This window comes from Benincasa hispida, chromosome 1, assembly GCF_009727055.1.
Source record: "Benincasa hispida cultivar B227 chromosome 1, ASM972705v1, whole genome shotgun sequence".
NCBI classification, from domain to species: domain Eukaryota; kingdom Viridiplantae; phylum Streptophyta; class Magnoliopsida; order Cucurbitales; family Cucurbitaceae; genus Benincasa; species Benincasa hispida.
Window position 1 is genome coordinate 71,228,985 of NC_052349.1, and position 121,990 is coordinate 71,350,974.

Genomic DNA, 121,990 nt, shown 5'->3' on the forward strand with positions numbered 1-121,990 from the left:
CACGTGACATCCTTTCTTTCTTCTCCTCTAATTCTCTTCTTATTTTGTCCTCCTCCTCTGCTATGTGTTGAAAGAATAATGGGTCACTTGTGGACCCTTGCGGCACATTCTCCTTGCGACGCCGCATAAGAGGGGTGATGTCAGGGTCTTCTCTGTCTTCAGATGCAACCAATCTGGTATGCGGCGATTAAACTTGTGGTTGCGTTGATGCCCTAGCTTGCGCTAACATCCTCTCTTCCACCTTTGCGGTGGTTGATTCTCTGCAAAATCTAAACTTTTCGCCCATTTCCTCCTTTCCTCCTCTTTCTTCAGGCACTTCTCTTCTCGCCTGCGTCGTTTTCTTTCACTCCTCTTCTTTTCTTTCTTCTCCTTCTTCAACTGGGTGACTTCATCTCTTTCCACCCATTTTTCTTTACTTTTTCTCTTCTCCTCTTTGGCCGTCCCCGACTGCTTCTTCGCCTCTACAACCTTTAAAACAACACTGATGGGTCCCTCATTGGAGTTTGTTAGGACAGTCTCCTTAGAATCCAAAACAACCAGGGCCATTCTCCGCGAAGCCACTGCCAATTCTTCCTCTGAAGGTAGAGGCTGATTCACTACTCCTGCTTCTGGCAACCCCCCCTCTCTTTCTAAGTTGCTCAAAATACTCCCAAATACCTCATTGTCGTCTCTTCGCTTCAGTTAGCTTTCAGTCAAAGGTACTGGGAGTGCCACCTCAGGTCTGGTGGCAGGGGCACTCTCCGTGCTCGGCCCCTTTCGGTTGGTGGGTGGTTTTGCTGCTATGAAGGTCTTTCGTCAGGGTTTTTCGGTGATTCTTGGGGAAGGTTTAGGCTGGGCGGCAAGGCAATGGCTGGCAATAAGGAAAACCGCCTCCCATGTAGTGACAGGGCCTTGTGAAGGGGACGATGGTTGGGAAGAAGAGTGTGATGACTGTCCGGCAATTTTTTCAGTGAAGTGAAAGAAGTTGGTAAATTTTTGGTCTTAGGAAGAAAATCGGAAGGGGATGGGTATGTAGAGAGAATTGCTTAGGGTTTTTCTTTCTTTCGCAAAGACATGCAAATGAGTTCCTCGGTTGAGGAAGGTGCGATTTATAGGTTGGGCTTTGATGGGCCCAACACAATCGTTGCGGGGCAGGCCTCAGTATTCCAAAAAAGCTTGCTGCCGTGCCTCTCCCATTATGATTTAGCAGAAAGTACGTCCTTTCGTCTGCTAAGTCATAATTCCCTTTGATGCTAAAGCGATTCGACTTCTCTCTGCGAATATTTTATCATTTTTTTAATTTTACTTAATCGGACGGGCGCAATGTTAAGTGTTTATCACAATGCATCCATTACCGCAAATGCATATTTGTGGAGGATGGGCACAACGCATGTATTAGCACAACACACCCCTCAGCGTAACGCATTTTTGGAGGATGGATGTACGGTATTTCTACTAGCGCAACACAACCATCGACATAGTGCATATTTGCTGAGGACGGGTGTAGTGTACATACACACACAACTCATCCGTCAACGCAATGCATTTTCGGAAGACGGGCACAAAGTGTATTTATCAGCGCGAGATACACCCGCTGTCGCAATGCATAACGGATGTTATTTATGGTATCACCTAACATTGCAACACTTATCCCAAAACCAAATTGATAAGACATTGTAATGTTCATTTATAACATTCATTCACAGAAATTTTGATATCAACGTAAACTAAGGTTGGAATGGAAATAAGTTCAACTAAGCATGAAATTAAATTAACGCAAGCTGGAATTGAAATAGAAGTAAATTCAAGTAAGCAGTAAAACTAATTTAAGAAAGCAATAACAACACAATAAAGAAAGCAGCAAAGAAAGCGATAAAGATACTGTTAGGGATGCTGATTGAAAAAAGTTCTTCAGGATTACCGACACCGGCCCACCCCGCAGGCGGTTAGACTTGCCTGCACAATGTCACTACTGACATTGTTCCTTTCCATTAGATTTGGGGGCTTCTGAATTGTTGGTAGTGTTCCGATGTTCTATTTCGAAGCTTCGGCTGCCAGTTGCCCGACCTGAACCTCTAAATTCCTTATGGAAGATGCTTGCGATTGCATGACCACATCATTTTTCTTGATATACTGCTTCAGTAGAAGCTTCCAAGGACGATGTATTCGTTGAGGTGTTGGATGAGAAGGTTAGTTGTGCGATTGCCTCGTTGGTGGTGACTCTGATTCATACCCTGGTGAAAAGTCGAAGGGTTTCCTCGATTCCCGAATTTTTCTACAGATTCCTTTGGCTTCCCTGGTCATTGTTACCTCCCCAACTGAAGTTGGGGTGATTCCGCCAACCCGGGTTATACGTGTTGCTATACGGGTTGTTCTGAATAGAGTACACTGTCTGTGGGTTCGATGGGCACATTTCTACTGAATGAACCCCTCCGCATTGTGTACAGTTTATTGCTGCCACTTGTGCCAATGCATTGGCTTGCACTGCATCATGAGAGAGGGTTCCCTGATTAATCACCATCGTTTGGAGGAGAGAGGTAACTACGGCCATTTGTGTGGCCAATGTGGTCATTGTATCAGTTGGTACAATGGCACTTTCTGCTTTTCTTCTCTCTGGGCCTCTTCCTTCACACCCATCATCTACCCAGTCATTTTTGTTTTGCGAAATGTGATCCAAGATGACCTTGGCTTCAATATACGTTTTGTCCATGAATCCTCATGCCGTGGAGGCATCAGCAACAGCTTGCATCGATCTGTCAAGGCCATTGTAAAAGGTTTCTATCAGAACGTAATTGGGAATCCCGACGTGCAGACAGTTTTCCACTAATCTTCTGAATCGCACCCATGCGGTGCTGAGAGTCTCATTTTCCATCTATTCAAAATTTAACACGTCCCTCCATCTTCTTGCGTTGACTACAGGCAGTAAGAACTTCTTCATGAATCACTCAACCAATTGGTCCCAAGAATTAATTTCATATGGCTCCAATGAATGAGCCCACCTCTTTGCCTCATCCCGAAGTGTATACGGGAAGAGGTACAGTCTAATTTCTTCCAGAGTCACATCAAGAATGGAGAATGTATTGCACATTTCAACGAAGTTGGTCAAGTGAACGTGCGGGTCTTCTCCTTGTAGACCTCCAAATTGTCCCGCATTTTGGATCATTTGAAGCATGACCAGCTTTATCTCAAATCTTGTATTCTCCTCTACCATGGGTCTTGCAATTCCGGACGAGAAGTCATATAAATTCGGTGCCGCATAGTTCTTCATTGGCGGTCGGCGGCAAGAAAAGCTGGATCTTTCGTCGACTGATTGTTATTAGCCATGTTCCTTCTTCGCCTTATATGGTTCTGGCGTGCCCGTGTGCAAAAAGTACGCTCGATCTCTATGTCGGCTTCGAATTCTGGTTCAGTCCCAGTACTCACAAACCATCAGCCCCCTCTCCGCGTTAAACAGACAGTACAACAGAGAGCTGTTCTGCAAAATACCAAAAAAATATTCAACACTAAACGTTGCCAATCCTTAGCAACAACACCAAAACATGTAATAATAAAATTTATGGTTATGTGCTGATGATTTATGATGTGATGAATCAAGTTTTTGTCCTCGGCAATGGCGCCAAAAACTTGTAAAGATAAAAATTGAAATGATGATGATGATGCACTATGACTTATGATATTGCAATACTACGTTCTTAATGTATGCGACGATGCTTAAATGCTTCGTAGTATGCATTCGTATAGTGCGTGTCATAAGTTTTCTTACACTGGAACCAAGTATAATTCCAATGCAAGTTTCTCAAAGTGATCTAAGGGCAAACACGGGGATTGTGAGAACTAATGCGATACTATTGTGGTATATACAATCGATAAAACATAAAGAATAATGAATTGGGTGTACAGAAAAGTAAATTGTGGTAAAGAATAAAATACGATGGTAAATAAATTGCGGTAAAGTAAATTACAGTGATAAAATAACGTGCTGTAAAATAAATTACGGTGGTAAAATAAATGAATAAACTATTAATAATACAGGTTGAGGACTGGCTGTGACGATGTGCAAAAGTGTCTAGTGAATGCGGTGGCAAGTCTTATGGAATGAATCAGAAAGAGAATGGGTTGAGGGAAAGGACATTGCAAGTTCGTCAATCTTGTTGAGAACGCAACTAAGGTTCTGCTTTCCCTTGGCTTACACCTTTCAATGATCGCCCACGTTCCCATATATCTATGGTGAAACAGGGATGAACGTGATGAACGCAAGGTTGTTTCCATCTCTAGAAATACTTTAGCTAAACTCAGTCGATTTCCTTTTGTTTCCATCTCTAGAAATAACGCATTCTTCCAACCTTCTTTCAATAGGTGGAATAACATCTTCACTTTTGCTCTCACAGATGAAGATGCTGTCGAGCATGCTTTAACTAAACTCAGTCGATTTCCTTAACAAGGATTAACTCACTCGCTTAATCCTTCTCTTTTACCCAGGGGATTAGTTACACATGATTCAAACTATCTGCATCTTACTCATTCTTATAATTTCCTTTTTGCTAAAAAAAAAAACTTGTTGTTTTGTTTAAAAATCATTTGACCCTCTCTTTGTCTATTTACAATGAAGGCACAGGATTGCAGAGATATCACCAGAAGAAGCAAATAATCTCACTCCATTATCGCAATCCACAGAAGCAAAGATCGCTGCAAGGATGGATGCATCAATACACATTATGGGTGACAGCGCAAAATTTGAGGGTGTACTCTTCCTTATCCTTATTTCAAATTTTGCGCTATCACATTGCATTTCACTTTTCAAAGTTTTATCACTGCATCCTTCTTGATTACCGCAATCATTTAACAAGTAGATAAATTTAGTAGTTTACTGTATTCTGTTTCTTTGCCAAGTATGATTTCAATAATGAAAAATATGTTTCTATCTCTTTCGTATATACTAAAGTCAACTTAATCTTAAGATAGTCACCTCATGAAATATTTCTAGAAGTTAGGGGTTTTCTAGCTTTCTTTCAAACACTCTTTACAACGCATTCTATGACCATCACATGACTTTTTTTAATTTCTTTTGGCAATGAGGACTTTGCCGCATTTTAAATTTGGGGGTGAGGTATTTATTTTCGGCCTTGCTATAAAAAAATATATTTTTTAGAATAACAACTCCACTGTCAATGCAATGGGAAACCCATGTTGATAAGAGTTAAGTTGTGAAAGGCACTTACCCGTAGTTGGATGTCCGCATGACACACGTGGGGGCAAGCCAAAACAAATGTAAGTCACCAAGATCAATGCATAAATCAATGACAGCAACTCCAGTGCCAAATCAGTATGAGTTTAGTCTGAGAAAGAATGCATTGCTCGTAATTGGATGTCTGCATAACACCCGTGGAGGCAAGCCAAAACGAAAGCAAGGCACTCAGATCAGCGCATGGTCAGAAAAAAATAGCAATAAAGAAAATTTTTGTGCAAGGATAAATCATTTAACACCCCGGTGGAAAATATTCTTTTTCAAATAAATCATGCGATGTCTCGGAATTTGTAAAGTCCTTTTGAAAGTTAAGCTTGCAATCCTTAAGTCTTAGAAATATTTTAGGAAGAGACTTGAATAAGACTAAGGAAATTCTGGCATATAGGATTTGAACGAAGTATTCTTGAGAAATCTAGGAAAAGAACTTTGCGGTTGACTTGCTAAAGGAATCTTTAGCTTATGCTTGAGGACAAGCATTGCTAAATTTGGGGGTGTGATAATGGGCAGAAATGAACGTTATCATAGATGCCCGTTATCATAGTGCTAAGTTCTTAAACAATGTTGGATTGCGTTGATGAAATATGTTAAATTGTGTCCATTAAGCATAAAATCTATAATATTGTGGTCGCCTGCGTCCAACGCATTAGAACAGTTGATCTTTATATTTTTGTACAGAATATGCATTAACGCAATGCAAAGATGGCGATCATAGGAATTCACTGGTCGAGTGCAACTTCACCGCAAGACTTTGCGTTGATCGTGCTCACAAACATTCGCCCAAGAAGAATCACCGCATCCAGCTTTATCGGTGATAATTAAGAGTGATGGGACAGAAATTTGATGACAGTCGGATCCAGATTAAGTTAACAGCCAATAACGATCACGAAGTACATTCAGCTTTATCGGTGATAATTATTCGGCGCATCAATCAGGAATTAAAGTTATCCTATCTGTACAACCGAGAGAGAGAAACCGCCTTTCACCATGGAAGCTCTATAAATACCGAGTGTATTCTTCAGAGAAGGGGTTAAGCAGTCGATTAATTCATCACTTTATAAGTTCACGCCATTGTCCATAGTTTTCTTTCATTTTAAAGGCAGATATGAGGAAGAAACTGTGCCGGTCGATCGTTCCGGCAAGCTTAGGAAAGCACAAGAAGCTTTAAGATAGAGAGAGGGCCGACGCTTGCGAAAGCGGGAACATCTTTAGTTCAGAATAGAGATTCAGTGTAAAAAGCCTCGGTCAGCAAGGAATTGTTACCAGACTCTCTACCTTTAATTTCCACTGTCATTTTGTATTCAACTTATTTATAAGAATGGAATTTCCTTCTCTATATTTGTTCACTCTCTATTGTTTACGCATGAGTAGCTAAATTAGTTGAATGGGTTGAGAAGCAATTCGCTAGAATAACGAGGGAATCTTCATTCTTGCGATTGTCTTGTTTATGAATACTTCATTCTTCTATTAGAGATACTCGGGAGGGTAGTCTAAGGACATGATCTAGACTTGGGAAGATCAGGTCAGAATCTTGGTTTGGAAAAACCATATTAGAACGCATAAACGAGAGATGGGCGCTTAGGAATGAGTACTATTTGTTATTAACGCATCACATGCATCTTAGCGATAAGATATGATTGTATACGGTCACCTTGATTTCATGCATTTTGCATCAACGCATAGGACAAGAGTAGAGACTTAGGGATAAGCTCTATGGACATTTTTCATTCAACATATGCGTCCTAGACTTAGGAGCATTGCATTTACATTGGGAAATGACTTGTTATGCATGGTTGTAACATGATCGCATAGTTTGACGCATTCCTGAGTAACGCTAGCTAAAGATCTTCTCAACGCATTCATCGCATACGCATTGCATCTATCAACGCAACTATCTTTCTTAAATTCGCCGCCTTTATTTACTTCTTTTTCATCAACGCAACAACACACCCAACACTTTATTTATTTACTTGGTTACCACAAAGTTTTCATAAACATTACAAACGCAACTATTTTCACAAGCCCCTGTGTTCGACCCTGGACTTACCAGGAAACTCAGAGGAATTTACACTTGAATTTTACTGGGAAAACTTGAATGCACAACGCAATCCATCAACGCATATCATCCGTATTTCCATTCAATAAAATAACGTATCAAAGTGACCTTTTGCATAGAGCTTCTTCTTCGGGAATGGAAATAATTGCTTGCTCAAAGACTTACCTCTCAGTCTTGTCTCATCGTTCTCCCGAATTTTCTCTAAATTGTTTCTTCAGAATAACCTCATTTTCATTGAATTTGAGGAAGCTATTTATAGACCATGGCTCCTTCTGTATTAGTGGTCCGACTTTGAAAATCTGATAATTTCTGCCATGGCTTGGTGGAAACGTCTGCTCTGCTCCACGATTGATTTGTCAGAATCGTACAACAGAAAAGTTGTACACTGTCAGAAGTCCTTGCGAATGCGTTGCTCTTTACATCTTTGATCGATTGCCGCATGTGATGTAATTGTTTTGATCTTCTATCGATTGCCGCATGCAATGTGGATGCATTGATCATTTTTGTCCTCGAGCGATTGTTGCATCTGATGACCTATTTCCTACAAAACAAAGACTTGGACATTCCATTTTTCCATCGTAATTTGGTTAACGAGTGTGCTCACGACACTTTACAATTTTCGTATTTTTAAGCCAATTTCTATACTGTCGACGCAACCTTTCCTTCTTTTTGTCACATAATCTAAATAAAAACGATATAAATAACTTGTATTTCTATAAGTTATCAATTCCTAACATAATTTCCGTATATTCTGCTTAACAGAATAAAAGGCCTAAGATGACATGCATTTCTGCATGTCATCCATAGACGTCTGGACAGCTCAAGCATGAAGCTCTGAAAAGCATCTTGAACTCCAAAATGGAGGAGGGTACAACTGTTCGAGAACATGTTCTGAACATGATGCTCCACTTCAATGTGGTAGAAATAAATGGGTCACGCATCGATAAGGGCAACCAGGTTAGCATAATTCTGCACTCGTTACCAGATAGCTTCCTGCATTTTGTCAGCAATGTTGTGCTGAACAAAGTTGACTATACCCTTATAACTCTCCTCAACAAGTTGCAGACATTCCAATCCTTGCTGAAAAGTAAGGAGAAGAAGGTTAGTGAGGTAAATGTTGCTTCATCTTCAAAGAAGTTCCATTGGGGTTCAACCTCAGGAACTAAGTCTGCACCTTCTACTTATAACACTTCCAAGTGGAAGAAGAAGAAGGTTGGTAAGGGGAAGGATAAGGCACCTGCTAACCCATAACCTGTCGCGTAACAGGGTAGGCGACCAGTGCTGGTTGAAAAAGGAAAACGTTTTCATTGCAACTATCCTTACTGGTTGAAGGAGAAAAAGAATGTTAGGGCCAAGGAAAAACAAGGTAAGTATGATTTACTAATTTTGGAAACTTGTTTAGTGAAGAATGATGATTCTGCCTAAATTATTAACTCTAGGGCCACTAATCATGTTTGTTCTTCTTTTTAGGGGGGATTAAATCCTGGTGGCAGCTTGAGGCTGGTGAGATGACGAGGCGAGTAGGCACCGGATACGTCGTTTTAGCTGTGGCAGTGGGAGAACTTCAGTTGACTTTATAGAATAAATTTATCATTTTGAATGATGTGTATGTTGTTCCCAAGTTAAAGCGAAACTTAATTTTTGTAAAGTGTCTGGTTGAATATAAATACACTCTCAACTTTTTGATGAATAAGTGTATTCTGAAAGATGGTGTTGAAATTTGTTCAGCAAAACTGGAAAATAATTTGTATGTGTTAAGGCCGTTAGCAACAAATTCCCTCCATAACATAAAGATGTTTAAAATTGTTGTAACTCAAAATAAACGACTTAAAATTTCTCCTAAGAAAAATGCCCAACTTCGGCACCTTCGATCAGGGCACATCAATCTCAATAGGATTGAGAGATTGGTGAAGAATGGGCTTCTAAGTAAGTTGGAGGAAAATTCTTTACCTGTGTGTGAGTCATGCCTTGAAGGCAAGATGACTAAAAGATCTTTTACTGGAAAAGGTTATTGAGCCAAAGAGCCTCTAGAGTTAGTGCATTAGACCTTTGTGGTCCGATGAATGTGCGAGCCAGGGGAAGCTATGAGTATTTCATCATATTTACTGATGATTACTCTTATAAGGTCCTATAGTTTGTAAATGTTTTGTACAAACTCACATCGTTTATTTAATAAAATATAAGATGTTTTATTCCATATTTCAGTTGCATTAACCACAAACCAATAAACTTACATCCAAGGTTAACTTATAGTTTAAACATGTATGTAGAGACATACGATTGGATCATCTTTAAGTGATAACCTAAATGGTCTGTAGTAGATAGATAAGGGTAGTACTTTATCCTAGTGACACTACATGTATGGCCTGCTTTGTAGATGTTCCAATTGTCGTAAGGTGCTATAAATGATCTGATCCTGATCATTCATGTATAGACATGTGAGTGGGGATATTCTATATAAAGGAGTTTGTATAAGACCGGACCACGAAATGTTTAGTCTTATTATATAACGTCGTTCATTATGGAGACTTACATTTCACTAGGATGACCATAGGTAACATGACCTGAGTCCTGAGTGAGTTGTGAACTCTTGTCTATGAAGGCGGTCCTTTGATTTGCATGGGTGAGAGTGGCCAGATCGTCGACTCAATAAGCCAACCATTTTAAAGTTTCGTCTAATTGGGGAGCTGGGAACACAACTACACAAGAAGGAATTCACTCCTTCGCCGAAGTCGGGGTAAGTAGATAAATTGCACCCTTAAGGGCTGATTTTGGGGCTTGGATAATGTGGCGCCACACCATCTCCTGGCTCGAGAGGGGTTTAGTCATAGTTGGACTATGATTTTTGTTCATTAGAGGGATCAGTGGTACTTAAGGAGTTAGATGTAACTACAGGGGCAAAAAAGTATTTTGGCCCAGCTATATTTACGAGTAATTTGTGAAGGGTTATCGTATTGTTGATTGGTTATATCCAATGGACACATAAATATATCTGTAGTGTGAAGAGTGTCGTTGTTGGTCTTTAGTGGAGTGCCCGACAGTTAACGGATGGTGAATAATTTAATTAAAGAGTTTGATTAATTATTTATGTACCATTGAATCTTCAAAATATAAGTCCATGAGGTCCCCTTGGTAGCTCAATGGATTAAATGAGAATCAATTTTTGGATTAATTTAAATTGTTGAAATTAATTGAGGGATTTAATTATATATGATACAACTATTATAATGTATTTGATACATTATAGCATTTGTGAGAGGAAATAAATATTTGAATAAGATTCAAATATTAATTATATGAATTGGATTCATATTGTTAAATTTAATATAAATGTGATTTATATTAAATGACATATGAGAGAGAAAAGAAACTATATGTTATATTATATATGATACAATATTAAAACTATAAGTTACACGTTATATTTGATATAACATATAGTTTAATACATATATTACATGATAAGTTAGTTATCATATTTATATATATATATATTAATTTTTAAAATAAATTAATTTTCTTATTTTATTTATTAAAATTAATTTAATTGAGTTAGGGATGGGAGTTACAACTCCCTCCCCTCTTTTTTTCTCTCAACCCATGTAAGTGGGTGATGACATGCAGAAATGCATGCATCTTAGGCCTTTTACTTAGAATTATGAAGGTTTTTAAGCAGAATTGCGACAATCATGATAGGAATTCACGAGAAAATGAGCTTACGTCGATCAGCATGTTGCATCTTAGCTAACCCGTTATTTTGCATTATTATACGTTCAATGTTCTATTTTTGTAGCCAAAATAGGAAATGAACGCAAACGCGAAAACCGGACCACCGCATAGACAACCACATGTGGAGAAACTCTCCATCGCAAAAGCAAACGCATCGATCAACGCATGAATGTTGTGGTAATCAGCCATATGCATCCATCGCATGGGAGTTGCGCTCGTCAAGCAATTGCGATCATCGTATAGAGTTGCGGTGTTAAGCGAATGCGGTCATTAAATGATTGCAGGTACGTGACAATGCATACTAATGGGATCAACACAAGGTTGGTGGAATGAATGCATCAATGCATCTACCTCGATAAAAACCAAAAGATGATGCTGACATTTCACCTACCACACCGTTAGTGGCAGAGGTTCAGAAAAGGACTAACAAGCCAAATGTGAGACTTAGAGCGGTCCAATTAATGTTGTCAATGACTATAGATCTATAAATAGAAGCCGATGAGCAGAAATTCGAGGATCCAAGGTTTTCGCCTGAGGTTCCCTTAGAGTGGATCCTTGAGATCCAGAAAAATGTGTGAGAAGAAGTTTGAGAGTTCTTCTCCTCCTTCATCCATTCCGAGTGACGACCGTAGCCTTCAACCGGAGCTAGATCTCGAGAGAGTCAGCTCCACTGCCCATCCTTGCTTCCAGGCGGTCATTTCATATTCCTTTCTTTTGTTATATTGTATTGTATGACATTTTGTGATTAAGAAATTAATACAATTTGTTTTCAATGCATTTCTCTATCTCTTTCAACCCCATCTCCATCTTCTTTACTTAGCATCTTTAGTTTCATTGCAACACTTAGTGGGATTGCTTGGGTATCACATACTTAGTCATGTGGATTAGGGATATGAAGCATGTAGCAACCCACCGAGAGGTGTGCATTGCGCGGGTGTGTGAGTAATCTTATTTGCTTAGTGTGAAGCTGCTGCAACGCCCGTCTATAGGCTAACGCATTTCTTGTCTATGAGTGAAGTCAACAACAATCAACTACCCGGAAGTGTAAGTGGTTGGTTGATTAAGCAATGTATACATTGTTCACTAGAGATAGGAATAATCTTGTGTCAACCAAATTCATGCGGTTAACTTGTCCAATGAGCGCATCATTCATCATTTAAGCATGCTCGGGAGAGTAATCTAAAACCCAAATCTAAGACTCGAGAGAGCGGATTGGAACGCATACGCAAGAATGGGTATCTTAGAGATAAACTCTATTTGCTTCACACAGCGTATGCGCCCTATGGTTTGGATTTTCATGCATCCAGGAAGTAAGATAAGAGGTTATCAGCAGCCACGTTCATGCATCGAGAGCTAGTGAGCTGGTTATGGAGGTCTAGGAAGGCATAGGCTTCTCAGCAATATCGCAGATACACCGCATACGTCTTAGAGTTAGGTTCACGTGTGTGTGGCATGATTGCATGGTTTACATTGACTAAGGTTGCCCTTGCGGTCACTCTTAAGGGTTGCAATGAAACCATCTCCGCATTTTATCTATTTTTCCATACATTTATTTTATATCAAGTGTAGTCATATCTCTACCTCTCATGCATATTTTCATTGCGTTGTCTGTTAGATAGGAGTAAGAGTAGGGTTAACTTAGCATCCTTCCTTCCATTCTTTTATATAAACCATCACATGCACATTACCGCATACATATAGCTACAAGTCACTGTGTTTGACCTCGGATTACCTGAAAAACTTGCGTTCGCGTTATACTTGGCGTGAGCACAAGAAAACTTGTGACAGGACATATGGTCATCACATACATTTATTATCGCATATTCATTTCAATGCATGACCATCGACGCATGACTATCAATGCATATCTTAGGAACATGCATCGCATACCACGTCCAAGGGATTTTAGTTGTCGAGTAAAATTGACTTCTAATTTCCCATCACCAAGTTTTTGGCGCCATTGCCGAGGACTTTGGCAAAATAGTGTGCTAACGGTAATTTTTTTATTTCTTTGCAGACTCTCAATCTCTGGTGAATTATGACCCAGAGATTGAGAGAATGTTTAGACAGAGACTGAGAGACCCTAACCACAACCACAATCAGATAAAGAAGAGATGGCAGAGCAGCCTGGAAATGAAGCACCAAATGATAACAATGTCATGGCGGATCCAATCGTACTGGCAAACGATTGCAATAAACCCATTAGGGACTATGCATCGCCAAACCTCTATGATTTCTCTCTAGAAATCACGAGGCTTGCCCTCGATAGAAGCAGATTCAAATTGAAACCGGTGATGCTATAGATGATCCAGACTGCAGGACAATCTGGAGGAAGGCGTGGCGAGGACCTGCATGCCTACCTCCAAAGCTTTATTGAAATATGCAATACTTTTGTGTTCTCGAACATCTCTGCCGAAGAAGTTCAACTAACTCTGTTCGCATTTTCTCTCTGTGATCAGGCTAGGAAATGGGCATATTCTTTCGAGCCGGGAGAGATCACTTCATGGGAACAAGTCATGGAGAAGTTTATGAAGAAATATTTTCCACCTACTGAGAATGCCAGACGAAGGAAACTTATTACAAATTTTGAACAAGACATGGACGAATCGCTCAACGATGCTTGGGCGAGCTTTAAGAGGTTGGTCAGGGATTGTCCACACAATGGGCTGCCAAACTGCCTTTAAATGGATTTTTTTATTTATCATGGATTGAATCCTGCTTCGCAGACTACTGCCAATGCCGCAGTCGCTGGTGGTCTGCTTGATAAAACATATGACGAGGCGAAAAATATCTTGGATCGCATCTCCAAAAACCATGAAGATTGGAGGGAGAGTGACCAGAGATTGAGAATCAAAGACAATGACGCAAGTAATGGTGTTATTGCTTCACTACAAAATCAGATGGCCGCAATGATGAACTTAATCCAGGGAATTGCAATCAGCAGCCGACACCGCAAAATGGGCAAAAAAACGTAATCAGTCAAATCACCACAAGGTGTGCGACTTGCGATAATGGGCACGCGATGGAAGATTGCCCACAAAATCCACAATTTGTTTACTTTGTGAAAAATAATCCCTTTTCGAATACCTACAACCTCGGGTGGAGAAACCACCTCACTTTTGCTTGGAAGAGTCAACAACAAAATTTCCAACCTGTGGCGCAAAAAGAAGGGCCACCAAGATTCTTCCTCGGAACAACGGTCAGCCGAACAATCAAACAAGTAGCTCTAAACAACCACCGTAATCCTCTTCTTTGGAGAGCTATTGAAGAAATACATAGAGAAAAACAAAATCGTGCTTCAAAGTCAGGCCACGTCCATCCGCAATCTCGAATTACAGATGAGTCCGATTGCAAGTTAGCTGAAAAGTAGACCGCAGGGGGCTCTGCCAAGTTCAACTAAACTTCCACGCAACCCGAAGGGATTAGGTAAGGAGCAATGTCAGGTTGTGACATTGCGCAATGGGAAGACTATAGAGGGAGAAAATAAGGAGTTTAGTAGAACATTTCCATTGCGGCTGAACCTGAGATTGTGGCGACGTAAGAAGAAGAAAGAGAAAAAGAAGCAGTAGAACTGGAGGTTGCGTCGACCTCGAAGCCAACTGAAACTGGAACCGTGAAAGTGCAATTACCCCCTTTCCCACAGAGACCAAGGAAGAAGAAAAACGAAGAGGTACAGTACCTACGAACGCTTCTTATCTATGTTAAAGCAATTACATGTTAATATTCCTTTCAGTGAAGCGATTAAGGAAATGTCTGCCTACGCCAAGTTTCTGAAGGATATGGTAACTAAGAAGAGGGGAGTTGGAAAATTTGCCACAATGGCATTAACGCAAAGTTCCAAATCAATAATTCCATCGAAGATGAGCGGTCCTGGGAGCTTTACCATTCCATGCTCCATAGGAGAACTCTACATTGGGCAAACCCTGTGTGACTTGGGGGCCAGCATAAATTTGATGCCTCTGTCAATCTTTAGACAGCTAAATGTGGGGCAACTTGTGCCCACATCAGTGACTCTACAACTGGCTGACAGATCTCTGGTTCATCCAGAAGGTAAGGTTAAGGATGTGCTAATAACAATTGACAAATTTATCCTGCCAGTTGACTTCATCATTCTAGACTATGAGGTCGACAAAGATGTGCCCATCATTCTGGGTGACCATTTCTATCAATGGGTCGTGCTCAAATCGATGTGCACAAAGGGGAAATCACTCTGAGCATCAACGGACAGAAGCTCGAATTTAATATAATTCGTGCCATGAAGTTTTCAGATGAAGAAGACCTGCATGATTCTAATGATGACCTGAATTCGATTGAAGAAGAAAAGTTCGATGAAGAGTATGAAGAAAAGGATGCCAGCACATCCGTTGCTGCCTGCAATGCGATCGTAACAAAAACAAACAAGGAAGAAGAAATGATCGCAAGTCAAGAAGTAGAGCCAATAGAAAAAGAAGATCAAAAAATAACGTAACCTTCCCTAGTGGAGCCACCAACACTTGAATTGAAGACCCTACCAACCCATTCGAAATACGCATTTTTGGGGTAGAATGAAAAGCTGCCAGTTATCATCTTCTCTAGCTCAACGAAGACCAGGAGAATGCAGAGATGTGCATTCTCAGAAAGCATGTGCAAGCAATTGGCTAGACGCTTGCTGACATAAGAGGAATTAGCCTTGCATACTGCATGCACCGCATTCGTCTTGAAGATGACCACAAAGCAATAATTGAACATCAACGCAGACTCAAACCTGCGATAAAGAAGGAGATTATCAAATTGCTAGATGCGGGCATTATCTATCCCATAGCAGATAGCATGTGGGTTAGCCCCATGCAATGTGTGTAGAAGAAGGGTGGAATGACGGTGTCCCAAATTAGAATAATGAATTAATACCACAAAGGACCATCACTAGATGGCGCATATNTTTGCTTGGAAGAATCAACAATAGAATTTCCAACCTGTGGCGCAAAAAGGATGGCCACCAGGATTCTTCCCATGCAACAACGGTCAAACGAGCAATTAAGCAAGTAGCTCACAACCACCGCAATCGTCTTCTTTGGAAAGCCTACTGAAGCAATACATAGAGAAAAACGAAACTTTGCTTCAAAGTTAGGCTACGTCAATGTCACCATCGTATATCATCCATAATTCACTTCATAAAAATCAAGCATTAGTGGGTGGTTGATGATATTTGGCTTTTGATAGGAGAGAATCTTCTTCTTCATCCAGGAAGACATAAAGGTTATGTGTGTAACTCAGAGAACAATCACAATTCTTCATCCTCCTCTCTTCTCTAAAACTCTTCCCTCATTCCAAAATAGCCAGAGCCTACCACTTTTTGGTTCTCTACCTAAGAATACCAAGGTCGCCATCATGGTAGTGCCAATTTCTAGTTCGACGGATTCTTAAAAATATGTGTTTAAAGATAAGGGTTTCTAAAACCCTATTGTTTTAATTAAACATGTTGTAATTTATGTAAATACAAAATATGTTTTTCTTTTCTGTAAAATTTCATTATGTGAAAGATGGGAATTGGGATGATCCCGCTTCCACTCAAGGTTTCCTTGGGGTAGCCTACAAATAGGCACACTTTTGAACGAGGTTCCAAATTTTTGGGGTTTACCATTAGCACATGGGCTGAACATCCCCAAATTTTGAAGTGGTGTAAACTACCTTTATAACCTCTCCATAACTCAAAGGGTGTTTCAAAAACACTCTTTGAAGGGACGTTGTTCAAAATATAAACTTGCAGTCTCTACTACATATCCCCAAAACGAGTCAGAAAGATGAGCATAGCTTATCATATACCAAATCATGTTCAACAAGATTCTGTTTCTTCTTTCCGATACACCATTTTGTTGAGGTGTACTTGAGGTTGAGAGTTAGGACGTGATTCCATATTCTATCATATAGTTTTGAATCTTAAGTCCATATATTCTCCACCATGATCAGATCGCAGTGTTTTTATCTTTTTACCTAACAAGTTTTCAACTTCAGTCTTGTAATCCTTGAACTTTTCAAGAGCTTCAGACATATGTTGCATTAGGTATAGATACCCAAATCTAGAATAATCATCTATGAAAAAGATGAAATATTCATACTCACCTCGTGCTCTTACATTCATCGAACCACAGATATTTGAATGTATAAGCTCCAAAGTTTCTTTGGCTCTATAACCTTTTCCAATCAAAGGTAATTTTTTCATTTTGCCTTCAAGGCATGACTCGCATACAGGTAAAGAGTTTTATTCTAAAGTCCACTTTTCACCAATCTTTCAATCCTATTGAAATTGATGTGACCTAACGTCAGATGCCAAAGATCGGCATTTTCTTTAGGAGAAACTCTCTATCTTTTTATAGTTCTTGTTGTTTTCAACATTTCAGCATTAAGCATGGATTTATAACTAGTGGCCTTAGTACATATAAGTTATTTTCCATTGAACCAAAACCTAACTCCATTCCATTCTTAAAAATAAACATATTAGTCTCAGAGAAGGAAATGGAATACTTCTGTTTCAATTAGACATGAAATAGAAATTAGGTTCCTCTTGATATGAGGAACTACGTATACGTCATTCAATAACAAATATCGTTTCTTGTTTAAAAATAACTTAAGCCTACCTACAGCAACAATTGAAACGACCTTGTTAGCTCTTAAAAAGAGCTATTATTCCTAGCTTAATTCGGGCTCGTTATTGGATTTTACGTGTTTATTTTCCTATTTTGTAGGCATCAAGCAACCAAGAGGTAGAATTAATCATTTGGTGAAGAATGAGTATAATTTGAAGCAATTTGGAGTTCATTTGAACATCCGGACTTCAAAGGAGTTGAAAAGACCAAAATGCCATCAAGTTCCACCAAGTATGACCAGCCATCGAGCATCATCGAGTACAATCGAGTAAAAGGCTGTCAAATAATCAAAAAAATGCTACCGAGTGAACAAAGATTGAGTATCGAGCTACCGAGCATCAAGTAGCGAGTATCTGACAATGGACGCAGCATTGCAACGCTCCGAGTTACATTATCGCCAATGTCCCAACACATCTCAACGCTGAACTCCAACTCTTCTTTAGAGCGTTGCAATGTTGCGATCATTGACAGTAATGGAGCTGAGCGTGTGTGCAACCTAGCGTTGGACTTCAATGCTGACGCTTCCCTCTTGTTGCATCATCAATGCAACTGTTGGGTTTTATGTCCTAAAACTCGTAGTATGTAAACAATGGAGCTTATTCTGAAAATTCAATAAAGGTGTTGAATAGATCTATTGCTTGAATAGAAATCTAATAAACCTAAAAGTCCCTTGACTATTGGATGAGTACTTGAACTTTATTTGGAGACATAAAGGTGGATCAGGTTCGAGTAAATAGTCAAAATGATCTATAGTATATGGATAAGGTTAGGTACCTTATTCTAGTAACACTATTGGATACGACATGCTCTGTAGTTATTACAAGGAGTTGTAAAGTGCTACAAACGAAGTGATCCTAATTCGTTTATATTGAAAATGAGGAGTGGAGGTGTCCTTGTGCAAAAGAGTTTGTACAAGATCGGACCACGAAATGAGTCACTCTTACTTTATAACGTTGTTTATTGTTTAAGAATGTCTATTTCAAAGCGATGGCCTAGGTAACTTGACCTTAATCCTGAGCTAACTATGAATTCCTGTTTATTCGGGATTACACTTAGATTTTCATAGGTGAGGGTTGGCTCAACAGCGCCGGCTCAATATGACTGCCATTTCAGGGGTAAGACCAGATAGATAGCTGGGGATATAGGGTGCTGATAACTTGTAGAAATACAAGTTATTTATGTCACCTTATCTAGATATTGCAGCCACAAGTTAGTGAATATGCGCCGATTGTATGAAAATTAGCTTGTAATTACAATAATTATAAATGATTGCAATTACAATAAACACACACACACACATACATATATATAATAAAATAAATTTCAAAAAAAATTTGCAAAACTCCAATGTCAGCGCAAGGGAAAACCTCAAAACTGTCCCAACCTGATAAGAGTTTAGTTGTGAAAGAAGCCTGCTCGTAGTTGGATGTTTGTATCACACCCATAAGAGCAAGCCAAAATGAAGGTGGGTTTCCAAGAACAACGTAATATGGAAAGAAAAAAAATAATAGAATGCAAGAGACAACTCCTCTGAATATCATGAGTTAAAGTTGAAATTGGCAGACAACCATAGTTGGATGTCTGCATGACACCCGTGGGGAAACGCCAAAACGAAGAGTGTAACCATGACCAACAGTCTCTAAATAAATAAAGGACGCAAAGTTTTGCTCACCGCATATAGATACATCAAGTTGTTTTGAGAAAAAAGAGATAAACATTCTATTTTGAAAACTAGAAAAGCATTTTTAGCAGAATTTTGTCATGTAGAAGAATAAAGTAGGGCTTGCTAAGAATTAGCAAGGATAAAAGGAAATTGCGATGTCAAGTAATGTGCCTAAATGTAACATTTAGAGCAACCAATCGTCGCAAAAATATAGGATAGGAATTGAGCATGATTGCCTTAGTAGAAGATATGCTTGAGGACTAGCATATATCTAAATTTGGGGATGTGATAACTTGTAGAAATACAAGTTATTTATGTCACCTTATCTAGATATTGCGGCCAAAAGTTAGTGAATATGCGCCGATTGTATGAAAATTAGCTTAGAATTACAATAATTATAAATGATCGCAATTACACCCACTAACACCATAAATATGGAAGATAGGCCAAATTTTACTCTGTTTTGAAGGAAACCAAGTCACCGCTAGCGCTCAAGGCTCACGAGAAGTTGATCAACGCATCTCTATCACATTGCGCCCATCAATCAACAATGAAGAGACGATTACCGCAATGAAGGCGCAATGCGATAGTCGATCCAGAGCTAACTTTCAACCGCATGCAGTAATAAAAATAACACTGTATGCGAACTCACGATCGAAAGATGTTGCTAAGCAACGCAAAAGCGGAGGATTGAGACACGTGTACAACTAACGGTTGTGCAGAATTGACGATCTGATTGCATAATAGAAGGAATAATATCCCTCCATCTTCGGAATTACAATAACAATCAGTGGGGACCACAAGGTAGGAGTCAAAGACCTGCACCTATAAATACCCCATAGATTTCAGAAAAAACTTATGGTACTTGATACGGGGCGAATTGCTGCCAAAGTGTTGGAAAAAAAGGCTGAGCTGAATGTTTAATTGAAGAAATCCGGGTAGAAGATGAGACAAGGTCGAGAGATAAGTCTCAGATCTATACGGCCAAATACCCGATTTGAAGCTCTGTGTAAAGACCCTTGCTACTGGTTGAGAAAGCCTGATAGGAAAGCTCTTCCTATCATCAAATCCATCCAATCCGGTAAGTAGATCTCCATCGAATCGGTGCCATGATGTTGGCGCTTGTTTGTATCTGTTCTATTTCTTTCATCGTTGTATTTCACTTTCTCTTTATCTCTTCATTCACACACCACGTATAAATGCTTAATAGACATATTAAATGTTTCGATAGCTTTCATATACCATTCTCTGTCTATTTCCGTTCCTCCATTAATCACTTTCTCCATGATGTCTTTTTAATCCCCTGATAGTTAATATGAATCAAACAAGTACTTAATCTGTGTTAAAGGTATAAAATGCGTTTAGCTAAGGCATGCTAGACGACATCCTCACCTGCGAGAGCATAAGTGAAGATGTTATTCTGATTTATCGAGAGAATATTAGAAGAATGCGTTAACTAAAGCGAGTAGTACTTCCAGACATGGAAGCAACCTTGCGTTCATTACGCTAGTCTTTGTCTCACCACAGACATGTGGGAGCGCGGTCAATCACTGAAAGGTGTACGCCAAGGGAAGAGCGGAACCGTATTTATAGCTTTAGCGCAATTGAGGACTTGCGTTGTTTATATTATTTATCTTTCTCTTTCTATTCTGTTCATAAGACTTGCTGCCGCATCCCACGTTCTTTGCATAACCTTCATAGCCAGCCTTGACCCCAGCATCTTGTATCGTGAGCCTGTATCTTGTATCATCTAACTTAGGTTTATTGTATTTCATTTTACTATCAAATTTTTACTGCTTACTTTCTTTTACCGCAATTTATTTACTTGTACAAACCACACTTTTAAAGATTGAAAAATCGGTCGCATATATCACAAACATACCACAATAACCTAAAACAGTCCCTGTGTTCGACCTCGGATCATACCGAGAAACTTGCAGTAGAATTACACTTGGTTCCATCGTAAGGAAACTTGTGACAACACATGGCATACTACGTGAACATCCATAATTAACGCATATCTAGCAGTAGTATCGCATCATTTCGAGCATAAAACATCATCAATCATACATATCAGCGTTTTCCAACCAACAAGTTTATGGCGCCGTTGCGGGGGACTGGTTAACGATTTATTGTTTGTGTGTGTTTTTGGTGTTTTGCAGGACATATCTCATTGTACTGGCTGTTCATCGTGGAGAGCAGCCTAACGGTTTATTGAGTGCTGGTGCTGAACCGGAATTCGAAGCTGACCCTGAGATCGAGCGTACTTTCTGCGCAAGGGCATGTCAGAACCGAATTAGGCGAAAAAAGGTAGCCAACATGGCAGACAACAATGAGAATGCGGTACCGATTGTAAACCAAGGGGCTGTTCGATCGACTCAGGATCCTATCTTCCTGGCAGCTGATCGCAACATCCTAATACGTGATTATGCGACACCCAATTTGTATAACTTTTCGCCTGGAATCTTGAGGCCGACTGTGGAGAAGAACGTGCCTTTCGAGATTAAGCTGATAATACTGCAGATGATTCAAAATGTCGGGCAGTTTGGGGGTCTGCGAGGTGAAGACCCACACGCCCATCTTACTAGCTTTGTCGAGATGTGCGGAAATTTTTCCTTACCTGGCGTGACCCCAGAGAATATAAGACTGTATCTGTTTCCTGGTCGGGGGTCACGCCATGTAAGGAAAAATTGCCGCACATCTCGACAAAGCTGGTCAGATGGGCGTGTGGTCTTCACCTTGCAGACCCCCGAACTGCCTGGCATTTTGAATCATCTGTAGCATTACGCGCCTTAATTCTCGAAATGCACGTTCTCCTCCACAGTCGGCCTCGAGATTCCAGGTGAAAGTCATACAAATTGGGTGCCGCATAATCATGCATTGGGATGCTGCATGTAGGTTAGTTAGGGCATGACTTTCCAGCCTCGAATTAGGATGCTCGATTGATTCAGATTAATTCATATTCGGGCTTTTATAGATTAGTTAATTCATATTGATGGGTAACTATGCATGAATAATTCAAATATATAATATTTTGGCTGAAAACAATGATTTAATTTACATTGAATGGCTACTTGATCTGAGAACCACAAAAATCCATTACCGTTTCATATATCCATTATACTTTACTTTATCTTGCATGTTTTCAATTTAAAACCAAAAACCAAATCCTCGTTTTTACTGTTTTTCCACGGTCAAATATAACCCAAAAAGAAATTAATTCTTCGCTTCTCTATGGTTCAATCCTGCACTTACCACTGTTGTTATGTTTTAGTAGTAATAGGAGTAGTTTGGTGATAATATAAATTTTCTTTTGATCAAAATCAAAACTTATTAATGATGTCGTTTCGGCTGTGTCAAGCCTCACTAGTACCGACTCTAAGAGCCATCTCTCCAGCTTTCAATTATTTCCAGGAATTAAATATTTGATTGGAAGAAGACACGTGGTTATTAGCTCTTGAATCAACTATCCACCAGGCAGAATCATCATTCTCTACTAAGCACGACTCTAAGACAAATAAATCAGATTTTTTTTTGGAGTTCTTCCTTTTCTGGAGAGTAGTGGGATCACTTTACAATCATAATTTCCAAGTTTCATCTCAGAGGACAATCCTCGTCAATGAATCTCACCAGATTTGGCAACAATTGCTTTATCTGTTAGTCTCTTGACATTCAATATGGACTAGAGATTATCTTGGGAGCTGACAACTACCGGTTTCATTGTCATCAATCCCGTTTTGCTTGAATCATGAGAACTTTCATCCAAACAATTCTCGCAGTGATTGCATGATTTCACGTGTAGTGACCATGCTCTACATTAGATTTTTGCTGAAAATAAACAAATTGATCTACATTAGATTTTAGCATAACTTTAAAAACATCCAATCAGGTTTAGCAAAATCTAAATGAACCCTAATTACTACTAATTTTTTAATGACGCTTCAGTGATTTAGGACAAAAGTCATTGAAGGGTAGTCAGTTGTCCCTTCACTAAATTGAGACACTCTCAACTAATCATTATACCAAAATAACTCTTATTCCTATCACAAATAATCATCATTTATTTGGTCAAGAAATCATCAACTTGCTTAGTAATTTTTCGTAAGTATGACCCTTCATTTTAGACCCTAGAGTTCTGCTCCAATGAGCCAACCGAAGGAAAAAATCGATTGGGGAAAAAGCTAAAGCGATCCTATCCATTTTGAAGTTCACCTTGATATTAACCTAATGCACAAACCATCCGTAGGGGGACGCTCCCAGGGTATCTTGAGGCTGTACAAGAAGATCTCACGGTGTAAACCAATGAATGAGACCGTGGGACATGTTGACACACATCCTTCTCCCACTTACTATAAATACTTTCTCCATTCACCTTGAAATTGACCCATGCAAACACCATTTGAAGGGAGATGTTCTCAGGGCGCCTCAAGGCCAAACTTGAATCTCACGGTGTGAATATTAAAGGAGAAAAATTTGACATATCATATACATCTTTTCCTCCCATTGAGTATTTTAACAACCTAGGGTTTAATTAACTTAGGAAAAATACCGGTAATTATTTTTACTAAGTGAATGTTTAAATTTGCCCAAAAGTAACACTTACTTTGGAAAGTTAAACAATTTTGATTGATATTCGTTAAACACTTTAACAAATCTTAATCAATAATTGCATGCTTGTAGAAAATGTTTCATTCATCTTTCCAGGTAGGTTCTCAGGTAGGGGTGTAACGTTTCCGTCATCTTAAGCACCCATGCCTAGACAGAACCAAAAAAAGGTCCATTATAGATATGTTTGCTACAAATTAATCTTTTATTGAAATCAATTTAATCCTATTAAACCAATTAAAAAATATTGATCTAATTTCTAATCTCAGAAATTTGTGAACTTAGGTTATGTGAACTATATTTTTAACTATTTTAAAAAATGATTTTACCTAAGTTTGCATGCAACTCTTAGTTATTGATTTTAATTTCTAATTCCATTTATTTCTAACTCTTATAAAGTAAATGAAACAAATTAAAACCTACATTGCATTGATCAACATACTTTATAAAATTATAACGTTTATAAGATTACCTAAAGTAATCTCATGCATCATGCAATGTTCATTTTATTACTACATATACATGACACTTATATATAACAAAGTATATATTATAACGATTATAATATAAATGACGCGTGACTATGTTATTTATGCATGCAAGCATATAGTATAACACTTATATTATATGATGCATTAGCATGCTATAAAATTAAATCATGCATATACATATATTATAACACTTATAATATAAATGATGCATGAAATTAAATGCATTACCTATGGTGGGTTACTATATGACATACGATATAACATATGAATAATTAAAATCATATATCATAGGTATAATTAAATAAAAAAGTAATATTGAACCGAAATTGACATCCTAAATATTAATTAAATTAATATAACAATTATATTAATTTAATTAGTGAAAATACTATTGGGGTTTGTGCCATAAAGTCTCGTGTCCAGTAGTTTATAAACAACTTTGTACAAACACTTGTGATGTATAATATAAATGATATTTACTTCACTACTTGACTTTGCATATTTAGATTTTACCACAAACCAATAAACTTAATATCCCTGGTTATCTGTATGTAACTTAAGCATGTATGTGGTGACATACAAGTGGATCATATCTTGAGTGATATCCAAAATGGTCTGTAGTATATGGATATAGGAGGGAAACCTTATCCTGGTAACGCTACGGATGCGGCCCGCTTTGTGGAATGGTCACAAGTTGTTGTACTTGTCACAGATGGTCTACTCTTGATTATTCGTGTAGGGGACATGCGAGCGAGGGCATCCTATACAAAGAGTTTGTATAAGACCTGATCACGAAAGTATTAACGTCTCGTTATATAACACCGTTCATAACTGAGACTTCACTTTACTAGGATGACCATAGTAACATGACCTCAATCCTGAGTGAGTTGGGAACTCCTGCCATTGAGGGCGGTCCTTTGATTTGCATGGGTGCGAGTGGCCAGAACGCCGACTAAAACCTACCATTTCAGGGATTCGTCTGATTTGGGAGCTAGGAACTCAGCTTCACAAAATGGAATTCACTCTTTCCCCAAGGCAGGGGTAAATAGATAGATAGCTCTCTTAAGGGCTGATTCTAGGGCTTGAACGATATGGCACCACGCACCTTCTCATGGCTTGAGAGGTGTTCACACATAGTAGGACTATGTTGTATTGTTCATTAGAGGAATTAGTGGTACTTAAGGAGGAAGATGTAATTATAGGGGCAAAACGATAAATTGGTCTGCTGTAATTACGAGCATCTGTGAAGGGACATCGTACTGATGATTGGTTATATCCAATGGACATAGAAACACAGCTATGGCAAGAAGAGTTCAACTGTCGGTCTTTAGTGGAATGCCTGACAGTTAACAGATGGTGGATATCATGACTAAAGAGTTGAGTCAGGTATTCACATACCGTTAGAGCTTCGAGCCATAGATCCCCTTGGTAGCTTGGATACAAGTTGAGAGTCAGTTTTTGGGTCAATTTGAAATGTTCAAATTGACAAGAAGGAGTTCAATTATATGTGATATAATTGAACGAGTTAATTAAATATGATATAATTAACTTTATGTATGAGATACATTAATTTGGAGGAAATTGAATATAAATATGATTTATATCTAGTAGAGGAAAAATATTATAATTAATACTTGATATTAATTTATAAGTTATGAATATGATAAGATCACATTCATTGGACGGTTATAAAGGAAATGGGAAAGCGCCTCTTCGTTTAAAATAACGGATGAGTGCATTATAAATAGTAGACAGTATGTAGTTCTCCGTGTGCGCGGGTATTGTGAAAAAGATAGTGTCATCATTTAGAAAATCAATGCCTATACGATAGGGACTGCACGATCGCTTACATATACAATACTGCTAAGCGATCGCATACCAATTACATCGTCGCGCGCTATTATCTAAACAATCATTTACCTTTTTACTAAGCGATCATTTAGCTCCCAGTATTTACTAAATGGTCGTATAGACGATCGCGTATTTTTTCCTATGTGATCATCCCTTTTTCTTACACGATCGTTTAGACGATTGTTTACCTTTTCCTACACGATCGTATAAACGATCGCTTACTTTCACTACAGGATCATATACTTTACCTAAACAATCAAGAATATTATCTATGCGATAGACGACCTCTTCTCCTACTTGCTTGATCGTTGTGTACGATCTCTCTTCCTCCTTCCCTCTACCAAATCCAAACAAAGCCCACACTTTGGATTCTTACTCCAAGAATACTGAGGGCTCTAAGTGGTGTTGTCTTCTCCGTTTCCTTCTGTCCGAGTGGTGACTATTCGAGGTAGACGGTTGGTTTTCAGACTCGCTGTAAAGAAGAAATCTTAAATTGGTATGATTTCTTGATCCCTTTAGCGTTATGAAAGTATGTTTGAATGTATATGCACTAATTTTGACACAATGAATTGGAAAGATCCGCTTTCGCTCATAGGTACTCTTGAATAAGGGTTCCTTCAATTGGTATCAGAGCACCAGGTTTTCTGATATTCCAATTCATTGTTGCAAAAGAATTGTAAATACATTCTTGGTAGGTGCATTTCTACACTGTTTAATCGTTAAATTGCTGTGGATGTGCGAATTTATGGATGTTAGCCTCGGTTTGTTTTAATTCTTTTACATTTGTGGTTTTTTGTAAAGGCCCCTGCATTTTTGGGCATTAATAATCGTTATCGAGTATGTATTCAAAGTCTGTTTGAGTTTTGAATCGTTCGCGAAGAAGATCGGAGCAAGCGTTGTGGTTCTTCGAGGAAGGTATGCGATCAAGTGTTGAACGCATGGTGCAGATGATAGGAAATGCGATCAAGTGTTGATCGCATCGTGCAGTCAATGGAGTACGCGATCGCTGTTGATCGCATCGATTAGATGATGGAGTATGCAATCGCTGTTGATCGCATCGGTTAAATGATGGGGTATGCGATCAAGTGTTGATCGCATTGTGCAGTCGATGGGGTACGCGATCACTGATGATCACATTGTGTAGACGATCGGGTAAGCGATTAAGGGTTGATCGCATCGTGTCGAAGATCGGTTACGCGATCATGAGTATCGAGTCGTATAAACGATGTGATGCTTGCGTATCGCTTAACGCATGCACGCACTGGATGATTGTTTAGGTCAGCAAGCTTCATCGCTCAGTAACTGACAAAATGATCAGTTAGTAACGCAAGGTAAATCGTTTACCTAAGGTCGCGTTAAGTGATCGCATAGACGATCATTTTGGTTAGCAAGCTTGATTGCTTAGTAACTGACTAAACGATCGCTTAGTAACTCAAGGTAAATTGTTTACCTGACGCCACATTAAGTGATCGCATAGAAGATCGTTTTGGTCAGCAAGCTTCATCGCTTAGTAACTGATTAAACAATCGCTTAGTAATGTAAGGTAAATCGTTTACCTGACGCTGCATTAAGTGATCGCATAGAAGATCATTTTGGTCAGCAAGCTTCATCGCTTAGTAACTGAATAAACGATCGCTTAGTAACGCAAGGTAAATCATTTACCTGGTTGCACGCATCAGTTAGATGATGAGATGCTCGTGTATCGTTTAACGCGCGTGCAGACTGGGCAATCGTTTAAGTCAGCAAGCTTCATCACTTAATAAATGAATAAACGATCATTTAGCAATACAAGGTAAATCGTTTACCTGTCGTCGCGCTACACGATTGCATAAACGATCAACCTTTGCAGCCTTGTCGTCGTCTATGCAATCGTTTAATTATGCTCCTATCGTCTAGTGCGCACTGAACAATCGTCTACCTATGGCATTTACTACATGATGGAGTCCTCCTGCCGGTTCAAGACCCGGTTCGCCTGTGAACCGATATGCTCGATGAAAAATGTAATAGATAGCGTTATTTCATTCCAGTTTTGTAAAGGCTCATCCCGGTCCATAAGTCCTTTATTTTTTACATGTGATATATGTTTTTAATATGTCATATGGTATGCACATATAGATAAACCCCACCTTAGGTCATACATATTTTCTTTATATAAGTGTTATTATTTAGAGAAGCATGTTTTAATTTACATAAATGCATGCTCATGCATCATATAATATAAGGGTTATATTTATGTATGCTTTATTTTATTTATTTTTAACGCTATATTTATAAGCGTTATATGATAACGGGCAGAAATGCACGTTATAACAGTGCTAAGTTCTTAAACAATGTTGGCTTGCGTTGATAAAATATGTTAGATTGCGTCCAAAAAGCATTATGTTTATAACATTGCAGTCACTGCATTCATCGCATAGGAATAGTTAATTTTTGTGTTTGTATGCAGAATATGCGTTGACACAAGGCGAAAAATGCGATCGCAAGAGATCAAAGGATGAGCGTAGCATTACCGCAAGGTTTTGTGGTGATTTATGTTTGCAAACATCTGCTTAAGAAGGATTGCCGCATAGAGCCGGCACAACTTGGTGGGCGCATCTAGGTGAAAGGCATCATTAATAACGATGGGAAAGAAAGCTGATGACAGTCGAATCCGAATTAAGTTGACAGCGCTAATGATAACGAGTACATTCAGCTTTTCAATGACAAATATTTGGCGCATCAGTCGGGGAATTAAAACCAATCATAAGAGAGAAGTTGCCCTTCACCCCATAGCTCTATAAATACCAAAGGCATCCTTCAGAAAAGGGGTTAACAAGTTCACCGATTTAGGAGCTTTAGCCGTGTTCATAGTTTTCTTTTATTTTTAAGGCGGAGCAAGGGAAGAGTAGAGACGTCGAAAGATCGCTCAGGGTAACTCAAGAGAGAACCCGGAGGCATAGAAGCAGAGAGCGGGCCGACCCTCGCGATAGCGAGATTATCTTTTGAACACGAGTAGAAAAGACAGTGTAAAAGCCTAGGAAGCAAGAGATTGCTACCAGGCTCTTTATTCTCTTCTTGCATTTTATTTTGTACTTCATCTTTATATTTATACAATGGAAGTTCTTATTCTACATCTTTTCACTCTCTTAGCATGCATGAGTAGCTAAACTTGTCGAATGGGTTGAGAAGAACTAAGCTAACATCACCTAAGATGTTCATTGCTTGCTATTATCTTATGTTATGTTGTGCCAAACATCCCTTTAGAGCTACTCGAGAGAGAGAGTCTAAAGAAAGAACCTAAGACTTGAGAGAGCTAGGTTAGAATCTAGACTCGAGAGAGTAAGATTTGAATTGCATAAACAAGAGATAGAGACTTAGAGATAAGCTTTGTTTGCCAACCTACATCGCATGCATCCTAGAGATAGGAATGATATTATGTGGTTGCCTTATTTTTGTGTGTTTCATTGTGTCATCGCATAAATAAGAATAGAGGCTTATGTGTAGGTCCTATAGACTTATCGCATATATCGCATGCATTCTAACATTAGAAGTCGTAGCATTCGCATCGAGAGATGGTTTACTATTGTATGTGTGTTGCATGATCGCATAGCATGAACGCATCCTAGGAAATGTTAGCCGAAACCCTTCTCAACCCGTTCACCGCATTCTCATCGTATCTTCCATTTTATCAACTCTTTTCAAACTCTGCCACATTTATTTATTTTCATTACTGCAACAAACAAAACCAACATCTATTGAGTTACTGGTTACCGCAAAGTTTTCCTGAAAATTACCACCGCATATTGTTTTCCCAAGTCCCTGAGTTCGATCCTGGACTTACCAGGAAACTCAGTGGGGTTTACATTTGGATTCCATTGAGAAAACTTGAGTGCTCAATGCATCTTCATCATCACATTTTATCTATAATTCCACATCATAAAATAACACATCATTATAAATACTTCATTATGTGGGATGAGTGTTTTAGTTGTTTATTTTATAAATGGTTATAAAATGAAATTAGAACTAAAATAATTAGTAAAAGATCAATATGTAGCAAGTCTATCTATAGTAGAATTTTTGTCGAAGGCGGGTTCTATCTAGGCTGAGGTATTTAAGATGACGGCAACGGAACACTCCTACCCAGGAACCTATCTGGAAAGGTAATTTAGATAGATTTGATGCATGCAAACTAAGGCCAGTCCATTAAAGAGCTTAATGTGAGTACTTGGATTTTTTTTAATTTCAAAGACAAAAGTTGTTTTTTTAGCAAATTTTATAAATGACTTAGATCATAATCAGTAGTCGGATTGTCTAGGTTAATAAACCCCTAGGTAGAACATTCAGTGGGAGGTTTTCAGGGCATTTGATGCTTCATTTTCACCTCTCGCGTTTCTCCCTCATAGTCCACACCGTGAGATCTACCCTCGGCCTCAAGGCACCTTTGGCGTGTCTCCCCAATGGATGGTGTTTGGGTAGGTCAATATCAAGGTGGATGGAGAGAGTGTTCATAGTAAGTAGGAGCGGGAAGTGCGACAGCATATCCCTCAGTCTCCCTCGTTGGATTGAATAAAGTTTTTGCGCATCGCCTCGTGGCACCTTGGGTGTGTCCCCCTATAGGATGGCTATTTTGCGGGTTTCTTTATTTGATCTCTTGTAAGATGATAAGGTTATTTAGCCTCTTGTCCTAATCTGTCTTTACCCTATGGTAAGCGCATTAGGGTGGGACTCTGAGCCCGAAAACGAGGGGTTACACTTACGCAGGATTGTTAAGGGTTGACTATCCTGGACTGAACAAATGGTGGCTATTAGGTTTCGTTCCAAGAGTTGGTTCTGCCTAATGGTTGAGATTGTCTCATCCCAGTGAAGGGTCATCCGATCACCCCACCGACGACGTTTGTCGTGTCTCACTGGGCATCATTGCAAAATAAAAGTCTTTTCACTTAGGGTACTTGGAATCTGTTTTCCTAACAAAATAATTGGTTAATTAAAATTTGGTTTTTGCAAAGTCTTATAAAAGGTTATTCGTTTTTTTTTAGCAATGGTTTTTTTAATGGCATCAACCACTATTAATTTGCTTAGCACCGAAAAACTATTCAAGTTGGAAACATATGCTCACGACAATACTCATCATCGAGGATCTGAAGTTTGTCCTTACGGAGGAATGTCCTTCTATTCCACCTCAGGACGCTACTCAAAATGTTCGGACAACATACGAGCGTTGGATATGGGCAAATGAGAAGGCCCGAGCCTATATTCTGGCTAGTCTTAGTGATGCCTTGGCCAAGAAACAAGAGTCCATGGTCTCAGCACGTGAGATCATGGAATCCTTGCGGGGAATGTTTAGTCAGCCACCTGGATAGCTCAAGCATGAGGCTCTGAAACACATTTTTAGCTCCAAAATGGAGGAAGGCACCTCTGTTCGTGAACACGTGTTGAATATGATGGTCCACTTTAACGTGGCAAAGATGAATGGATCTAAAATCGATGAGGGTAGTCAGGTTAGCATTATCCTACATTCATTGTCCGAGAGCTTTCTCCACTTTGTCAGCAATGCAATTCTTAACAAAGTGGAATACTCCCTTACCACTCTCCTCAACAAGTTGCAGACTTACCAATCCTTGCTGAAAAATAAGGAGAAAAGGGGATATAAGGAAAATGTTGTCTCCTCCTCTAAAAAGTTCTATCGAGGTTCAACCTCAGGAACAAAGTTTGCACCTTCCACTTCTAACTCTAGAAAGGGGAAGAAGAAGAATTGTGGTAAAGGGAAAGGGAATACGATTGCTAACCAGCCACCTGTCGCCCAGAATAAGCGTCCATCGCTGGTTGAAAAAGGAAAATGTTTCCATTATAACCAGAACGGACACTGGAAGAGGAATTTTCCTCGTTATCTAAAGGAAAGGAAGGTTGCCAAGGCTAAGGCTAAGGCAGACAAAGGTAAATATGATTTGCTTGTATTAGAAACTTGTTTAGTGGAGAATGATGATTCTGCTTGGATATTAGATTCGGGCACCACTAATCATGTATGTTCTTCTTTTCAAAGGATTAGATCCTGGCGACAGTTGGAGGCTGGTGAGATGACAATGTGAGTAGACACTGAGCACGTCGTCTCAGCTGTGGCAGTGAGAGACATCCAGTTTACTTTACAAAATAGGTTTCTTATATTAAAAGATGTCTTTGTAGTTCCTGAACTAAAAAGGAACATTATTTCTGTAAAGTGTCTATTACAATACAATTACACTATTTCTTTTAAATTGAATAAAGTGTTTATTCGAAAGGATGGTGTTGAAATTTGTACAGATAAACTGGAAAATAGCTTGTATGTGCTAAGACCTTTAGCTAAGTTCCCTCCATAACATAGAGATGTTTAAATCTATTGTAACTCAATCTAAACGTCAACGAGTTTCTCCAAAAGAAAATACCGAACTTTGGCACCTTCGATTAGGGCACATCGATCTCAATAGGATTGAGAGATTGGTGAAGAATGGTCTTCTAAGTGAGTTAGAGAAAAAAATTTTACCAGTGTGCAAATCTTGCCTTGAAGGTAAGATGACTAAATGACCTTTTACTGGAAAAGGTTATCGAACCAAAGAGCCTCTTGAATTAGTACATTCCGACCTTTGTGGTCCTATGAATGTGCGAGCTCGAGGAGGCTATGAGTACTTTATCAATTTTATTGATGATTACTCGAAATATGGGTATGTCTATCTGATGCAACGAAAGTCTGAATCTTTTGAAAAATTCAAATTGTTTAAGGCCGAAGTTGAAAATTCTTTGGATAGACGAATAAAAACACTTCGATCAGATCGAGGTGGAGAGTTTTTGGATTCTGAGTTCCAGGACTATTTATTAGAACATGGAATCGTTTTCTAACTCTCGACACCGGGAACACCTCAGCAAAATGGTGTAGCAGAGAGAAGAAACAGAACCTTGTTGGACATGGTTCATTCGATGATGAGTTACGCTTCCTTACCGGATTCGTTTTGGGGTTTCGCAGTGGAGACTGTGATATACATTCTCAATTATGTTCCCTCTAAGAGTGTTGCAAGAACACCTCAAGAGTTGTGGAACGGACGTAAAGCTAGTTTACGTCACTTCTGCATATGGGGTTGCCCAACACATGTGTTTAAGGCAAATCCCAAGAAGTTAGAATCACAATCGAGGTTGTGCCTCTTTGTAGGCTACCCCAAAGGTACACGAAGAGGTTACTTTTATGATCCGTCCGAAAATAAGGTTTTTGTTTCCACGAACGCTACTTTCCTGGAGGAGGATCATATCAGGGAGCACAGTCCACGTATTAAAGTCGTGATAAGCGAGCTTTCCAAAGAAATTACTGAAACTTCAACAAAAGTTGTTGAAGGACCTGATTCATCAACCAGAATTGTTGATGATAGTTCATCTGTTAGGTCGGTTCCACCTCAAGAGTTGAGGGAACCTCGACGCAATGGGAGGGTTACGAACACGCCTGATCGCTATTTGGGTTTCACAAAAATCCTAGCTATAGTGATAGATGGCGACGTTGAGGATCCGTTGTCCTATAAAAAGGAAATGGAGGATGTTGACCAGGATGAATGGGTCAAAGCCATGAATCTCAAAATGGAGTCGATGTACTTCAACTTGGTATGGGATCTTGTAGATCAGCCTGATGAGGTAAAACCTATAGGTTGTAAATGAATCTACAAACGCAAACGGGGTGCTGATGGGAAGGTGCAAGCCTTCAAGGCTCGACTTGTGACAAAGGGTTATACCCAGGTGGAGGGAGTCGACTATAAGAAGACTTTCTCACCTGTTGCCATATTAAATTCGATCTGCATCCTCCTATCCATTGCAGCTTATTATGATTATGAGATTTGGCAAATGGACGTCAAGACGGCTTTTCTGAATAAAAATCTTGAGGAGACCATTTACATGGTGCAACGCGAAGGATTCATTGCCCCAGGTCAAGAGCAAAAATTTTGCAAACTGAATCAGTCTATTTATGGGCTGAAGCAGGCATCTCGATCTTGGAATATTCGGTTTGATGCTGCGATCAAATCGTATGGCTTTGACCAAAACATTGATGAACTTTGTGTTTATAAGAAAATAATCAACAGTTCAGTAGCTTTCTTAGTATTGTATGTAGATGATATACTATTCATTGGGAATGATGTAGGTCTACTAACTGCAGTTAAGAACTAGCTAGCGACCCAATTCCAAATGAAAGATTTGGGAGAGGCTCAGTTTGTTCTGGGTATACAGATCTTTCGGGATCGTAAGAGCAAAGTGCTAGCGTTGTCTCAGGCATCGTATATTGACAAAATCTTGCTCAAGTACTCGATGCAGAACTCCAAAAAGAGCCTACTACCATTCAGGCATGAAGTCACTTTGTCTAAGGACATGTGTCCTAAGACGCCTCAAGAGGTTGAGGACATGAGACGGGTCCTATATGCATCTGCTGTTGGCAGTTTAATGTATGTGATGCTCTACACTAGGCAAGACATCTGCTATGCTATGGGAATAGTGAGTAGGTATCAGTCTAACCTAGGCCAGGGTCATTGGACCACAGTTAAAAACATCCTCAAGTATCGGAGAACGAGGGACTGCATGCTCATGTATGGGTCTCGAGATTTGATCCTTACTGGATACACAGATTCTTACTTTCAGACTGATAAGGACTATCGAAAGTCCACTTCAGGGTCAGTATTTACTCTTAATGGAGGAGCTGTAGTGTGGCAGAGCACTAAATAGGAGTGCATCGTCGACTCCACGATGGAGGTCGAGTACGTAGCGGCTTGTGAAGCTGCCAAAGAGGTCGTCTAGCTCAGAAAGTTCTTGACAGAGCTAGAAGTTGTTCTAGCTATGTCTAGGCCTATCACTCTCTATTGTAACAATAGTGGTGTTGTGACAAACTCCAAGGAGCCTATAAGTTACAAGTGCGACAAACACATAGAGCGAAAGTATCATCTGATCCGCGAGATAGAGCATTGAGGAGACGTGATCATCATGAAGATCGCCTCGGAGCAAAACGTTGCTTATCCGTTTACGAAGGCTCTCAAGCTAGAGTGTTTAAGGGTCATCTTCATAGCATGGGTCTACGGGACCGCCCGCGGCTGGACTAGGGCAAGTGGGAGATTTTGTTGCACTGGGTTTTTATGGCCTAGTTTATTATTTTGTGCCTGTTTACTTGTACTCCCCACTTCGCTTTAGGACAAATGGGAGATTGTTGGGGTTTGTACCCTAAAGTCTCGTGTTCAATAGTTTGTAAACAACTTTGTACGAAAGATTGTGATGTATAATATAAATGATATTTACTTCACTACTTGACTTTGCACATTTAGATTTTACCACAAACCAATAAACTTAATATCTCTGGTTATCTGTATGTAACTTAAGCATATAAGTAGTCACATACAAGTGGATCATGTCTTGAGTGATAACCAAAATGGTCTGTAGCATATGGATATAGGAGGGAAACCTTATCTTGGTAATGTTACGGATGCGGCCCACTTTGTGGAATGGTCACAAGTGTCGTGACTTGTCACAGATGGTCTAATCTTGATCATTCATATAGGAGACATGCTAACAGGGGCATACTATACAAAGAGTTAGTATAAGATCTGACCACAAAGTGTTAACAACTCGTTATATAACACCGTTCATAACTGAGACTTCACTTCACTAGGATGACCATAGGTAACATGACCTCAATCCTGAGTGAGTTGGGAACTCCTGACATTGAGGGCGATCCTTTGATTTTTATGGGTACAAGTGGCCAGAACGCCAACTCAAACCTACCATTTTAGGGATTCATCTTATTTGGGAGTTGGGAACTCATTCACAAAATGGAATTCACTTCTTCCCCGAGGGAAGGGTAAGTAGATAGATAGCTCCCTTAAGGGCTGATTCTAGGGTTTGAACAATGTGGCGCCACGCACCTTCTCATGGCCTGAGAGGTGTTCACACATAGTAGGACTATGTTGTATTGTTCATTAGAGGGATCAGTGGTACTTAAGGAGGAAGATGTAATTACAGGGACAAAATGGTAAATTGGTCTGTTGTAATTACGAGCATCTGTGAAGGGTCATTGTACTGATGATTGGTTATATCCAATAGACATAGAAATATATCTATGGAAAGAAGAGTTCAATTGTCGGTCTTTAGTGGAATGCCTGGCAGTTAACGGATGGTGGATATCGTGACTGAAGAGTTTACTCAAGTATTCACGTACCATTGGAGCTTCGAGCCATAGGTCCATAAGGTCTCCTTGGTAGCTTGGATACAAGTTGAGAGTCAGTTTTTGGTTCAATTTGAAATGTTCAAATTGATAAGAGGGGGTTTGATTATATGTGATATAATTGAACGAGTTAATTAAATATGATATAAATAACTTTATGTATGAGATACATTAATTTAGAGGAAATTGGATATAAATATGATTTATATCTAGCAGAGGAAAAATATTATAATTAATATTTGATATTAATTTATAAGTTATGAATGTGACAAGATCACATTCATTGGACGATTATAAAGGAAATGGGAAGGCGCCTCTTCGTTTAAAATAACGGATGAGTGCATTATAAATAGCAGACGGTGTGTTGATCTCGGTGTGCACGGGTATTGTAAAAAAGATAGTGTCATTATTTAGAAAATCAGTGCTTATATGATAGGGACTGCATGATCGCTTACATATATGATATTGCTAAGCGATCGCATACCAATTACACCGTCACACGCTATTATCTAAACGATCATTTACCTTTTTACTAAGAGATCATTTAACTCCCGATATTTACTAAACGATCGCTTAGTTTTTTCTACGCGATCGTTTTGGACGATCGTTCATCCTTTTCCTACACGATCGTTTAAACAATTGTTTTCCTTTTTCTACACGATCGTATAGACGATCGCTTACTTTCACTACATGATCGTATACTTTACCTAAACGATCAAGCATATTGTCTATGCGATAGACGACCTCTTCTCCCACTTGCTTGATCGTTGTGTATGGTCTCTCTTCCTCCTTCCCTCTATCAAATCCAAACAAAGTCCACACTTTGGATTCTTACTCCAAGAATACTGAGAGCTCTAAGTGGTGTTGTCTTCTCCGTTTCCTTCTGTCCAAGTGGTGACTTTTCGAGGTATACAGTTGGGCTTCAGACTCGCTGTGAAGAAGAAATCTTCAACTAGTATGATTTTTGTATCCCTTTAGCGTTATAAAAGTATGTTTGAATGTATATGCGGTAATTCTGCAACAATGAACTGGAAAGATCCACTTTCGCTCGTAGGTACTCTTGAATAAGAGTTCCTTCAAATACAATAAATAATTAATTATTACAAATTAATAATTAAAAAAAGGGAAAAACTGCAAAAAAAAAAAAATCGCTAGGAAGGCTCAAAGCCACAATCTGGTGGAATTTAGACACATGCACTGACCATCCGGAGCATCAAGACGTTTTGATGCTAGTGTTACAACTTTAGCTTTTATGTTGCCACAGTGTTGCATGCAACGCTGAAAGGCAGAAAGTCTACTATGCCTTGCTCGTTCATCCAATTTTTTCCGTTCTTGCTAAAAAAATATCGATTCGAAGCTAGAACTCCATCACGAATGACACAATTACATAATCGATTACATGAAATTAAACGTACAAAACACCGGATAATTACAACTTTAAAATAGTAAATTCTAGCTAATTTTGAAAACATCCAATATGCAAAACTCACACATTCATAATGCAATATGCACCCATCAAAAATATAAATAAAATTCTGGAATTAACAAAAAAAATTAGAATCCAAAACCGTGATCTGATACCAATCAAAGGGAAAACCATTGAAGGTTTCTGCAGCGGAATACAGGGATTAGTCCCAATTTTTCTTCTTTTTTTTTCACAGAATTCCCAAGAATTACAGAATTAAGAAGAAAAATTATGTATTCAATAATAAAATTACAACATCCTTTTCTAATTAAAAAGTGAAGAAATAAATTTACCTTTGAAGAATCAATTTTTTCATGAAATCCCTCGAACAGATCATGATCTCTTCTTTCAAAAGGGACACCACCAAAAAACGAATCCTCTATATTCTGTAGGGTTGAGAATAGACAAGAGTTGTGGGCTCTATCCTAAGTTTGGAAGAGGGGTCAAAATGGAGAGGAGGAGAGGGATTTTTTAGAGAACTTTTCTCTTCTGTGTGTTTCTTTCAAAGAAAACTATTCTCTCGGTAATTCATGGAGGAAGATGAATGAGAGTCATTCATCTTCCCACATCACGTAATGGATGAGAGATCAGGGGAGGCCTCCCTTCAATTAAAATTAATTTAAAATAAAATTAATTAGATTATATATATATATATATATAATATATATAATTATATATATATATATACTATATGTTATATCAAATATAACTTTAGTGTATAGTTTCATATTGCATCAAATACAACAGAACCTTATCGTTTTAATTTCTCTCAATAATACATTGCTTTTAATATAAATCACATTTATATTAAATTCAACTATATGAATCTCATTCATATAATTAATATTTGAATCATATCCAAATATTCAATTTCTCTCAACTTATTTATGATATTTAATATAAATCATATTTATATTAAATTTAATTATATGAATCTCATTCATATAATTAGTATTTGAACCATATTCAAATTCCTCCCAAAATACTTTATATTATAATGTATCTAATACATTATATTAATTGTATCACATATATAATTAATTTAATTAATTATTTCATATATAATTAATTTCCTCAATTAATTTGAACACTTCAAATTAATCCAAAAATAGTTCTCAATTAAATCCTTGTTGAGCTACAAAGAGGACCTTATAGACCTGTAGATTGAAGCTCTTATAGTATTTGGATAATTAATTAAACTCTTTAATTAAATTATCCAACATCCATTAATTGTCGGTCATTCTACTAAAGTCTAAGAGTTGCACTCTTTGTACTACAAATAAATTTTTGTGTCCATTAGATATAACCAATCAACAATGTGATGACCCTTCACAAATTGCTCGTAAGTACAGCTAGGCCAAAATTACTGTTTTGCCCCTATAGTTACATCTAACTCCTTAAATACCACTGATCCTTTAATGAACAATAAGTCATAGTCCAACCATGACAAAGTCTCTCTCGGGCCAGGAGAGGGTGTGACCACTATGTTCAAGCCCCAAAATCAACTCTTAAGAGAGCAGTTTATCCACTTGCCCCAACATCGGAGAATGAGTAAATTCCGTCTTGTATAACTGTGTTCCCAGCTCCCCAATCAGACGAATCCTCGAAATGGTAGGCTTATTGAGTTGACAATCTAGCCACTCTCACCCATACAAATCAAAGGACCGCCTTCATGAGTAGGAGTCCACAACTCACTCAGGATTGAGATCATGTCACCGATGATCATCCTAATGAAATGCAAGTCTCTATTATTAACGACGTTATATAATGAGACTAATCATTTTATGGTTCAGTCTTATAAAAAATATTTGTATAGGATACCTCTGCTCACATGTCTCCACATGAATGATCGTGATCAGATTACTTGTAGCACTTTACAAGATTTGTAATATCTACAAAGCGGGTTGTATCAGTAGTGTCACTAGAATAAGGTACCCAATCTTATCCATCTACTATAGACCATTTAGGTAATTATTTAAACAAGATCCACTTGTATGTCTCTACATACTTGTTTAAATTACATAAAATAACCTAGGATCTTAGTTTATTGGACTAAGTATATGCTTATAAAATAACATTTATTTTCATAAAATAACACTTATTTTATTAACAATAATATGTTTATACAAAGTTTATAAGAGATTTAGTACACCAATCCCAATAGGTGTTTAGTGGAATGACCAACAGTAAATGGGAGTTGGGTAATTTAATTAAAAAGTTTAATTAATTATCCAAATACCATTAGAGCTTCAATTTACAGGTGCATAAGGTTCCCCTGTTGCTCAACAGGGTTTTAATTGAGAATTAATTTTGGATTAGTTTAAAATATTCAAATTAATTGAAGAAATTAATTATATATGATATAATTAATTTAATTAATTATATATGTGATACGATTAATATAATGTATTAGATACAATATAATATAAAGTATTTTGGGAGGAATTTGAATATGATTCAAATACTAATTATATGTGTAACACCCCAAATCTTTATTATTAATGTAATTTCAGTAATTTTTATTATTTGAGGGCATTTTTAGAATTTTGGACTTTAAGCGTAATTATGGAAATTTAATTATTGACGTTGAAATTATTCAATTTGAAAATTTATAGCAAGAATTAATTTCAATTTGAGAATGTAAGGAATTTAATAAAATAAAGTAGAATAAGAAAAAAAATAAAATAAAATGTTTATTTTATTTCTATTTAAGTTATTATTATTATTATTTTTATTTTTATATATAAAACAAAACTCTTTTCTTCTTCTTCCTCACGCTACCCGAGACCCCAGCCCCCTCCGTTTTCGTTTTCTCCAGCACCCTCACCAAGTCGGACCTCCAGCCATCGTCGACGCAACTTTGTGGCCACGCCGCTGCCGTCGCGTCGCACCCCCCCGCCCCCCTCAGCCGATCTCCTCCACGCGTCTCGCCTAACGATTCCGTCCGCGAGCAACATGAAACCCTCCAGCCGCCGCTCGCTGTCTAGCCGAAGCCACCCACCTCCATTTCGCCGTCAGGCCGAGCCCACCGCCACAGATCTGCTCGCCACCTTCACGCGAGCCGTCCAGCCCAGCCACGCGACCCACGCGTCTCCCAGTTGTGCCTCCCAGTCGAAACCACTGCCGCCAGCCGCTCCAGCTGTCAACCCACGCTCCCAGCCGTGCCGCGAGCGAACCCACTGACGACCGTTGCTGCCATACACGTCGGATCACTTCTCCCTGTAGCCAATCTGTCGACCCGCCACTTTTCTACCCACGTCGTCATTCTGATCGACGCTCAGCCTCGGATTTTCGCCGGAATCTTAGATTAGGATAAGATCTTTGATTGGGTTTCATGAAGAATTTTTGGATCTCCATTAAATTTGGAATGAAAGTTAATTTTGTTGCATTATTTGACTTTAAATTGGAGTTGGAATTGTTGAAGCGGCCATCCATCAGATTCAAAGTTGTTCCACAAGTGTTCTGGATACGGTTTGCGATTCTTGTGGTTAATCTTGAACACCAATTGGTTTAGAGATTGTTAGATTAAATTCTGGATGGTTTGGTTTTGGCTTCAAAGATTGAGATTTAGTATTGTGTTTTGTGTTAGGGATTTAATTCAGGATTTGTTTTATGGAGACTGTTTGTTTGGGTTGATTTGTTTGAAATTTCGAATCGAGGTAAGTAATCTTACCACGGAAACTGCCTACGGGCCAAACACTAGATGTATGCTAGCATGACAGATTGATATTATGACAGAACGATAACATGATGGACTGATAGTATAGTATAACCAATGTATGTTCTTGTATGAGAATTTGAAAGATTAATTATGCATATAGATACTTGAATGCTAGCATGAGATGATATTTGATTCCATGGGGTTGTAGTTGATCTAAGGATGTTGAGACGTTGTGGAACTATGATGTTGAGATGTATATGTATGTCGTAAAACTATGAGGTTGAGATGTATATGTATGTTATAGAACCATGTTGTGATACTTATGATGTTAAGACTGTGATGGTGTCCTTACTGATTAGTTAGATGTCCACTAGAGGTTGTGTCTCCTTCGGGATTCACGCATACTTAACTACTATATAAGGCAAAACATCAGTTTTTCATGTATGTATGTGTCTCATGAGGACTAGAGAAGTTTATATGTTTCCACTAGAGGTAGGCAGCATCTGCCTGATCTCAGTAGTGGGGTTACTTACTGAGTATTTATATATACTCATCTTTTCTCATGTTGTTGTTTCAGGTACCTTTTCTCATGTTGTTATGCACCGGCGATTGACAAGCGGAATCTGTGATTAAGCCACTGGGACCAGTTTTATGTTTTCGCTCATGATATTTAGATTTCTTTTCATGTTTTTCAATTTTCAGTTTTGATGTTTGAAACTTACTATTAAAATTTGTTTTCAGATCTATTTATTATCATTTATGATTTATGGATATTCTATTGTCTATTTTTAATATTTGAATTTACCTTATTTATTTAGCAGAGTATCGTTTTAAGTTCCATGCATGTGTTTAGTAATGGTCTAACTTGAATTCTAGGAGGTCGGGTTGCTACGATATGAATGAGATGCATATAATTAAATTTAATATAAATATGATTTATGTTAAATACTATAAATAGTGGAGAGGAATTAAATATTTGGATATTATTCAAATATTAATTATATAGATGAAATTCATATAATTGAATTTAATATAAATGTGATTTATATTAAATGTTATGCATTGTTGAGAGAAAATAAAACTATAGTTATATTGTATTTGATACAATGTAAAACTATAGGTTATGTGTTGAATTTGATATAACATATAGTATATTTATATATAATAAGGTTGTTATTATGTATATTATTATGATTAATTTAATTTTATTAAATTAATATTTAATTTAATTAAAAGGAGGGAGTCACTCTCCATATTTTCTCTAAACCAAGTGCGTGCAGATGGAGGTTCTTCTTCACTATTCTTCTTTTTCTTGATTTTTCTAAGATGAGAGAGTTCCCTCCGCAGAAAATTTATAGAAAACAAAAACTTCCCTCTTCACCCTCTCATCCTTTTCTTCCTTCTTCCAAATTCAGTGTAGAGTCCACCAATCCTGCCAATTTTCAACCCTAGAGAATACATAAGGTTCATTTTGTGGAGGTGTTCGAATTAGAAAACGAAAAGGATCGTGTTCATGATTCGTTTGAGGGGAATTCGTGAAGAAATTGGCTTGACAGGTAAGATCTTCTTCCCAATTTCTTATGGTTTAGCATGCTATAAAATTAGTTTTGATTAATGCATAATTTTGTTTATTCTGTGATTTTGGAATTCTGTAAAACTAAAATTATGATCGATCCTCGCTTTCGCATCGAAACCTTCATTGGTTTCCCTTCAAAACTATTGTTAACTAGTTTTTTGAGAACATATTTAAATAGTTACACTTTTGATATTACATTTGATTGAAGTAAACTTGACATCCAATACTTTTGAAATGTCTTTTGGTTTTGGTTTATTAAAATATTCATTATAGTCCTTTTACTTTTAAAAGTAGTCATTTTGATCACTATTTACAAAATTTTAACACAAATTTATACACGATATAAATCATTTAATACAAATTTATTGTTACATTTTAGGAATAAAAATGATTAAATTATCACGCTAAAATTTCAATTGAAAAAATGAGATATAAAGGAAATTGAAGAAACCAAAATAGTCATATTTAAAATATACATGAACTAAACAAATATTTTGGAAGTATAAGAATTAAAATGAACAAAAATTGAAAGTACAAGAATTAAAATAAACATTTTAAAAATATAGAGTAAAATGAACTAGAAACAAAAGTACAAAAACTAAAATAATATTTGAACTTTTAACATTTAACTTATTATTATTCTCACATATCAATTTAAATATTCACATAAAATTATGAGACATCCAAAGATTTGACTTTCATTTTATATTGTTAAATTACAAGTCTAGTATATGAACTTTTAGTTTATGCCTATTTACTCTCTAAACTTTCAAAAAGTTTAATAGGTCCTCAAAACTTTCAATTTTGTTAAATCTTTAAACTTAAAAATTTTTGTCTAATAGATCCCTAAATTTTTAATTTTGTATATATAGGTCCACAATATATTCAACTTAAAAAAACCAATTAATTAAGTGTTGATTTATTAGATATCAAATTTAATTTTATGTATTATGAAAACCCTACAATTTCAATTTTATGTATTGTAGATAAGTGAATATGGGTACAAAATTGAATAGATCAAATACTTGTTAAAAACAAAATCGAAAATTTTATGGTAAGTATTTGATTTTTGTTTTTTGTTTTTTAAAATTAAACCTATAAGCACTATTTCTACCTACAAATTTCTTTGCTACTTTTTACCAATGATTTAGAAAATTAAATCAAATTTTGAAAATTAAAAAAGTAGTTTTTAAAAACTTGTATTTATTTTTGAAATTTGGCTAAAAATTCAACCATTGTACTTAAGAAACAAATGATTGTAAGAAATGGGAAGGAAATAAATTTATTTTCAAAATTCAAAAACAAAAAACGAAATGATTATCAAACAGGGTCTTAAATTTTAAGAGTCTATTGGATACAAAATTGAAAATCTTAGGATCTATTAACACTTTTTTAAAATTTTAAAACTTTATTGACATAAAATTGAAAATTTAAAAATCTATTAGACATTTCTTAGAGTTCAAAGATCTATTTGATACGAAGTTGATAAATTACCAAAAAAAAAAATGAAAAATTTTAGGAGTTAAAAGCTTTTGGGATAAGTTTTTTAAAGTGAAGGCTTTTGAGACAAATGAGCATATAAGATGGCCATTATGCCTTTAAGTGAGAAAAATCAATTTTTATTCTCTATTATAACACATATTTTGAGACTTCCATCATTCTCTCAATCTTTTCTCTAATTTTCCTTTTAACTTCTCTCTAACTTTTATGGTAGATGATCCAAAATAAAAAGTACAAATGAAAAATGGATACCATTTTGAAAATCAATGACATTTGGTCTTCTACTTATGTCACTATTATATAAAGTTACTATTTTAACCCTAAATGCATTATTCTTCTATTTTCTTCGTTTTGCAATATTTTTTTTCATTTGTTTAAGTTTTTTTTTTTCTTTCTTTTTCCTTTTTTCTGCCTTTTTTTTTGCATTTTTCTTTCTGCATTTCTTCTTCTATTTTTCTTTTGTTCTTTTGGTGCATTTCTTCCCTCCCCCTCCATTTTTGCATTTCTTTAAATCGAGCATCAAATGAACTTCTGATGTAGCTAGTATATAGCATAGAGCATAAAGTGTAATGTATCAAGCATGAAGCATCAAGTATCGAGGATTGAATAGCATGTAGCTAGTATATAACATAAATCATATAACATAAAATATAGAGCGTAGAGCATCAAGCATTGAGCATAAAGTATTAAGGATCAAGTATCGAAGATCGAATATTGAGTATCGAGTATCAATAAAACTCATAATTCACAGTACGCAAATGAGTTTTAGGGTCAAATAAGTAATCATAGGTAAACGACTACTTTTCATTCAATTTAAAAAAGTACCAATTTTTCATTTGACCCAAAAAAAAAAAACTATATATTTTTCTACTTTTGATTTCTTTTGTTCGCGTTGGATAAGACGCAAACAATCTTTTTTTAATTCTTCTTTTTTTACGTCAGTCAATCCACGCCAGCCCTTCTGCCTCAATCGATTCACTCGGTAGCCAATAGATGAATGCGAACGAAAACTTTTTTCTTTTGTTTTTTCTTTCTTTCAATCAATTCACTCAACAATCTCTAATTTTTTTTTTTTTTAATTTTAACAAAGAACAGAATCTAAAATTGAAATTTCTAAACTCAATTAAATAAAGATAATATTTATCGGATATATTCAAGCGTTTTAGACTCTAATATCAAATGATATAAAAATCATAGGAAATTAAAATTAAGAACCTTTTGAATATGTGAATCCCTAATTCTCAAACAATAAATCTCCAAATCAGTTTGATTTCAATTTTAAGAATTGGATTAAGATTAAAGCTCTTGAGACAACTAACAATCTTCTTGACCTAAGATTCGAATGCTCACAAGATAAGATGATCAAACACACTTGAATATTCTTGTCATGCAACTCAACACCGAATTGCAAAAACTCAAAAAGTTCTTTTTGACTAAACTTGAAAGAGAAAGCACAAAGACTAAAATTCAACTTATCGTAGACTAATCAAACAATCTAAAAGTAAGCTTTAGATAGTCTTTCAATTAAAACACTAATACCACATCATAGTTTACAATGAAAAAAAATACCCAAATTAATATATCATAACAAAGGTAAAATTGAAAAATACTAAAATTACATAAAAAAATTATTAAATAAAATATAAATAATAATTTGATGGTTTGAACGGTTCATATCAATATCTTTCTCTGCTAGTGTCGCAACGTCTTTGAGCAGCAAACCGTCCATTACGAAGGACTTATGTGTGCATGTGGTTTACATTGCCCATTCTTCTGTTATGAAATAAAATTTTAATTATTTTTATTTCATACTAGATAAGAAAGTAAAATTCTATTTTGTAAAGAAAAGAAAAAAAAAACGAGGATAACTTTGAATTAAGTGTGATTCAACCATGGGGCTACTTGGAAGTTGGAAGAGGATTGAGCGTACAACTATCGTACCAACCAGTAGTTTTTTAAAACTACAACGAAAGTCATCAGATGAAGACTATCGCAGAGTCAGGAATTTTGCATACGGATACTTTGTAATTAAAAATTTGTGAAAAATTGTAAAAAAAAAATATTCATAACTCGATAGATTAAATAATTTAGTATAAATTATAACTATCATCTACGAGTTTTTATGTCTTAAAATCGATCCAAATTTCGTGAATGGAAAAATATGGTTCTCAAACTGACAAAGACCTTGTTATAAGTATGTTGTACAAACTTGATCTGAAATATTATCGTTATATTTAGAACTTTTAGTTTTAGACCAAGATCTGTAACTAGTTCTCCTAAATTGATTTCTATGTAAGATCTATCATAATCAGAGGTATTTTTTGTAAGATGATGACTATTTAGTCTTTATTGTTATTTTTCTTTTAAAATGTCTCTCCACATTGATATAGAGTTAACTCTGCAAAAGTATTATGATTTATTATAAAGATTTAAAAGTATGGAAATTAAAAAGATTCAGAAAATTTTGAAATTTACTTGTGAATGGTATGATACATTCTGATGAGGAAACGAAAAATTATCTTGTAATTTCAACTTTGAAATTGATTAAAATAAATATATAGTAATATAAATCCAAAATTTAGGTTAAAAAAAAAGTTAATAATATCTTTTCAAAAGAATATTGCTAGACTTGAGTTCAAAAATTTAGGTTGAGAAAGATATCTATAATAAAAAGAAATTGCTATTGATTTTATCTTCTTTTAAATTTTTATTGGAGTGACAAAATTTAAGTTAAGGATTGTTATTTCTAGGAAAACCTAAATTCATTTTTATTATCTTATTTTTCTTTAGAAAATTTAAAACATTTTTTATCCTAAATTTTTTTAGGTGGACGTAACCGTACTACCAAATTTCAACTTTAAAATAAATTAAATTTTAAAAGTTAATTTTGATTTTGAAATAAATTAAAATTTAAAAGTTGGGAAGAAGTTCAAACTCACACCTATAGCTTTAACATAAACTCTTCATACTGCTACGCCACCTTCAACTTTCAAAAAGAGAGATGATTTCTTATATATATATTGTTGAATATTACCTAAATTTTATAAAAAATATGCAAAATACGATAAGTTGAGGAGGCACGTGCCCTTTCGGGCCCTTGTGTGAGATAGCGCGCATCAATTATTTTTACAAATATTTTAAAATCAACAATATTTTTATAAATCATTTGAAAACTAATATTTAACAAAATTTCCATTCCTTAGAACCAAAAACCTGAGTGGGAAGCAGTCAGGATGTAGGTTTCAAACTGAAGTCTCAATATCCATACCCATACCAACAAGAACACAGCATCCACTCTAATAAGTACAAACAAGGGTTTGTTCCCTCTGTTAACATAAACACGATCCGGTTAAAGGCTACTTCCCAACAACACATCCATCCAAATGAGCAAGTCAAGTGTGACCAAAAAACCAAAATACAATTTAAAAAAAAAAAAAAGAAGAAGAAGAAGAAAAATCAGCCAGGGCCAACTTTCGGAATGTCATAATGCTCACTCATGTTGGCCAGATATTGATTAAAGTCCTGGATCCGGTCACGATGAGATTTATTAGCTTTCTTTGCCAGTCTATGAACATCAATTCTCTCCTTCTGTTCAATATAACGTCTTTCCGCTGGTGTTAGATGATCATCATAGTGAGGAACCTTCCCATCCTCGGTTGACTTCTTGGCTTCATCTATTTCTTCCTCATTCGCACCACTTGCCATTTCACCACTTGCCATTTCACCACTTGCAGCACTTCCACCTACATTTATCACCAAAGGAGATTGTAGAGTCACACAATCATCATCATCATCATGAGAACAAAGGAATTGGAAACACTCAATTAATGACGATGAGGATTGAGGATACACTTAAGGCTACAGATGGCTTTTTTTCTTAAGCAGGTTATTCAATATTTGGCATAATATGCCCACCAGTTATATTATGTTATCTACATTAATAATAAGATAGTTCTTCAATCAAAATCAAATTCTAAAACTCTAGACTAGGCACGAATCTTAGAAAAAGGATAAATTCCAAAGGATTATAATAATATAAAACAAAGTAACAAACGAAGGGCGTAACAATATAGTGTAAACCAAAACTCTAATTTTGAATCAATATCAATTATCTCTCAAATAAGGGAGAAAGGTGTATTATTTATAGGAAAATTGATTACAAATAAGGCTGAATAACAGTTAATTAACAAGTACCTAACTGTTCACTAACTTACATTATTCTAACTCCCCTACGTTTATTCTCAGTACACCATATTCCACCCCCTAAAATTCAGACTTGATCCTATCCCGAGGCTTACCAAGAAGCTAACTGGAATTCATCAGAAACAAAGTAGGATTTGAAATCTACTACATTAAATACTGGATTGATATGAAGGTCAACCGGTAGCTCAATGCGATAAGAATTTGAATCATATCTTTGTAGGATTTTTAAAAGCCCCAATTGTCTATCTTTCAGCTTGTTGTAAGTTCCAGTTGGGAATCTTGTCTTACATAGGTGAATCATTACAAGGTCTCCTTCTTTGAAATTGACTTCTCTTCTTGATTTGTCTTTAGTTTCCTTGTAAGACTGTGTGATCTTCTCTAAATGGTCATGAACTTCTCGGTGCAATTCTTCTATTCTTTCAATCATACTTTCAGCTTCAAAACTAATATCCACAGAAGAAGATAAATTGACAAGATCAAATGTGAGTCTAGGAGGTTGAGTGTATACTACTTCGAAGGGGCATCTTCCCGTTGATCTATTTTTCATACGATTGAAAGCAAATTCCATTCGAGCAAGGGATAAATCCCATTGCCTTGGTCGTGAACCACTTAAACATTGTATGAGATTTCCAATGTTCTATTGGTTACTTTAGTCTGGCCGTCAGTTTATGGATGTGAAGTGGTGCTGAATTTCAAACTAGTGTCAAACTTCTATAAAGTATGCCAAAAATGACTTAAGAATTTCATATCTCTATCTGAGACGATAGATTTTGGTACTCCATGAAGTCGAACTACCTCTCTAAAGAAGAGGTTAGCAATATAGACTGCACCACTCGTTTTCTTGCATGCTAGAAAATGGGCCATTTTGCTGAAACGATCCACAACCACCATGACTGCATCATATCCCCTTTGTGTTTTGGGTAGACCAAGAACAAAATCAACAAATAGGTCTTCCCAAATGGTTGTGGGGATCGGTAATGGAGTATATAATCCGACATTTGTAGAAGTTCCTTTGGCTTTTTGACAAACAATGCACCTTCTGAAAAAATTATTAACATCTTTTCGAAGTTGAGGCCAATAGAATCGATTGGTTACTAATTCAAACATTTTGTCTTGGCCAAAGTGCCCTGCTAAACATTTGGAGTGAACTTCTTTTAGGAGGCTTCTCAAAGAGATGTATAAGGAATACACAATTGTTCTCCTTTGAATAAGAAACTATCCATAATATGGAAGTCTTCAACATTCAACAAATTAGTACACTTGTACCAAATATCAGCAAAGTCTCGATCATTTTTCATATAATTTTGTAAGGTGAGAAAATGTAGTCACTTCTGTAGCTAATGTAGTTAGAATAAGCCATTTTCTACTAAGAACATCAGCAACTTTGTTCTCCTTGCATGATTGATGTTTGATCATGAATTCAAATCTTTGTATAAATGAAATCCACCGCGCATGCATTTGGCTAATATTCTTTTGAAATTGTAAGTATTTGAGTGAAAAGTGGTTTGTGATTAGGAGAAACTCCTTGGATAAAAGATAATGCTCCCATTGTTTGAGAGCACGAACAAGAGCATATAATTCCTACTCATATGTACTCCATTTCTACCTTGAATGATCGAGTTTTTCACTAAAATACTCAAGTGGGTGACCTTGTTGAGAGAGTACAACTCCAATACTACCGCTTCGAAAGGTAAGGAGAAGTCTAGTAGTTTCAAAACAGGGCTGCTACTCAGTTTGTTCTTGGTGTTTTCGAAGCTGTTGTGTTATTTTGAGCCCCAAGTGAAGCTCCCTTTCTTGAGACAACGAGTCAAGGGTGCTGTCATAGAGCTGATGTTCGGGATAAATTTCCTATAAAAGGAAGCCAAGCCAAGGAATGCTTGAACATCTTTTACAGAACTGGGGGTAGACCATTGAGTGGCAGCTTCAATTTTCTTTAGATCGACTTTGATTTGACCATGGTCTATTAGGAAGCCAAGGAAAGAAATTTCTTCCACAAGAAAGCGGCACTTCTTGTGATTGATATATAATTTTTCTGTTGTCAAGACTTGAAACAATTTGTGAAGATGTTGTAGATGCTCCTCAATGCTCTTGCTATAAACCAAGATATCGTCAAAGTATACGACAATGAATTTATTAAGAAAATGGTTTAATACTTGGTTCATGAGTCTCATGAATGTGCTAGGAGCATTTGAAAGACCGAATGACATAACAAGCCATTCCAAAAGTCCTCCATTGGTCTTGAACACGGTCTTCCACTCATCGCCCGACCTTATTCTTATTTGATGATAGCCACTCTTCAAATCAATTTTTGAAAAAAATCACTGTCCCTCCAAGTTGATCAAGTAGATCACTTATTCTTGGAATTGGAAAACGGTATTTCACTGTGATTCAGTTGATTGCTCGACTGTCTACACACATTCTCCAACTTCCATCTTTCTTTGGAGTAAGTAAAGCGGGCACTGCACATGAGCTCAAACTTGGTTTGATGTGCCATTTCTTTAGAAGCTCTTCAATATGTTGATGTAAAATCTCCTACTCCTTTGGGCTCATTCAATAATGAGGAAGGTGTGATAATGTTGCTCCTTGAGTTAAAATCAATATGGTGCAGGATGTTCCTCAAGGGTGGTAGTCCCTCATGCTCATCTTTTAAATGAGGGAATTCATCAAAAAGTTTCTCTATTTCTAGAGGGACTTCACCATTTTGAGTGTTTTTGGACTTTTCAGCAATTAAAGTCCTAAAACATCAGCCTCTCTTTCCTTCAGCAAGCTTCTACCGCTGATTGTGGTAAAAAGGTAGTTGTCCTCTTTTTTCTATTTAACTCCCTCATTATTCTTCTTACTCAATGGAAGTAGAACTACTTTCTTGCCCATCCAAAGGAATTCATAAGTATTTTCTCTCCCCTTTGCAAGGCTCATATTGTCATGGTCTTCCCAAGAGTATGTAACAAACATCCATTTCAAAGACGTCACATACTATTCGGTCTTTATAATTACTACCAATTGAAAAGGGGATAAGTACAAATTTCACTTACTTGTGCTTTGTCGCTTTTTTTCACCGAACCAATCTTATAGGGATTTGGATGAGCTTCCACCTTAAGATTCAAGGCTGCCACTAACTTCTTGGAGACAAAATTTTCGCTACTTCCACGGTCAATAATGACATTGCACACTTTGCCATTAATTGTGCAACGTGGTTTGAAGAGGCAATGTCTTTGAGGGTTTGAGTCTTTTTTGGGAGTGATTAACATCCTTTGGAGAACACAAGATACCCTATATCCATCATCCGGTTCAATGAGCTCGGTTTCTTCTTCTTATTCACTGTGTTCAATCAAGGTTTCTTCATCTCCTTCTTCCATGTAAGCTACCATCTTTATTTGTGGGCATTCATTGGATAAGTGACCAGCTTGGCCACATCGAAAGCACGAGGGCTGATTATATGGGTTTTGAATTTTCTTCTTAATTGTTGTTTCTATGGACTTCTCTGCCACTCCCTCCAAGCCATCTCTCTTTTTCTTTGACCGAGGACATGGAAGATGGTTGATTAGTGATTTTGGATGAGGAAGTTACTTTCTTGCTCGAAGATGCCTCCCACAGGTTCTTTCTTGAAAATTTCTTGGATTGCATTTCATTAAGTTCCTCCACAGTCTCGGCAAAAGCAATTACATCAGCCAACACATTAAACTTGTGAAGTTTCACCTTGTCTTTGATGTCCATACGCAATCCTCCAATGAATCTTGCAATCAAGTGTTGTTCATTTTTGGCCAAATTGGTTCTTGCCCCCAAACGATGGAATTCTTCCACGAAATCAATCACTAACCAAGAGCCTCGTCTATAATTTGGTATTGATTGTATAAGGTCTGCTCATAATTTGGAAGAAAAAAACCTCTCCTTCATCAACTTCTTCACCTTCTCCCACATTCAAATAGGTCTCTTGCCTTGCCATTGATGATTTCCCTCCAATTAATCCCACCATGCAGATGCACCCCCTTCAATTTAAAAGCTACTAATGGTACCTTCTTGTGCTCCAAAGTGTTCATATAATCGAAGAAATTCTCCGTGTTCTTGATCCAATCAAGAAATGCCTCTATATCACACTTACCATTGTAAAAAGGTAAGTCTATCTTCATCTTAAAGTCAAAAAATCTCCCCGAGCATTACCTCTGCCTTCTCGACCTCTTCTGCATCAAAATACTCTTCTTCTAAATCATCTTCGCTCGAAGAACTCCAATCTTGGAATTCTTGATGCCTTTCTTGCACCATTAGACGTCTTCTTGGTTCTTTTTGGAATGGTCTATGGATTCTTGGACCTCATTCTTGAAAGTTTTCTTGATGAAACTGGAAATTTTTTAGTCCTCCAAGGCCTCTTCTTCCTCTTCTTCCCCAAATTTGATTGAAAACCAAAGCTTCCTCTTCAACTTGGGTCGGTGCCAACCCTACATTCATCCTTCTCATGATCATCGCCACAGATTCTTGAAGATAGTTCAACGTTTCTTGCATTCCCTCCAAGGTGCTTTCCACGAACAGCAAGCATTGCGTGGTGGATCTTGGAGAGAGAGTGAGGGTGTCTTCCACCTCTTGAACTAAATTCGGAGCATCATCTTCTCCTCTCGAATGCACGTGCCTTCCTCCTGCCATTCGTCCAAGAATGCTGCTGCTCTGATACCACTTTCGGTGTGAACCAAAAACTCTAATTTTGAATCAATATCAATTCTCTCTCAAATGAGGGGGAGAGGTTTTATTTATAGGAAAATTGATTACAAGTAAGGCTGAATAACAACTAACTAACTGTTCACTAACTAACTTTTATTCTAATTCCCCTACATTTATTCTTAATACACCACCATAACATCCACTATTTATGTTTGGTTATGCTTCCCCAACCATTACAGGGCATTTCAAAAACTGACAGCAAACCAAGTTCAATATTGCCTATGATGTGCACAGTATTTTTCAGCTTATGGTACATCAAAGAGCTGGGTAAAATAAAGCTACAACTACAAGACTACTATTATTGTAGCAGAAAGACCCATAAGTAAACATCATTCTTCACCCATTATTGTCTAAACCAATTTTACAATCCCCGGTTCAAATATTTCTTTTGTTCAGGGAACCTTCATTCAGGGTTACAAGAAGCATCTCACTCAGGATTCAAATGATAAATCAGATGTTAGCCTGAGTAGCGAAGATTCTGACCAAGCAGAAGCAAAATGTTCTCCTTCCAATCTAAAGTCTAAAAATCCTAGTTAGAAGCTTTCCTTTAATGTCACTCAGTTGAAAAGACTTCAGGTTGAAAAGCATCACACTCAGGGATACAAGAAGCATCTCACTTAACGTCCTCTTTAATGCTAATTCCTTGTGATGATTTTGGTTCTCTCCGCCGGCCCTATGCTCCGACAACCACAGCTTGGATTCTAATGTTGATTTCGACGTCGGCCAACTCCATGGGAAGTGTGAAGCCCCTAGTATTTTCTTTTATCTTTAAATGCGCAAAGGAGACACTTAAAGAACCATGCTTACTTGGTAGCAGAATTGTAGAAACCCCTATAAAGTTACAAGTAGCAAAAGCTGAAGAAAAAAAGGACAAAGAAGAATATCAGAGACTTGTTAGAACAAACCGTCCCTCCCATGCACGTCCTGATATTGCATATGTCGTGAGCATGGTTGGTTAGTTTATGCATGTTCCTGGACCAACTCATTTTGAAGCCGCCTATAGAATTTTGAGATATTTGAAAGGACCTCCTGGAAATGGTATTTTATTCAAAAGGTATAATCACTTCCAAATAGAAGTTTATATTGATGCATATTGAGCAGTAAGTGTTACAAATAGAAGATCTACCTCTGGTTATTTTATTCATTCGTTGGAGGAAATCTAGTTACTTGGAGAAGCAGAAAACTGAATGGGGTGGCTAGAAGTAGCCCTAAAGCTGAGTTTAGAGCTTTAGCTTATGAAGTTTATGAGGGCACATAGATCAAAAGAATAATTGAAGAATTGAAGATTCCTTTGGAGACACCTATGCAGATTTATTGTGACGATAAAATCGCTATCTCTATTGCCCATAGTCCAGTTATAGTTGCTAGAGACAATAAATGTTAGGCAATGTACAAGTGCGCCATTATATTCCATTGTTTATTTGGAAACATTCTAAAAAATATATGAAATATACTAATAGAGATTGATTCAATTTTTTATATAAATCACCATTTCGTTTTTCATATTGATTTTTGATATTATGTGAAATATTTCATTGTTTGTTCACTTGTGCATGTAATATATTTCTGTATGGATGAAAATAACCCCCACACATGTCACCAATATATCTGAAGATGGTTTCTGTCCAGTGAGTAATTGGACATGAAAGACATCAATCCATCCACCATTTGCTATTGAAATAATGAGGGTAAGAATGGAGTAAGAAACATAAGTTTCCGTTGGTCTGGTGATCCAATCCTTGTTTGTACACAGTTTATGAGATAATTCTGCACTATAAAAGTAAAGTTGGGCTTTGTCATCGGAGAGAGGATTAATAGAGAAGCTAGATGGGAGAGATGCTTGGAGGGATTCTCGATATCTAGCTATGAATAACTAAATGAAAACCGTTCGACAATCACCATTGCACTCCAATTAAATTAAGGATGAACACGGGCTAGCAATGGTTTAGAATTATCATGTTTTGTCGGTGTTGGAGTCTTGTTTGGTATTGGAGGGCAGGTGCTTCTTGCTTGCACAGTGTCACAGTCATGCTTGTCCAGGGCGTGTTGCCCATGGCCGCATGACTGCCTCCACCTCTTTTTATTATGTTTTCATCCTATGTATTTCCTTTTGCTAGGTAGTTAGGTTTATATGTTCTTTTCTTAGTGAGTGACCGCTCGCCCATTTCCATATGTAAGGGTAGCGGATGTATTTTTGTTCAAAATGCATTATATGGGGATAAGACTAACCATCACTTCCCCATACCCGGAGTAGTATGTTATAAAGTTGTTGTTGTTGCTTATTGCTTTCTAGCCTACTACAATCTTTCTCTTCTCTATTCCTACAATCAAACTGTTTATGAAAACCTTTTCTCCAAACCCGTTTTATGAAACCGTTTTCTCCAAAAACAGGGGTGGAGGTTGCAAGAGGCACCCGGTGTGCCATTGGCTGTTCGTATTTGAATTGGCTGACTTGTTCGTGAGCGGGAACAAGTGTCGGACAATCGTTAAGTGAAGCTTCAGGAAGTGCGATTGTGACACACAGCAACACTGTATGTCGGTGGGTTAGTGGTGGAAGATGTATTGTAAAATGAGCCAGGCTTCCTGGGGTAGTCAGATACAAAAGAGAAGAAAGAAAACCACCCTTCTTTGTTTTCCATAGTTGGGACGAGGATATTGGTGTGGCGGCCGAATTGTTCCAATAAGGTGATCTCTGCAAAATAACCATACTTGTTATTGTGTTTTTCAATTCAAAGGATATCACCTTCATCATTTAACTTTCGGAAGAACTTATGGTTGCAAGGATCTTTGAAAAGAGAGTTGAATGAAGAGGCAAGCCATTCAAGAGAATTCCATGAGACAAAAAATGAGTGAATGTTGGATTGAGTTTGTTCAGAAAGCTTGAAATGTTTCCCACTAGTTGGTACAACCAGAGAGAGGGAGAAAAGTTTTCAAGTGACGGTGGAAGGAGCGGTGGATGAGGCATGGTGGACAGAGCTAAATATGAAATGGGGAGAGGGGGGAGAGCATTTTTCCACAGAGAGATTTTCTTATAATAAAGTACAAAAATATTAATGAACATTTAAAATGCAGATCTTCCAAAGAAATTGTCCAATCAGTAGAGCACAAGCGGCTAGTTTGTTCTTTTTGGTCCCCCCCCCTCCCCCTCCTCTTCCTCCTCTGTATGTTTAAGTAGATGTTCTACATGTTATTTCTTCTATAAGGTTGAGTTAGTCTCTTAGTCCTAGTGGTTTTACGACTGAATTCTTCCATTTTTTTTTGGGTACTCTTAAGCAGGATGTTATGGCTATGATCCATGAGTTCTTTTCTTCTAACATTATTAATGCATCTATGAACGAGACTTGCATCGGTTTGATTGTAAAGAAAATTGACTCTAAATTGATTGTTGATTTTTGTCCTATCAGTTTCATTCCTCGTTCATCCAAGATTATTGCTCAATCTTTGTCTAATTGTTTAAAGCTTGTTCTTCCTTCTACCATTGTTGAAACTAAACTAGCCTTTGTTGCCAATAATCAGATTCTAGATGCCTTTTTAATGGCAAGAACTAATTGATGATTGGATTGCCCCTCATAGGGAAAGTGTTCTCAAACTAGATCTAGAAAAGGCATCCGATACAATTGATTGGGACTATCTGGATGTAGTTTTCAAGCTAAAGGTTTTGGTACTCTTTGGCGGTCATGGATTAGAGGCTGTATCTCTAATGCTAACAATTTTACCATCATAAATGGTAGACCTCGAGGGAAGATCATCCCATTTCGTGACATTCTACAAGATGACCCCCTCTCGCCTTTCTTATTTATTTTGGTTTATGATGTCTTAGTCAACTTTTGGCCCATAGTGCTCATTTAGGTAATATTCCAACAAATCCAATTGGTGCATCCTCCTATTTGAACCATCCTCAATTTAATGACACACCCTTCTGTTTTTTATTGATGATCAACTACTTTGGATCATCTCTTTGAGATTGTTAATATCTTTTAGAAGGTGTCGGGTTTAACAATCAATCTCTCTAACAGCAAACTAGTTGGGATTCATATTGTTGACTCTGAGATGGATAGATCTTGCCTACTTTTGGATGCAAAGAACAGGATCATTGGCCTTTAACCTATCTCAATTTTCACTTGGGAGGTAATTCTAAATCCTACTCTTTTTGGCAACCTATTAGCGAGCGCATTCAACACAAACTTCATAATTGGAAGTATGTTTTTATCTTGAAGCGTAGTTAGACATAAGCTTATAAGGCAACTCCGTTGGAAACCAAGGTAGTATGAGCTACCTTTGTCCCACATTGGTTCGAATGGGATGACCAATGTGGTACTTAAGTGGTTGGTTCTCTCACCTCAATAGTTGGTTTTTAAGGTGTGGTTCTCCAAGGTGTTTGAGTACCTAACAAACTCTTGCTAGTACGCTAACTAATTACTTATCTTTGTTTTGTCTTCCAACTAAGGTCTCAAAGATTTTGGATATGTAGATTTGTGATTTTTTTCTTAGAAGGTTCTCATGGCGATGGAGATATACATAATGTGAATTAGGAGACTACTCAACTTCCAAAATTGAGGTCTAGTTGGTAATTTTTGTCATTATAATGGATATCTTTGGATATTTCATTTAATCAATGAAATTGTTTCTCATCCCAAAAAAAATTCAACATCATAATTATGCTTTATTGGCTAGATGGAAATGGAGATTTCTTATGGAAGAGCATGCTTCATTGAAGAAGCTTACTGATGCATATCATAAGTAAAGTTTGTCTGTACGATGGAGGAAATATACAGTGAAGTATTGGCTTCAGTGCACTCTCTACCGTTAAGATAGCCCATTGAAGTGCCAGCTTAGTTTGTATTATTTAGTGGTTTTTTGTTATTTTTTGTTTTGTTATTCTCTAAATCTGTTGACTGAGAAATAGTCCAGTACTTTTCAGTTTGATGAAAGATCGTAGGAGCTTTCTTCCCAAGCCTTTATTATATGGCTAGGGACAATTATTTTTCATATATAAAAGTTAAGGGTTTCTCCTGCAAAATTCCTCTGTTATTTGTTACTTTTCTTTCATCTCGAATGTTCAAATCTACCGGTTTTAATTTCACTCTTTTCCATGAGAATAATATGGATGATTCATAAACATGCATTCAATCATATCCAAATCAAACAATTCCAATAATAATTGAATAACAAACCTGCCGGATGCTCATTTTCCAGTTCTCGAGATATTTGGTCTTGATTCTTTTTAAGTTTCTTTTTCTTCTTCACCCCACCTACTTTCACATCAAGAGCTTTCCCTTTAAGCTTCAACTTCCCACCAACAACATTATCGTAGGAAGACATTGCCTATTAAAAGGGGAAGAGATTCCTTCAAGGAGATAAAAAGTCATACGAAGTACAAAATTTCAACAAGCTACAGAAAGATGTTTTTGCCCTTATTGGTGCAGATAAGGTGGAAAATACAACTGCAGTATCATATTGTGTATATTTCAATGAACAAATAATAACCAGCAAAAAACATGGAAACCGAAAAGGAAAATATAAAAACTAGGTCTTTTTTTTTCAATCATCTTGGTAGTCAGTTAACCTTAGGCTGTACTTGGAACTTTGCTGTTCTTCGAAAGGCAACAAGAGAAGTAGATAGAATAATAGACTTGTAAGGAAGGAAAATTCAACAAAGTTATGGTGATGGTTGAAAATCACATCTCATAAATCGTAACCATAAATACATAAACTGAAGGTAAAAGAAAAGGGAGAAAGTGAAAGCAAGGGTTCGAACTTCAGAATCAAACCTAGAGGACCAAAGAAAATTTCTCTCCACTTCTGAGGACGAGATTCAACTACTGCAACGACGCAGATTCCAATTTGCTTCAACTACTTTCCTATCATGAACAAAAATGCTTTTGTTCTTCCTCGCTGCTACGGGCGGAGGGTGGGTATAGAATTTTCCTTCCGAACTAATCCGACCCGTTACTCGCTGCACTCATAGAGATGGCGTTTTCCCGACTGCGCTCATCTTACATTTTACATCGAGAAATAGGAACGCTGAGTTTTATGTTACGGACCAACTTTTCTTGTACCAATAGCCTCATTTGGAAGAGTCAAACGTACAATGATCTCCAATAGAGATAGTAATGGAAAGGGACCTTCCGTTTATATCATAAGCATGTGATTTTATCGATTCATCCTTGAGATATATCCCTCGCGTCTATCAATACGAATTTACTCGATCCTCGATGGCTCGTCACACGTTCATTAATGCACGGTCACTCGATACCCAGCATCATGGTCACTCGATACGGCTGCAATCGACACGTGTATACTCGATCATATCAACATCATACTCGATGATCGATTATTTTGAATTCAAAACCTGTTTGAAGTCTATTATTTCATCACTTCCCATGAGCTCAAATTATTCTCTCTGTTTATCCGATTGTATATCCTTCGATGATAAGATCTCTACACTCGAAACTCCACTATCACTACATCAGATAACATTCTTCTCCTTGTTTGTAGTTTAACTCATCTATCATTAGATAACATTCTTTTCGTTTTTTGTATTTTGGCATCATTTACTCAAAACTCGACTATCTCTGCATCATGTTCCTCGATATACGTTTGCATGTTGCTCGATACTCGACCGACACAGTTTTCATTTCTATTTTCATATCTTGCATGTTTGGCAAGACTTTGAGTTTGTTTCATTTCAATTTTCAAATTTTTGTTATTTTGGACTGTTTAGAGTTTAGGGTTTGAGTTGGATAATGCATGAAGGTAGAAAATCAAACTGAATGCTCGACAATCGGCCATCTAGTCACTTGTAATGTAGTGAGTAAGGGACACCATGTAGCATGTATCGGGTATCGAGAAAACGAGTATCGAGAAATCGAGTATCTTGTATCGTGCATCAAGAAACGTGCATCATGTTTCGAGTATTGAACATAATTCTTATTTTTCCCTGTTTTTTGTTATTATGTGCAGGATGGCTAGACAATTTAAGATTCCTCCCCATGATCGTTTCGCAAGCCAAGCGACCAGGTCATCCTCTCACAATGGGACAACTAACAAGATTGTGAAAGAGAAACTTACTCCCACTCAGCTTGCCCTCTTCAGGAAGATTGTATTTGGTCGATTTGTGGACTTGGACATTATCTTCAACAGTCCATTGGTCCACTGCATTTTATTAAGGGAGGTTGAAGACCATAGGAAGGATTCAATGGCATTCGATTTGAATGGTATAATTGTAACATTCACCAAAGAAGACTTCCTATTGATGACAGGATTGTGGTGGTCACCCAATTCAGTAGTTGTGAGGAGGGTTGAAGGAACTGAATCTCTACATAATAGGTACTTGGGAAATGACTTCGCAGGGGGCATCCATATTGGTACCTTAGAGACAATGTACAAGGAGATGGAGTGTGATAATGATATGGATGTTGTGAAGATGACACTAGTCTACTACATTGAATTGGCTATGATGGGAAGGGAGAAGACGAGGACCAATATCGACAAGACCTTATTAATTGACGTGGAAGATTTAGATTACTTCAACTCCATGGATTGGAGAAATGTTTTGTGGGAGAGGACCTTACTTGGACTACAAGGAGGATTGAGTGGCAAGACCGAGAACTACGAAAAAAGGTCCAAGATCAATAAAAACTAACTCGTCAAGTATAACCTAGTGGGGTTTCCTCATGCTTTTCAGGTAATATCCATTCATTAGCCATATGAGATCTACTAATTGTAGTGTTAATGTCACTTACTACTTATGCTTGTCTTATAATCGTTTATGAATTATGATAGCAGTGAGCACACGAGATCATTTCAACGGCTGTCGGAAAAGTTGCAACCCGACTCAATGAACATGTCGTACCTCTATTTCTGAGGTGGAAGTGTACATACTCATTCCCAACTAAAACAATAGTGCGAGACGTGTTTGAGTCCATCAAGGTTAGTGTATTACATCATAATTTACTTAGATTTAAGGTGAATGACACATATAACTAACAAATTATTCATTGTTTTGTATAGACAAGGATCACACCCACATCATTGATCATGTCCAATAGGGAGAGGCGATATATGGACACTAGGGTCGATGATCGACCCGTATACGGGCGCATTGATGCCGAACTATTAGGGTTGTTGCCCTAAAGTCTTGTGTCCTGTAGTTTGTAAACAGTTTGTACAAACGCTTGTGATGTTTATGAAGGAATTCTTATTCAAGAGTACCTATGAGCGAAAGCGGATCTTTCCAATTCATTTTGACAGAATTTCCACATATACATTCGAACATACTAAAATGCATTCATGATGCTAAAATATTGACATGCTCAAAAGAACAGTAAATAAGAGATCGAGAGATCATACCAGTTGAAGACTTATTCTTCACAACAAATCTCACTTTTGCTGAGGCGGTAAGCTATTGCTCAGCAAAACCCAATCATCTACCTCGAACAATCTCCACACGAACAAAAGGAAACGAAGATGACACCACCACTCAGAGCCCTCAGTATTCTTGGAGTGAGAATCCAAATGGTGGACTTTGTTCGGATTTGGTAGAGGGAAGGAGGTAAAGAGATCGTATACAACGATCAAGCAAGTGGAAGAAAGATTCGTCTATCGTATANAACGAAGATGACACCACCACTCAGAGCCCTCAGTATTCTTGGAGTGAGAATCCAAATGGTGGACTTTGTTCGGATTTGGTAGAGGGAAGGAGGAAAGAGATCATATACAACAATCAAGGAAGTAGAAGATAGGCTCGTCAATCATATAGACAAAATGCTTGATCGTTTAGGTGAAGTATATGATCGTTTAGCGAAGTATACGATCGTGTAGGAAATAGGTAAGCGCTCATCTAAACGATCGTGTAGGAAAAGGTAAGCGATCGTCTAAACAATCATGTAGAAAAACTAAGCAATCGTCTATACGATCATTTAGTAAATATCGGAGCTAAACAATCGCTTAGGAAAAGGTAAACGATCGTTTAGTAAATAGCGCGCGTGGGTGTAATCATTTAACAATATCGTATAGGTAAACGATCATTTAGGCACTATCGTATTGGCACATATTTTCTAAGTGATGACACACTTTAACACAATGTCCGTGTATCCCATACTTAACATACCATGAGCTATTTATGGGTCTCAAAGTGATCTTTCAACTTACTCATCCGTTATCAAAACAGAAGAAACGTCGTCCCAATACCCTTTTAACCGTCCAATTAAGAGACAATGAATATGATCACATCATATTCATAATTTATGAATTAATATCATATACTGATCATAGTATTTTTCCTCCACTAGATATAAATCATATTTATATCTAATTTCCTCCAAATTAATGTATCTCATACATAAAGTTAATTATATCATATATAATTAACTAGTTCAATTATATCATATATAATCGAACTCCCTCTTGTCAATTTGAACATTTCAAATTGACCCAAAAACTAACTTTCAACTTGTATCCAAGCTACCAAGGGGACCTTATAGACCTATGGCTCGAAGCTCCAACAGTACGTGAATAACTGACTAAACTCTTTAGTCACGATATCCACCATTTGTTAACTGTCAGGCATTCTGATGACAAAAATTAATGAACGCAATTATGCAATGCATGTCTTAAGGTATGCGTTGATACTCATGCGTCGGTGATCATGCATTGGAATGAAACTATGCGTTAACGAATGTATGCGATGACCATGCGTTCCCATCACAAGTTTTCTTGCATTCACGCGAAGTATAACGTGAACGCAAGTTTCTTCGGTGATCCGAGGTCGAACTCCGAGACTTGTAACTAAATGTTATGCTGTAATGTGTTTGCGGCGGTTGAATAAAAGAATGATGGAGGATATAAGCTATAAACTACTTCTACTCCTATCTAACAGACAAAGCATTGGAAGTATGCATGAGAGGTACAGACACGGAAACTGTTGACGCGTAGTAAATGCATGGAAAAATAGAGAAAATGTGAAGATGTCTTCATCGCAACCCTAAGCTTGGCCGCAAGGGCAACCTCAGCCAACGCAAGCTATGCGATCATGCTACACACACTTGTGCCTAATTCTAGGACGCATGCCATGTATATGCGATAATGTCGAGAAGCCTATGCCTAAGCCTCCATAACCCGCTCACGTGCTCTCACACATAAGCGTGATGACCACATACCACCATATCCTACTTTTGGACGCATGCAATATCCTATCCGTAGGGTGCATACACTGTGTAATAGCAAACAGAGCTTATCTTTAAGTTCCCCATTCTTGCTTATGCATTCCAATCTGCTCTCCCGAGTCTTAGATTTGGTTTTTAAACTATTCTCTCAAGTATGCCTAAATGATGAATGATGCGCTCATAAGACAAGATAATCACATAAACTTAGCTGATGTAAGATTATTCCTATCTCTAGTGAATACTTGCTTACATTGCTTAATGCGACCAACCACTTACCCTCTCGGGCAATTAGTTGTTGTTGACTTTACTCATAGACAAGCGTTGTGTCCGCCTATAGACAAACATTGCTACAGCTTCACACTAAGCAAATAAGGTTTTCTCACAATACTCACGCAATGCACACCTCCCAATGGTTTGCTACATGTTTCATATTTCTATGCCACATGATTAAGTATGCGATACTCTAACAATCTCACTAAGTAATGCAATGAATGTTAAAGATGCTAAGCAAAGAAAGATGGAGATGGAATCGAAGGAAACATAGAAATGCATTGAACACACAATGTATTAATTTCTTAATCCAAAATGTAATACAATACAATATAAGAAAAGAAGAGAAATTGAAATGACCAGTTGGAAGCAATGTCTTGCTTCCAGTAGATGTGTGTCAAGGCTGTCGGTGTGCCATGGAAGGGCGGTGGAGCTGACTCTCTCGAAATCTAACTTCGTTGATGGCTCCGATCATCACTCAGAATGGATGAAGGAGATGAAGAACTCTTGAGATTTTTTCTATTGCTTTGGTCTGGATCACAAGGATCCACCCGAAGGTAGGAAACCTTGGATGGTCTGAAGTTATGCTCAGCGGCTTCTATTTATAGAGCTTGATCATCGACAACATTAATGGAGATTTTGACATTCGCGATGTAATGGTTCTTTTCTAAATCTCTGCTGCTAACGGTGTGGTAGGTGAACTGTCAACATCAGCTTTTGATTTTCCCGAGATATGCGTTTATGCTTCCATTCCACCAACCTTGCATTCGTCCCTCTATTATGGTTATCATCGTGTAGCTGCAATCTTGCACTGACTGCATTCGGTTGATTACCACAACTTATGCACGATGACCACAATCACTTGATGATTGCAACTCCTATGCGATGGACGTGCGATTGATTACCGCAACACCAATGCGTTGAACGTATGCGTTTGCATTTACGATGGAGAATTTCTCCGCATGCGGTCGTCTATGCGATAGCCCGTCTTCCACGTCTGCGTCCGTTTTCTGTGTTAACTACAAAAATAGACAATTGAACGCATAATAACACATAATAGTGGGTTAGCCAAGATTCTTAATGCCGAATGACGCAAACTCATTTTCTTATGAATTTCTAACATATTCTGCTTAATAGCCCTCATAATTTTAAATAAAAGGCCTAAGATGACGTGCATTTCTGCATGTCACCATATTCCACTAAAGACCAACAGTTGAACTCTTCTTGCCATAGATATATTTCTATGTCCATTGGATATAACCAATCATCAATACGATGACCCTTCACAAATGCTCGTAATTACAGTAGGCTAATTTACCGTTTTGCCCCTATAGTTACATTTTACTCCTTAAGTACTACTGATCCCTCTAATGAACAATACAACATAGTCCTACTATGTGTGAACATCTCTCGGGCCATAAGAAGGTGCGTGGTGCCACATCATTCAAGCCCCGGATCAGCCCTTAAGAGAGCAATTTATCTATTTACCCCTGCTTCGGGGAATAAGTGAATTCTATCTTATGAAGCTGAATTCCCAGCTCCCAAATCAGATGAATCCCCAAAGTGGTAGGTTTGAGTCGGCACTTTGGCCAATCGCACCCATGCAAATCAAAGGACCGCCCTCAATGGCAGAAGTTCTCAACTCACTCAGGATTGGGGTCATGTTATCTATGGTCATCCTAGTGAAGTGAAGTCTTTATCATGAACGGAGTTATATGACGAGACGTTAACACTTCGAGGTCAGGTCTTATATAAAATCTTTGTATAGGACACCCCTGCTCGCATGTCCCCTATACNGTTAACACTTCGAGGTCAGGTCTTATATAAAATCTTTGTATAGGACACCCCTGCTCGCATGTCCCCTATACGAATGATCAGGATCAGACCATCTGTTACAAATCATAACACTTATAACTATTCCACAAAGCGGTCGCGTTCGTAGTATTACCAGGATAAGGTCCTTCATATATCCATATACTACAGATCATTTTGGTTGTCACTTAAGACATGATCCACTTGTATGTCACTACATACATGTTTAAGTTACATAAACACAACCAAGGATATTAAGTTTATTGGTTTGTGGTAAAATAAAAACATCTAAATGTGCAAAGTCAAGAAGTGAAGTAAATATCATGATATTTACTTCACTTCTTGACTTTGCACATTTAGATATTTTATTTACTTTACCACAAACCAATAAACTAAAGTCCCTAATTGTCTTTATGTAACTTAAGCATGTATGTGGTGACATACAAGTGGATTATGTCTTAAATGATAACCAAAATGGTCTGTAGTGTATGGATATATAAGGGAAACCTTATCCTGGTAACGCTACGGATGTAGCCCACTTCGTGGCATAGTTACAAGTGTTGTGACTTGTCACAGATGGTATGATCCTGATCATTCGTGTTGGGGGACATGCTAGTGAGGGCGTCTTGTACAAAGAGTTTGTATTAGACCTAACCACGAAGTGTTAACGTCTCGTTATATAACACCATTCATGATAGAGAATTCACTTCACTAGAAAGATCATAGGTAACATGACCTCAATCCTGAGTGAGTTGGGAACTTCTGTCATTGAGGGCGGTCCTTTGATTTGCATAGATGCGAGTGGCCAGTTCGCTGATTCAAACCTACCACTTTGGGGATTTTTCTGATTTGGGAGCTTAGAACTCAGCTACACAAGATGGAATTTACTCATTCCCTGCAGCAGAGGTAAGTAGATAGATAGCTCCCTTAAGGGCTGATCCCAGGGCTTGAACGATGTGGCGTCGCGTACCTTCTCTTGGCCGAAAGGTGTTCACACATAGTAAGACTATGTTGTATTGTTCATTAGAGGGATCAGTGGTACTTATGGAGTGAGATGTAACTATAGGGGCAAAAAGGTAAATTGACCTAGCCATACTTACGAGCATCTGTGAAGGGTTATTGTACTTATGATTGGTTATATCCGATGGACACATAAATATATCTGTGGTAAGAAGAGTTCCGCTGTCAGTCTTTAGTGGAATGCTTGATAGTTAACGGATGGTGGATCTTATAGCTAAAGAGTTTAGTCAGCTATTCACGTACCGTTGGAGCTTCGAGCCATAGATCCATAAGGTCTCCTTGGTAGCTTGGATACAAGTTGAGAATTAGTTTTTGGGGTAGTTTGAAATGTTCAAATTGACAACAGGGAGTTTGATTATATAGTTAATTGTATATAATATGATTGACTAAATGTATGAGATACATTAATTTGGAGGAAATTGGATATAAATATGATTTATATCAAGTAGAGGAGAAAATACTATGGTTGATATATGATATCAAACTATAGGTTATGAATATAATATGATTATATTTATTATTTTATTAATTAGACGATTATGAGATAATTGTCCACCGTTTTCTCTGAAATCATGCGTTAGTGGAAGTTCGAGTCAGTTATAGTAACTGAAGAATAAAATGAAAATGGTTTTCATTTTGCAAATGATACACCTAATTGCTCATGGTGTGATTAGCATTCGATCGCATATTATTTGAGATCCTATACGATAGCGCTTTGTGTTTACTAAATGATTGCACACCCGAGCGCGCATTCACTAAACGATCGCTCACCATTTTCTGGACGATCACTTAGCATCTGAGCTGAACTAAACAATCGTATAGACGATCACCTAGTTTTTACTACACAATCGTGTACCTCGCTCTAAATGATCAAGCACCCAACTATACGATAGTCTTTCCTTTCTCCCACTTGCTTGATTTTTAGTACACGATTGTCTTTCCTCCTCACCTCTACCAAATCCAAACAAAATCCCACCTTTTGGATTCTCACTCCGAGAGTACTGAGGGTTTCGAGTGGTGGTGTCGTCCCCATTTCCTAGTGTTCGTGGAAAGCCGTTCATTTTAGATGGCAGGAGAGTTGCTGAACGATTGCCTGACGTTCTATCAAGAGGAGTTCGTTCGCGAAGAGAGCAAGTTTTCAAGTGAAGAAAGTTTTCAACTGGTATGTTCTCTCGGTCTTTTGTATTTTATCCTTTAAGCATGCCAGTAATTTAGTGTTGATAATGCATATCTGTTTGTATGAATGTGAATGTGGAAATTCTATCACAATGGTTTAAAAAGATCAGTTTCCGCTCATAGGTACTCTTATATAAGAGTTCCTTCAAAAATGACATTCTCAGAGGCACATAGATCACACCACGATGAGGATGCTCGTAGTCACTCCAATGACTAACAGACTCACGAGCATCACACCTACGAGCCAAAACTCGATGAGCATCAGTCTCACGAGCTCCCTACCGATGAGCGTAAGATTCGCCCTCTTCAGAACGAGTCTCACCAGCTCCCTATTGATAAGCATGTGCCCCCAACTAAGGAACGAGGGTCGTCTCGATTGAATACAACACATTCTGAGCCCATGAGAGGTGTGGGCATTCGCACATTGCTCTGTGACATGGATCAGAGAGTGGCTACGATGGACCGAAAATTGGACGATGTACAGTCAGACTTGAAAAATGTGAAGTCTGACTTGAATGTCCTTCAAGCCGAAGTACAAACAATTACCACCCTACTGCGGTCATTGTGTCAGATACACAATATCATCTTAAACCTATTCTAATATAAATCTATATCATGGTGTGTTTGCCCTAATATACTTCATAAATTATATAGGGTTTACACATGGAATCCACCGAGACTATTGACCCCATTCCTCCACATTCCATCGAGACCCGTGACCCAATCCCTCCAACAGCCACTGAATCTCGTGACCCAGTGTTCCAAGACCCCATTCCTCCACCCACCACCGAGACCAACACAATGGAACCTGAGTCATGTGAGTCATGTGACCCCATTCCTCCATTAGCCATTGAGATCCAAAACCCCATTCCTCTACCTTCATCGAAGCCTGTGAACTATGGGGGGGGGGGGTGTAGAAACGGATAAGTAGAAAGAGGAAGCCAACACAACCGTACACCCCTCCAGTTAACACGGTAAGAGAGATTAGAAAAAAGTAGAAATATATTCAGCTCGGTGAACATCTAATTGATATTGTCCCCTACGACCCGACACACATTATTCCAGAGGACTTGATGAATGAGTTCATGGTCTGATTGAACAACGTGGACATGGGTCTTCACTGGCCAGGGAATGAAGTCCTATTCAGGACGAATTGCACGATGAAGGAGTTATTCCAAGAGCTGACACATGATAGTAATTGGTTTGAGAACAACGTAAGTTACTATCCCTTATTACATTTATATGCTTGTTAATTACTATTCTCATTCTTTGACTTAACTTGCAAACTACAGGTTCTCAATTCTTTATTCATATTTCTTCTACAGAAGTTTATTAGCCGGCCAGATATATGTGTTCATCGGTTCACAACATTGCCACATGGCATATTGGTATGTATTATAGAGGGTTTAAATTTTAATGTACAATTTTGCATTATTGATATACACTTTAACTTATTGTTATCTATTTTGCAAAGTCACTTGAATCTCAAAGCACCAGATAGCTTGTTCGAGGCCATATGTGGGAAAACCATGGAAGAAGCTGCTAAAGTATGGAAGAAAGAGCACATGTATGTCAATACGTGCTCGGACTGGTACCTGAACATCAGCCCGGATGGGCAAATGTCAATTACATCTATAGCCCAGACAACTACAAGCAGCATTGGTTTTTACTGGTTGTGGACATGAATATCAGATACATCCTTTTGTATGACTCACTGCCCAAGTATATCAAAGAGAAAGATCTACTAAAATTCCTCATGCCCTTATGTTTTACTCTCCCTTCACCGGCACAATTCTGCCACCTATATGATGTAAAGCCCGACCTTGCACCCAGTCATTGGATGTTGAGCCATATCAATACATGTGGCCTACAGGGGAATACACTAGATTGTGGGATATTCAATCTCAAGTACTTTGAGTACTTGGTGATTGGGTCGAGTATGGAGAGCTTATGACAAAATAAGATCCATGATTTCAGGTTGCAATATAGTGTCGAGTTATGGGTAGATCAATTTTTTTTATTAGGGTAGATTAATTTTTTCTATGTAAATTTTCACATTATTTTGACATTATTTATGTGAATTTTTATACCATTTATTTGAATTTGGACATTATTTGTAAATCTGATATTATTTTTATTAGGGTTTTCCATGTGAATTTTGACACTATTTGTAAATCTATACCATTTATATAGTCACCAATTTTTTTTAGGATTGTCGAGTATCGTGTAACATGCACCGAGTATATAGTAATCAACCATCTATATAGTCAATGTTTATCGAGTATTGTCGAGTATCGTGTGACGAGTATCGAGTATCAAGTGACAGTGTGTCGAGTATTTATCATAACGTCTCTACATTACATCGAGTATATAGTACATGTAAATCAACCATATATATAGTCAATGTTTATCGAGTATTGTCGAGTATCATACAGAGCACCAAAGGATTAATTAAACGCCTTCAAACAGGTTATGAATTCAAAATAATCGAGTATCGAGTATGATGTTGATATGATCGAGTATACAATTTCATTATTTAATATGATCGAGTATTGTCGAGTACTGGATGTAGTTCTATAATATAATTTCATTATTTAATATTAAATACTACTACTTGATCGAGCATATGAACAATAAACAATCTACATTATAATACAGAATTTGGAGGGTCTCCTATGTTGTCCTTGCCCGTTTATTGAGTTTGGACGTGTCAAGTGGTTCGTTGCACTTTTGTCGATTATGTTCCGATTGGCCACACCCTCCACATTTCTTTAATATGACATGTTTTTCAGCAGACAGTATCCTGTTTACCCTTCGTCTATCAACTTGTACCACTCTTTTCGGTCAGAGTATTTTTACCTCGGTATACCCTGGTGGCTTTTTCCATTCTAATACATGACCAAATAGATTTATTGATTCCGCATATGCTAGTACTAGGGAATCAACACTATACAATCGGTTGCATAGAGTAAACGGATTAATATTGCGCTCTCTAGCTGCAACAATAGTGTGCGAACATGGAATCTCCAAACACTGAAATTGCTTTTAACTACATTCTCAAGTGTTAAGGATGACTATACCATCTAATCCACCGTCATTGACATGAAATCTATAACAATCGATTGGATTTACTTGGGATCACCTAGCTTTTCCACACTCTAAACCCATTATTTCCTTCGTATAGATTGAGTGTGTCGATGTACTATTAGACCACATTGTTCGCCGTTCATGAAACCAACCTTGAAGTAGACCTTTTATGTATTCTAGCAGCAAAGTTATTAGTAATACTCTTGCTTCTTTGGTAATAGCATTGAAACATTCAGCACTATTACTGGTCATGTTATCATATTGGTTCTTGGACTGGTAACACTGTGCCCACTGCTGAATACCAGTATCCTCTCAATATCTAGTAAGGGAACATTCTTGTAATTCACTATTTGGACCCAATGACGCTTGAACTCTAATTCTCGATACGCTCTACAAGCATCGTGAAACAATTTTCTAATGGCCTCATCTTTGAAATATTTCTCCACGTTCCTTTTCAAATGGAAGGTACAAAGTATGTGGTAAGAATTGAGGAATATGATATCAACGAAATTGGCTATATTTTATCAACGGTTTGAGACGAATACGAAGTTAGGGCATTCTCCAATTGCCGTTTTAAGGTTCGCCATGAACCACTTCAAGGCTTGATCATTCTCGCTATCAACTATTGCATATGCTAGTGGGTACAATTGGTTATTACCACCCATTGCAACACTAACTATCATTGTTCCCTTATATTAACATTTAGATAAGTGCCATCTACAATGATCACGGGTCAACAACTCTTAAAACCTCTTAGGCTCGCACCTAGTGCCATGAACATGTATTTGAAATATTTTGATTCTTCAAGCTCAATCTCAAATACAGTTCCAGGATTTTCTATCTTCAAAGCCTCACCATATGCATGTAAGATGACATATGATTCCTCTGGCGTCCCCCTTGCAAGAGTAAAAGCAGTTTCTCCCGCACGCCATGCCTTGTCATAACTAATATTAACATTGTATTGTTGTTGCATATCCTCAATAATATGGTGCGGTTTGCCCCCCCGACCAACGCTGAACTTGTCCTTGATTAGGTGACTAATAACGAATGTGTTGGCTTGCCATGATTCAATACTTTAATCGAGCATGTGTGGTTGGGCGTGCATTTTGTGATCTTGAAAATATTACATCCGCCCATTTTAATTGCTTGAACAATCCACTTACATGTCTTATGTAAACACCGAACACTATGTAATTTTTTGTTCGATTTTTTAACCCGCAGCTCAAAGTTGTTCTTAATGGCCAACATTGCTAACTTTATCTTCACATCACTCTTGCTGAAGAAAATTTGACCTTCTTCAATTGTATCCACCAACCTTATAGACTACTGTGGTTGCATAATCAAGTCCCCCATTCTGGTGTTACTACTAGATGGTAAAATGGTCGGATTTTGGTGAGGCACACTCCCAACAAAATGGTAAAAATCATTTGACGAATCGGAGTTGGTTGTTCTTCATTCACGACAAAAGGACCACTCCCTAAAAAAACCTAGGTTGGGAGTTCTTCATTCACAACAGAAGGATTTTTCCCTAAAAAAATCGGGGTTATCTGTTCTTCATTCTTAACCTCTTCCTCTTCTATCATCGCATTCTCATTTATACATGTCCCAACATCTTCTATTGTCACATTCAGATGCAATACGTTTGCTACATTAGCATTAATATTGTCGTTTCCAGTGAGACACCCAATGGACAAACATCATGCTTATTTACATCACCTTCACACATCGGTTGGTTTGATCTCTCTAGGTAATCAAATATTGCCCAACGATGAATTTCTTCGATTTTATCAAGACTTACAAATACTTGCGATCTAGTACGGTCGTACTCTGAGAGGAGAAATTTAACATCAACATCGTTCATTAAAAATACTTGAGGAGAATCAATATCCATCTTATATTTCACCCTCATTATAATCTGGAACTCTGTCAAACTAACTTGCCTGATATCATATACAAGATTTACCAGCTCATTGTACGTTAATGTGCTTGGAACTAACAAACCCTTCAAACGGCCTCAAGTATAACATTCTTTTGTGTCGTCCCATATACCATCACAACGTAAGAATATATACGTATCCATCCTTCAAGAAAAACAATACAGAAAGTGAATACTTAGGAAAATAGATAACTGTTAAATACTCGCTATACTCTCTACTCGCTACTCGATTCTCGTCACTTGATACTCGGTATTCTCTACTTGATGCTTTTCAGGTTTCATAACTCTCTCCCCTCATCCTCGCTCTACTAGGAGCTACTTGCATGTATCAATACACACTCATTCGTTCTCTTTACTACGTTTGTATGTCTTGCACATTGTCAGAAAAGTAAAAAAAAAAAAATGAGCAGAAAAAAGCACATTTACTTACTTGATGTGCAAAACAATATAGTGAAATAATCTCAATGCCTTTATAACTTGATCTCCGTCAAGATAAACAGGTTTTGTAAAGTGGGTTTTTTTTAAGGGAAAGTGATCCCGATTTTCTCTTTTGTATTTCAGTTTTGTTTGTTCTTAGTTAATAATAAAAAAAAATTACTTCACATTTCAAGTCGATTTGAATTCACCATGTATATGGTTAGAAAATTCCAATTTGTATATGTTCGTACATGAGCATTAACTATAGAGCAAGTTCCGTATCGAGTGACATGGATAATTCAAAATAATTGAGTATAAAGTAATCGAGCATCAAGTATGATGTTGATATGATCGAGTATACATGTGTCGATTGTAGCCATATAGAGTGACCATGAAGCTGGGTATCGAGTGACCGTGCATCGAGGATCGAGTAAATTCGTATTGGCAGATGCGAGGGGTGCATCTCAGGGGCGAATCGGTAAAATCACATGCTTATGACATAAACAAAACGACGCTTTCTATTACTTTCTCTACAGGAGGTCATTTTCAATTTGAGCTTCCCAAATGAGGCAATTCGTACAACAAACCCTTTTTTTGACCCGTTCCTTGAAAACGCATGAAATTTTATTTTTTTAGTCATATCCCATTATCGCATTAGGGATGAATGAGTCTATCTAATTTTTTTAGCTGAAAAAATGGGAGAAAATACACAAACTTATACATAACTCTAGGAATGATCTTTGTATAAACTACTAAAGTCCCTCTTTTTCAAGAATAAAGAATAAAAAAAACTACGAATGTCCAAACTTGGGTGGGTTGTTTTCAAATATTTAGATGTCTATAATATTATCGCTAATAGATAGAAAACTTTTATAATATTTGAAAATGGGGATATTTTTAAATTAAAAAAATATCTACAAATATTTACACTTATAGAAAAAAGTTTCAAAAGTGATTTTATGTTTGTGTTGATTTGCCAATTTTATATATCGAATAAAAAAAAGTTAATTAGAGGAAAAAAACAATTAATGTAGTCGTAAATTAAATTTATTATTATTTATATTTATCATATTAATTAATTCTTGGACCGCGTAAAATAAAAGTAAATTAATATTTGAGAAATTTTTATAAATAGAAAAATCCAAAAAATATTTACACTTATAGAAAAAAATTCCAAAAATGCTTTGTATTTTTGGAACTTTTTGCTATAAAATGTAAATATTTGTAAATATTTTTTATATTTAAAATGATCTCTTATTTATTTTGTATTAAATATAAATATTTTTCTTTTTTTAGCAAAGTATATTCTTTCAAAAGTAATTATTTTAATAACAGAATTGTTAGAAATACTTTGAAGAGAAATTTTATCAATAGAAAAATCTCAAAAACATTTACACTTATAGAAAAAAGTTCCAAAAGTTCTTTGTATTTTTGGAACTTTTTGATATAAAGTGTAAATATTTGTAAATATTTTTTATATTTAAAAATACCCCAAAAATAATTGCATTCATTTAATAAACTCTTATGTTAGAAGTGAGTTAAGTAAATATTTTAATAGATTATTATTTATTTATTAAAATAAATATTTATATTAATTTATATTAATTAATATTAGTTAGTTAATTATATTCCAAATGAAATTATATATAAAATGAAAAAGCGATGGAAAGGGGAAAAGAGAAAACTCATAGTTTTGGAAGCGAATAGAAAACCTCTGTCTGTGGTAAATGAGAATGTTTGGCAATAGCTTGGATGAGATTTGGATAAAGTGATTAATAGGGGGATGTGAATTAGAGAAGAGTTCATTTCACTCTAAACCTAATTATTAGGGTTGACAAAATACCTCATCCCAATTAGGGTAGGGAATCCCCAATTTGATCAGGGATGATGGTCAAATCAGGGACTTCTTTAGGATCCTCGTCGGAGATAGGGAAGGTATCCCCACCTCGACTCCGACTTCGATTAGATTTTAAAATATATTGAGGCAGACATATTGGGTTTCAAAAATCTGATCTTAAAACTTTTTTTTTTATCAAAATACACTTAAAACTTCTAAACAACGAATATTCTCTTTTGACCAACTTTAAAAGCTAAGGCCTCATGTGGTAAGAACTTTTTTTTTTTTTTTTTATTTTTAGTTTTCTACTTTTGAAAATTTTGCTTGTTTTCTCTTCAATACTATATTATGATTCTTATGGGTTTTGAAGTAACAGTTGAATTTTTAGTCAAATTCTAAAATTTAAAACAAATTTTTGAAAACAACTTTTTTTTAGTTTTTAACATTTTGAATTGATATGTGAAAATGGTATTGAAAAGTGGATAACAAAGCAAATAATTTATAAGTGGAACTAATGTTTATAAGTTTGATTTAAAAAAATACAACACTGAAAGACCAAATGGTTACCCAAGGAACGTAAATATTTCCACAATGTGAATTTTATTTGTGCTGTTTTAATTAGGAAAGATCTACTTATGTGAATGATGTATTTCTCTTAAAATTAGGGGAGATAAATTTATCCTTGTCCTACGTGAGTTAAAATTAGATCCGATTGTCTCAGTGATTAATTGACCTTGAACTTATCTAAGCCATATCTACTTTCATCTTGGACTTTTTTTCCTAGCTTTTGGCCTATTTCATCATTCATCCATAACAAAGATTTTTTTTAAATAAAAGTCAAAGTTTAGGAGTATTTTTTTATGATTTAACCTTAAATATATTATCGAACACGTAACAATTTTTTAATTTGAGATTCAACGACCAAATTAATTGTCAAATAAAAACAAAATATTTACTTACAAATTTAGTCTCTGAACTTTGAAACTTGCGTCTATTTGGTTTTTAACTTTTAAAATTGCAAATTTAGTCATGGTATTTTTAAAATTTTTAAAATTTATGAATCTACTACACAATTGAAAGTATAAGGTTCCATTAAACATAAAATTTAAATTTAAATTTATATCTAATAGATCAATTAAATTTAAAAATTTTAAATTTGTCAAATGTCAAGGACCTATTTGACGTAAAATTGAAAGTTTAAAACTTATTAGAAAAAAAAAAAAAATAGAAACCCATTAGACATTTCAAAAATTAAAAGTAGATACAAGTCTCACAGTTAAGCCACTAAACCTGTAATTTAACTAGTATTAAGAAGTTGTTTGTTTTATAGGTTTTGTCATCAAATTTCAAACAAACATTTAATATCCTAATTTGTTTTACATTATTTCATTATCTAAAACCTAAAATATTGTTATCAAATGAACTTTAAAACACATGATTTCTAATACCCTGCATGCAGGTGAGATTTTATGCCAAGGAAATGAGCAATAAAAATATAGCCTAATGAACTAGTAAATTAATATCAATGAATCATTACTATTAATTTTAACTAATTATTAAAAATTAATATATTATTTAGACTTAACAAAATTCATTATATCAACTAAATTTTATTCTTAATTATTGATGTTTTAATTGATTAATTATTTTTAGTAATTAAATTAGATAATCCATTTTTAATATATAAAATATTAAGGAATCTTTTTAAATATAAAAAAATATTTATAAATATTTACACTTTATAGCAAAAAGTTCCAAAAGTACAAAACACTTTTGGAATTTTNAAATTTATTTTTTTAATAATAAAAATTTATTATTTTATTATTTTTTAATAATCAATCAATTATTTATTGAGATTAACCTTCTTTATGAACATATAATCAGTTTTTACAATCAGTTAATTATTTATTGTGATTAATTTATATTACCTCATTAATTATTAACGTATCATATTTATAAAACTTTTTTTAGTATTATTTATTAATATATCATATTTATAAACCTTTTTTTAGTATTCTTTATTAATATATCATATTTCTATCTTATTTTTCACCTTTTATAATATATTGTTTATTAAAATATATTTTATTATATTATTTAATAAAATTCCAAATTACTAATGTCGAACTTAAATTAATTATAAAAATGATTAAGTATTAAATTATAATTAATATGATGTTTCTTAAATATATTGATTGATTAATTTTAATTATAAATTACTCATTTTCAATTATTTATAATTGAAATTATTATTGATTCTTAATTAATTTTTATCAGTATATTGAATGATATTTATGATTGAATTAATTAATCTATTAAAATTATATAAAACTTTCATGCTTAATTTCATAAATATAAAATTCTGATAAAATTCTAATAACATTTTATATGCACAACTAAATACAGTCATCTTTGATTTCCATATATCTTATTCTCAGGTGTTCTATTTCCGAACATCCTTTATTCTCAACATCTATAAAACCTTAAATCAAATGAGTTAAGGTATTAATTAAGTGCTCATTTTCCGTTTGCTTGTATGCTTTTATGCTCTTTTAGCAAGTGAACCACCCTTCAATCGTAGAGTGGGAACACATCAGAGGGATTAACAACCCTCGGACACATTCTAGCTAACCCGATGAACTTTATTCCCTTACTCTAAACTTCTCCAAAAGCATGCCATCAGTCGACTGAGTTCCTAACAACTTCCCAAAGGAAGTTTGAAACAAAAAGTGCGAAGATTGGATAGACTAAGCTACTTTAATTAGAATCTTTTTACCACCCATCTAGAATGGATGATCTTTTCCTTAAAGGTTTTTATAGTTTTAGATTATAATAGTTTGTTTTTGAGTATAGATTATTTTAGTTTGATTATAATAGCATGTATTTGCGGTGTAATCTATTTTAGTTTTGAGAAAATAGTAAACACTGTAATAAAGAATAAAAAATGATGAATGTAAAATAATAAAAATGGTAACAAATAGTAAATACGATAGCAAATAAAGATTTTGAAATAGTATTGACTATAATTAATTAAGAACTACAAAATAGTATTTATTATAATCTTAAAATAGTTTTTATCCTAAACGTCCCTGAAGTGTTTCAATAAACTCTTTTTTGAAAAACAATAAAAAACAAAAATAAAACTCAGTAATGTTTCCTTGCTTTTAGAAAAAGTTGAAGAGACTCCAAGGTATCTCAAAAGTGTTTCTTATAACATGGTCTCCAAATCCTCGTTTTTCAGTGCTAAAAATGTGATGAGAACAAATTCCACCAAGGGATGAGGTTCGATTTAATCGGATTAAGAACATCTGAGGCAATTACAAAATGACTTTAATTCTACACAACAGTCCAAAATTCAGCTGTATGTACAAAAGAGTATTAAAGTAAACACTTTTTAGCGTTGATATTTAAACCAAATCATTTTGGTTTGATCTACATAAGTCATTTTCTCAATTAGCTTATCAATCTTCTCTACGAAGTGAACAGTACACACAAATATACGATGGATTGCATTACATGCAGGGGCTATAAATGCCAAATATGAAGAGTATAGGATATGTTGACCCCTTTTTACTCAAGGAATTGCAGATTTCCAAAGCACATTGGTTACTGCTGGTTTTGCTGTCTTTGCTGGCCAAAATTAGGGTGAGTCTGTTGCATGTTTTGAAGTGGTACCATACCAGATTGTAGAGACTGTGCATTTGTAGGCATGTTGCCAAATGCACCTTGTGAAGCAAGCTGCTGTTGCTGCTGTTGTTGTACTTGTTGCTGTTGTTGCATAGGCATCATACCGCCCGTACTACCTCCTCCCAAGTTGAAGACTGATGAGGAATAAACGCAAGCTGCTTGTTAGAAAGCAATATTGTAAAAAAAATTACACAAAGACCATATTATTATGCCTCTGCCTTAACGGCACAGTCGTTCGTCTAATTCTCAATAGAACATGAATAAATCAGTGAGCCAAGGGACATACTCTGATCACTCAGAATTTGAGAAGCATGGCTTCGTTGCGGATTGCTCACAGGTAACCCATACTGGAACAAAGTAATTGCAAATGAAATGGAACAAAATATTCGAACAATGATAGGGGTACAAAATATTCAAACAATTGAAAAAATGGAAAGAATACAAGGACACGTAAAAAAAACCGAGCTTACAAAAACCTTACTAAAGAAAGGAGTTCCATAACTATGTAAAATGTTGCCTATAGAGTAATTACAATAAGTCTTCGAAATTGAAGCCCCAAAGAGAAACATGGTCTCTCTTCACACCTCTAAACAGTGTATTGTTTCTCACCCTCCAAAGATCCACAAGCACACCCCAACAAACCACAAAAGATGGCCTCTCTCACTCTCTTAACAAGAAACAAACTTTTCATTAATATAACAAAAAGAGCCTAATGCTCAAAAGATACCTATGGAAAATAAAAGAAGAGAAGAAGAAAAGAAGAAGATAAGGTTTACGTGGAAAGCCCTAGACCAGGGAGAAAAAAACCATGATAGAATAATTCTTATTAATTTTTCACCTACAATCACCACAGACACCACGTATAAGTAGACTAAGGCAAACCCTAATACAGTAGAGAAATAAAAAAAACTAAAATGCCCTTAGGGCGAATACACCATTTTCAACACTCCCCCTCAAGTCGGGGCGTAGATGTCAATGAGACCCAACTTGCTAACACACATATCGTAGCTTTGCCTCAGTAACCCTTTAGTGAGAATGTCAGTAACTTGTTGATGAGAAAGAATATAGGAAATGCAAATACTGCCGTTATCCAGTCTTTCTTTAATGAAGTGCCTATCAATCTCCACATGCTTAGTTCTATCACGTTGCATTAGGTTGTTGGCTATACTTATAGCTGCCTTGTTATCACAATAGAGTTTCATAGGAGTGTCGCTGTCTTTGTGAATGTCAAACAAAACCTTCTTCAACCATATCTCTTCACATATACCCAGACTTGTAGCCCTGTATTCTACTTCAGCATTGCTTCTGGCAACCACTCCCTATTTCTTACTCTGTCAAGTCATAAGATTACCCCACACAAAAGTGCAGTACCCTGAAGTTGATTTTCTGTCAGTAACATACCCTGTCCAATCAGAATCGGTGTAAGCCTCAATGCATCTTCTGTCATGTTTCCTCAACATTAGACCCTTTCCTGAAGTAGATTTCAAATATCTCAAAATTCGAGTAACAACCTCCATATGCCTCTCGTAAGGTGCCTGCATAAGCTGACTAACTATACTGACAACATAGGATATATCCAGTCTAGTATGAGACAAGTAAATCAACTTTCCTACCAGACGCTGGTACCTTTCTTTATTAACAGGAGTTCTGTCGACAGAGTCTCCTAGCTTAGCGTTTGACTTCAATAAGGGTATCAATAGGTTTACAACTAGTCATCCCTGTTTCTCTCAACAAATCAAGAGTGTATTTTCGTTGAGAAATAGATATTCATTCTCTCGATCTTTACACCTTCATTCCAAGAAAATATCTTAACCTCCCGAGATCTTTAATCTCAAATTCACCCACCATTTTCTGTTTTAGTTTGGTAATCTCAGCAGCATCATCCCCTAACAAAATAATATCATCAATGTACACAATTAGAACAACCACCTTTCCTGATGCAAACTTCTTTGTGAACAAGGTATGATTTGAGTGCCCCTGAATGAAACCTTGGGACTTAACAAAGGTGGTGAATCTATCAAACCAAGCTCCCGGAGATTGTTTCAAACCATATAGTGATTTCCTGAGGTTACAAACCTAATAACCAAATTGAGCTTCAAATCTAAGAAGATGACTCATATAGACCTCTTCCTTTAATTCACCATTTAGGAACGCATTCTTCACATCAAGTTGATGAAAAGACCAATCTTTGTTGATAACTACTGAGAGAAGAACTTGAATCGTATTTAGTTTTGCCACTGGAGAGAAAGTTTCTGAGTAATCAATTCCATACGTCTGAGTAAACCCTTTAGCAACCAATCTGGCTTTGTACTTATCAAGCGTTCCCTCAGACTTATACTTACAGTAAACACCCATTTGCACCCAACGGTTTTGTGCCCTTTAGAAAGAGCCATAAGGTCCCACGTCTTATTCGTTTTAAGAGCTTTCATCTTTTCCATAACTGCTGCCTTCCATTCGGGAATTTCCATAGCCACATGCACATTGGTTGGTATTGTTACACTATCTAGGTTAGTAGTGAAGGCTTTAAACCCACAAGACAAGTTATTGTAAGAGAGGAAACTGTGTATGGAATACTTGGTACATGACCTGGTCCCTTTTCGTAAAGCAATGGTTATATCAAGGGTAGCATCATACTCTCCTGCTTTACGTTTACCTAACTCCTAAATAGTACAAGAACGGTGGTCACACTTGTTTTCACGCGGCAAGTCCTCATCCTCTTGAATCTCTCCTGATGACCTATTACTATTTCCAGTTTTGTCATTATCTGGAACAGTCTCATCAATGTCACCACTTTCAATCACATCACCATCAACACACTTACTAGTATCATCAGGAACATAAGTATCTTGAACTTGAGCCAATGCGAGTTTCGACTCATGGACAGTATCCAGTGGAGCAACAGGAGGCACTATTTCCTTTCTAAGATTCTTCCTGTAGTGTTATCTAGGACATTTGTTTAGTAGAAAGGACAGTATTATTTGTATCCAGGATAGGTTCCAAAAGAAAATCCACAGGAAGGGAATATGTGGACAAGTTAGTCTCTTCACTAGAACTCTCCCTCTACAGAGGACTAATGGGAAAGAAGGGTTTATCCTCAAGGAATGTTACATCCATGGTGACAAAATACTTCCTTCAGGCTGGATGGAAACATTTATAGCCACGCTGGTGAAGAGGATATCCAACAAAGATACATTTTTGAACCCGAGGAGCAAATTTAGTTTGGTGAGGAACATGAGATGACTATGGACAAACACAGTACATTCAAACACCCAAAGAGGAACATCAGGAACGAGACGTGTGGAGAGGTAAGACTCTTTGAAACATTCAAGAGGGGTTTGGAATTTGAGAACATGGGAAGGCATCCGATTAATGAGGTGTGCTACAGTCAGAACAACATCTCCCCATAAATATGATGGAAAAGATGCAGGAAGCATTAGGGACCGGACAACTTCAATGAGGTGACAATTTTTCCGTTCAGCCACCCCAACAAGCACACGAATTTTGATGGACAATACCTTTAGAATTAAGGAACTCACGAAGGGTGTTATTAATGAACTCCCGACCATTGTCACTTCAAAGGATGGCAATCTTGGTGCTAAACTGAGTTTCTACTGTAATATAAAATTGTTGGAAAACAGACGTCACTTCTGATTTGTCAGTGAGCAGAAACACTCATGTAAGACGAATGTGATCATCAATAAAGGTTACAAACCAACGCTTGTCGGACAGAGTAGTGATGTTTGATGGACCCCAAACATCACATGGACTAGATGGAATGGCCGAGAAGGCTTGTAAGGCCAAGAAGGGAAAGTAACCTGGTGTTGTTTTGCACGCGCACACACATCCCAAGACAAAGAAGAAACATCCACACTATGAAACAAATGGGAAAACAAATATTTCATATATTGAAAGTTTGGATGACCAAGGCGAAAATGCCATAACAAATAATCTTTTTCAGATGTTGAAAATGAAGATAATAGACTAGTCCTAGAAGAACCCCTAAAGGGAGCGTCACCACAAAGGAAATAGAAGCCCCTGTCATGCCGAACAATGCCAATCATCGTCCTCGAGCTCAAATCCTGCAAAACAGTATCTGGTGAGAAAACAACACGAAAATTCAAATCCCCCGTTATTTTACTGATAAATAGCAGGTTGTAGGATATCTTCGGAACATGCAACACATTCTGTAAAGTCAACCCCTGGAGAGGAGACAGATGACCCTTTCTTGCGACAGGAGCAAAGAACCCATCTGCTATTTGAATCCTCTCATTACCAACACTTGATAAATATGAAAGAAAATGATCAGATGAGCCAATTAAGTGATCAAGTTGCTCCCGAATCTAGATCCATGGTTCTTTCCCTTTAACAAGAAGACTAAAGGATTGAGGGTTACCTGACTGGACAATTGTACCGACCCCTATAGTACCTAGGTCATTCTAGTTGGCCACTTGGGAATTCGACACACCATCAGTGGATTCACCCACAAGAGCTCCCCCAGACTTTGACTTGTTTGGAGAATGACGTCTGTCATTCGAGGGTCAACCATGTAGTTTCCAGCACTAGTCCTTGGTATGTCATGGTTTCTTGCAATGTTCACATATCGGAGAAGATTTACCATTCTGCTTATCATTATCAGGACCAGAAGATTTCACACCAAATGCAACGGAGTCTATAACAATAACCACAAAATTGTTCATAGCACTGGATCTATCTTCCGCCAATCGGATCTCCGAACAAACCTCAATGAGTGTCGATATCGATCTTTGTCCCAGTATCCAACTACGAACAATATCAAATCTAGAATTCAACCCTGCAAGGAAGACATAAACCTGATCAACTTCCTCAATCTTCGAAAACTGGACATCATCGTAGGGACAATCCCAGACAATATCGCGACATAGATCCATCTCCTGCCACAGTAAAGACAGTTTGTTGAAGTAAGAAGTCACGTCCATGGTTCCCTGTTTGTACTCATGGACCTGTTTCCGCAGGGTATACAGGCATGATGCATTTTGCCTTTTAGAGTACAGCTTCTGGACTGCATCCCAAATGTCTCGAGCTGTAGCAGAATACAGCAAGGACGTTCCTATATGAGGTTCCATGCTGTTCACCAGCATAGAACGGAGCAAGGAATCTTCTGCCTTCTAGATACACTCCTGAGGATCCCCAGGTTTCGATTTCGGTATCTCACGAGTTAGATATTCGAATTTATCTCCCCTCGAGAGCCAATTTGATGGACTGGGACCAAGAGAAATAGTTTTTGTCCATTCAATTTCTCCCCTATAATTAACCTGTAGAATTTCCCACAGATCCAGTCAAAATATTTTGAGTATGTAAATTAGGGAAAGTTGTTACTGGATTTTCCGAATACAATGGTAGACTCGAAGAGAAATCTGAGTTAACAGGATTTGTCTGAAGATTTGTTGTGGTCCCAAGAATGGCCCCAAGAGCTGCAATTTGTTGTTGAAGGCTTGCTAGTTGTTGTTGGACTCCAACTTCAGATAGGCCCATTAGCCCCAAGCCACCATGACCAGCCGACCCATGTTGAGGAGGAATAGGGTAGGTGGTCGTAGAGGGTTTCTGCCCACCTGGAAAAGAAAACGCCTCACTCGTATGGTCGATGGCTGGAGACGGAAACATCGACTAGAGTGGTGGCTGGTGACACGGTTGGGAAGGCGTGCGACGCGGTTGGAAAGGTCCTGACCTGCTGTGCAGCTAGAAGGCCGCCTATTGGCTGCTGGTGGATCCCGTGCGGCGCGGCTGGGCTAGTCCCAAACGCCTGTTAGGCTTCTTGCATCGACTGTGGTTGCATCGAGTTAAGGATGGACCAGAGATATTTGTCGACAACAGCCTGTATAGCGGCAGTATTGATCGCTTCTGTCGTAGTTCCATCACTGACTAGGGTTGATGATTGAATTTCTTCCATAGTGGCGAGGGTTTCATCACCTTGCTCTGATACCATATTGAAAATAAAGGAAGAGAAGAAAAAAAGAAGAAGAAAGGTTTATGTGGAATACCCTAGACCAGGGAGAAAAAACCACGAAAGAAGAATTCTTATTAACTTTTTCACCTACAATCACCACAGACACCACATATAAATAGACTAAGGCAAACCCTAATATAGTAGAGAAATATAAAAAGACTAAAATATCCTTAGGACAAATACCCCATTTTTCAACAATACCAACTCCAACAAGGAGTGAGAAAAAAGCTAAAAATAAAGTTAAAACCCCCAAACCATAAGCAATCAAACCCAAGTAAACAACCTAAAACAGAATAAACAATAAAAGCATACAGGCCAAGTGAACAAGAAAATGGCCTCTCTCTGAAAGGCAGATTGAGAGTAATTCCCCAATTGACGCTCTAATATCCCTCAACGAGCTAGCACAAAACCAAAATCCTGAAAGTTGTTCTGCAGAAACCTCACAAACTCACAATTTCATAGCTAGTGATATAAAGCAGCTTAGGATACATACTTTTTTATAGAAGACGGAAAAACAAAAGATCATACAAAATGAAAGTTGAACACTCCTTGGGAAAACCTTAGCACCTTCCATCCAACCTCCAAACACCGCTGTCAGCCTTAGACGAATTTGAACATCTTATGTCGCTACCCTCACCCATTGATCCTCAACGTCATCCTCTTCTTCTACTTTCTTTTGCAAAGTACTCTCTCCTACTGCTAAAAACCTCCAACCTTCGTTCACCGCAGTCAACCTCAAACATTTGAAAACATCTCAGACATCTCCGATGTCATCCTCTTCTTTTTCTTCTTTGCAGTTCGTCAAGTACCCTCTCCCACTGAAACTCTTACTCATCCCCAACTTATCTCACTGGTAATCTAAATCTCCATCACCAACATTGTTTTCCATTGTCCCTGCCGCCTTTGCCCGCTATTTTCGCCATGCAATTCGCTAATTAAAGCCATTTTTGTAGGTTTCTTGGTTTGCATATTCATTTTTTATGGCCTGGGGGTTGTCAGTGTGGTTATTTCCCATTATGATGGAAGTTCTAAGTTGTTGCATCTAGATTACCTATTTTCGTATTTGGTACGAGAATGGATATTTTGTGGAAGACATGAGCTACAAACAGAAGATTTTCTTCTCTCTCTCCCTTTTACGTTGGTTTGAAGCCAGTTTGGTTGAGCTTTTGCATCTCCTGATCAATCCTTTGTTCATAAGAAAGACCATGGAGATTTAGTCATTTGGTTATATAGTTTAGATCTTCTTTTGGTTGGTTTTTTTAATGTGTTGTTTGGCCTAGCACTGAAGGAAGAATGAACATTCACGTTCCAGCTAGTTTTGACCCAAAATAAAAAGGGTGGTTAGTATTTGAGAAATGATTAAGGACTTTCTTCTTTTTCTTTCTTCTTTCTTATTAATGTTGATAATGCGACAGAACTTGAATCCCAATTCAATAGTTGTGGTTGAACCTATATATCAGTCAGAGAAATGTGCGATGAATGGAGCAGTCAAGAGTTATACAGAGGTGTTAGTGGAAAATCAGAGCATCCATTCTTCTCATTTGCAAAAATTAATTTTCGACTCGAGCAATGCTAAGACCTCTTATTGCGTTAGAAAAGATCAGCATGGCAAATTGTCTCTAGATAGAAAAGATCAGCATGGCTGGCAAATTGCCTCTAGGAGAACTTTAAAAGATGCTGAAATTTTAGATTTTGCAGCTCTCATGGAAGTTCGCTCCAAAACACCGGTTAGTGTTGGGTCTGATTTCAGAATTTGGAGTTTGGAGGCTTCAGATTCACTTTTGGTTAGATCCTTCTCCTGCAAGTTAAGATCCTCTTCTCCTTTATCAAAAATGATTTTGATATAAGAATAGGGATTAATGGAGTAATTAGGTAATATTCTAGGTTAATTCCCTTTTTACCCCCTTGTAATAAAGCTCCATAAATAGGAACTTTTCCCTCTTGTATCAAACACATTATTCATTCTAATAAAAGTACAATCTTGATCCTTGGAGGATTAATCCTTGAGGCTACTTAGGCTACATCAATTTGGTATCAGAGCATCCGTTTGGGCCAATATTGACTATCGCTGGTGGAAGTCCATGAAATTCTTGATGATGCCAATCACAAGAAAGTTGTGCTTGTTGTCGAACAACCCACATAATTAGGGGGAACCCTTGAAATTCCAAGAAAGAAAGAAGAAACTAAAAATTTTGCAAAATTTTGCAAGAATGAATTATTGCCGATCAAAGATGTCCAAGAAAAAACCAGAAGTTGTTATAGGCAAGAAAATCAATTTTACTTCCAAAAGCAATGCTGGGATTTTGACTCAAGTGATTCAAAAGAAGAATTTCAACCTATTAATTTTGCCCATGCTTAATTTTATCAAAAAACCTATCATTATCCACATTGAAAATTTGAATCTAGTGGTTCTAGTGACTCCAAAGATGTTTCTAAGTCAATTTGGGATGGAATAAGAAGGCAACAATAACGAGAAAGGGCTTAACGATTGAATCAAACCCTTTTTTTTTAAAGAAATCAACGTAAAGATTGGGAGTTAGATGAATTAAAGAATCATGAAGAATGGATTTTTACAGCTCAAGAAGAATGTTCAAGACTCAAAATTATTCTTTTGATTATGAAACACAATTAAGAAACATTGATTCAAGAAAATCAATAGATGAGTTCGATACACTACGAGATTGAAACATATCCAAAAATCCAACAAAATGACTACTTTGTTCCCATAGCATTGGAGGAAATAAAGAAAACAACAAAAGAAATCCAATGTTCATTGGAAAAAATGACTCAACATATTGATCATTTATAATTCATTTGCAAGAGTTCAAGAACAGATTGATCTCATATATGGAAGAAAAAACAAAGGAATCATGGTGGAAAATTTTTCGAATAGAAAATCTTGAAGATAAAATTGGAAAAAATCTTGTTGAAACCCATGTAACTTTAACGGAGGTGATTGGGACAAAAATCATGGAACCAAAGAAGAAGAAAAAGAAGAATTTGAAGATGTTAGTTTGGAAATTGTCTCAAGTTAAGAAAAATTCAACAAAGAAGATAGAAAAGAGATATCGAACAGCGAGCAAGAATCAAACCAGAACAACGACACATTGATTGCATTGGAAATGGATCACCAAACTGTTGAGGAGCTTGAAGCGAATGATAAAGAAGATGTGATTCTTGAACGATTGTCTTTGGAAGGTGGTTTTTTAATGATTGGTCCTTTAAATACGGTTTTGAATGAGCTTGAAGGAAACATCCTTTTTAGGTTTATGGCCGATGGAGTTCATCTTTTGGTTGCAATATTGGATTTTTTGTCTCGAATTTATCCCTTTGATCATAATATTTTTATTCAAAATGTAGGAGGTTGGTTTGGTCACTCTATTGAACAAATTTATTTCATTCCTTGTTTGCTTCATAATTTTTTTCTTTTTAGAACTTGAGGACGAGTTTTCTTTTTAGAGGGGTAGAATGATGTAAGAAGAATAGGTTATTAATTGAGTAATTAGGTAACATTCTAGGTTAATTCCCTTTTTAGCCCCACTTGTAATAAAGCTCTACAAATAGAAACCTTCCTCTCTTGTATCAAACACATTATCCATTCTAAAAAATATTTATAAGCTTGATTCTTGGAGGATTAATCCTTGAGGCTATTTAGGCTACATCAGAATTGGCGTTATGGCAATCTGGTAATCTTTTGAGGGTTTCCATTTTATCTTGGATTCTATTAAACAATAGCCTGAACACAGCTGATGTTCTTCAGAAGAAATTAGCCATTGCCTTCAGCCATTAATTTGTTTTCTATGTCATTTGAATGTGCAAAGCTACAACCCTGTTCTTTTTACTTGCCCCTTCTCGTTTAAATGCTGTGAATGTGATGTAGGACTTGTTGAATACTTTAGTTTAAGTTGTTGAATTGATGTAGCTATTATATTTTGTAATCCGGCTGTATTGGGAGTTAAGGAGGTAGCTATTATACTTTGTAATCTGGCTGTATAAGGAGTTAAAATTACTTTCATTAACCGGTAACTCATGAGGATGACCGGCAACCTAGGTGATCAGTCACCTTATGTGTACAAATAGGCTTTCATGCCTACATTCCAATTCATTAATACAAGATTACTCTTTGAATTCTTGGAGCAATACATCAAGCTGGTGCAAGCTTCTTAATTTATTCAAACTATCATGGGTTTTTTTTACTCGGTCAGAGTCAGTTTTGAGCTAAAAATGTGGTCGGTTTGGAAAATGTCCAAACCGATATCGACCGCCGCAACATTGAAAACCGAGTGAGCGGGTGGGTGGAAAAGTTGGTTTTTTTAAAAAGTATATATAAATAAATTAATTAAACTTATATATATATGTGTGTGTGTATATATATATGTATGTATGCATGCATGCATGCATGTATATGTATATATTTTATTTTTTTAATATATCGGTCGACCCGATCCAAAATTTCCGACCGACCGATTGTCGACTTTTTTCCTCCTTTGAACCAACTCCGAACGACGCTGCTTCCATCTCACTCGACCGAATTCAGTTTGGTCGGTTTTAGTCGGTCGGCTCGGTTTTTCGGTCTGTCATGTTCACCCCTAGTTCTAGCTTAGACGTCATTGCTTCAGCTCGCCTCAATGCCTCTCTTTGGTGCTCTCTCACTACATCCTTTGTGGGCTACTCAAGGACATCAATCTCAACTGGCCAGCATTTTTATTCCCTTATTGGTTTGGTTTTGTTCATTGTTAATGTGATTTTTAGTTATGGGTCTGTTCCAATTATATTTTACTCGTTGCTTTGTCTATTTGATGTAGAGAATAAGAATATTACACCTTTAATACATGTTTAATGCTGGAATCTTATTTATAAACATTAGTTATAAAGTTAGTTATGAGTCTAACCGGCTGTCCAGGTCATTAAACCAAGTTACTGGTTTAGCCGGTCATCTCTTCATGTATAAATAAGCTTCCTGCCCCTTCATTTAATAATATTTAGTCTATTTTCTCTTAAACTCTTGGTATGTTACATCATATTGGAATCAGAGCTTGTGATCCAAAACGTGCATTCTTTTTCTTGGATCACCTTATGGATGCGGAAGCTTCCTCATCAACCAAAGCCTTGGAGACTAGAATGGCTTCGGTAGAATTAGCCATAGTGGATGTGAAGAATGAGATGAATGACCTTCGAGTTATGCTAAGCCCAAATTCTGCAACATATGGACATTTCAAACCCAATGGTGGCTCACGGACAGCAAGTTTTTGACAATTGAAAAAACAAGAATACTTTGCAAATCAATGAAAATCTTCTAGAAGGAGAACAAGCTGGTGAAAATGGTCTGAACATCAATCAAACAGAAGTCGGGCACCAAGAAATAGTCCAAGAACCTTTCAAGAACTTGGGAAGAACTTACCGTGGAGAACAATTTTGGGTGACATACATAATTCCCTACCAAGAAAGCTCAATTATCAGCCAAGATTGCGAGTTCAAGATGTTCAAATCCCTGGATACATGATGCAAGATTCTGACTCTTCAGAGGAAGATGAGAATTATTGCTGCCTGAATCAAGATTGGATGGGAAGACGCCAAGGAAGACCGCAATACCCTCAAGAACATTAGGATTATAAGATGAAGGTCGATCTCCCTAGTTTTGATGGCAAAATGGACGTTGAAGCTTTCTTGGACTGGATCAAGAAGGTCAAAAACTTCTTTGAATACGCTAATACAGCAGAAGATAAAAAGGTGAAATTGGTAGCCTTCAAGTTTCAACGAGGAGCTTCAGCTTGGTGGGATCAACTTCAAACCAACCGAAAGTACTATGACAAGCCACCAATCAAATCTTGGCCCAAGCTTCTAAGACTAATGAAAAAAGATTCCTCTCCCTCAACTATCAACAACTCTTGTACAATCAATACCAACTTTGTAGGCAAGGAGATCGATCTATTCTTGATTACGCTCAAGAATTTCACTGATTGGGGGCTAGAAACAATCTTCCCGAGACCGAGCAACAACTTATATCAAGATTCATCCTTGGCTTACGAGAAGATATTAAATAAGTTCTCAAATTACATCCATTGGCCTATTTGGTTGATGCCATCACCTTAGCCACCACCATTGAGGAAAGTCAAGAAGCAAAACAACTAAAAACATACCAAAGAAGACAGAATTGGGAGCGACAACAACCTTCCTTTCATCGAATAGAACAATCCAAAACAGCTGAACAAACTTCTTCTTTAAGTCAACAAGCAAAGAAAGATGACTCTATATCCAAGCAATCGAAACCTAAGCCTACGGAAACCACCTCAAACAAGAAGAATTCAAATCCTTACAACCGGCCAACTCTAGGAAAGTGTTTCTGTTGTGGACAACAAGGACATCTCTCGAATAAGTGTACTCAATGAAGGACGTTAGCCATCCAAGAAGAAGATGATCTTGTAGGGAATGATTGTGCAGATGACGATGACAATGAACTTGCTTACATTGAATCCGACGATGGAGATCAATTGTCTCGTGTTCTTCAACATGTTCTCCTTACACTTAAGTCTGAAAGCCACCCCCAACGTTATTCTCTATTTCGCACTCGTTGCACCATCATGGTCGGGTGTGCCAAGTAATTGTTGACAGTGGGAGCACTGAAAATATAGTGTCAAAAAAGTTGATTGCTGCCCTTAATCTAAAGGTTGAGGCTCACCCGAATTCTTATAAGGTCAGCTGGATCAAAAAAGGGGGAGAGGCAACAGTTCAGGAAATTTGCACAGCCTCTATTTCAAAAGGAAACATTTACCAAGACCAAATCACTTGTGACGTCTTAGAAATCGACGTCTGTCACTTGCTTTTGGGCAGACCGCGGTAATATGACAACAAGACTCTTCATAATGGTCGTGACAATATCTATGATTTACGTGGGTGGGCAAGAAAGTGGTCCTCCTCCCTCTAAGTATGAGGGTACCTTCTAATCCTAAAAAACAACTCTTTTTCCTGACCAATGGTACATTTTTAATGTTGGAATCTTATTTGTAAATATTAGTCATAAAGTTAGTTATGAGTAAAACTGGCTGTCCAGGTCATTAAGCCAAGTTATTGGTTTAGCCGGTCATCTCTTCATGTATAAATAGGCTTCCAGCCCCTTCATTTAATAATATTCGGTCTATTTTCTCTTAAGCTCTTGGTGTGTTACATAACTATTGTTTGCTTTCTCTCTCTTTTGTAGAGTTTTGTATCTATTGAGCAATAGTCTCTCGTTCAATTTTATCAATGACAAGTTTTGTCTCTTAAAAAAAATGAAAATTTTGGTTTCCTTTTCAGACCCAAAAAAAAAAAAAAACAAAATCAAACCACAAAGAAGATGCTTTTTCATTCAACGAAGAGGAAGAAACAACACCTATTTGAATTTTCCAACTTAATATACCCAATAATAACAGACTGCGTTTAGATTTGCATACACCCTACCCTAGCCTCGCCTCTTCTCTTCCCCTCAACAGCACTTGGAAAAAAAAAAAAACACATTAAAATTTAATGAGCAAATATAGAACAAACCTGCATACGCGACATGAGTGGTTGTGATGACATTGTAGCTGAAATATTTGGAATCTGGGAAAAAAAATTAAGAAGAAATAATTTTAATAACAATTAAAAGAAAATAAAGGTAAAATGTATTATATCGAGGTGTCGACTGTCAACTGTCAACTTATATTTCTAGAATTATAAGTGAAGAGAGGTATACTCATTATTATGAAAGATGGGCTACCAACCAATTTGGCTATGTTATTGGAGTTAATGCTCAAAAAATGATCCTTTGTTTGTTGGTTGGGATGCTTAAACTTCATGGTTTGAACTTGGCTCATAAATTCTAAAGTGGAAGACAGCAGTTGGAATTATATGTGCAACTCTTCAGCATAGAAATTACTGGAAAGTTAATCAGATGTATTCAAATTTGGGCAATCGATCACAATTAGCACCATGTCAGTTTGTTTTGGCATCAGTTTCAAGTTTCATCTTCATTCAAGGCTCCAAAACCTCTGTTGCAAGTTTGGCCCTTTGTTGGAAGTACATTGCCCTTTTGTTTGATCATTAGCGAGGATTTGCAGCACTTATTTGACTGCACCTTCTCCAGTCAATGTTGGCATCATTTATTCTCGGTGTTTCATCTTCAGTGGGCCTTTTGGCAGTTCTTTCAATGAGAATGTTGTTCAACCCCTGGTTGGTCCTTCTTTCAAAGTTACTTCTCAATTGGTTTGATCAAAAACAGTCAAAGTTATTCTTTCGGAGTTTTGGTTTGAAAGGAATCAAAGGCCTTTTCATGAAAAGGTTCTCATATGGTCGGCTCTATGGGAGTATGTTCGTCTCAAGCTTCTTCATGGCATTCCCTATCCAAGCACTTTGCCGATCTTATTGATCTCTTTGAATTGGAACGTTTTTTTTCAGCTTAATTATCTCTGTATTATTCTTTTGTTGTGTTTTGTTTCTTTGTAATTTGAGCATTAGTCTCTTTTCATTTCATCAATTTTCATTTCCTTTTCAGGAGGAGAGGAAAAAAAGGAAAAAGTGGATCTGGAAACCCAAAAAATATCTCAAAGAGATTTGTCAGAGGAAGTCAAATTCTAGATCTGATTAACTGCTAGTGAAATGAATGCTGACTACAGGTGTCATAAATACGAGTGATTTAAAATTACATATAAAGTTTGAGGACTTGATGTCTCAGTTATCATCATATTACTTTCATATTTATTTGCAGTGGAAGAAAATAGTTGCTTCACAACTACAAGGCAATTTATTCATTTTTTTTGTTTTGTGAATTTTATTTTGGGAAGATATAGCGTATCATTTGTCTTGAGTCTCTAAAGTCTAATCAATTTTGTAATTACCCAACAGCTTTCATGACCAGCTGAAGATCTATTTTGCAACTCCAGTCTTTTTATACATTCTCCCTTCTTAGGGAATGGAAATTTTCTCTTATCTGAAAAAAAAAATGCATCATTTGGTTATATTAATTAATAAAATTTAGGGTTTTCTATTAGGGAAATCGTTATTTGAATCAAATGAAATTAGTGGGTAAAAGGAAAAACTGGCAGCATTATGTCACCAGATAAAAGTATCAACGATACTTGACCAACTTAACAAGTTAAATAAAACGAGGACAAGACTTGCCAAAAGGAGCAAAAGAGATGGAACTCTAGGAGCTGCAGTTTTAATCTTGCTAAACCAACACAGCTACTTGTGAACGGACAGGAAAAGATAAGCCCGTAATCCAAAGTCAAATACAAGGGTCAAAGTTGTCTTCTCATCATTATGCAGTAGGCAGTAACTTCACTCCTCAAAACAATATGTTCGAGGCAGAGTGGAAAATTAACCTTAAGTAAAGCTACAAACCAACGGCACATCATTTACTTCATGGCTCGTGCAATTTACTTGATCCATGGTAATATCAATTCAACTACATCTAAAAGAAAGAAAAGAGAATACTAAATATTAACAAAACAAAGGATGGAAATATCTGACCATTTGAGAAGTTGGTGTACTCTGGGCAGCATTAAACAAACTACTGTTAGCAGCGCCAGAAAACTGGCTCAATTGACGATTTATTTGATTTCCTTGGCCAAGTTGGCTTTGAGTAATGCCATGTTGAACATGTCCAGAAGACATCTGCCGTCCCTGAAATTGCTGATGTGCCAGTGGCTGTGAAAACTGCATCTGATGCTGTCCATGAATCTAGCATGGTTATATAACAAAAGAAAATATAACTGATTCCAGAAAATCAAGAAGCACAGTTTGCATTGTGGATTAAGGAAACTGAACGCCATGTATATCAGTGAACACTTCAACATTGATAACTCTCCTCGTGTTATGTGTTGAGAAGTCACCCAATTAACAACACAGCGACTACCAATTAAAAGCATTTTTTTATGGGACTTCAGTTAAAAATATGGCATTGCTCAAGTTATCAGAATATAGTATACGTGGATGGGGCAAGTATTTGAATGGGCCATGGTTCTTTTGATATCTGACAAAGATTACCATGAATGCATTTCTTTTTCCTGTTATAGTCGAGGAATAGTTTCTGACTAACATAGTAACATAAATGTGAATAAAAGATGAGCAAAGCTAAGATCCCTGCCTCAAAACACACACACACGCGCTAATATGGTCCCAGGGGAAAAGATGAGCAAAGCTAGGACTTTCTGTAGTTGTGGCACTAGAGCGCTGGTGTGACATTTATGGACCGAACAAAACAACAAATCTTTTAAAGGTAAGTCCCTTCAGTTAGATTTCTTTTGTAATCTTGTACAAAATACAACCATCATGTGTTGGCCTAGTGGTAAATAAGGGGACAACCCCTTGATTTATTTATCTATTTATTATTCTTTTATAAGAAACACTCAAATATATTTCAACAAAAGATGGAAGAACAACCTAGGGGCAAGGAATTGAAAAGACCCCTTGAAGGAGAGTCTTCCAATCGTTGGATATCATCAAAAGACTAATTACAAAAAAGATTGGTATAGTTAGTACATCACCAAGAGGCCGAATGTTGAATAAGAGCCCAAAAAGAATAAAAAGAAACATACTTATCTTCAAAAATGCAACTAAAGAGGTCATGGGATACTTAGTACACCATCAAGAGGCTGTATGTTACACCACCAAGCATACTTATCAAGGGGGCATCCCCTTGATAAAGGGTTAAAGAGGTCATAGATCAATCCATGGTGGCTACCTATCTATGATATAATCTTATGGGGCTGTTTGGGGCGCTAAGATGATATAGGATGTGAGGAGTTCTGATGTATGGAGAGTTCTGATGTCTGGGGAGTTTTGATCGAGTATGATCGAGCATTGAGATGATATACGATACACGGAAGGAAAATGACGATGAGATACAAAACACATTTCGAAAATGGGCCCACAAACAACTAAAATCAGCGAAATAGGATAACGGGCCTCCAAACATTGAGATGATATAGGATGTGGGGATATACGATCTCAGGTTGGGCCCCCAAAACAGCCCCTATGAGTTTCCTTGACACCCAAATGTTGTAGGGTCAAGCGGGTTATCCCGTGAGATTAGTCAAAGTGCGCGTAAGCTGGCCCGGACACTTGGATAAAAATTTTAGAAAAAATCTTGTCCAAAATACGGTTTTTGGTGAGCTTCTTTACATTCAAAATTCTTTTATAACTGCAGCATCTTTATCAATGATTGGAAAGCTCGTCCAATAGTTAGCTTCTTAGTTCTTTTTTTTTTTTTTTTTTTGAAAAGGAAACGATTCATTATATTAATAAATAGAGAGGAGTGAAAGCTCTAAGTACAATAGAGTTATACAACGAGCAAAGCGAAAATACAAGTGCTTGTAAAAGGATCAGGAGATGCACCCGGACGTCTCAACTAGGTTGACACTCCCTTAGCACCCTCATCATCTCCAATTCTAACCCATAACTGGGAGATATAACAACTAGATTACAAAATGAGGACAAAGCCTAAAGAAACATCAAAAGTGAAAACCTAAAGATAAAGCCAAAACAGTGGCCTGAAACTTATGGAAATATATAAAAAGTTCAATAAGTGGTGCTGAAATCTGGAAATCTGGAAATGTTTAGTGTTGTCCAATGGGAGGGGTTGAGATAAAGGCCCTCCAATTGAGGTTGAAATCTGAAAGGCTATAGGCACGGAAAGGATCGGAAAGGAGGCACTAGGAGGAGGCTTGACGATGGACGGCTTCAAAGCGGTCTTGGCATCTAGTGGCTTTGTTATGGAAAATCCTTTGATTTCTTTCAAACCAAAGGTCTTCCAATAAGGCTTTTACAGCATTACACCATAACAAACAAATGGATTTGTGGGAAATGGGGCCGGCAAGGAGCTGAAACACGTTACTTTTGAAATCGTTGCACAAGATCCATGAAAGGTTGAAAAAACACAGCAGCTTTTTCCAACACCAATTTGAATAAGGGCATATAAAGAAGAGGTGAAGGGAGTCCTCACTATGTTGTAGGCAGAATGGGCAAACTGTGGGGGAAAGGGAGGATGCTGGTTGCTTTCTCTAGAGGACTTCAGCTACATTCAGCTGACCGAAAAGTATAATCCAAATAAGGATGTTGACTCTTCTTGGACTTTTTGTTTTCCAAATAGCCAAGAAGATGGGCTTTTCCAAGGGGGAGAATGGTGTTAGGTGGCCTTTGAGGGATTTAACGGTGTATTGGCCAGTGGTTGAGAAGGACCACACTCTTTTATCAAAAGAGAGAGAACTTTTACTTACAATTTTCCTCAACAAGTCTTGGAAGGCCAACATTTCTTCATCTTTGAGCGATCTTCGGAAATTAATGGACCACGAAGCTATGCTATTGTTCCAATGATCGGCAACTGAGCCATTGGGTAGCATGGTAATTCTGAATAAGCTAGGAAAAAGGATACTGAAGGGGGAGGGCCCTTCCCAAGTGTCTAACCAGAAGGCAATTCGACTGCCATTACCAAGTTTGAAAGTGGCCAAAGATTCTACCTTAAGCCATGTCTTTGAGATGTTAATCCATGGACTTTTCAAACTTTTACCACCTTTCCCTGCCGTGTGCCAATCAAAAGCATCCTATGAATACTTCTAACAACTTTGCCCCAAAGAGAGTTTTCCTCATTGAAGAATCTCCAACCCCATTTAGCAAGGAGTGCAACATTCATAGCTTTGAGCCCCCCAAGACCTAGACCACCATCTGCTATAGGTTTTTGAACCAATTCCCATTTAACTAAGTGATTTTGCTTGCTGCCCTTATTACCTTCCCAAAAGAAGCTTCGTACTAACCTTTCCATTTTAGTTGCTACCCCTTCGGGCATAAGGAAGATGGCCAAGTAATGGGTTCGAAGGTTTGAAAAGACTGAGGTGCAAATAGTGGCTCTTCCACCCCTAGATAGATTGAATCTTCTCCATTTTTCGAGTTTACCTTGTACTTTGTCTAGGACCGGCTGCCAAAAGGAGGCCCTTTTCGGGTAGCCCCCTGGAGGCAACCCTAGATAATAGAAAGGGAGGTGGTCAGCCGAAACATTCAAAGAAGCTGCTGTAGTATAGAACTCACTATCATCCACATTAATGCCATAGAGGGCTGATTTATCCCAATTTACCTTCAGCCCTGAACACCATTCAAAAAGCTCCACTGTATGCTTAAGTTTTGACAGCATAGTGCTGTCATATTTGCAAAACAATAAGGTATCATCCGCAAATTGGAGTATGGAGACTTGAACTTGCTCTTTGCCTACTAAAAAACCTTCAATGATGCCGGATTGGTTGAGTCTGGAAATTAATGCACTCAAAACTTCGCTGACTAGAAGATAAAGAAAAGGGGAAAGAGGATCACCTTGTCTTAGCCCTCTTGAAGCGGCCACTCTTCCCCTTGGTCTCCAATTAATGAAGACTGAGTAAAGTGGGTTTTTGACACATCCCAAAATCCATTCTATCCATTTCTTATTGAAGTTATTGGCCTGAAGCACTTTTTCTAGAAAATCCCAATCTTTGAGACCTCTGGTGTTCCAGGATACTATCTTCATCTTTTCGAGAACAGTGATCAATGCCAACCAATGATTAGTCCAATAATAGGCTGTAGTTAGTGACTAAACTCAGTAGATGTGCTGGAAGGTCAGAAGGGGTTGAAGGGGGGGCTGGATGGGCAGGGTTGGGGGTTTTTGCCTTGGCAGTAAGGTCCTCCCCTGTTTGAAACAGGGTAGTTAGGTCAGCAAGTAGGGATACTTCGGGAATTGGCTCATCTTGATCTTCTGAATTGATGAACCAATCGTTTTCCTCTGTACTAATACTGAAAGGGGAGTCAGGAGGGCAATCCCTCTCAATGATTGATTGAGGTTTAGGGGTGAAAATGGGGATTTCTTTGGGTAGTGGTCCAGCTGGGTTGGAAGGGGGAAGAGAAGATGGATAATCTGACCTAGAATTAAAAGGCTGCTTTGGGAGAGAAGGGATTCTGGCTTCTTAGAGCTGGCTGGAGACTGAGTTGAGGGTGAGTCCGAGGCTTTTGGGGTGGCCCCTCAGGTGCTTTCTTCTGATAAAGTGCTTAGGAAAAGTTTTGAAGAGGCACGAGGGGTGGCGGTCTCTGTTTAGCCGTTTTTGGTGTGCTTTGCAAGGTTTAAGGGTTGGTTTAGTATTTAGGGGAGGATGAGGAGGCTTGGAGGATGCAAAGACAGAGGTAAAGGTTGCTCTGTTAGGACAGGGGAGGGCAGGGCAAGGAGGGGATCGGATGTTTGAGGTAGTGAAGGCAAGGAGGTCAAGTGATCTGGNAAAATCTGACCTGGAATTAAAAGGCTGCTTTGGAAAAGAAGGAATTCTGGCTTCTTGGGGCTGGGTAGAGACTGAGTTGAAGGTGAGTTCGAGGGATTTGGAAAAACAGGGGAGAGTAGGGGAGAGGTACTGAGGCAGAGAACAGGGGAAGAGGAAAGCTGATGGGTAGCTTGGGTTTCGGGCTTGGCTAAGACATGCTCAACTGAGGAAGAAACTGAAGGGAGCACCACATTGCAAGGGACACAAAATTTTGCTTTCTTTTTTCTTTTTGGCACAGGTGGCTTTTCAAATTCAAAGGGGAGGTAGTGGCTGGAACTTCTTTCTCTTTCATCTTAATGGCAGCAAATGAATTAATATCTAACTGTGAAACACGAGGGGTTTTCAAATTTAAACAAGGTGCCTTATCTGGAGCAGCAATTAATTCAGGGGGCTTTTCGGTTTCCTTTAGAATGCCAAAGGACCTTTCGGATGGTTGCAGCTGCAATGGGGGCTTTTTGACTTCCTTTGAATTAAAAAAAGCCTTTTCAGAAGGCTACGGCTGTGAATGGAGGGAGGACTTCTCAGATTCCAAAATTAACTGATTTGCTTCGTTAGCCTCAATAAAAACACAAGTTGGCTTTTCGATTTCCCTTATTTCTCCCAGATTGTTATTTGAAGTTTGTGGCTTTTGGATTTCTTTCATCTTTTCTGCTTTTGCACTTGGACTTCGTGAGAACTTAGGTTTGGATTTATTTGACAATAGGAAAGACCAATTGGATAATTCAATTGAATCAAATTAGGAGGAGGCATCTTCATCCTTTAGAACATTTTATAACCGAACTAGGTCTATTGGGTTGGAGAAATCTTTAAACAAGACTTTAGGGGGTAGTTTTGAAGGCTGATAACAGCAAGCAATATCACCAAAGTTTAAGTAAAAACTTCCACGAATATCATCCTTAATTTCAATGGTGGTTGGCATGAATCCACATAAATTCTTCCTGACTCAATTTTCGCTTCTAAACAGTTGATGAGATTAAGAGTTTTTGATGCAATTGAAATTAAACCACCAAAATAAGCCCCAATTGCCTCGAAAGTTTTCCTACACCAATAATCTAAGGGAAGGTTTTTGATTGTGATCCAACCCCCATAACCTTGCATTACTGAGGGTCTTCCATGACTGAATGAATTTCATTTTTCCAGATGAAGATGAAAAGGGCCGAACTTAGTCCATTTACCCTGAATTGGCACTTTTTCGTTGAGGTTTCCTTGGCTTAGTTTGATGAGAGCTTTGTCTGCAAACAAAGGATTAATGATGACATTGGTGCCTAGACACTTACTTAGTTCTACCGCAATTTCCTTCCACCCATTTGATGCCATAAGTCTTGAAATAAGCCAAAGATTACTAAAATTTTCAGGCAAGACATCATCATTTTTCTTTAACCAGAAAGCAGGGTTGCTCTGTTTCTTCACAGGTGGAGTAAGGGAGGGTGGGAGGGCAGAGTTCCCACTGGGAGGTGGAGTAAGGCTGGTACGACCGACTGGCCTATGTTTAGGAGAGGGAGGAGGTGAAGAAGAACTAACTTGGAAAACAGGGGATGTTTTGAAGTATTGGATGCAGCTATCGATCATCTCCTTAAAGTCTTGTCATCCTACTTTTTCGTTGCCGAACGGGGTGTGGATGTTCCTTCTTCCTCCTGTGATTGGCCAAACAACACATTCTACAAACCAATTCTCCTTTGCACGAAATTTGGCAAGCCTCATGAAGCTTTGATCAACTCTTTCCTTTAGAAGGAAAAACCCAAAGGTGGAACCATATAGTAGTCTGCGAAAGCTCTCAAGAAGCCATTTAATTGAGGTTAAGGAGAGAAGAATGGACTATCCTTTTTTTATGTCTTTTAAAAGGAAGTTCGATCCTTCTTGCTCCATATGGAAGGCGTGGTCAAGGATGCGGCAAGAGAAAGAAGCCATGGCTGGAAATAGGGCAGAAACAGAGTGAGAGAGGAGTTCGGTGGAAGGATAGGAGCCAGAAGAAGGTTAGAAGAAGAGGGGTGAAAGAGGCAGTCAAGAGGAGGGAAGATTAGGGAGGGCATGGTGAGCTCTGGTGGGGTGGTCGAAATGGAGGGCGTGGGGGAAGGGAGAAAAGAAGGAGAGAGGGAGAGCATTTTTTTAGCTTCTTAGTTCTTAGGAGGGGGTTTCCTCTACCCTCGACCCTAAGGTGTTTTACCTTTTGAATATATATATATATATATACACACACATCGTTTCTTATAAAAAATAATAATTAAAAAAAGCGTTAGAGAGGATAGAAAGTCTAATAACAATGAGAAAATTGTTACTGACTATATTGCCGAAGTGTTATTATTTACTTAAAGTATCAGCAAGCATTACCTGCCCTATTCCTTGCATAGAAGACTGCCTCATCTGTTGTTGAGCAAGGAGCTGCTGATGCTGAGGTAGTTGCATCATTTTTTGCCTTTGTTGGACTTGCTGAAGTTGTTGTTGCTGTTGTTGGGTCTGCTGTTGAGGAGAAGGTGTGTTCATAATGTTCACACTTGACCTTGGAGAGTTAGCATATGGCAATGGCGACGTTGTGTTGTCAAAGGATGTGGCACTCGTGGCACCAGAAGGCGAAGCAGCTGATCTTCCAACAAGTTGTGATCCAGGAGGCTGCTTTAAATATCAAGTGAAAAGGACGATTAACAGCACTCTTACAAAGGATTGAATTTCCTAATTATATGCATGTGTATAGGACAACGAGAAAGTAAGATAAGGAAACCATTGATGTTATGATGCAAAATACAAAGTTTTTGTAATAGAAACTTCCATCAAGAAGAAATAAAAGAATACAATGACATAAAAACTCAAGCCTAAAAAAAAAAAAAAACTCACTATAAAGAGGTGTTCCAACTAAGTAAAATATTGTCTATAGAGTAATTACAAAAAGTCCTCATAATCGAAGCCCAAAAAGAACATGAAACCTCACAAAAAAAACCACATATCACTAGGGTCCAAAGATGTCCATTCTCTCCATGTGAACCCACCCTACCCCTAGGAGGGATGGGGAGGGAATATGTTTGTTGGGGGGCGGGGGGGAGGGGGAGTTGCGGAAGAAGCTAAATGGAGGTGGAGAGGGGGAATACATTCCTCGGTCCCGTTCTCCATTTATTTTTATTACTATTTTTTTTAAAAAAATTATATATGTATACACATGGATACGTAAAAAAATATATGTATATGTTTGAATTAACTTAAACTTTTATGGGATAATAATGATATTATATGAATAATTAGATGTGTTTGAAGCATTTTTAAACTCTTATGTACGAATAATTAAATAACTCAGTATGAAATTTTACTTCATTTAAGACATTTAAGAATTTTCATGAAAACTAACCATTTATAGGAGGATTAATAGTGGAAAATTATATATGTATACACATGGATACATAAAAAAATATGTATATGTTTGAATTAACTTAAACTTTTATGGGATAATAATGATATTATATGAATAATTTGATATGTTTGAAGCATTTTTAAACTCTTATGTACGAATAATTAATTAACTTAGTATGAAATTTTACTTCATTTAAGACATTTAAGAATTTTTCATGAGAACTAGCCATTTATAGGAGGATTAATAGTGGAAAATTAATTATGTAATTGAAATTTTTAATTATTTCATTGAATTTTTCTAAAGAAAGTTAAACAGGAGATAATTCCCCGCAAGGAACCAACCCTCGAGAACTCCTCGTAGGGAACTCCTGTCCCAATCCCTACAAAATTAAACAAGAAAAACTGCAAGGATGGGGAATGAAAATGGGGCGAGGAAAGGGAAGTCATCCCATCCTCACCTCGCCCCACGGACGTCTCTACTAGGATCTCTATTCACACCTCTAAAAACTGTGCTATTTCTCTCCCTACAAAAATCCCATTACAGAAGACACCCTCGCAAACCACATAAGCAACCCTTCTCAGTTCTCACTAAAAGGTGAATTGAGGAGGAACTCCTCAATTGAGCCTCTAACATCTCTCTAACAAGCTAGCACAAAACCAATCTCCTTAAAGAAGCAATTCCACACATACCTTGCAAACTCAAGCATGTGTTCCAAATCTTCCTCTACCTTCCAACAAAGAATACAGCAAAAAGGACCCACCAATGGGGCATCTTCCTCGAAAGTCGATCCATGGTGTTCACACGAACAAGTAGAACTTTCCAAGTGAAGAATTTAACTTTTTTTAGGAATCTTAATCCTCCACAAAACATCAAAGACTGAGTCACTAATGGGAGGGGGGTCCAACAAATGTCAAGAGAAGGACTTGCAAGAGAATCCTTCTAAGGGATGAGGACTCCAAACACAAACATTCCTTCTCCTAAGCCTAAAATGGAACTCCATCAAAGATAGAAGAGAGACAACTTCCATCATTTCTCTATTGAACAAGGAACGACATAACCCAAATGAGAGCGAGACAAAGCTCCTTATCCAAACCAAGAAATCAGAGATCTAACAATTTTTAAGGAAAGACAAACTATATAAACAAGTAAGTGTAAAGCAAGGGGATCTATCCCTCAGACACTGATCTTCCCAAGCATGCATTTCCTTACCTTCCCTCACTACACAACGGACAAAATGGGAACTGGAAGGGAGCTCAAGGAAAATATTATTCCACAAATTCTGGTACGTGCCTTTAACCCCACTTGACAACAATTCAAAGCAATGAAGGCCATGCTACTTACTAGCAATATTCTTCCCATTGACCTCCCAACTAACCAAATGTGAGCCTTTTCCTTTATCCACCTCTTTCCAAAGGACATCCCTCACAAGATGCTTTTACAATCCAAACCCAAGGCTCAAAAAAGGGAAAAGTAATAAAACATATAACTCACAACTAAATAAATCCAAATAAAATTAGGGACCAACTGATAGGAGATAATTCGATCATACACATTAGGGAACCTCGAATGAAATGAAATCTGTTAGCCAAAAGTTGTTTCCCCTTGGAGAACTTAGAATGCATTCTATAACTCAAGAAGATACAAATAAATCAACATTGAGGACACGTTTCAAGGAGCAAGAAAATCATCTAACCTGTATCAATGATCCTTGACCACTAATATTATTTGATGTAAGAGTATTCTTTGTATACATACCTGAAAGAGACTTTGTTAAATTGATTATAACAACTACACGTGTACAATTTAGTAAAGTAATATATAAACCATTTATGCTTGAAAAGAAAAATGAATGTTACCAGACGTTTCATTAAAACTCTGCACTCCATCACCTACATTCAGCACATCTATCAAATGCATAGGAAGTGTTGGTGTAATTTGTCGTTGCTCACCGGGTAATCTTAATCCTGCATGTTAATATAAGATTCATGTACAAGGCACGACTATTGTACATAATGAAAAGAGCAGGGGAGAAGAAAAATATAAAGGCGAATGAAATTCTCTTAGATTACTTTCTTCTCTGATTGAAGCCTGCAGATTACAACTTTATAAAGTCTCCAATCATCATTCTCCTTAGGATAGTTGATTGCTTTTCTAATCAGAATAAAAGATTATTTAATGATCCTTTGTGGAGGTTTTTGGAAAGTTAGATGTGGAGGTTTTTGGAAAGTCAGATGGTTTCCTAGTTATGTGGGTTAATTGTTTATTGACATTGCTGGAATTTTTCTAAGGAGGCTACTTAATACCGGTTAACTTCCGATTTTCCCATCTTAGTACAAGTTTTCATCCTTTTTGCCAGCTAAGATCATTTAGTTAGGATTCCTGATTTCGTTATTTGGGAAGGTCTTAAACATTTGGCTAATGAGAGTTGGTCTTTAAGGACCATTTTGATTCAGCTTGGTTTATTTTTGCTTCTTCAAGAGTTGGTGCAGGGGTTTTAGTTGAATGTTTGAAGTTATAAAAAGAACTTATCAAGTTTGGTCGCTAGAAATTCTGTGGAAATTGTGGTCAAAATACAACTTGGTTCTAGTGTTAAGTTTTGCACATCCTGAGGCCTTAAAGCTGTTCATCTGCCTCGCCAGTTCAGAGATCTAATTTGGATGAAATTGTGTCTTCTGTTCTTGGAGCATTGATTGAAGTAGAGAGGAAAAAGTGCTTCCATCGATTATCTACATTTTATGTGTTTCATCGACATTCTTCATTGTCGACTCAACTTTGACAAGTCTTTTCTAAGCTTTTGTTCAGGTTAAAGGGTAGATTTGCATTCAGATCTTTGATTCAGAGCTATGTCTTATCGGCAGTTTTCACTTCTTCTCTTTGTTGGTCATCTATTTCTCTCTCTGTTTAGTTTGTTATCAAATGCTTTCTATGTCTTTTTCAAGTGCAAATTATTGGTTGTTTTGGGGTGTATCGGCTATATTCAACATTTTTGTTTATTTTGTTTCGTTGTAGTTTGATCATTAGTCTCTTTTTATTTTACCAATAATATAGTACTAAACTATATATGAACTAGAACTAATTAAAGCTAAAATATTAATCAATGACTATAAAAGTAATAAAATATTACCTTCCCCGAAGTTAACAGCAGCTCGGAGTAAATTCTCTTGCTCCTGAATTTTTGCAGCTTGAGCCTTGTCTAAAGTTGGAGCTATTGCTGGCCCTTGACGCATTCCGAAACAATATGCTTTCCGAGTTTCAGCTAATATTTTTTCAGCACTTTCACAGGCTGCTCCAATCATTTCAATTCTAGTCTGTAAGAAAGGTAAACCTAAATGCCAGATACACAAGAAAGTATGCGATTTAACGAATTTCTTCAGAACTCGAGGAGTTCTACGACCTACAGATATTTAACGAACTTCTAGTACCTTCAATTTCTCAATCTGTGTAGATACTGGCATGTTGTGCATTCCAAGAAGCAACTGCTCTCGTTTAGAATTGTCGTCTACCTCCATCTCAGGCAATAGTTTTGAGGACAACATAACTGGTAGTACTGGGCTCACAAAAAGGAAGAAAATTTTAGTGGGAATCAAAATTCTACAAATAAATGAATGATTGTTCCATTTTCATTTCTCTCGAAATACTAGTCGAGTGATCATGTGTAATACTTAGAAGACTGATTTTAGATAACAAAAACCTTTTCTAGCATTAAAGAAACAGGTGGAAAAACTCTTCTATTTTATGCGGGAGACTCACTCTAAGCCACACTTTTAAATCTCTCATTTACCTCATGTCATGCCTTTCAGGGGAATTCAATCCTTGGAGAGCATTTCTAAAATAATTCTTTGAAAAGGAAATTGTGATAGAACAGGTATATGCCTTATTAAATGAGAAAATATTGTTCTTCTGTGGGAGAATGGAAGGCTAGGATTACGAAGCCTTTAAGGGCAAGAGCAAAGCTCTACCTTTTTTGAAAAGGATACAAAATTTCCATTAAGCAAATGAAAAAGAGAAGAGACTAATACTCGAAATACAAGAATAGGACAAAAACCAAAAGAACCGAAGTAACAAATTGAGAAGATAGAGCAAGGCCAAACACCAAAATCCTATTAAGAACAAGAACAAAATAAAACAATTCAAAAATGAGAAAAGATAGAAGAGTCCCAACAACGTGAAATGTCTTGAATTGAGTAACCGTCAAATAGCTTTGATAAAGAACACCAAGATGATGCTTTATAACGGGCTGAATCAGAACAATCAAATGAGAGAAGGAAGGGTTCTACAAGATTCTCTGCTTCCTCTCGTGTCATATTCTGAAAGAATAGCTTTAACTGCATTAGTCCAAAGGAGATGTGCCAATGGAGCCAGCCAAATTCTAGTAAGAACTTGAAGAACATTGTCCTTAAAAATATTTGAGAAGACCCAATGAATGGTGAAGATATGAAAAGGCTTGAACCAACATGAAAACGCATAACCACACTCAAAAAGTAGACCATTGAGCATAATCCAAATCAAAATATCGATATGCTTTGGACTCTTGGGCTTCCATAATGCACCAAATAAAGCCTTATTCATAGGAGAGGAAGAATCCAAAAACCGTGTCTGGGAATTTTCCAGAGGATTTAATGAACCATTTTCGAGAATCATCATTAATAGAAACAATGAACTTGGAAGGAAGCTGCATTAAATTCTGGAAATCAACAATCTCGAAATCCTTGAAGGAACGCCGAAATGAAAAACTCCACGAAGAGGTAGAAAAATCCTAAAAGAAGGACACAGAACCATCTTGATTGAGAGATAGTGCCCGTGTATTCTTATTCTTTCATTGTTTCTCAATGAAAATTGTTGTTATTATCCCAAAAAAACCGTTTTCAAGAAAATTAAATGATTAATGTCGCTGCCCTATTTGCCTTCCCAAAAAAACGATCTCAATAGACGTTCCAATTCCAAGCTTACTGAGGAAGGCATGAGGAAAAGTGACATATAATATAAAGGATACAAGAAAGAACCTAATTACATCACGTCATGTGTCCTCTTCTGAATTCTATCAAAATTTGGCTGCCAAAAGGAGAGGTTCTTTGGATGACCACCAAGAGGAAGACCAAGATAAGTGATAGGAAAAGATTCTATCTTGCAATTCAATCATGAGGAAAACTGATATAACATGAAATCTTCCAAAAAATCTGATGCCAAAAATCTCCTTATAGTGTGTAGAATGTCCTGACAAATCAAAGCCTCCCTTAATTTCGAATTAGAGAGACTAGGGCGGAGGCTTTGTGGAATATTTTTGAAAATGGAAAGGATAATCCAATTCCAGCAGTTCTTTTTTCTTTTTTTTTTAATGGAAACAGAACTTTTCATTACTTTTCATTGATATAATGAAAAGAGCAATAGCTCAATTACAATGAGACAAGATGCAAAGAGACAAAATATCAAACCAAAGCAAACAAGAACTGAAAATTGAAAATTGAGGATCAACAGATGCACCCGGACTTCTCAACTATGTTGACACCCCCCCTCATCATTTCCAATACAAGATACACCATTATAGAATTTCTGCTCTACTTTTTAGGATATGATGAGAATGCTATGGAAGTGTCAACCAGTTGAGATATCCTGGTGCATTTGCTGATCCTTTTTTATTATATTTTGTTTGGTAGTGTTTGTTTCCTTTCATACACTTGTAACATCTTTCATTTTGTTTCTTGTTCAAAAAAAAAAAAATACGAGATACACAATTCTAGCAGTTCTTGAGGAAATACCAAAAGCCACTGCATTGGAAAATGAGGAAAATAGCGTGGGCAATGAAAAGGCAAATGAGTTGGCAACGGTAGCATTAATTTCGGGTATTGAAACGTCAAAAGGAGGCTTGGTTAGTGAAAAGGCAGAAAGAGGGAAGGAGGAAGGGATAAAAGTGGCTGCATTTATTGTTCCAGAAATGGCAGAAAGAGAAAAGGCAGAGTGGTTGAAATTGGCTGTATTAGATAACTCTTCTCCTCTCCAGGTATTTTAAAGACCAATTTACACACTACACTAATTGAGAAAATATGGCCGATTCAATTAATTTCTCGTTTCAACCAAAGTATCAACCCCAAAGGGACAAATCCACCAAACAAAGATTCAAATCGAGTTTGTTGTAGTCTCAGAATTTGAAGAGTCTCTTTCTCGTCCACGGTCTGTTCTTCCCTCATCTTGGTTTTTAAATTTTAGAATCTCCATCTTGAAGTAAAAGAAATTGCTCATGTAATTGAAGGCACGGGAGGGTGAGTCCAAAAACTTCTCCATTCTCTTCGTTGAATTACAAAGGTCAAAAGAATCAATCTTCAATCGAAGCATTATTAAACCACTAGTCCAAGCCTGATTTCTTGGAGGATAATTGCGCTCGGGCTTTAATACCTGAAGGCATAAGACCCTTAAGTGAACGCCATTCTTCACCCGTTATCGTCCAAACCAATTTTACAATCCCCAGTTCAAATATTTCTTTTGTTCAAGGAACCTTCACTCTGAGTTACAAGAAGCATCTCACTCAGGATTCAAATGATGAATTAGATGTCAACCTAAGTAGTGAAGAGGAATTCACACCTGGTCAATTGGGGGAAGCCTACAATACACTTTTCTTACAAAATCATCCACCTCTTGTAAATGATTTACAAATATCTCCCTCCAAAATACCTTCTAAATTTCCATCTTCAGTGGCAACGTGTGGGTTTCAACTACAAAAAATAGTATCTTCTCATGAGGTGTCTTGTAAATGAAGACCGTTTCTTGGGTTGCTAGGGACCTCATTGAAACATCCAAATTGATAGCATTAAGACATTTCTTACAAAACCAACTTCCACAATTAGTATTGATCTACAATTCCTTAATTCAATTGGAACTCCAATGGAATTGGTAGGATCTCCTTGGAAGCATTTGGTAAATCAGGAGGTATTCTCACATTTGTTGGGTGATATTCGTTTATGAGGTTACTGTTTATAGAGAAAAACATCTCCTTTGGCCGAAAAATCACATCTTTTTCTCCTTAATGGTTGGAACAATGGTGCACTGAGAGAGACTACAAGTAACACCCGAGCCCTCACAGGATTTCCTTAGGTGGAGAGAAGAGCTCAGAGTTCAAGCTTTGGAAGGGAAGAGTTAAACTAAGTACCTAAACTATGCCTTGGAGGAAGAAACATTTTTAAGTGTTGGAGGCATAGTAGTTTGGAGTAAAAAATTTGGCCAAGTGTCTAAATTATGCTATGGGAATAAGAGTTGAACTCATCACGTAGGAGAGGATGGAGAATCTTGGAGGAGTTCAGTGCATGGCCAAAGCCATAGCATGTTAAACGCATAGCAGGTGCATCCCAAGGGGAGATTTTGGACAACTTCGGATTTCTAGGGATGTGGGAAGCTATGCTTTGAGATTTTGTTATGAGACTAGGAAACCAAGCATTGAACACCAAGATGGGCGCATAAAGAAGTATAATGGGTGCATAGGGAAGGCATGATGGGCACATAGGGTACTCTGGGAAAGAAATTGACTAAGTGTTGGACAACATAGGACACTACAAGTGGAGGAAACCCTAAAGAGAGAAGCATTGGACGCATAGATGAGGTGTTGGACACACAGATGGCCATGTGGGCACATGCTTGAAGGAAAAGTGAGAAAAGAGGACACATGGCTATGCCTCAAGTTTGAAAGAGTAAGCTATGCTTTAAGAAGAAGATAGAAACCAAGGGAGAAGGGAGTGAAAGAAGGATTGGCGCATAAGCTTAGGGTTGGGCGCATAGAACTAGGGTTTGGCGCATAGTAGACCTTGTGGATTCCATTTTGGATCTATAAGGAGCAAGATGAAAGCATAAGACAAACCCTTGAGGAAAGAGTTATACCAAGGAAGCCCAAGAACCCTAGTTGGATGCATACCTATGAGGGAAATGTACGGTGGGCACATGCCCTTGCTATAGGCCAAAGAGGGAACTATGTGGTGAGTAAAAGTCAAGTTGGTGACATAGTTAAGAAACCATATGTCCAAACCTAGGGGACCATGCGTTGGAAGCACCCGATGGACGCATAGAGGAGATGTTGGATGCATAGAGGGTTGTTGATGAAGCAACCATGCACCCAACCTAGGTCAGTATGTGTTAACTTGGAAACTTAGAGAGCAAGGTCAGAGTGACAGCAAAATGGGGTACGTGGCTCAACCAAATGAAGCCCCGATCAAGCCAAGGGTGAAGTGGACGCATAATAGGACATGCAAAAGGCCGGAACAGCATTTCAAGGGGGGCTATGCGTTGGACTGTGCATGGCGAAGACACCTCAAGCTCACATGCAAGTAAGAGTTGTCAAGGGTGTTGCGTTGGGCTTTGCATGGTGCTGACACATAAGTTTCTCATGCAAACCATGTGTCATGCATTGGTGGCATAGGAAGGGTGACAAGGACACCTTTGAGGGCCTATAAATACCTTAGGAGAACTTCCTTCAACTCACAACTCAAATTCCCTTCAAAGAAGACTCAAAAGGAGAATTTTAGGGGAAATTGGGGTTTCGAGGTAAGGCCCATGCATTAATCAAGGGAGGCCATGCTATCAATGCTGCCATGCATCCATGCTTGAGCCTATGCGTTGATCAGAGGAATTCCAAGCGTCTAGAAGGTGTTGCCATGCTTCCAACTACTTAGGGAAAGACTATCTTGTGTCCAACTGCTGTCCAAAGGTATCTAAAGGCATAATTTCATATCAGTTAGAGTGGGCCCGAGAGCTAGAGAAGAAACAAGGGAAACTAGGGAACTTGGGAAGGAAAGGAGATCCCTGCTAACAAACTATGAGTGGTATTCTTTTAAGGTCTTGTGCATATCTATATAAATCTATTCATATATAGATGTACGAGTAGCTTGAAAGATGATGAGAATATGTGGCCTGGGATGGTCAGGGGGTCGAAAGACCTAGTTCCTAAGCTTGTGACGGAACCTCACGGAATGGTCAGGGGGTCATGAGGGCCTAGTTCCTAAGCCTGTGAGAGGAACCTCATATGAGATGGTCAGAGAACCGACGGGTCTAGCTTCTGAGTCCGTACGAGGGAGATCTATGAGCACATAATAGTAAAATGAGGAATATGTTTAACTATCTACCGTATGTGTAGGTAGAACAGAGAATGGACTCATTCAAGCATGAGGTTTGAGGAGTAACCTCGAGTAACCTCGCTATGTGGATATGCTAATTGATTTATTTGTCTCTAAAAGGTTGAAAGAGATCCTATAAGTTGTTTACCACTCACTGAGCTTCTTGAAGCTCACTCTTTTCTTTTATGTTTCCCTTCGCAATTAGTAGAGGAGTCCAGGTTGTTGTGAGAAGACGAGGTCTACCACGAGTTAAATGTATTTTCTATAGTAGTTAAAATGGGTTGGGGCAAATGTTTGTAAAACTCTTGTAATTTCTGATAAATAAAACAGTGGGTTAATTCTTAATACAGCTAAGTTGAGTTAATGCTAGTTGAGTAAGAGATTGGCAGTAGATATCACAAAAGGGTGGTATCTGCTGTCCTCGTGCCTCCTTTCAGGTTCAAGAGAGGAGCTCAGGAGGGGGTGTGACACTACATCATTACCAGATAATAGGTTGAAAGTTGTGGGATAAGCAACCAGAGAATAGAATTTAACACTGCTATTCAATTGGCTTAATGGGTGTTTTTTTTAAAAAAAAGAACATTTTTCTACATGGTGCAACGTAATGACGAGCATTCTTGGTCTTGTTCCCCTTCTTTGGCTCTTGTAAGGATAGTTCAACTTGAATTCGCAAAGCCGGTGGATGAGTATCTCTAAGTTTTGGAGTCAATTTGTGCCACTTGCGGTTTTTAGACTTTAGATTGGAAGGAGAGTATTCAGCGTTTCTCTCAAAACATGACACTTCCTTATTCATATCGCCCTAGGATTGCTCGAGTCAAAGTCTTATCAAGTGATTCTATAGCTAAGCATTTTGATGATTATTCACCTTGAGATTTCTGTTCAACTAAATTGTTTTTATTTCTTCTTTAGAACTTTAGTCTATGTTTTGTATGATGATTCTTGCACTATATTGGCAAGTTAGAAGATTTTTATTATTGTTTCCTTTTATGTACTTTGAGCATTTGACTCATTTATTATTTCAATGAAAAATCTAAAAAAAAAAAAAAACATGAAATCTTCCACATTAACCCCACCAAGTGCCGATTTCTCCCAATTAACTTTTTGGCCTGAGCACCATTCAAAAAAACTCAATGTATCGTATAAGACTAACAAACATATAATCATCATACTTAAAAATAGCAAAGTACCCCGCAAACTGCAGAAGAGGCATATGCACCTTATTTCTTCCAACCACAAATCCTTCATAGATGCCTTTAGAATGAGCATTTCCAGTTATGGCACTAAAAGCCACACTTATCAAAAAAAATAAGAAAGGAGAAAATGGGTCTCCTTGTTTAATTCCTCTTGATGACACAATGGCCCTTCGAGGGTGATCATTAAAAAAGAGAACCAAAGTTGAGCTAATAAGGAAATAAAAACAAAGGGAAATGATATGAAAAGACCTGAGATTGTCTTGATACTCTTGAATTTTCAAACAATGAATCCCATTCTTTAAATACAAAAAAAAAAAAAAAAAAAACTCACAGCTCAAGAGAAGGTGATCCATGTCTTCCTCTGCCTTCCGACAAAGAATACAACAAAAAGGACCCATTAACGAAGACGACATCCTCGAAAACCAATCCAAGGTGTTCACATGGCCAAGTAAGACTTGTCCAACAAAGAACATGACTTTCTTTGGAATCCTGATCCTCCACAAGAAATCACAAACTCACTAATGGGAGACGAGTCCAAAAACAAATGAAAGAAGGATTCATAAGAGAAACCCTTCAAAGGGTCAAGACTTTAGAAAGGGACATCCTTCCTCCTGATCCTAAACGAGACCTCTCCAATCAAGGACGAACTCAACCACCATCGAATCCCAAAAGAAAACGAAACAAAGCTCCCGGACCACACTGAAAAAACAGACACAAAATGAACTTTAATAGAATATAAATGGTATAACCAAGGAACCTATAGCATGGGGACTTATTTCCCACCCACTGATCTCATAAATACAATTGCGTTCCATCAAACTGATCTCATAATAACCAAGGAATATAAATGGTATAATCAAACCGATGACTTGGGATGGTAATTTGTGTCTTATACATTAAGCTATGCTTAGATTGACTCTTATCGAACATCCTTTTAAAATAGAAAAGGATCTCCTTTTGATGAACTTTGTTGGGGCATTCTACTGGAGTACTTGCCAAAAAAAAAAACAAAACAAAAATGTCTTTAAAGATAAGGAAGTTTCTTTTGATTGGGTTTTTCTATCTGTGGTTTATTTGGTTACTACTTCATATAAATGCTCTCCTTTTTTCCATCACTACTCTTCTCTTTTCTTTTATTCGATTGGAGAGACTTTACGTAACTCTCTTGGATTGAGGTTTACCCCCTCTTTTTTAATCTCATACCATCAATAAAAAAAAAATTCCTTATAAAAATGAAAATAAAGCAAAACTGCATTTAATTATAGGAAATCATTCATGAAAAGGAAAAGAAAAAAAAAATCCCAGTTGCCTTTCCTCAAGGATGGAGTTCATAATAAACAAGCATGCATTATCCCAATGTCTTTACGAAGTAATTTCAAGCATACATAACAGAAACTTATCATTTCTCCTTTTACTTCATCAAATACTTGGAGGGGATGCAGGGGCATACTTGTAGAATTCTCTGCATTAACATTCTTTGGATGTACAACGAAAGCCTTGGAAACTTTCTTGATTTCATCAACAATGTTGAAAAGCTCTAGATTCACCATAGAATATTGCCCCAATATGTCTTGCCTGGTGTAAAAATCAACTATACAGTTAGCCAGATGAGGAGAAATTCGAAATATATATAGATAGGTAGATAGAGATTATGACACTTTGATGTTCAGAAAAATAGTCGGTATATGTTAGTCCACGAGATAGGGAAAAAAAGAAATTACTTTCTAACACTAACGGGCTACTATAGGAAGTGTAGACGAAGCAAAATAAAAGAAGTTACACTCTCGAGCGCTTCTCCTTCCCCTATTATCTTTTCATTCTCCGGCAAAAAAAAAAAAAAAACGATTCTCAACATTCAAACAACACAATGTTAGTTTTTCTATCGATCGAAAGCCGGTCAGGAACTTAAAATTCAATCAAATTTGGAAAATATCACGAGATAAGATGATGCGGAAGATGAAAGTAAACCATTTAGGTGTCGTATTGGTGCGACCGTAGACATCAAAATCTTCGAGAATCCGAGAGATGGCTTTAAATAGAGTAGTAGCTCGATTCTTCAGAGCCTCCAGGTTCAACTGCTGCTGTACTGCCTGGTTAAGCCTTTCCGCGACAGCCACCGGCTGCGCCGGGAGAGGCTGTTGCTGCTGAGGCTGAGTCTGGACCGCTCCGTCCATGGTTGCCATTAGAGAGAGAGACCAGTTGCCCTGTTTGATGCAAATGGCATACAACGAGTACGGCGTGTGTGATCCTTGATCTTGAATAGGAATCCTACAGTGATAGATAGTTTTACTAGAATATTCATTCTCCCCTATGAAAATAATAATTTGTCGAGAGTAAAAAAAAAAAAAAATAGAAAAAAGCGAAGCCTTACGTGATAGCGGCGCTAACCAGACTGACAAATTAGAAAGCAAGGGTAGATCTCGCTCGGGGGTCTCGCTGGGAGGCCAGGCTTGCTGAGGTGCTCCGGTTGATACCGTTTTTACCTGAAAGCAGAATCCATTCGAGATTTAGGGGTAAGAGAAACTAGAAAATGGACTTATTTCGTTGGATAGATGGCTAAAATAAGAGGCGTAAATGAAAATTTTGGTATTTTTTTTAATCAATGAAAGGTGGTCTTATGCTTTATGAAATTATCATGGGAAATTTGTACAGATGACCCAATTTTTGGGTCCAAAATGCCAAATGACTCATTTTTAAAAAATAATATCAATTGACCATCTGTTGACATCATCGCCATACAAAATTACATAAATTGCCCTTACACCAGCCTCACGAGGTAAATCTCGCTCTCGTTTGATTAAACACTCTCGCTCTCGCTTGAAATTCCCTGGTTTGATGTGATTGCTCGTCAATGTACGAATGATTTGATAATTTTCACGACGGAAGCCTCAAATCAAATCAATAATACCTAAACACGATATAATAATGATTTCTTTAAACTCTAAGCTCCATTTCAAAGGTGATTACTTCTCTGGTTTTCGATGGTATTTTGTTGAATGGAGATTATTCGAACGGGGATTTCCAAGACGAGACTTTTTCAGAACGGAACAGCTTTTTCATAAAGGTGTTTCATTATTTTAAGTCTGTTTAATTATTTTTGCTATGTTGTTTCTGGAAATGTAGCATTACAAAATTTTGTATTGAGAGAGAGTAAGAGAGAGAGCGAGAGTACACTTCAATTGCTTGTACAACTTAATGACAAGTGTTCTCTTGCTTTGTAGGATGACAGAAAAGTGTCTACTTATTCAATATGGAGGTGATTGGGATGAGAATTAAAGTTTGTATATTGGGGGACAGTTGACAGGAATCATTGTGCCTCATAAATTGAAGTATGAAGAACTTAAATCTCGCATTTACATAGTTACAAATGTCAGTTCTTCAGAGTTTGATCTTATACTGAAAGTTAAATATAAGCTTGAATTTGAAGCTCCTCTACAATTCATAAAGAAGATGATGATGTCGCTTCCTTCTTTTACGAGAAGAGCTTAGTAGACTTCAGTCAGTTGTAACATTGAAATCTAATCAGGATGAAAATATTGGAATGGGGTGTGGAAATGTGAGTTATGATGATACGACTATGGACAGACAATACGAGGAATCATATCAGTTTCATCGGGAAGAGGATGATATTCCATTGTCTACCAACACTGTACCATCAACATTATCACTAGACAACGACCGCACTAATCCAGCAAAATTGAATTCAGAATTGGGCGATACTTCAGTTGTTGGTAATGAGAGACCATCTAAATTCGATTATATGGATTATGGTCATTCAGTGGATGTGAATGAGCAATCAACAGGATTGAATGAAATGGATCGTGATCATGGAGATGTGCGTCGTTCTACAACAGCTTCAGTGGTTCCACCATCTATGTCTTCAAGTCATAGGACAGAGTTGATTATGCCTGGCACCTCTTCATCTGGGACAGAGGACGTTGAAGTTGGTCAATTATTTTTTAGCAAAAAAGACTTGAAAATGAGATTATCTATTCTGTCCATCAACAAAAATTTTGAATTTAAGGTCAGGAAGTCAACCAAATCTCTGTTCACTGTCAAATATATTGGGGAGACATGTAAGTGGAGCTTTCGTGTAGTAAAAATGGAAGGGTATGATATATTCAAGATCACAAAGTATTGTAGTTCGCACACATGTTCCATTGGAATTCTGTATCACGACCATAGACAAGCAACTGCTACGGTTGTTAGTCAGCTCATTAAAGATAAGTTCACGGGAATAGGACGTATTTATAAACCTTGTCATATCATTGAGGATATGAGGAAAGATTATGGCATGAACATAAGTTATGATAAAGCGTGGCGTGCAAGGGAAGCCGCATATGATCTCACTAGAGGTACTCCAGAATACTCATACTCTATACTACATGCTTATGGAGAAGCGTTAAAAATAGAGAATCCGGGTATAGTCTTTGAGATCGAACTTGAAGATGAGGTGCATTTCAAGTATATGTTTATGGCATTAGGGTCTTGTATTAGAGGTTTCACAAGTTATCGGCCTTGTATTATTGTTGATGGGTCGCATTTGAAAGGAAAATACAAAGGCACCATATTGGTTGCGGTTTCTATGGATAGGAACAATCAATTATTCCCACTAGCATATGCAATAGTGCAACAGTGCAGAGTGTTTCAATTCGCTAACTAAAGAGTATCGACTATTGCCCATAGTATGCTTGATTGAACATGTTAGAGGAATGCTCCAATCACGGTTCTACGAACGGAGGAATTACTGGGCATCTCGAACGACATTGCACTCTGGCTACTGTGAAACCCGATTGGCAAGTGAGGCCGATAAGGGCAGATGATATCGGGTTGAGCCTATTGATTGTTATTGGGTACACGTGCGAGATAATCGATTGAACGGTATTGTCAATCTTCACACGAAGGAATGTACGTGTAAGGAATTCAACTCACCTGGTATCCCGTGTTCGCATGTAATTGTTGCTGCCAAGGAATGAAATATACCCATCCACAGTCTTTGCAGACGATTTTATACAATGGACTCTCTAATGACTGCGTATGTGGAGCCTATAAATTCACTTGGCCACATATCTGAATTGAAAAGACCTCCTGGATATGTAGAAAAGATTATCCTTCCTCTGAAGTTTATGGCACAAGCCAAGCGACGGAGAGTGAGAAGAATACCATCCAGAGGAGAATTTTGCAGACAAATGAAATGTGGTTGGTGTAAGAATTATGGGCATAACCGCCAAAATTGTACCGAACCGCTTACAACCGTGTGACGTGCTGAAAATGCCAGAGAATGTGACACAAACACCCCTCATCTAGTTTAATTTATAACTAACTTGTAACATTTCATTTGTTATAAATACCATTGATCGGTTTTTCATACATCATACTTGTAACATACTTCATACTTTTTCATACTTCATACTTGTAACACTTCATACTTCATACTTTCATCTTTTAAACAAAAAATAATAACAAGCTGGAGTATTTCTATAATAGCAATCTTCATACTCTTTCAATCTTCATACTCTCTCCATCTTCATACTCTCTCAATCTTCATACTTGTAACAAAAAACAATATCTTCATACTCTTTCAATCTCGCTCTCTCTCAAAACCTCGCTCTCTCTCAAAATCTCACTCTCTCAATGTTTGAACCTTGAACCATATAATGTTCTACATACTATTGATACAATGAAAAGAGCAGTAGCTCAATTATACATGTTCTGATAAAATTATGATATAGAATTTTGAACTTTGAACTTACATAAAAAATACATGTTCAATTATACATGTATACCATTGAAACAATGATATAATGAAAAGAGCAGTAGCTCAATTATACATAAAAATACATTGAACGCATAATAACGCAAAATAACGGGTTAACCGAGATTCAATATGTTAATCGACGCAAGCTCACTTTCTTGTGAATTCCTATCATGATTGCCGCATATTCTTCCTAACAACCTTCATAATTCTAAGTAAAAGGCCTAGGATGACATTCATTTCTACATGTCATCAATTACTGATCAATAAATTACTCATCAGTGTAACTTCTTATGTGGTCGTAATAATCCCAGAAGTGTCGGCCTCTGGGATGCCAGACATTTCAGCCTTTGTATGTGGCATGGTGAGTAAGGCATACATGTTGGGATCTGTTTGTGGGACGTTGGCCTCTATAGGTTCGATGACAGTTGGTGATGTTATGGTGGTATCGGGTTGTAGAGAGGGGATAGAAGTGTCAAACGCAGTCACATTATTGGTATCGGGATCCCGAGATGGGATGGGTGACCTTTTCGTCTCCTCATTTTTGGGGTTGATACCCTAAAGTCTCGTGTCCTGTAGTTTGTAAACAGTATGTACGAACACTTGTGTTATTAATATATGATATTTACTTCACATCTTATATTTTGCTCAGTTACTTGTTTTATTTGCTTTACCACAAACCAATAAACATAAAATCTCTGGTTATCTGTATGTGACTCAAACATGTATGTGGTGACATACAAGTGGATCATGTCTTGATTGATAACCAAAATGGTCTGTAGAATATGAATATAGGAGGGAAACCTTATCCTGGTAATGCTACGGATGCAACTCGCTTGGAATGGTCACAAGTGTTGTGACTTGTCACAAGTGTTGTGACTTGTCACAAATGGTCCGATCCTGATCATTCATATTGGGGACATGCGAGCGGAGGTGTCTTATACAAAGAGTTTGTATAAGACCTGACCATGAAGTGTTAACGTCTCATTATATAATACCGTTCATGACAGAGACTTCACTTCACTAGGATGACCATAGGTAACATGACTTCAATCCTGAGTGAGTTAGGAACTCTTGCCACTGAGGGCGCTCCTTTGATTTGTATGGATGCGAGTGGCCAGTTTGCCGATTTAAATCTACCATTTTGGGGATTCGTCTGATTTAGGAGCTGGGAACTCAGCTACACAAGATGGAATTCACTTCTTCCCCGAGGTAGGGGTAAGTAGATAGATAGCTCCCTTAAGGGTTGATTCCAGAGCTTGAACGAGGTGGCGCCACACACATTCTCTTGACCCGAGAGGTGTTCACACATAGTTGGACTATGTTGTATTGTTCATTAGAGGAATTAGTGGTACTTAAGGAGTGAGATGTAACTACAGGGGCATAACGACAATTTGGCCCAATTGTACTTACGAGCATCTGTGAAGGGTCATCATACTCATGATTAGTTATATCCGATGGACACAGAAATATATCTGTGGTAAGAAGAGTTCAACTATTGGTCTTTAGTGGAATGTTTGACAGTTAACCGATGGTGTATCTCGTGGCTAAAGAGTTTAGTCAGCTATTCACGGACCGTTAGAGCTTCGAGCCATAGGTCCATTAGGTCTCCTGGGTAGCTTGGATAAAGTCGAGAACCAGTATTTGGGTTAATTTGAAATGTTCAAATTGACAAGAGGAAGTTCGATTATATATGATATAATTGGACTGATTAATTATATATGATATAATTGGCTAAATGTATGAGATACATTATTTTGGAGGAAATTAGATATAAATATGATTTATATCAAGTAGAGGAGAAAATACTATAGTAGATATGTGATATCAAACTATAGGATAAAAATATAATATGATTATATTTATTAATAAATTAGTTGGTTAATTATAAGATAATTATGCCAAAAATCATGTTTGGACATGGGTTAGGGGGGCAACGTCGGTTATTGTAACCGATGAGTTAAAATGAAAAATGTTTTCATTTTCCACCGCCTAGAGTTCAATCATCCAAAGAATTCGTGAAGCGCGCGTTGGAGAATCAAAACGATTGCCTAAGAAAATCGAGAGACTATACGATAGTACTCTTCGCCTAAACGATCCTCTACCTTGCGCCGAAACGATCGTAAATTGTCGCCTACACGATCGGATAGCTTCTCTAAACGATCGTATAGTGTGTCGATTTTACTAAACGATCGTGTACCTTTTCCTAAACGATCGTTCAGTAAATCTTACACGATCGTGTAGCTCCTCCTAAAAGTTAAGCATTTCTGCTATGCGATAGCGGCTTTTTCCCTCCCACTTATTTATTGCCTACACGATTCGTGTTTCCTCTTTCCTCTACCAAATTCACCAAAGACCACCCTTTGGGTTTTCACTCCAAGAATACCCGGGGCTCTTTAGTGGTGGTGTCGTCCCCTTGCGGTCATGTGTTCGTGCGGTTGTTCGTGTTGTTGTCGTTGACGCTGCTGTTGGCCGTTGGTAGATCACTTGGAGGGTTCCGCTGCGTTGGAGTTCCGAAGTGTGAAAAATGTCTTCAACTGGTATGGAACTCTTTCCCTTATGATTTTGTTGTTTATAGCATGCCGTTAATTAGAGTTTATTTGCATAATTGTATGTGTTGAATGTATAATGTTGTATTTCGGTCATAGTGAGATCGGAGCGATCCGAACGCGCTCATGGAACTCTTAGATATAAGATCCTTCAATTGGTATCAGAGTTAGGTTCTGATACTCCGATTTCATCTGTTGCAACGAAATGACATATACATTCATCGTGGGTGCATTTCTACACTGGTTTAATAGTTAGATTTTGCTGTGGATGTGTAAATTAATGGATGTTTTCGGGTTGATTAGCCTCAATTTGATTTAAATCTTTTTACATTTGCGATTGTTTGTAAAGGCCCCTGCGTTTTTTGGCATTAATAAATATTATCGAGTCTGTATTCAAAGTTTGTTTGAACTTTTGAGTCGTTCGTCGAAGTTCTGGGTAAGCGTTGCGACTCTTCAAGGAAGGAGGCGATCTAGGGTTTGATTGCATCATGCAGAAGATGTTCTAGGCGATCGTTGTTGATCGCATCGTAAAGATGAAGGAGTACGCGATCGCGGTTGAACACATCGGTTAAAAGATGGGGTATGCGATCAAAAGTTGATCGTATTGTTTTGACGACCGTGTACGCAATTACTGAGTATCACATCGTGCAGACGATGAGATGCTCGCGGATTGCTTAACGCACGAGCGCACTAGACGATCGTTTAGGTCAACAAGCTTCATCGCTTAGTAATTGACTAAACGATCGCTTAGTAATGCAAGGTAAATCGTTTACTTGTAGTCGCGCTACACGATCGTATAGATGACCAGGCTTCATAGCCTCATCGTCGTCTACGCGATTGTT

At 37.3% G+C, this 121,990-nt stretch overlaps 3 protein-coding genes across 9 annotated transcripts; 1 reads left to right on the forward strand and 2 right to left on the reverse strand.

Annotated features, from left to right (window-relative positions):
• Positions 1–47,847: 47,847 nt before the first annotated feature.
• Positions 47,848–59,574, reverse strand: LOC120084419 (protein FAM32A). Its single transcript, XM_039040199.1, has 3 exons — positions 59,318–59,574; positions 58,721–58,871; positions 47,848–48,376 (listed from the first exon to the last, which is right to left on the reverse strand). The coding sequence occupies exons 2-3, from the start codon at positions 58,866–58,868 to the stop codon at positions 48,090–48,092; spliced, it is 435 nt and encodes a 144-aa protein (XP_038896127.1). The 5' UTR covers positions 58,869–58,871; positions 59,318–59,574; the 3' UTR covers positions 47,848–48,089.
• Positions 59,575–60,296: 722 nt separating this feature from the next.
• LOC120078991 lies at positions 60,297–61,191 on the forward strand. The gene is made up of 2 exons (XM_039033154.1): positions 60,297–60,418; positions 60,510–61,191. The coding sequence occupies exons 1-2, from the start codon at positions 60,297–60,299 to the stop codon at positions 61,189–61,191; spliced, it is 804 nt and encodes a 267-aa protein (XP_038889082.1).
• Positions 61,192–78,576: 17,385 nt separating this feature from the next.
• Positions 78,577–115,375, reverse strand: LOC120092745 (mediator of RNA polymerase II transcription subunit 8). Of its 7 annotated transcripts, none has more exons than XM_039051249.1 (12): positions 115,216–115,375; positions 114,813–115,112; positions 114,295–114,419; positions 105,982–106,106; positions 105,684–105,867; positions 104,416–104,523; positions 104,253–104,314; positions 101,551–101,832; positions 94,424–94,615; positions 92,462–92,515; positions 79,241–79,301; positions 78,577–79,088 (listed from the first exon to the last, which is right to left on the reverse strand). In XM_039051249.1, the coding sequence occupies exons 2-12, from the start codon at positions 115,025–115,027 to the stop codon at positions 78,874–78,876; spliced, it is 1,623 nt and encodes a 540-aa protein (XP_038907177.1). In that variant the 5' UTR covers positions 115,028–115,112; positions 115,216–115,375; the 3' UTR covers positions 78,577–78,873. The 7 variants fall into 7 exon arrangements, with proteins under 7 accessions (XP_038907177.1, XP_038907099.1, XP_038907034.1 ...); XM_039051171.1 differs by having other exon boundaries at positions 94,424–94,621; XM_039051106.1 differs by having other exon boundaries at positions 94,424–94,633; positions 101,551–101,829; positions 115,216–115,374.
• Between the last annotated feature and the right edge of the window lie 6,615 nt (positions 115,376–121,990).

Coding starts and splice junctions, on each gene's coding strand:
- LOC120084419 (XM_039040199.1), bottom strand. CDS start 58,868: ATGTCTTCCTACGATAATGTTGTTGGTGGGAAGTTGAAGCTTAAAGGG. Junction 48,377..58,720: donor GGAAAATGAGCATCCGGCAG/GTTTGTTATTCA, acceptor TGATAAATGTAG/GTGGAAGTGCTGCAAGTGGT.
- LOC120078991 (XM_039033154.1), top strand. CDS start 60,297: ATGAAGGTAGAAAATCAAACTGAATGCTCGACAATCGGCCATCTAGTC. Junction 60,419..60,509: donor AACGAGTATCGAGAAATCGA/GTATCTTGTATC, acceptor TATTATGTGCAG/GATGGCTAGACAATTTAAGA.
- LOC120092745 (XM_039051033.1), bottom strand. CDS start 115,027: ATGGCAACCATGGACGGAGCGGTCCAGACTCAGCCTCAGCAGCAACAG. Junction 106,107..114,294: donor TAATGCAGAGAATTCTACAA/GTATGCCCCTGC, acceptor TTGTGAGCCCAG/TACTACCAGTTATGTTGTCC. Junction 104,315..104,415: donor GAGTTTTAATGAAACGTCTG/GTAACATTCATT, acceptor AGTCTCTTTCAG/GTATGTATACAAAGAATACT.